Below are 144,179 nucleotides of genomic sequence, written 5' to 3'. Positions count from 1 at the left end.
CTGACATAAGGTTGGTGAGGTGGTACCCCCCTTGTTTGAGGAGGTAGTATATTGTTGTCATGTTGTCTGTGGTGATCTGCACAGATCTGTTCTGAATTGTTGGGAGAAAAGGGTGGAGAGCATTCCATGCTGCTAAGAGTTCGAGGACATTTATGTGTAGTTGTTTCTGTGTTTCTGTCCACTGTCCTTGGACTGACAAATCTCTGCAGTGGGCTCCCCACCCCCACTGGGATGCATCTGTGTACACAGTCACTTCTGCTGTCCTTTGGCAGAATAGCATCTCTGGCGTAAGGTAAGGGAAGGTTGGTAAGCAAAGTCCACCATTGAAGTGCTGATTGTACTGCTAGTGGTATGGTTACCCTGAGATGTGGAGGTACTGTGACAGGATTGTATTTTTTTATAAACCAGAATTGCAGCGGTCTCATACATAGCTTTGCTAGAGGCACAACTGCCGTCGTAGCTGACATGAGTCCCAGTAGTCTTTGTATGTTTTTTGCTATTTGCACCTGCTGTTTTATGCATTCTGTTGCTGTCCTTAATACTGAAGCTCTGTCCACAGGGAGGAATGCTTTGGTTGTTGTTGAATCGAGGAGTGCTCCTATAAACTGGATCTTTTGTGTTGGTGTTAAAGCAGATTTCTTTGCATTCACACACAGTCCTAGAGTTTGTAGGCGGCTGAGAGTGTATGCAATGTCCATTTGTAGACGGTCTGGTGAGGGGGCCACTAACAGCCAATCGTTGATGTACGGAAAGACCACCACACCTTTGACTCGTAGTGCTGCTGCCACGACGGCCATACACTTTTGAACACCCTTGGCGCTGTTGAGATTCCAAATGGTAGTGCCCTGAACTGACAGTGAGACTGACCGATCGCAAATTGCAGATACTGACAATGTTTTGGCCTTATGGTTATATGGAAATAAGCATCTTTCAGGTCTATTGACACCATCCAGACACCCGAAGGTATTAGTGGGATAATAGAGTGTAATGTCACCATTCTGAATTTCTGTTTCTTTATTTGTCTGTTCAGGCTTCAGAGATCCAGAATGGGACGTTTCCCCCCATCTCTTTTTGGCACTAGGAAGTATCGCGGATAATAGCCCTGGTGTTGTTGTGTTTGCATTACTGTTTCGATGGCCCCCTTTAACACAAGGTCTGTATTTCTGACCAAAGCAGTTGTGATGGGGGAGTGTACACAAAGTGAGATATTTGAGATTGGGAGATGAACTCTATTGCATAGCTGAATTGAAAAATGGTGAGGACCCATTGATCTGTAGTGATGTCTTCCCATTTGGTGATAAAGGGAAGAAGGCGGGTCCCTATGTGTGGAGGGTAGTGGCAATGGCGTTGATGGCTGTCTGCCGAGTCAAAAGGACTGTTTGGCTTGTTGTGGTATTTTCTTCTATGATGTCTGTTTATTTTTAGCCTGGTATTGTTGTTTTGCCGGCATGCAACATTTCCAGGTTTCATTGTGGGCTGGCGATCGTGCCCAACGAGAGAATGTTGGTCTCCATTGTCACTGTCCTGGCTGCTGAAAAGTTTGAAAACTCACTCCTAAATTTTTAGCCCATTTGCGACTCTCATCTACTGTTTTCAGGGCCTCATCGGTGGTGGTGTGGAAGAGTCCATTACCATCAAAAGGAAGGACTTCTATACATTGCTTAACATCTGGTTGTAGATTTGTAGATCTAAGCCATGCATGCATCCGCAGAGCAATGGCTGTTGCCATAGTACAGGAGAAACAAGTACTAGTGTGTCTTGCAGTTGTAATTTGTTGTTTTGTCACCCTCTGTGACTGCTGAAGAAGAGAGGAAGCCTGGTTGTGTGTCCCATATGGGAGATGCAATAGCAATGCTCCTAGTTTGCTATTAATATTAAAGTTGTATGCGGCTAAGTATGCCATGTATGTCTGCATTTTTGCCACCATTGATGTGAAAGAATAAATCCTCTTTGCCATAGTGTCAATTTTTCGCCCTTCTCTGTCTGGAGGTGCAGAGTATTTTGCCTGTTTGGCCTTTGAAGATGAATGCACTACCACTGAATTTGGTTCAGGCTGGGTTTGAAGAAATTTTTCCTCCTTGCATTGAACCCTGTACATGGCTTCATAACGTTTTGGTATTGCTGGTGTAGATGCTGGCTTATTCCATGCTTCCTGAGTGGTTGCCATATGTAGTGGCAAGAGGGGCAAGCATACAGCAGCAGGCAATTGATCTTATAAAATATGCACAATGTCTGACACTGATGGGGTATTAGCTGCGCTCTTGATACCCAGAGCTCCTGCCATACATTGCATCAAATCTATGAAGCTCTTGGCATTTTCAGTAGGGGGAAGAGGCAGCTGTTTATCAGTGTGACTCCCAGTGTGAAACTCAATCTCATCTTCTCTTTCAGAGTGTTCATCTTCTCTGTCAGCATCTGAGTCATTAGGAGAGTTTGAGTGCAATGACTCTATCCCCAGGTCTGTGCTACTTAGTTGTGATTTCTCCATATCAGTAGTTAATGGATTCTTCCCCCCCCCCCCCTTCTTTCCGGCACCACTAGGGTTGATTCAGCATCCCCTGTGCAGTTGGGTGCTTGACTAGTGACCCTCCTCTCCGATTGTGAGGGCAGTTCACAGTAAATGGATTTATGATGTCTATGTGTGGAGCTGGATTGGGACTGTGAATACCTCTGGTACTGACGTCTATATGGGGACCGAGATCGGGGAGATTGAGCATGGTAAGACTGCCAGTAGTCACGGTTGTGTCTGTCATGCCTAAGTCCTGGTGAATAGCAATAGCAATATCTCTGTCTATGATTTCTCTGATATGCACTAGAGCAATCAGAATCACATGACCCTGATGGGGATCTGTCCTGCCTTCAGCCTTGAGACTTTGACCTTGGTTGTGATGACAAAAGTGCCTGAGTCATGAGCTCTGGAGATGCATGGTTGTCCTCTGCCAGGATCCTAAGTGGTGGATTAGAGTGCGCAGATGGTGAAGAAAATAGACCTGTTTGGTCCTGTGTCTCCATCTCATGTGAAAGAGACAGCAGGTTCATTTGTTATGTACCTGAGGCAGGCTGAGCTTCCACATAACGTACTGACGGAGATTGTGTGGAAAGTCCTGTCAGTACTATTGGGTCGACTCTAGGTGTCACTGTTGGCTGCTGATCATGCTTAGAAGCCTCAGACCGTTTGGAGTCATTGTTTAGCTTTGGGGTCTTTGGTTTCGAAGCACCTGGTCTCGAGTCTGATGACCTCTTCCCTTTGTCATGTTTTGACTTTTTTGAAGAGGGGGACATCCTCTTATATAGAGCTGAATCTCCCTGCTCTTTGTTAGGGGGAGGCAGCATGTTACGGCTAGAAGAAGCCTGTGACATAGTCGGTGTGAGGAATTTTTTTAGCAGGAACATCCTGAGCCAGGCTGCCCTGTTCTTTTTGGCTTGCCGTGTAAACTTTAGACAATGCTGACAGGAATCACTGTGATGGCTTTCCCCCAGGCAGAAAAGACAATGACTGTGACCTTCAGAGGGAGGGATTTTTGCATTACAATCTAAGCAGTGTTTAAAGAAAGAGAGACCTTCCATACGCTGTTCCCTCAGGAGAGGGGAGGGGGTTGATGAGCATTGACAACTTTCAGATTAACAGATCTGTCTCTCCCCTGTTCCCCCTTTTCCTCTTTCTTAACTTATAGTGAATGAGTGATTTTGTTTGTTTGTTTTGGGTTTTTTTGAAGAGGCTGTCACGGAGACGAGGAAAAAACGTCCAGCTGTGAAGGCGGTAAGGAAGCAACTGAGTGGTGGGCGGGCTTCTCAGCTCTGGGCATCCTCAATAGATGCCTGCTCTGCAGGGTTGAGGCAAAGCCCCGCCCAGAAGAGGCATATGTCTATAGCTTTTGAAGAGCCTGGCGCAGGGGCAAGACCCAGTGTGTGAGCTGCACAGAGACCACGAAGAAGATCAAATGTTAACAATGTATAATGATGTCTTTGAAGGTTTGGGGAAGTTTGAAGGTTGTCATCACGTTCATATAGATCCAACGGTTCCCCCGGTGGTTCATGGATGCAGAAAGGTCACAATATTGGTCAGACTGAAAGATATGCTGGCTCAACTCGAGGAGGGAGGACTGATTTCTAAGGTGATGTGTCCTACAGAGTGGGTAAATAGTCCGAGAAAAAAATTTGGAATTTGTGTATGTGCCTTGATCCTTGTGATCTGAATAAGGCAGTTTGCAGACAGTACTATATCATTCCAATGGTGAAGGAGGTGCTGGTTCAGCTAGCAGGAAAGAAAGTTTTTACAATAATAGATAAAAAGGATGGGTACTGGAAGGTGAAATTAGACAAATCATCAGCATTATTGTGTACATTCAATACCCCATGGGGAAGATATTGTTTTAATCCTCTGCCATTTGGCTTGGTGTCATTTAGTGATGTGTTCCAGCAAAAAAATCTTGAGACATTCAGCCATATAGAAGGAATGTTTATGATTGCATGTGATATGATCATAGCAGCAAGAACTGTAGAGGGGCATGATCAGATTCTGCATAAGGTCATGGAAACAGCAAGAGCCAAAAATGTAAAATTTAACAAAGAGAAGATACAATTTAAGGTGGAATCTGTGAAATATAAAGAGCCCCATGGCACAGAGTGTTAAAGCTGCAGTCCTAAGCTCTGCTCACGACCTGAGTTTGATCCCTGGTGGAAGTTGGGTTTTCAGGTGCTCAGTAGATGCCTGCTCTGCTCCAGGTTGACTCAACCTTCCATGGTCGGTAAAATGAGTACCCAGCTCATGTAGATGACTGGGGAAGGCAATGGAAAACCACCCTGTAAAAAGTCTGTCGTGAAAACGTTGTGAAAGCAATGTATGGGGCATGTGGTGACTACTGAAGGTTTTAGTATAGATGAAGACAAAATTGAGGCCATTAGAGAGGTGCCCTCTCCCAAAGACAGGCAGGATATGCTTAGATTCCTTGAATTGCTACAGTACCTGTCAAAATATATTCCTAGTGAGGCTGAGTTAACGGAGCCCCTACAGGGTCTTTTTTAAAAGGAATATTTCAATGGATGCCAGAACACCAAAGGGCTTTTGAAATGGTCAAACAACAGTTGTGTCAGGCACCTGTTCTTTAATATTATGGTGTAAAAAAATCTGACCAATTTTGCACTCACCTTACGCTGCTCTCATATTTGTCTTCTCAATGCGGCTCCCTTCCGATTTTCCACTATCTGCTCTGGGTCTGCAGCAAGCATTGGGATTTTCGCACAGTAAACAGAAACTGGTTTTTAGGAACTTCCAGTAAGATGGTGTGGTGAAGCGGAGTGTGTGTCCGAGCGCTCTTGGAGACATCCCGATTTCCAAGCCTCAGAGGGGGCCTTCATTTGAGGACACCTCTTAAAAGAGCATCTGGTGACGTTCTGCAGCCAAGGGAGCTGGCGGGGATCGGAAGGAGCAGCGGAGGCTTCCCCTGACGATCCCAGCCTTGCCCGGGCTGAGGCTTGTGAATGCTGTGAAGCATTAACTGGGCCACCGGATAAGGAGCGGAATGGATTTTGGCGATTTGCATCAATTAATCATAGCCCTTACTGGGTATTGAATTTAAAACTTGGAATTACTTAAACAGTGGATGAAAGGAAAAAACCTTTGGATAGAAGCGACGGAGCAGCATGGCGATGGCCGTAGAGACGATGGTGGCGATGATCATGGCTGGGATAAAGAAAGCGTGAGTCGAGAGAGAGAGCTTCTTGGAGCGAAGGAAAGAGACTGCGAGTGGCTATTTGCGTGAGGAGGGAGTTGTGGAGTAGAAGGTGATTTGGATTGATAGGTTTAAAAACGGCATAGGAGTGAAAGAAGACGGAAAGAGAGGAAGGAGAGGAAGAGCAAGGAGAGGTGAACTGGAACGCTTTGAATGAGAAAGGAAGAGGAAGTTGTTTGATTGGTGATGTGGTTGGAGATGAGAGAGTGAAGAGAAGAGACCAGAGAGGAGGTAGTGGAGAGCCTGCTCAAGAGAGAGAGAATTTCGAGGAGAAGTGAACAAAGTGCATGGAGACGATTAGGAGGATACTCAGACCGGCTTAAAAAAGGAGGAGGCAGTTCTTAGCAGTCTGTTGTCACGGCTGTCTCCCCCTTGAAGGTGATTTTTGTTTTTGTTTTGCTTGCTATTTTTGTTTCGTTAGACATTTTTATTTGGGTAGTGGGCATTGACATTGATGGAATTTTGAGGAAACTTTTGTTGTGTTTGTGTCCCACTTTAAAATGGCGTGGAACCTTGCTGCGATGGTAATACTGTGAAGCCTGCTGGGAAGAAGAAGGAGGAAGTGTACCCTGTGACGTACTGTCCCAGACTTGAATTGTGTTAAAGGGGACATGTATTTTTGTACATTTATTAAGTGATTATCAATGAATTAGAATTGTACTGACATTAGAATTGTATTGATATTTATTATTTAGGTATGAATTAATTAATTACTGGTCTTGAAGAAAGTAGCTTGCTTATGATGTTAGTTGTAGATATATTTGAGTGGTTTAATGAATTTTTGTGGGAGGAACTAAATGTAAGTCTTTATAAATGTATGTAAGAATCAAGGTCCAATTTAAAGCTTTAATGAAATAAGAGATACTGGGGGAGAGATTTTAAATATATATATATATATATATATATAATTAGAAATATAGTTAAAATAGTTAGTTAGGAATTAAGTAAGGTAATAAGTGTGTAACTATTTATAGGAAATGCATACTAAAGTTAAGAAATTAACTCAAGACACCCCCCCAGGAGGGGGTAAATCAGCCGTGGAAGCTCTGAATCAGGATGCTTTGGAGAAGCTTCAAAATATTATGGTTGCAGCGTTTAAGCAAAATCAAGAAGCCCTGGAAGAAATTAGGACAGAACTTAAGGGAGAAATAAGAAAGACAAATGAAAAAGTGGAGGAATTCCAGAAGCAACTTTTAGCTAATACACAGCAAACACATAAATTGTCAGCTAAAGTGGAGGCTCTAGAAGACCAAGGGAATGTAATGGCCTCTCACATGAGAGAAGTTAAAACCAAGTATTCAGATTTGGAGGACAGGATGGCTAGGATAGAGATGGATAAAGCAGCATACAGCCTAAGATTTCAGAATATTCCAGAAGAAAAAGAAGACATTTATAGAAAAATTATTAAGATTTTGATATCAGGAGAAGAGGAAATAACTCAAGATGTGAGGCAAGAAATAGATTGTGTTAGAAAGGTGACTAACCGGAGAGCCGGTTTGGTGTAGTGGTTAAGTGTGCGGACTCTTATCTGGGAGAACCGGGTTTGATTCCCCACTCCTCCACTTGCACCTGCTAGCATGGCCTTGGGTCACCCATAGCTCTCGCAGAGGTTGTCCTTGAAAGGGCAGCTGCTGTGAGAGCCATCTCCAGCCCCACCCACCTCACAGGGTGACTGTTGTGGGGGAGGAAGGTAAAGGAGATTGTGAGCCGCTCTGAGACTCTTCGGAGTGGAGGGTGGGATATAAATCCAATATCTTCTTCATCTTCTACTGCATATACAAAAAAGTTTAATTTGCCTAGAGAAACACATGTCAAGTTTATGAGAGTCTCAATGTGTGAGAAGATTCTGAACCTTACGAGAGAGGCTGACCTAATGTGGGGAGGCAACAAAATAAAGATATTAAAGGATGTACCCTGGAGTATAAGGTATAGAAGAATTGGATATAAGAAACTGACGACTTGGCTAATAATGTGACAATCCATTTTGTTTAGATGGTTAGCCCCAGAGAGTATATTTTTTTATATTTCAAAATAAAAGATTTAACTTAACATTGCTAGAGAAAGCCCAAGAGTTTTGGAATAGATATGTTGATGTTGACAGCCAAGAATCTGAAATGGAAGAAGAACAACAAGAAGAAGCAGACTTAAGCAAAACTGAGGAAGATTACTCCAAGAGGAGGAAGAGAGGGGGAATGAAGACAAGACAGCAGACATACAAAGAACAAAAGAACATACTGGATAGTAACATTTTAGTGGTAAAATGAACAAGACAGAACTGCAAATTACATCAATAAACGTTAATGGAATAAATGAACCCAAAAAAAGAAAGAAGACTTTTCTCCAGTTTAAGAAACTACAGTCTGATATAATATGTCTTCAAGAGACCCATATTAAGAAAGAAGATATAAAATATTTGCAAAATAAAAAATTAGGCCAACTTTATCAGTCATCAGATCAAAAGAGGAAAAGAGGGGTTGCTACTTATATTAAAGAACAGATAAAATCCAAACTGCTTTATAATGAAGATACTGGTAGAATCTTATTGGTAGAAATAGAATTTAATGGGAAAAGAGTGATAGTGGGCAACATATATGCCCCAAATAATAATCAGGAAAAATTCTATGCTAACCTGCACAAGAATTTGATGTTCCAAATTATTGTATTTTCGGAGACTATAACGCAGTTTTTGACGTGGACAAAGATAAGAAATCTGAGAAAAAGAATTTTAAAAGATAGCGTAGTCATCTTCCCAAAGCTTTTTTCAAGATGGCTGACAAGCTAAATTTAATTGATGCATGGAGGATGAAGAATCCCCAAACCATGGATTTTACCTACCATTCACACTTGCATGATTCTTGGTCTAGAATAGACATGTGCTGGATTTCCACGTCTCTAGCACCGTTAATAGAACAAGCTAATATTTTACCAACGTCATATGCGGATCATAATCCAGTGCAAATTATTTTTCAGAACTTAATAAGTAGTACTCGGTGGACCTTGAATCTTCAAATTCTGAAAGAAGAAAAATTTGTGGAAGAAGCTAAGGAAAATATAAAAATGTTTTTTGAACAGAATCTGGAAAAAGACACACCTGTGCAAATAATATGGGATGCCTTTAAGGCTTTCTTTAGAGAACTTGCAAATCAAAGTTGATACAGCCATTGTTGAGACTGGAACCAGGAGGTGCTTCAGGAGGAGGTTGCATAAGATTGACCACACTGGGCTGCATGGGGCTGGCCATCCAAGAGTCCAGGAGAGGGTGAATCTCTGCTTCCACCTCGATCAGGCGCTTAGGGGGTCCGGCTGAACTTTGGGTAGACATGGGACATGTAGGCATAGTAGTAAAGTCTTGTAGGAAGGAAGGAGTGGAGAGGGCAGCGTGCTTCCTCCCTGCCTGCCTGCCTGGCTTCAGCTCTGACGCTTACAGCAAGCGCCAGGATCGCTCCCTCTGCCCTCCGATTCCGGCTCTTGCTGTAAGCTTCAGAGCTGAAGCCAGGTAGGCAGGCATGGAGGAAGCACCCGCCCCCTTTGCAAACCCAGCGCTTTGCGAGCGCCAGCTGTGGAGAGGGCAGCGTGCTTCCTCCATGCCTGCCTGCCTGGCTTCAGCTCTGATGCTTACAGCAAGCACCGGGATCGGAGGGCAGAGGGAGCGATCCTGGCGCTTGCTGTAAGCGTCAGAGCTGGACCCAGGCAGGCACGGAGGAAGCGCCAGGATCGGAGGCAGCGGATTGCCCCCCAGGAGGAAGGTGCATCCTATCGTCCGGAGCGCCTTATAGTGCGAAAAATACGGTAGCTATTCATCAAGACGGAAGAAAGAAAGAATGCAAAGATATAATGAGTTAATAGAAAAGTTGAATAAACAAGAGAAACTCCAAAAAGAAAAAAAATACAAAGGAAATTAGAATGAATATTCAAGCTGTACAACATCAGATAAATTTATTACTTACGGAAGAATTTGAGAAAAAATTAAAATGGGCCAAATAAAACTAGCAGGTGGTTAGCTTTTAAATTAAGAAAAGAGAGAGAGAGAAAAATTATAAGATCTTTGAAAGATGAAAATCAAGAGGAAGTTATGCAAAAGGTCCAAATAGAAGAAATCATTAAGAAATTTTACCAGAAACTTAATAAAAAACACGAGATCTTGGAACACCAACAAGAAGAGTATATCGAACAGGTCAAGATGAAGCAAATATTGGGAGATCAGCAGAAAATCTTGGAGAATCCAATAACTGTACAAGAAATAGTTGATACAATCAAGGCTCAAAGAAGTAATAAGACTCCAGGACTTGATGGCTTACCAACTGAATTTTTTAAATGTTTCGAAGCAGCCTTCCTGATCCCATATAAGAGAGTTTTGGAAGGAATAAAAGAAACTTATAGAGTCCCAGAATCTTGGAATGAGGCTCTAATTTCATTAATTCATAAAGAAGGAACTGACCCTACAGATATTAGAAATTATAGACCAATTTATTAAACTCAGACTATAAAATTTTCGCTGCCATCTTAACCAATAGATTAAAAAAAAATTGTACCTGATATTATACATGAAGATCAAACAGGTTTCATACCAGGAAGATTAATGAGGCAAAACATAAAATTTATCTTAAATATTTTGGAATATTATCAGAAACACCCAGAGAAACAACTTGCGGCTATTATGTTGGATGCTGAGAAAGCATTTGATAATGTTAATTGGAATTTTATCTTAAAAACTTTAAGGGTTGTTGGATGTGGAAAATTTTTTGTAAACCTCGTTAATGCTATATACTCAAACCAAAAAGCTAGAATAAATATTAATGGTCACTTATCAGATTTAATTGCAATTGAGCAAGGAACTAGACAAGGATGCCCACTTTCCCCATTGCTTTTTGTTTTAACATTAGAATCTTTGCTAAAAATGATAAGAGATGATCATGAGATTAAAGGGGCGAAGGTCAAAGATGAAATTTTTAAAACTCAAGCTTTTGCAGATGATGTGCTGTTTATTTTGGAAGACCCCATTATATCGCTTGAAATTTTTTTTAAAAAAGGTTGAAACAATTTGGAGAGGTGGTGGGGCTTAAGGTGAATTACTAAAAAACTTTTTTTTTGACAAATAATATGACTAGAGAGCAAATTTCTGAGCTTGAAGTGAAATCTGGGTTTACTTATGAGAAAAAAGTAAAATATTTAGGTATATATTTAACAGTGGATTTGAAAACTCTTCAGAGGGATAATTATGAAATTTTTTTAAAGGAAATAAAAATAGACCTTGAGAGATGGTGTGACATGCAAATCTCATTATTAGGGAGAATTGCCTCGATCAAAATGAATATTTTGCCTAGAATTCTGTTTCTTTTTCAGATGATCCCAATTGTACTGCCAAAGACTTTCTTTCAACAACTAAATAAGATGGTAACAAAATTCATATGGCAGAACAAAAGACCTAGAATAAAGCTAAAAGTTTTACAGGATAGTAAACTGAGAGGGGGCTTTGTGTTTCCAGACTGGCAGACTGATTATAAGGCTTGTGCTTTGACCTGGATAAGAGATTGGTTATTGTTAAAGAACAAAAGGCTCTTGGTACTGGAAGGTGCTGACTTAATAAGGGGTTGGCACTCGTACATATGGTATCAAGCTCCTTTGAAAAATAGTATCTTTTTTAGGCACGAGATAAGAAAGTCACTATACAAAATTTGAATGGAAATTAAAACTCAAATATATATAAATATACTCCTATTTGGCTTTCTCCGTTAGAAGCTTCGATCCACCCAAACTTATATTGCTGGGAAGATAATTGCACCTATGAATTTCTATTAGACAATAAGGGTAACTTAAACTTGGATGATAACTCAAAATTAGATTGGTGGATCAAATTACAAATTAAATCGAGATTTCATTTTGATAAAGTATTGGGCTTTACAAAAAACTGAATGAATTTGATTCTGTAATTTGTGAGACAGATCGGAAACTTATATCTAAAATTTATAGTTGACTTTTGGAGTCTAAGATGCAAGATGAAGTGGTCAAAGAAAGTTGGATAAAGTGGTTACAAGATTTTGGATACAATATTGAATTGACTGAATGGGGAAAAATTTGGAAGGAAAATTTGAAATTAACTAAGTCTTCACTTTTTAAAGAAAACCTGTATAAGATGATTTACCGTTGGTACCTTACACTAGAGAGACTCTCTAAAGTTTATCCAAATGTCACCAACAAATGCTGGAAACGTAGGAAGGTTAAAGGATCTCTATATCATATATGGAGGCAGTGCGAGCTTGCTAAGAAATATTGCGCTCAAATATATTTATGGAGTCAGAAATTTTTAAAAACAATAATCCCTCATTCTCCAGAATTGTATTTACTGAATGTATGTAAGGTACCAATTTCTAAAACAGAAAAAAACTTCTGCTTCATATAGTGACCATAGCCAGAATTTTATTTGCTAAATATTGGAAAACGCAACTGTTACCCGATAGAGAAGAATTTTTGCAAAAGCTGTTTGAAGCCGCGGAAATGGACTTTTTAACTGTAAAATTGAGAGAAGGAAACTTAGAAGAATCCAGAAAAACTTGGAAACCAATATATGAATGGGCAAAGCAGTTGGGAATTGAGTTGATGGAATAAGTTATATGTAATAGAAATGATGCATACTGTCAGAACTTGTATCTTTACTGCTGGTTCCCTATAATGTGACCAAGGCTGCAATGTATTTTTACTATGACTTAGAACTGCTTTGTTACTGAACCAAACTGACTCCATGTTGTAACCCTTGCTTGACCCAAAAGGCTTGAGTAGTAATTAACCTTGCCCCACTGGTATCCAAAATATTTGGGGTTGTAGAATGAGTTATGTTATGTCTCTGTACATTCTCACACTGGGACCCTTTGAAGCTGAACAGCATGGCCTTCGAAGTAGGGAGGCATCCTCTCTACTGATAGTGATGGTGAGAAGACAGATGTGCCTGTAACGGGGTGAATTGTGGCTTTGTGAGATGTTTGTTTTACGTGTATAAAATTGTGCTGGTGCTGGCTCTCGCCATCACTGTTATCTTGCCTCTTCCAGTGCTTAGTTCTCTTCAATAAAATCCTAACTTTGTAACCAAGTATGGGATCCGTTTGAAGTTCTTAAGTTCTGACATTATAACAGTGATTCCCATTGTTAGTGGCTTATCTGTACTGGAGGCTTGGCCCGATGGCGGCAAAAGTGCCAGACGACGGAGAGCCCACCACCCCAACAGAGGACCCGCCGCTCGACCCTAATGTGACGGGAGTCCGGCGCAAGACTAAGGTCCCAGCGCCTTTCTCGGTCGACGCCGCGTTCCCAGCCCCGCGAACCTGGAGCCCACGGAAGTCCACGGCAGCAATCGACGCCGCGGAGCAGCGGTACCGAAGCATGCTGGGCGAAGGGGGAGCCGGAGACGGCGACGGCGACCAAGAGGAGGGTCCAGCGCCCCGAGGGGGAGACGACCAGATCCGGACCCTTCGCAACGACTTATTCGACTGGGTCCGGGAGATACACGACGACGTGCATCGATCCCGCGTGACGATGGCCGAGGAGTTGCAGCAGAACCTGGGCGCGATCTACGACCAGCTCCGCACCTTGCAAACTGCGGTCCTGGGAGTCCCGATAGGAGGGCTACCGCTGGGGCAACCGCCCGTAGCCCCGCCGGCTCCGCCGGCCCCAGCGCCGCAAGCTCCGGCCGCCCCGGCCCCACCAGCTCCGGCCGCCCCAGCGCCGCCGGCTCCACCTGCCCCGGCACCACCAGCCCCGCTGGCCCCGGCTGCCCCGGCGCCGCCGGCCCTGCCCGCTCCAGGGGCCCCGGCGCTACCCGCCCCGATCCTGCCGGCTCTACCGGGCCCCGCGCCGCCGCCGGGGGCGCCGCGAGCCCCGGGAGGGGCCGAGGGTCGAGGAAGAGAATTGAAGATTACTTTCGATGGGAATCCGGAGGACGTGGAGTACTTCACCATTCAGTGCGACACGTTCTTCACCCACTGGGGTGCGGATTACCCGACCGAAGCCAGCCGAGTGTACCACATCGCGTCCCGACTGAGAGGCGCGGCCCGCAAGTGGTACGTCGGGCTTTTTATGGGAAGAAAACCTGAACTAGCTACGGTGGCGGGGTTCCTGCACGCGATGCTCCGCCAGTATGGCGATCCCCTACGGGAGGAGAAGGCTGTCGCCGCCCTTCAGCGCATAGAGCAAGGCAACCGCTCCACCCGCGAGTATGCCACCGAGTTCCTGGGGTACTGCGCGGCGGCAAGGGGATGGAACGAGGTCATGAAATATACCGCGTTCATCAATGGTCTGAACCCGACAATCCTCGACCGCTGTTACAGTCAGGGGAGACCCGACACGTTGGTCGGATGGATCCAGCTGGCCGGAGAGGTGGAGACCAACCTCCAACATGTGGGGATGCGACGGCAGCAGCTGGCAAAGAAGGCGGCGAAACTCACACCGACTAAATCCGAAGGGAGGAAGACACCGGCAACCTCCACCCCGTCTCCTGCTCGCAAGTGCTTCAAATGCGGAGACCCAAATCATCTCGCTGCCAACTGCCCAGTGAAAGTGGGTGCCGCCCCACCCACGGCGAAGACAACTACCCCGGGGCCGAAGAAGAAAAAGAGCGGCCGCTCGAAGGAGCCCAGCCGGGGCTCTGTCGCCACTTCCTTGGCGACTGACGAGGATTTTACCACCGAATTGGCTACCGTGGAAGAATTGACCGAAGAATCGGACGACACCGAGTCGGCGGGAAACGACAGCGACCTGCTTTAATGGGTGCCGCAAAGCAGGTCCAGCAACAGCCGGCACTCCTCACGGTGAGAGCAACAGGGGGTTTACTTTTTATGGCCGTTACCCTCCTCAACCCTAACCTAAAGAGATTCATGCACGCCCGAGCGCTGATCGACTCCGGGTGTAACAGGGAACTGATCACCCCCCCGCCTAGTTGAGGCGTTGGGATTAGCCACTTCCCCCCTACCACAGCCGATGCAGTTCCAGCAGATGGACGGGGGGCCCATGAGAGGGGAACCATGTGCGTTAGAGACTCAGGCAGTCCCGGTGGGAACCGAGGAGCATTGGGGGATTGAAACTTTTGTAATTGCCCCCTCTTGCTCTTTTGACGTGGTGATGGGCTCGTCTTGGCTCGCCCGCCACCAACCAGACATAAGGTGGGAGGAACAGATTGTCCGGTTCCCGGATTGGAGGTGTGAGCATCACCACTGGCGCCCCGAATGGGGGCCGCACGCTCCTCCCCAGAACATGCGGGCTTGCCTCACTCTCGAGGAAGTCGCCTCGATCCCCAAGGAATACCAAGATCTAAGATTAGCGTTTAGCGAGAAGGAAGCGGACGAGCTACCGCCCCACCGCCCTACGGACTGTGCCATCGAGCTGATCCCAGGGCAACAGCTTCCCAAGGCGAAACTGTACTCCATGGGTTGGGCGGAAAAAGCTGAACTCCGAAAGTTTTTGGACAAGAACCTTAAGCGCGGCTTCATACGGCCGGCCACTGCCCCCCATGCCGCCCCCGTCCTCTTCCGAAAGAAAAAGGACGGGTCTCTTAGGCTTTGCACAGATTTTCGTGCTATAAACGGGATTTCCATGTCCAACGCCTACCCGATCCCGTTGATAAAGGATTTGTTGAACACCGTAGCAAAGGGCAAAGTATTTACCAAGCTTGATCTCCGAGACGCGTACTTCCGCGTCCGCATCAAAGAGGGGGATGAGTGGAAGACGGCATTCAACACCCCCCTGGGACAATTTGAGTACCTAGTCATGCCCTTCGGACTGCAGGGAGCCCCTGGTGTTTTCATGAACTTTATCAATGAAGTGCTACGGGAATTCCTGTTTAAGGGGGTGGTGGTGTACCTTGATGACATCATTATCTATTCACAAGATCTAAAGTCTCATGTGCCCCTGGTCCGAAAAGTGTTACGCACCCTTTGCAAACACAAACTGTACGCTAAATTGTCAAAATGCGAGTTCCACAAGACCGAATTGGACTATTTGGGTTTCCGGGTGTCGGGGGAGGGATTGGCCATGGACCCCGCAAAGGTCCAAGCGGTACTAGACTGGGAGCCCCCTCGAACCCGCAAGCAGTTACAAAGTTTTATCGGGTTCGCTAACTTTTACCGCGATTTCATTAAGGGGTTTGCCACCGTCATGCTCCCCCTCACAGAACTTCTCAAAACCAAAGGGAAGGGTGAAGAGGCGAAAAAACCGGGCGCACGCCTAACGTGGACGCCTGAATGCCAAAAAGCTTTCAATGAACTAAAACGCCTCTTCACCTCCGAACCCGTGTTGGCTCATCCTGACGAGCGGAAACCCTTCGTGGTCCAATGCGACGCCTCCGACGCCGCAGTGGGAGCCATACTAATGCAGAGGGGGGAAAATGGGGTGCTCCGTCCATGTGCCTATATCTCAAGAAAATTTTCCAACGAACAAAGAAATTGGTCAGTCTGGGACAAGGAGGCGTTTGCAGTCATGTTTGCCCTGAAAACTTGGCGCTCCTGGCTCGAAGGGGCGAGAGTGCCCTTTGAAATCTGGACCGATCATAAAAACCTTGAAGCCCTCACCGGGCGCCGCAAAATGACTGCAAAACAAATCCGGTGGGCAGGTTTCTTTGCTAAATTTGACTTTGTGCTGAAACACATCCCGGGCTCAAAGAACTTTTTAGCAGACGCCCTCTCTCGCATGCCACAACACGACAGTCTCCGGGAGGAGGTAGTGGACTCATTAATTTCCCCCTCAGCCATCTCGGGGGGGGTCACTACCCGCTCAGGCAGGCAGACCAGCCCTCCGGATTCAGATCTGCTACCTAGATTCCTCTCAGAATACAACCAAGAAACCGACCGCCCACCCAACTTGGTTAAAGCCGAAAACGGGCTCTGGCTGCACAACGAAAAAATCTATGTGCCCGATCCCCTCAGAAAAGAGGTCTTGGAGCGCTGTCACTCAAGTCGCCTGGCCGGCCACTTTGGCTATGTCAAGACCCTCAACTTACTCACCCGCCAGTTCTGGTGGCCAAAAATCAAGAAAGATGTCTCTGAATTTGTTCTTTCATGCCCCACCTGCCTCATGGCAAAAAGAAGGGGGGGTAAACCCCCAGGCCACCTGGTTCCACTCCCTACAGCCACCAGACCTTGGTCGGTAGTCTCCATGGATTTCATTGTCGAACTCCCACCCTCACAAGGCAAAACAGTCATCCTGGTCGTAGTCGACACATTTTCTAAGCAAGCCCATTTCATCCCATGCAAAAAACTACCCACGGCCAAAAAACTCGCCCAGCTCTTTTTCACCCACATTGTACGCCTACACTCATTCCCGGACAAGGTCATTAGTGACCGCGGGACGCAGTTCGTTGCCAACTTCTGGCGGGAGTTCTGCAAACTGGCTGGCATCGAGCAGGGGCTAAGCTCTGCCTACCACCCCCAGTCGGACGGACAGACGGAGAGGGTTAACGGTCTTCTGGAACAGTACCTCCGCTGTTTCATTAACTTCCAACAGTCCAACTGGGTGGACCTCCTCCCTTTTGCAGAATATGGCTACAACAACAGCCTCCATAGCTCAACCAAAACCTCCCCTTTTCAAATTATCAATGGTTACGAGGGCAAACCGTTTCCCACTCTCGCCCTCCCCGCCAGCCCGGCCGAACCCACTTCCTGTCAGCAATGGTGGGAGGGCCTCCGTGAAGGCTGGAAGGGTATTCAGGAAAACCTGGAGGAAGCGAAAAAAGCCTACAAAAAGCAATTCGACAAAAAGCACTCCCAAGAGTGGGACTTGAAGGTGGGGGATACAGTTTTCCTGTCCACAAAAAACCTTCCCCTTCCCCAGCCCTGTCGCAAACTCGCACTGAAGTTCCTGGGCCCATTTAAAATAAAAAGGGTAATAAACAAAGTGACCGTAGAACTCGAACTGCCCAAATCTCTAAGTAAGATCCATTCTGTTTTTCATTGCAGCTTGCTTCGGAAAGACCCTGGTGCTACGTCCTTCCATCCCAGGGCCCCACCGCCCCCTCCGACGACAGTGAGGGGTCAGAGTCACCATGAGGTCCAGGAGATCCTGGACTCCAGAGTCAAACGGGGGAAACTGTATTATTTGATCAGGTGGAAACACTTCCCCCCGAGCTGTGACGAGTGGGTCGAATCTCAGAATGCAGCCGCTCCGCAACTGCTGAAAAAGTTTCACCTACTGTACCCACACAAGCCCAAGGCGGGCCCCGCGGGAGGGGGCGCTTAGGGGGGGCAGTATGTCAGAACTTGTATCTTTACTGCTGGTTCCCTATAATGTGACCAAGGCTGCAATGTATTTTTACTATGACTTAGAACTGCTTTGTTACTGAACCAAACTGACTCCATGTTGTAACCCTTGCTTGACCCAAAAGGCTTGAGTAGTAATTAACCTTGCCCCACTGGTATCCAAAATATTTGGGGTTGTAGAATGAGTTATGTTATGTCTCTGTACATTCTCACACTGGGACCCTTTGAAGCCGAACAGCATGGCCTTCGAAGTAGGGAGGCATCCTCTCTACTGATAGTGATGGTGAGAAGACAGATGTGCCTGTAACGGGGTGAATTGTGGCTTTGTGAGATGTTTGTTTTACGTGTATAAAATTGTGCTGGTGCTGGCTCTCGCCATCACTGTTATCTTGCCTCTTCCAGTGCTTAGTTCTCTTCAATAAAATCCTAACTTTGTAACCAAGTATGGGATCCGTTTGAAGTTCTTAAGTTCTGACACATACGTTCCTTTATATGTTTGTTTACTTTTATTTATTTGTTTTCTATTCTCTGTTAATTTGTTTTTATGTTTCTTAATAAAATATTTGAACTGGAAAAAAAAGAAAGAAAAGAAACGGGTTTTTAGCGGTTTCTGTTTACTACATGAAAACACCAATGCTTGCTGCAGCCCTGGGGCAGATAGTGGGAAATCGTAAGGGAGCTGCACTGAGAAGATGACCCAAGCAGTAGTGCACCTTTAAGACCAACTAAGTTTTATTCAGAATGTAAGCTTTCATATGTTCTTAAGCAGACTTCATCAGACAAGTGGGAATGGGAATTAAGAATTTTTTAATATAAGTGGGAAGTGTGGAATCATGGAAATGTTTTTAGCAGATTAAAAGAATCACAAATAGGGATCTGTGTTTGTTGAAAAAAAAACTGGAGTGGAAGGTGATAAAAAGCAGACTGCTGTCAAAGGGGTGCCATAAATCTAGGTAACATTCTGGCTTTGTTAGTTTAAATAGAAGGCATGGTTTCTCAAGAGATTATAACATCCACATAGTTTGCCATAGGATGGGTTGGTATATGCAATAAGACAAACAGCCAATATCCTCCATTTGAGTATGTCAATACAAAAAAACAAAAACAAAAAACCTAAATATTCTGATACACTGTTCTAAATGTGAAATAATATAACTTAGCCCTTAGAAAAACAGGGTGCATTGAAGTATAGTGGAAGGTGGGTTAGTATATGTAATGAGACCAACAGCCCACATCCCTCATTTGAGCATGTCAACACACAAAAAAACATTATTCTGATACACTGTTCTAAAAAAGAAATACATTGGAACACTGTTCTAAAAGAGAAATGACCGTGGGAGTGGCGTAAGGTGAGTGCAAAATTGGTCTCAATAACTATTCGAGCAGATGTATCAAAAGACGGTCTGAGAGCTTGTGTGATTCAAGAGGGTGAACCTGTTTTTTATGCCTCTGGGTCTCTTAGTTCAGCAGAACAAAATTATGCACAGATAGAGAAGGTGCTCTTGGCCGTAGTATATGCAATTCGAATGTTTCACCAATACATGAAATTGGCAAAATTGTTTTAGTGAAAACTGACCACAAGCAGAGGCAATAGCTCTCAGCATCTTTATAAACTTAATGTATTGTTGTATAAATTAAACAATCTAAATTTTACTGTAGTTTAACATCAATGCTAACATCACAGTCTATGAGTGACAAACAATCTGTCAAGTTATACGGAGAATAGGGACAATTTCTTCCAGATCCTGTTAATGGGCTAATTGCTTGAATCATGTTGATGAACCTTATGTTTGTTGTGACAAAAAAGTGGGATCAACTGAGAGATCATTATGAACATGCTGGTGTTAATGCACCCACCTTCCGCTTGGATCTCAGATTTCTTGGAAATAATTTTAGGGACTGTCAAGTCAGCTTTAATTCTGGTCAAGTCTGTATTCCATCTTTGGTTCAGGAGGAAAGCATCCTGGGTAAAAGCCAATGCTGCTAGCTTGAACTCTCCTTTTCCCCCCTCCTTCCCTTTGTTATGTAGTTTGCTTTGAAATGGGAATATGTGAAAGAGATTGTGGCGCCTTCTCAGGCTGAGCGCCGGGGGAGGAGACGCTCAAGGCCAGAACAGGCCTGAGAACGAAGTTGTAACATCAATGTGTGAATGTGCCCTGCATAGTATCCCCCTGCCTCAAGAATCCCTTTGAAGTGTACCTTATATGATTACATTCTACTGTATGATCCTCAGTCTTTCAATCTCCTTGTAGTCGAGAACAATGATATCAATAAACTAGCTACTTTGTATCAACAAGGTCTCGTTATTGAATCAGCCGACTTGACAGGGACTTGAAATAATTTTACCATGACTTTCAAAAGATAAATATAGAAATGCCTGTTAGTTCTTTCTTTAAATCCTGTTCCACCTTGCTGGGTCAGTATCTCACTGCAGGTATTAGCATAGTAATTTGAGGCATAGCTATGCCACACACACAAATTTGTTTCATAGTCTAATGAAATACCAGGGAACCTTTAGAGTTGTAGGGTGCTAAGTTGTGGGGTGGGTGCTAGCGATCTCTATGAGTGAGAACCCTTAGTATACTATAGTTTTCAGGATCCTTTGAGGGAAGCAGTGGCAGTCAATGCTTGCCAACCTCACTGTGGGGACTGGGGATCTCTTGGAATCACAACTGATCTCCAGACTACAGAGATCACTTCCTTTGGAGAAAATTGCTGCTTTGGAGGGTGGAGTCTGTGGCATTATACCACACTGAGGACACTCCAAACTTTGCTGTCCCCAAGCTTTATCCCCAAATTTCCAGGAATTTTCCAACCCAGAGTTGGCAACCCTAGCAGTGACACTATTAATAAAATTGATAATGAGTTTGTAGTATGACTGTGCAGAGAGGACAAAAGTGAACACTAGTTCAATACCATGTGTTAATTACTGGGTACAATGGAAAGAATGAGGACTCCCAGAGTAGTGATCAGCACTTTTACTCAGTGATTCAGCAAACTATGCACAGTAAAAACTAGCATGGCAAACCCCAGACCTTGGCCTGGTTATACACTTGAATGAACTTTATTACAGTCATAGACCAATATAAAAACTATAACACATCATATAAAACCCTCCTAAAATACCTAAGATAGTATAAAATACCCTCCTAAAAAAACATAAAATACAATAAAATACATAAACATTTCCCCACCTATACAATCCAAGATAACTAAAATATAATTGAACCAATTTTAAAATTCAAGTCAGTTCCAATTTATATAAATCCTTTAAATCAGAGTATAAAAAACATTTATAAACTAAAATTCCAAGAGATCATACAAGACATGCAGTTTCTTGTTTCTTAGTATGGAACTTCACAAGATAATGGCAAAATTTGGCTATCTGTCTAGAGATAGTTGGACTTGCATCTACCAAAAGTTTCTCCAAACATGCCTTGTCCGCGTCTGCCATTGGTTTAACTACAAACGGGGAAACAAACCTATCCCTCTGTACCTGGTGGAAAGGGCATCGAAAAAACCTATGAGTCATCGACTCCACCTCTCCCATAGCACAAGGACAGCGTCGGTCTTCATACGGGACTTTTCTATATTTCCCTTCTAGCACCTTTGAGGGCATGGCTGCGCATCGAGCCAACGTAAAGGCTCTTCTGTGGGCTGGTACCTCCAAATAAAAAAAGTACTTGGCCGTCCTCATAACATATTTGGTCTCAGTAGCTGCTAAAAAAGAGGGGGCCTGTTCTAGATCCCTTTGTCTCTCTATATCGCAGATTCTTTGTTTGATAATACTTTTTGCTTTGGCATAGCTCTGCGCCAAGAGGTTTTCAAGTGAGAATCCTATACTTTCTAAGTTGCTTCTGACCAATTGCAGCCACCTTGGCCTATAGGGGTCTTGAGTTATTAAAGGGAAGAGGCCTTTTTTGTTTTTATGGATCCTTAGCCATTGACATGCCGAAGATAACATAATTCTGGCCTCAATTCTCATTTGCCCAGTTTCTAAACGCAAAAGGGCATTTGACACACCTGGCGGAAGCTGCAAAACGTTACGAAGAAATTTAGATTGCACTTTCTCGAGAGCCTTCAGTTTTTTAGCCAAAATGCCCAGGTTAATACCATAGAGCAATTGTGTTAACACTTTGTATTGGAACAGTTTCAGTGCCGCCGGAACATAGAAGGCCCCCTTAGAGCGAAAAAATCTCAGGATAGCGTACATTGTTTTCTCAGCTTTCTCCACCCTCATATTACAATGTTCAGTATAGGCACCTGTATTCTGAATTACCATTCCCAAATAAGTAAATTTTGTTACTTGTTCTATTTTCTTCCCTTTCATAGTCCAATACCTCTTCTTGGCTTTTTTGCCAAATGCCATCACTTTTGTTTTTTCAAAGTTTATTACCAACCGTTCATTTTCACAGTACTTAACAAAGCTGTCTAAGGCTCTCCGCAACCCAATAGGTGTTCTAGATAACAGTACCACATCGTCTGCATATAGCAGTACTGGAAGATGGCGAAGAGCCAGCTTTGGGGGGTGAAATTTAGTATCAGTCATATGTTCCACCATATCACTGATATAGTAGTTAAATAGGATGGGGGCCAAAAGGCAACCCTGTCTTACACCCTTCTGAGTTTTTATTGGTTCTGTAAGTAATCCCTGCATATTACATCTCACTCTAAGAAATGATTCTTCATGGAGTCCACGAATAAGAAATAGCAGCCTTTTATCAATATTAGAAGCCGCTAGTTTTTGCCACAATCGTTGCCTTGAAATGGAATCAAATGCTGCCTTTAAATCAATAAAAGCAGCATATAGAGCAGTTGTACCTCTGGCAGAGTACTTCCCAATTAGCTGTTGCAATATCAGGCAGTGCTCGATTGTCGACCTTTCTTTCCTAAATCCAGCCTGTTCCAGGGGAATAATTTCGTCTTGTTCCATCCATATTTCTAGTTTTTCTAAAAGATGTCTTGTATAGATCTTACTTATTATATTTAAAAGACTTATGGGCCTATAATTGGCGGGATTATTTCGATTGCCTTTTTTAAAAATAGGGACAACTATAGCTGTCCCCCACTGCTTTGGGATTCGGCCTGTTTGATCAACATAAGTGAAAAAAGATGCCAGAAATTGTGCCCACCAATTTACATTCTCTTTAAGCATCTCAGCTGGTATGCCATCTATACCTGGAGCCTTCCTATTTTCCAGTTGCATTATATGGGCTTTTATTTCTTGCGTACTAACTGGTGGCCACTGAGGGAAGTTCTCTATGTTACCTGGAAAAGAGGGCTGGACATTGTCATCATATAAATTCTGGAAGAAAACAGTCCATGTTTCCGCCGGAATAAACATGTCCAGGGGAGAGGCTATCTTAAACCCCCCAATCTTTGTTAATTTCCAAAAAAGCGCAGAATTTTTTAGTTTTACAGCCTGTATAAGTTCCTCCCATAGTTTCCGAGTATACTCTTTCTTCTTCCTTTGAATAATGCCTTTATAGGTTTTTTTATGGCTCACTAGGGCACTTTGTGTCTCTACCCTTTTTTCTATGCTACTTCTCATAGCAAGATGATACAAACGATTTAGTTCTTTTTTTGCTTGGGCACATTCAGAATCAAACCAACGTTTTGTTTTCCTATAATGCTGATGTAATCTATTCCCTGCTGGCACAGTCATAATAGAGTAAATCTCCTGGATCATATCTTGGTAAACTATTAACGAGTCTTGGTTTTCATCTAAAGCTGTGAACACTAACACATGCTTCTGCAAATTTTCTGGAGTTAAGATTTCTTTCACTTTTTTATCCAATTCCCCACCCCACCTTACTCTTTTCCCCATAATTCCTATCCTTGTTGTATAACATACCTCATTTTGGTTAGGATTTAATGGGAGAGCTATCTGCAGACATAGAGGTAGATGGTCACCCTCCAAGTATGGGAGTACTTGGAAATTTTTAATCAGAGGTAATAGAGAATTGCATACCAACATATAATCAATAGTGCTCATTCTATTCCCAGACATAAAAGTATATTCGCCCGGATGATCGCCATAGAATGCCCCATTTAGGATATGGAACTCTCTTCTTCCTGCTAATTTAGCTAAACATAGGCCGGCAAAGTTTGCCTTACAATCTTTAAAATCTCTTGTGAAGGGAAGTCCATACTGGCCTTGTTTCTGCTCATTTAGTAGGGAATTAAATTTATTTGTTAAGAAGGCATCATTCATTCCCATACGGGCATTGAAATCCCCTGCCAGTAAGATTTGAGCTTCCGGGTGTTCCAGGGAAAGATTTATTATAAATTGGTCTAGTGACGCCCAGTTTTCTTCTATAGATGTCTGTTTTGTTAGAGGTGGGAGGTATACATTTATAATAATCAGGATTCCCCTATCCCATCTCACCAATATAGCCATAGCTAAATGGGACAGCGAGGGTTTCAACACACATTGAACCTTAAGAGCATTGGAAATAAAAATGCCCAAGCCTCCTCTTAACCTCCCTGGACCTTTTCCTGGAACTGCTGGTAAACTATAGGAGGAATAACCGTCCAGCAAAAGAGTTTCTGCCATCCACGTTTCCTGCAATAAAATAATATCAAAGTCTCTCTGGAAAAAAGGAACCTCTATGTACGAATGAAGACATCTTAGCCATCCCGCCACGTTCCATGACAAAATTTCAACAGGTTTGTTGGTGATCCCCATGTCTTGCGTTGAGGACAGTCATTTGCATTTTCCTCCATCAGGTGCGTGGGGGATATCCCTTATTTCGCATATTTCAGGGTCATCAGCTGCCACAATCAGGTTGGAATTATGCTTTCCTTTGTTAATTATTATAGTTGGTTCTAATGGGAAATGATGGGCCTCCTCTGCAGAATGGGTCCCTTCACCTTCACTCTTCCTCAGCTCACAGGCATTAGTACTTCCCTCTATTTCCATCTCCCTACAATCAGTAGAACCTCTGAGACCCTTCAGGGTAGATGTCAATTGTTCAAAACGGTCTATCAAGGACTCTTGCTCACAGTCTTGTAACAATGTAAATTTTGCAAGCAGTTGTTTCTCGAGTTCCTCCTCTGGCCAACTGGAATCCAGATTTTTCTGTCCGATCCCAATATCTCCTGTTAGGGGTGCCTCTTTGTCTAAGTTAATGGAGGTAATAGAGGGCTTCAGAGCTGATTCCAGCAAAGGAGGGGGTAAATTAGAAGGAGTTGGTTGATCTAAGATCAATACAGTGTTGGTAGATTCCAGTTCTGCCACCAGCGACTGTTTTTTATAGTCCTTCTTAGAACCAACATCTTTTGTTTTTGCAACTATTTTCGAAATTATAGCATTTTTAAAATGTCTTTGTAATCTAATCCCTAGCGCCGCATATCTGTTGGCATAAGCAAACAAGTACGAGGGAATTTTGTCTGTATTAAAATGAAGCAAAAAGCGTTCAAATCTTATAGGACCTGGCAGCCTTTCCATCTGTATGAGGTCAACCAAAGGGGGAGCTATCCCAAGTAAGTTGGCTAAATGTCCTTTTGCTTTCCATTTGGCGCTCCAATCGATAAATCTCCCTTGCAATGGGAAAATATTTACAACAATACTTTTTGGATTGTATACCAATGAAAATAAATTTTCTTTAACAACCTTAGGTTTCTTTGCTGTCGAAGTAGCTTTAATCCCAGTACCTATTGGACCTCTTTTCTTAACAACGTTTGCTTTATTCCCCTCCTGTGCCTGTTCTTTATTTTCTTTTGCATAATCTCCACCCCTCTCCTTTATCAAGGATACTATTTCTCGTAAGTAAGTAAAAATTGTCTGTAAGGCTTCTGCCACCAGGGTTGTTTGCTGTGCTAGCAACTCCAGCCCCTCTGCATGCCTATTTGATTGTTTGTCACTTAGTTGGCAAGGTATGTTATCATTCAGAGCTTCATTAGTGTTGCAAAAGGGCTGGCCCACAGGACAAGCTTCTCTTCCATCTTCTCCTCCATTAGTCAATTCACTAGTCAGTTCCTCCTTTTCTGCTGGCTCCAACATGTCCTCTAGAGGGGAAAAGCGATTTGATGTTTCAACAGCAAATGACGGCAGAGCAGATTTGGACTTGTTGTCTAAGGTAAAAAAGTCCTCTATCCTAAGCTGTTTGCAAACTGGCAAAGAAGCAGATTCCTCCTCCATTTCTCTTGGCCGCTTGCCCGATGCCATTAAGGGGGTTCTGTTGGATGGTAATTGGCACTGTTCTGATAATAAATAAATAAAACAAATACCAAACAGTTGATATCTTAAAAATTACAGATAAAAGCCACAACATCTGCTAAGAATATCGTGAAATGTCTTTAAAAGCCAAATTTGTCAGAACCAACGCTGTAGTCGACTGCACTCCGCCATGTTGCTTTACAGGAGTTGCCTTAATTTCAACCTTCAGTTAAATTCACAGTTCAAGTTAAAAGACTCTAAAAAAAAGGGAAAGAAAAACCCTGTCTTTGAGGGACAATGTAAAACTTCGTAAAACTTTATAAAACATCAGCTGTCATTCGTTAGCTGCAGCAGCTTCTGTGTCAGAAAACAAAAGGAGAAGCTTATTAACTGATTAAACAGCCAGAGCTTGGGAGAGACGAAACAGCTGCACCAAAATTAAAAGTGAGGTGATAAGATGAGACTATTTAAAAACAATTATAACAAGGCAAGATAAAAGTTAGAAGATTGAAAACAACTTAGCGTTTTAGGAGCGTTTTTAGGAGCGAAGAAACAAGCGTCTGCCTTCCTCCGAGTCTGCGCAGATCTTCTTTTCCTGGTTATACACAATGAAGCTCCACTCTGCTTCCAACCCATAGGTACATTCAAACTGGCCCAATGGCCCCCTATAGGTAGTCCAGGACTGTTAAGCCCTGAGATTCCCAATAATGAAGTCCTTTGTTTTCTTTCAAATAGACTGGTTTATTTAGGAATTCAAAGGTGCTACAAGGAACATGGTCCTTGGAAATACTGAGATACCAGAGATATGCTTACTATATAGGGTATCATAAACCGTTACAAAAGGCGCTTCATTCGAATCTAAGGTTCAAAGGTTACAGCAGTAACTATTTTCACTACAAAAGCATTCTCACACTACATTGCAAACTGATAAGGAGGCCTGTGAATTTAGGGAGTGCATCCTTGAAACACAGCAGGCCTTTTCCAGTACCATAAACATTCCTCTGCCAGATGGTTATGCCTACATGTTCTAGGGTTCCCAAATCCCCCGCTAGGCCTGGAGACCCCCGATTTGGAGCCTCCTCCCCCCGCTGGCCATAAAAGGGAAAGCGGGGGGAGGGGAGGGGGAGAACGGCAAACAGATTACTGAACGCTTGAAGTCCACTACGGACTACATTTCCCAAAATGCTTAGCGAGCAGAGGAATACTTGGCGTAGGGCGGTGGAGCGAGCTCGAGTCGTTGCCCGCTATTGGCGGTTGTCTTTGTGCGGAAGAGGCTGCCTGCGTTCCAGAGAGGGGGTGAGTGGCTGCTGACCCTGGAAGGCTTCTAGGATAGGGGCACCGGGGAAAATGGGGTGCTTCGGATGCAGATTCCTAGTTGCATGTGTCTGTTGGAGACCGCTGCTGAGAGCCCTTTTTCCTTCTGTAGGGTCTGATTGTGCTGGGAATGCATGCTCAGCTGTACTTCTGCTGGTTTGTCTTTTCATAAGTTATAGATATGAATAGGGTTGCCAATCCCCAAGTGGGGGCAGGGGATCCCCTGGTTTGGAGGCCCTCCCCCCACTTCAGGATCATCAGAAAGCGGGGGGAGGGGAGGGAAATATCTGCTGGGAACTTTATTATTCCCTATGGAGAGCTATTCCCATAGGAAATAATGGAGAATGGATCCACAAGTATCTGGGGCTTTGCGGGTGCTGTTTTTTGAGGTAGAGGCCCCAAATTTGCAGCGCAGCATCTGGTGCCTCTCCTTAAAATACCCTCCAAGTTTCAAAAAGATTGGACCAGGGGGTCCAATTCTATATGCCCCAAAAGAAGGTGCCCCTATCCTTCATTATTTCCTATGGAAGGAAGGCATTTAAAAGGTCTTCAGTCCCTTGAAACGTGATGGCCAGAACTCCCTTTGGAATTCAATTGTGCTTGTCACAACTTGCTCCTGGCCCCACCCCCAATGTCTCCTGGCTCCACCCCCAAAGTCCCCAGATATTTCTTGAATTGGACTTGGCAACCCTAACATGTTCTCTAGGTCATAAATAATGGAGAAAGGCCAGAGTATTAACCTGAAATTTGGTCAGCTATCTCTTAATAAAATCACGGGGCTTGACAAGGGCAGCCTGACCAACCAGGCTGCAGCTGTTTCAATCCTGGTGTTCTATTGTTAGCAGGCATGAAGCTCACAGAGTATGTGCTATGGCACAGACATAACAGCATGACAAAAATCCTGGGAGTAAGACCCACTGAATAGACATTAGCAGGATTCTGAATAGATCTGCTTAGTATTGGTCTTGTATGTATATTGTATTCCTCCTATGTCTATGGAAAGAGGCCTTCCCTCCTCAATTTACAAGTGTCTCTCCTCACCTTGGAAATGTATCTTCTTTTTCATGGAAATTCCTTTCTCTTCCCATTTACTTTCTCAAGAGCAAAGCTGCCCAGTCAGAATTCATCAGTTCCAAATACCTTTGTTGGCATAGAAATAAAAAGTACAGCATGGCAAATTTACAGATAATTTCAGTTATAAAAACCAATCAAACATCAAGAAGGGGAGCTAATCTTTTGTTCCCTGATTGTTATGGCAGCCAAAAGGTACTTTGCAACTAGGTTTGTGATATGGAAACATTGGTCAGATAGTAGAAAGAAAACTAACTTCACCTCAGGTAATCCATAAAGGTTAGACAGGATAGGTTTGATTATTATAGTCCGCACATCCCTGTAAAAATTGCAATGATGTAAGACATGGGTGACCATTTTGAGGTGCCTTCCATTACATGGGCAAAACCTTTCCTGATAAGGGTGTTGGCAAACTCCCAGACAGTACCGCTAAGGGTAAAGCGTTGAGTCTTGCTAACATAAAGGAGCGATGTAGTAATCTGGGAAAGGTAGGAAGCAGGCAGCCAAATATCTGGAAAGATACCAAATACTAAAGGGGAGCAAGTTTTATGTTCAGAAGATCAAAGGGACTGTTTGCCCCCCAAGGTCGGAATGAAGAGTCAGACACAATGCATTGGAATAAAATTTGGGCCACTTTATTAATTAACAGCATAAACAGCAAGGGAACCCCACCAGCGGCCTGGCCAGGGCTAGGGGTCACCGCGACCGCTCCCCTGCCATTAACGGGCGAGAGACCCAGCCCCCCAGCCGGAGCTGAGCAACTCAGCTCCCTCCAGGCAGGCCCAGCAGGGAGGCCCGCACCAGAGGGCCCAAACCCAGACGCACGTCTCGGCGGAAAGGCACCCTCTAGCCAAGCCTCCTGGACAGTCTGCAATCTCCAACCTGGGTCTCCAAACCCCAAGGTTGTTCATGCCAGACCCCAAATTCCCCAAAAGGGGGATGCTTCGCAGTCCTCCCCTAGCCGCATAGTGTCCTAAACCCCAAAAACCTGCCAACTAAAGTGACCACCTATTTAAAGGCACCTTCCCTAAGCCAATTCCACAATCCACTGCACTGCTATGCAGGGTAGGCGAAAAACACACCCCAGCAACAGCCAATCAGCTGAGGCGTAAAAAATTCCTACCCGGCTCCTCAAATGAGGCAACCAGCAAAGCCTACATAACAGACAGGGCGGGCGGGAGGGCCGATCGACGAAGGACTGCTGGGGGAAGCAGGAGCCAGCCGTTAAAGCGGCTGGCCCCACCCCCCACATTGCGCGCCCAAACGGGCGAGCTCTGCCTCCTCCCTCCCAGGGAGGCAAACAGAGCCGACGCAGCCTAGCAGCTACGCTGCAGGCTGCAGGCTCACGATTGCCCCCCAAGGTCGGAATGAAGAGTCAGACACAATGCATTGGAATAAAATTTGGGCCACTTTATTAATTAACAGCATAAACAGCAAGGGAACCCCACCAGCGGCCTGGCCAGGGCTAGGGGTCACCGCAACCGCTCCCCTGCCATTAACGGGCGAGAGACCCAGCCCCCCAGCCGGAGCTGAGCAACTCAGCTCCCTCCAGGCAGGCCCAGCAGGGAGGCCCGCACCAGAGGGCCCAAACCCAGACGCACGTCTCGGCGGAAAGGCACCCTCTAGCCAAGCCTCCTGGACAGTCTGCAATCTCCAACCCGGGTCTCCAAACCCCAAGGTTGTTCATGCCAGACCCCAAATTCCCCAAAAGGGGGATGCTTCGCAGTCCTCCCCTAGCCGCATAGTGTCCTAAACCCCAAAAACCTGCCACTACTAAGGCCAAGTCTCTACTTAGGGCTTAGCGCCCACCGGGAGGCCCAAAGCCACCCGCAACCCTTGCTGCAAATCTCTCAGGAAAAGCATATTACCCTTTTCCGAGAGATGGACCCCATCCCCCCTGTAGAGGTCAGGACATTTCACCGAAATGTCCGGATGGGGCAAAAAGTGGCCCAACCCCCTTTCCAGCGCCTTTTTAATCTCCTTGTTTGCCTTATACCTGGCCCTCTCTATAGCTGCAGGGTCCAAAGCACAACGCCACACCAGGCGGGGCAGCATGGCTGACCACACAATGATGGTCCCCAGCCATCGCTCCCGAATGTGCTGGAAATCATCTCGGGCTTGCCAAACTAAGGCCTTGCCCTTCAATAACCCCAGATCATTACCACCCAGATGAACAAGTAAGATCTGAGGAGGAGGACCCGTTCTATCATTAAACAATAAAGGCAGCAGGCCCGGCCACTTAAGGCCCCGACGCCCCTGCCATTCGATAACAGCATGCTGACTGAGTCCCAGCTGAGAGCCAGCCGCAGTTCTCCGTGCTTGAAGAGCACCCCAAAACACGTGGCTATGGCCGCAGATGAGAACTCGGCTCCGGCTCCTCTGGCCAGGAACAGCAGCATCTAAAGAGAAAGAAACAGTTAAACACAACCAGAACAATAAACATCCAACCCACAAGCCACTCACGGCCTGAAAAAAGGTCGCACATATGTCTTATAGGCTGAAGAACGCCACCGGCCCAACCTCTGAATAGAGGTGGAAGGATACCCCATGGCGGCCGCCGTAGAGGCCGCCCCGATCCTAAAGGAGTGGGTCCCAAACCGCACTCCTGACAACCCCAGCTCACCCAAAGCCCGGGATGTCACGGCCCAAAACTGATGTCTTGTTAATGGCTTACCATCCACATGCATAAACAAAAACCCATCCTTGGGGCCCCTGACTGCTAAATAAGCAGCCAACACGGTAACCAGGCAAAGCTCAAGCTCGGAACAACTACCAAGCTCGAGCGTAGTACCACGCTGCCACTGATCCGTCTTGGAACGACAGACAGTAATGACTGCCTTACCCCCAGACAGCTGCAAGTCCCCCAACCGCAGAGCCCTGCCAGAGACATCATTCCCAGACTGAGCCACCAGCTCACTTACCCTAAGAGCCCCGAAAAAGGCCACTAAGAACGCGGCATGAAACAAGCAAGCTTCAAAAGACGAAGTACACACCACGTCCCATACCCTCCTTAAACCACGCAGAATCAAAGGAGACACAGGATTCCGCGTATCAACCCTGGGACCGGCCTCTCTAGACCACCCCTCCAACATTTTTCGCAGACGAAAGTCTGCTGTATCCTCCCTATAACCCAGCGCTTTGCTGGCAAAAGCCAGAGCAGACAAGCGCCCCCTGATGGATCGCACTGCCAACCCCTTACCTCTCAGCGAGACACAGTAATGGAGCAACTCCTCCACCGAAAGGGGCCAAACCCTGCGATACCCTACCTCAGCCCTAAAGTCTTCAAACTGCCGCACAGCCCGTTCATAAGACTTCCGAGTGCTAGGCGCAATGGCTAGACCTATCGCTCTGCAGGCTTCGGCTCTCCAATCAGCCATAGCTCCTGGGGCATTGGCACCGGCTCTCCGTCTGCTTCCGGTGCCAGCTGACGAAATCTCCCCATCTGTTTACGAGATAGAGCGTCAGCTACCCCGTTACTTACCCCAGGAACATGTTTGGCTAAAAACAAAATATTCAGCCGCAAAAAATGCAGAGTGAAGGCTCTCACCAATCTCATAACCCTCCCCGATTTGGATGAGAGGGAATTAATGACGTGGACCACCGCCATATTATCCCACCAAAAATGAACTGTGTGATTGGCCATATCCTTCCCCCACAGCCAAACCGCGACTAAAATGGGAAAGAACTCGAGAAACGTGAGATCCCGGTTCACTCCTACCCGTGCCCACGAATCAGGCCAACTATCCGCGCACCAATGTCCGCGGAAATAAAGCCTTCAAATGAAAACCCCAAGAGCTCAAAATCGTCGGGGTGGACAGGCAAAAGGCGAAATGCAGACTTAATATCGCATTTAGCCAATTCTGCTCCCACCCCACAACGCCTGACCACGGCAATAGCCTGGCCGAAGCGGGTGTACCTTACAGAGCACAAGGAAAAGACAAATGATGAATCAAACGAAATTCACCAGGCGTCTTTTTAGGGACCACACCCAAAGGTGAGACTCTAAGAGTACTCACTGGAGGATGTGAAAAGGGGGCCAAAATCCTACCCTCAGCCAGTTCCTTAGCAATCTTGTCCCTCACAACCTGTTCCAAACCCTGAACTGACTTAAGGTTTCCTGACACAAACTGAACTCTCAGTCCCCTAAAAGGTATCCTAAAACCGAACTTAAAACCCTCCAACAAATACAACCCATCAACTCGTCTAGGATACCTTGCCAGCCACTGCTCAAGAGGACCCACCCTTACCGGGCTGGGTCCCTTTTTTGGGCGGAAAGGCTCCCCCACTCCCTCCAGGTTTCTTTGGATTCCTAAGCCCCCGGGCTTTAGGGCATTCATCAAAAGAATGGGATCCCCTGCACATGGGGCACTCGTGCTTAAATTGGCACGCTTTCCTGTTGCATACCCCGAGCGCTCCAAAATCCCAGCAGAGTGAGCGGGGTTGAACCGCCTGCCCTGCTGTAGCGTGGGGAGAGCCTGCTGAAACTGAAGCGGCAATGGACGACCTACTTACCAAGTGACCGCTGTCAGAGCGATCACCCAGATTAGGCCTAGCCGGGGACATCACCTGCAGCCAAAGCTGCTGATGGATCCGATCCCACTGAAGGGATGGATACAGGGCGGCCCTCATACGAAATTCCTGGTCATATTGCAACCAGGCTGGTCCACTAAAGGCCGTATAGCCTTTATAAATTATGTCCAGGTACTGGAACAAAGACGCCGCCCGCCATGGCTGCGCCCTGGCAATCACCCCAGCATAGATACAGAACCCAGGAAGCCAATTCGCCCAGGTCCTATCCACCTTCCTCTTTTTCAACTTCTCCTTTTCCTTCTCATCTAACTCTTCCTTGTCCTTCTTTTCAATCTCACGATAGAGAAGCGAAAATATATCTACATACTCCCCTTTTAAAATCTTCTCCCTGGTGGCCGGCAGCAGATGATCCCCCAGCGGCAAAGCAACCTCCCCAAAGGGCAAGGCTGCGAAAGGCACCATTCCATACGGAGAAGGTGCCCCCATAACAGAACCCACCAAATTCATCTGCCCTGTAGATGGACATGCCCAAGGCATACCCTGCCCACCTGGCCACGGCCAATTCTGCGGTATTCCTACTCCCGAAGATGCAGGCACCCCTGACATACCCTGCCCAGCCGCTGAAGCCGGCCCCCAAGTCCCCCATGGCCAACCCTGTCCTGACCCGATTTGCGAGGCATCCACAAACCTACCTCCAAATCCAGCAGGCACCAATGGCAAACTGCCACCAGACGTTCCAGCCACAGCATCAGGACCACCGGTACCGACATCCCAGCCAGGCCCGACTCCACTAGACCTGCTCTCAAGCATAGACAGTCTTGTGAGTATATTAGCCTGCCTTACCTTTTTGGATTGCTTACCGCTTCCCCTCCCCCACTTAGAGGAGGGACACCCGACGCCTGCTCAAGCGCCCTCAATCTACTTAAAATATTAGAGTCCACTGCTGCTTCACCCTCCTCGTCCGAAGAGGAAGACAGGGGAGGTGGCCTCTTAGGAGGTACCTTAGATGGCCTAGGCGCAGGCTTCTTGCCCTTAGACTTACCTGAGCCTTTACCCCCAGCCATTTCTCACAAGGTAACTGCACCAACTTATGCCAAAGAAACACTTCTAAAATGGCCACCACCCACCTTTAATGGAAAAAAAAGACTTAAAATGGCCACCAACAGCCTTTCACACCTTACACAAGGAGTTAAAATGGCCACCACCCACTTTCTGCCCAGAGACACTATTTAAATGAGCCAGCAAATGGCCACCACCCACTTTCTGCCCAGAGACACTATTTAAATGAGCCAGCAAATGGCCACCGCCCACTTTCTGCCCAGAGACACTATTTAAATGAGCCAGCAAATGGCCACCGCCCACTTTCTGCCCAGAGACACTATTTAAATGAGCCAGCAAATGGCCACCACTTTCTGCCCAGAGAACACTTTCTGTGCAGATACACAATTTAAATGAGCTAGCAATGGCCCCCTATAGGCCCGCCAATACTGGCAGCGGCTCTCAAGAGTCTCAGGCTGATGTTCTCCTCACAGCCTACCTACACCCTCCCCAGTAGGAGATGCCAGGTATTAAACCTATGACAATCTGCCTACCAAGCTGATGCTCTGCTAATGAGCCCCTAACTCCTTCAGGCCTTCTGCTTCTGACTGAAAAAAGGGGGGGGGGGAGAAAAAGGGGGGGAACAGATCACCAGACCCCTTGAGCCAAAGCACACCATAAACACCCTCAACTACAAAAGAAGGGCAGCACAGGCAGCCAGGCCAGAGTTACCAGTTAAAAAAAGGGGGGCCCTCCCTTTACTCAAACAACCCCCCGCTCCAGCCAAGACTCAGCCAACACAATGCTCCGCCGACGCAGCAGCCACCACTGGCAAGCACGCCGGCCGCACGCTCTTCAGCCTGAAAGCAGCCTCAGATGCCTCTCAACGCGACGATGCTGTCACCCAGCCTGACGCTTCCAGGCCAGAGAACTCCTCAGACGCTGCTCAGGCTCCCGACCGCAACAATGACCTGCTCCTTCGACCGATCGACGAAGGACTGCTGGGGGAAGCAGGAGCCAGCCGTTAAAGCGGCTGGCCCCACCCCCCACATTGTGCGCCCAAACGGGCGAGCTCTGCCTCCTCCCTCCCAGGGAGGCAAACAGAGCCGACGCAGCCTAGCAGCTACGCTGCAGGCTGCAGGCTCACGATTCTCAATATTTAAAATCCTGTTTCAGAATTCTGAATGCCTGCATTTCACTTAGCATACAGACACCTATGAAATGTATTTTCTTCTGGATCTGACTATACCAACCGGAAATGAAGGAATCAGCTATCATCATATGGAAATAGCTATCAGGGTCTGCCCTAAGGTGTAGATGTAGCCAAAACTTTATGGTTAATAGCCATGCCCTGGTCTTGATCAAATGGGTTCCAGTCTCTAGGCACATTGCAGCATAGCTAACACAGTTGGGGACCCCCCAAATACGGCGTAAAAATGCTGCCTGAACTTGCTCAAGTTGGGAATTGAAGGCGCAAATCCAAATGGGGATCCCATATAACAACTGAGAAACTGTTTTGGCATTAAAAACACAAATGGCGGCTGGGACAAACTGGTTGCCCTTCTTGTAAAAAAAGCTAACCACCACAGATGAATTACACCTTGCTGAAATGGCCACTGCTTGTTTTGTACTGTCCAGTTATGATTGTATCGGAAAAAGACCCCCAAGTATTTGAAAGATTTCACCTGTTCGACATTATATCCTTTAAGGCACCAACTTTGTGATTTCCAGGACTTTGAAGATATTATAATTTTGGATTTTGCATAGTTTATAGACAGGAAATTTGTCTCGCAGAAGGAAGTAAAAGTGAGCAGCAGGCACTTGAGGCCCTTCTGTGAGTTTGACAGTACAACAGCATCGTCAGCATAAAGCAATAAAGGGAACGTATGACCCAAGTTTAGGGGAGTGACCATCAATAGCATTTAGAGAGGGGGCCAGCTCATTCAGAAATAAATTGAACAGATAAGAATAGAATACAACCCTGTTTGACTCCCCAGTTGGAAGTGATCTTTGGAGTTAATGCAACTAGGTTGTTATACCGCACTTGGCAGCTAATAAGGGAATACATTTTATGGATAAGAAAAAGTAGGCATTTATCCAGACCCATGATGTCCAATTTATTGCAGAGAAGGTCCCTGGGAATAGAGTCAAATGCCCCTTTTAAATCAAGGAAGGCCACAAACAGCCTTCTCCCTCTATACCACTGTATTTCTCTATCAGATGGTTAAGAGTTATACAGTGGTCCAGCGTAGACTTGCCAGGACAAAATCTGATCTGTTCCCTGGGAGATTTTGCTCTTGCATCCATGAAGTAAGTTTTCCCAAGAGGTGTCTCACATGTATTTTGCCTGCTATATCAAGCAGACTAATTGGTTGATAGTTCTCTGGTGCTTGTGGGTCACCCTTCTTATAAATTGGGACAACTATGGAATTTGTCCATGAATCAGGCATATTCCCGGTTTTATTGATCACTGTGAAGAGAATCACCGGAGGAGAAGCTCACCAGTCAGGATTGTTTGTAAATAGTTCTGGTGGGAGTCCATCTGAGCCTGGGACCTTCCCTGCCTTCAATTGACTGATTAGATGATTAATCTCATTAGGACTAACAGGGGACCATACAGGTAGATTGAGGGGGCGGGGTGGTTCTTGCTGATCTGATAAAATGGTCAGAGGGTCAAAAAAATGTTGGAAGTGGTCTATCCAGACCTCAGCAGGAATGGAATGTCTAAAACAATGGCTCTTTGTGTTGTAAGCACCAGTAACTAATGAGCAGAAAAGCTTACTGTTAGAGGCAGTAGAGGTAAATCCCAGTTCTTAATACATAATTGTCTTTTATTATGAGCTATTGTATCTTTAAGCTTATTTTTTCAATTCAAAGTACCTCGGGGGATATTAGCAGCAAGGCTTTTATGGTAAGTGCGACATACTGCACACAGTTGGTGTTTCTGTTTTTGGCATTCCTTATCATACCATGGGTCTGTCTTCTGAATTGGGGAACTGGATTTAGCAGTTGATTGCTGTTTATAGAAGTTAATAATAGCAGAAGTTATATTGTTGTAAATTTGGAGGGTTTTCAGCTTCGACCAGTTGTGTCAGCTTGTATACACTGAAGTTTGCTTTATGACCTGAACTGTTTATTTACTGTGAACTAACCCCATGCCTTTTGCCACACTAACCATAGTATTGTAGAGAGATGGCCGGGGGGGGGGGGGGGGAGCCAGAATGCCAGCAGGCCTTTGAAGTGTAAAACATCTAGCCGTTCCCAGGCGCCTGGAAGAGACAAGCAAGGCCATTGCAGAGGAGGAGAGACTGCTATGTAGCTGGGAGATAACAGAAAGGCGCCCTGGCTTTTCTCAGCCGAGAAGCCCCAGTTTTATTGTGGGAAATGATTTAAAACCCCTATCCTTTGATGTGTATCCTTATATGCTCATGCTTGCATATAAGGATACCCCTTTCGTTATTAGTATCAATGAACCTGCATAGTGGAATGCATTGCTGTAATCAATAAATGGAAACTTTGTTTTCAACAAAGCTAAGCCTGTTCATTGTTGAAACTTCAATGTCCCTTCGCTGACAAGTTGTTGATTTAATTCTGTTAATTTATTTGTTTGGAGCAACTGGTTAATGCTCTCTCAGACTTTCTCTGACAATCTGACTCTTGGAGGGGCAGGCATATCTGCTTAGGGTTGGTCTTGTATGTATATTGTATCCCTCCTGTGTCTATGGAAAGAGGCCTTCCCTCCTCAGTTAAGTACAAGTGTCTCTCCTCACCTTGGAAATATATCTTCTTTTTTCATGGAAATTCTTCTCTCTTCCCATTTACTTTCTCCTGAGTGAAGCTGCCCAGTCAGAATTCATCAGTTGCTCAGTGCTGCTTGTCACTCCCTGCTGTGTACACTACAGAGTGTGTAGAGCCCCCAGCTTAATAAGGCAAATTGAAATCGATCATTGTAGCTCCAAGAGATAAGACAAATTGTCCTTGTTGAATTTACATGAGGAGCTCCTGATTGCATTGCAGATTTTAGCAGTGATGCCAGCACAAAAATACTCTCAGTCCTGGCTGCTGTCAAAGGCTGTGCACTTTGCTGCATTTCTGAATGAATGGAAAGAGCTTTTTTTTTTTTGGTGGGGGTGGGGGAGGGGAGGAATTTGTACTGCTGTTGTTTTCATTACACATAGCTTTCCTTGTTAAACTAAAAGAGAATCTGGGATCACAATGAGACGTAGTAGAGTATAGCTCTGCATGACTTTCCCCACACTGGCTGTGCCTGAATGGGTTACATGTTGCAGCAAAGGTGAGAGCTGTGTTGAGACTGTTATATCTGTGGGACAAGAAGGATAAGGGTTAAACATTACCTTCTTTGCAACTATGCTGATCAAACTGGGAGCTCCTTGGTCCTGACTTTAATAACCTCACCAACAGTTTGAACATCAATGATGGATTACCCATGTCATGATCATGAGTGCTACCTCTACATAGCAGGGCTTTCAAAGGATGGCAGCCAGCCCAGCACTACATTGTGTTCCAATTCCAGGTGTTCTGTGGAATTGTTCTTAGCCATGAATTAAGGGACTACCTGATTACTGAAGACCTTATTTAGCACCTCACCAATCAGGGCAATTGCTTCTTCTGTTTCCTGCCTCCTCTTGCTAGGGGGTGATCTCATCCAACCATGAATCCCTACCTCCCATCATACTTAGTTCCTCCTTTTTTGGCATGCAGGCCGCTCTTTCCAGTTCCCATTTAGGGATAGTCATCAGCCTTAATATATTTCATGTCCAGGATGAAAGATTTCCAGCAGCAGCAACAGAAACTAGTCGTTGTTTGTTTGTGGTCTATTCATCACTCTACCATGGATGAGAGTCCACATGGTGTGGTGGTTGGAGTATCAGACCAGAATCTGAGAAACCCAGGTTCAAATCCCCACCCCATCATAGAAGCTTGCCAGATGACCTTTGGACAGTCTCACATTCTCAGCTCAATATAGAACAATGGAATTGTAGAGTTTGAAGGGGTCACCAGGGTCATCTAGCCTAACTCCCTGCACAATGCAAGAAAATAACAAATACATCCCTCTCCCAAGCTCATACCTCCCCCCCACCCCATGTTCTGCCCAAGTTTGCAGAATCAGCATTGCTGTCAGATGGCCATCTAGCCTCTTGTTTAAAAACCTCCAAGGAAGGAGAGCCCACCACCTCCCAAAGAAGCCTGTTCCATTCAGGAACCACCCAAACTGTCAGGAATTTCTTCCTAATGTTTAACTGAAAACTCTTGATTTAATTTCAACCCACTGGTTCTGGTCTGACTTTTTGAGGCAACAGATGTCAGTTTTGCACCATCCTTTATATAACAGCCCTTCAAGTACTTGAAGAATGTTATCATATCACATCTCAGTCATCTCCCCTCCAGGCTAAACATACCCAGCTCCTTCAGCCTTTCCTCACAGGACTTGGTCTCCAGACCCTTCACCATCTTCATTGCCCTCCTCTGGACATGTTCCAGCTTGTCTATATCCTTCTTAAACTGTGGTGCCCAAAACTGAACACAATACTCTAGGTGAGGTCTAACCAGACCACAAAGTGATACCATCAATTCACGTGATCTGGACACTATACTTCTGTTGATACAGCCCAAAACTGTCAAGTTGGCTGATTCAGTAACGAGACCTTCTTGATAAAAAGTTTCTAGTTTATTGATATCATTGTTCTCGACTACTCAGAGAGATTGAAAGACTGAAGATCATACAGTAAAGTGTAATCATATAAGGTATACTTCAAAGGGATTCTTTAGGGACGGGGTACTATGCAGGGCACATTCACACATTGATGTTACAAATTCGTTCTCAGGCCTGTTGGCCTTGGGCGAAAACCTCCCCCGGTGCCCAGCCTGAGAAGGCATCATAATCTCTTTCACACATTCCCATTTCAAAGCAAAGCTACATAACAAAGGAAGGGAGAGGGGAAAGGAGAGGTTGAGCTAGCAGCATTGGTATACAGTGTGGCTTTTACCCAGAATGCTTTCCCCTGAACCAAAGATAGAATACAGACTTGACCAGAGTTGAAGCAGACTTGACACAAAACTGCATTTGCCTTTGCAGCTACCACATCACACTGCTGACTCATGTTCAGTGTATGGTCCACTAGGACCCCAAGAAACTTTTCACACATTCTACTGCCAAGACAAGTCTTTCTCATCTACAGAGCAATACAACAGAACTACAGAGCAATACAGGGCTGTGAGTCATACATCCTATAAATCGGTCTGAGGCTGTTGTGGAGATCACCAATAGGGTGATGACCAGCCAGGAGATCCCAGTACTCCTGGGGAGTGGAAGGTATGATGGTGGGAACAGGCATAGATTCAAGGGAAGGCAACTGAGATATGAAGACGCTTGATCCCTTCCAGCCTGCATCCCATCCCAAAAGTAGCAGGTAGTGGGGCCAGGTTGAATTACTCACCTCCATCATTGGTGTTGTGCAACACCAGGTCCATAAATAATAAGACCTCAGTCCTTCGAGACTTCCTGCTTGAGCAGGATATGGACCTGGCCTGCGTGACTGAGACCTGGGTCTGAGATAGGGAGACAGTATGTCAGGCATGGGTTCATTGAAGCTCGCAAGTAAGCAGACTTAGTATTTTGAAACAAAGTTGCATTTATTGGATACTTCAGAGTTACTCCAGCAAGGCAGGCATTGGATCTGATGGAGATCAGCTCGAACCATTGTCTTTTAACCTTCTACATCAAAGCAATAATTTCTACCCCTTAATTCCCAAAACAAAAGGTTGCTTTTGCATGTGAGATTTTTCCCAATGCTTCCCCCCCTTATCTTTTCAGTTGGTGGTTACTTTTCCCGGAGGCAATGTCCTTGGGTCCTCCGGAGAGGAGGTGAGAATCTGGCACATACTGTCTACTTCAAAGAGACCTTGGCAACCTTTGATATTCCTGGGAAGTTGTTCTCTACTCTTCACCCCCTCCCTCCTTGCTACCCCGGCTTCTATGTTAGTAGGCATTTCTATGCATTATTTAATATGATTAATAGCAGCTTTCATTAATATCATAACTGAACAGAGCCTGACATACTGCCCCCCCTAAGCTCTTGCTCGGGGTTTGTCTGGGTGCAGTAGGTAAAATTGCTTAAGCAGTTGTGGAGCATTTAGATCGGAGGCTTTAACCCACTCGTTGCAGCTGGGCAGGAAGTAGCACCAGCGCACTAAATAGTACAGCACCCCCCTCTGGATCTTAGAATCCAGGATCTCCTTGACTTCGTGGTGCTTCTGCCCCTTCACCAAGATGGGCTTGGGCTCTGGGCCACGAGGGTGCCACTTCGACCCACCCGGATCTCGACACAAAAGGCTGCAATGGAAAACAGGGTGCACTTTACTAAACAGTTTGGGCAAATCCAGTTCTACAGTCACTTGGTTGATCACTCTCTTTATTTTAAAGGGTCCCAGGAACTTGTAAGCCAGTTTCCTTGAGGCTTGTGGTAACGGTAAGTTCTTAGTCGAAAGAAACACAGTCTCTCCCACTTTGAAATCCCAGCCTGGGCTGTGCTTTTTGTCAAACTGAGCTTTGTAATCCTTCTTTGCCATTTCCAGGTTCTCCTGGATTACTTTCCAAGTTTTTTCCAGGCGGCCCCACCACTGCTGACAGTCTGTGGGCTTGGTGTCAGAACTGGGAACTTCAAAAGAAACGCATCACTTTGTTTATCCGTTTATTAGCGAACTCTTGCCTTTTCCATGGACAGAGTTCTCTAATAAATGGATTAACTTTTGAAACAAAGTGATGCATTTCTTTTGAAGTTCCCAGTTCTGACACTTGGAGCCGTCCGCCCCTCCTGGTAGTGAAGGGAACGACTTTCCCTCATAGCCATTAACAGCCCGAAATGGAGTCATTTTGGTGGAGCTGTGAAGGCTATTGTTGTATCCATACTCGGCAAACGGTAGCAGCTCCACCCAATTGGACTGTTGGAAGTTTATGTAGCACCTCCCAATATGTAACAACTCCCACTCACTAGGCTGGGCACATGCTGGATTTGCTCTTTGTTAGTGGACTTGATCACTGTGGAGACAGTGCCATGGTTGGACCACTATGTCCTGAAGGCCTGTATGGATGTCCCACCTCAAACCTGTTTAGTCAGCAAGCATATTTTAGCTTGCCCGTGGAATCAAATGGACCCAATTAGGTTCCAGATGGCTCTATGGGATCCCTGACAACTCATTAGATCAGAGGTCCCCAAACTTTTTGGCACCAGGGACTGGTTTTGTGGAAGACAATTTTTCCAGGGACGTGGAGGGGGGGCGTGATGGTTTCAGGATTATACAATTGTGCACTTTATTTCTATTAGCTGGGTGTAGTGGTTAAGTGTGTGGACTCTTATCTGGGAGAACTGGGTTTGATTTCCCACTCCTCCACTTGCAGCTGCTGGGATGGCCTTGGATTAGCCAGAGCTCTTGCAGAGTTGTCCTTGAAAGAGCAGCTTCTGTGAGAGCTCTCTCAGCCCCACCTACCTCATAGGGTGTTTGTTGTGGGGGAGGAAGGAGGAGATTGTGAGCCGCTCTGAGGCTCTGAAATTTGGAGTGTAGGGCAGGATATAAATCCAATGTCTTTTTCTTATCATTATTATTATTACTACATTGTAATATATAATGAAATAACTATACAACTCACGACCCAGTTGCTAACAGACCACGGACCGGTACCAGTCCACGGACCAGGGGTTGGGGTCCCCTACATTAGATGACTTAGCAGAGTATTGGCATGACCGACTCTCTATGGCCATCGATGAGATTGCTCCCCAGTGCCCTCTCCACCCCACTTCAAAGCTGCACCATGATATAACCTGGAATTGTAGCTGATGAAACTGAAGTTCAGATGACTAGAGAGGCAGTGACGGTGTACTCGGGATAAAGTGACTAGAACATCCTATAGAGTTTATGAAGTTCTATAAGATGGCAGTCAAAGCTGCAAAGAAAGCTTACTTTGCGGCTAAGATTGCATCTGTGAATTTGCACCTGGCACAATTGTTTAGTATGATTTCCTCTCTTACAACCCTGCCACAAGGCAGATCAAATGTTAGGAAATTGGATATAGGCTGTGAGACTTTTGTGACTTTTTCCACGGATAAGATCTCATTGTTGCATCACAACTTCCCTGCCACATTTGAAACAGTATGTGAACTCGAGACTCCGTACCTGTCTTCCAATTCAGTTTTGGATCATTTTACAACACTCAGCCTGGAGGAAGTTGACAGAATTCTCTCCACTTTGCTCCCGATGAAATAATAATAATAATAATAATAATAATAATAATAATAATAATAATAATAATAATAATAATAATAATAATAATAATAATAAAATTTATTTATATCCCACCCTCCCTGCCGAGGCGGGCTCAGGGCGGCTAACAACATATTCTGATAGTTATACAAAGGTTTTAAATCACATTAATTTTTAAAAACATTCCATTAAACCAAATACAATACAAAATTTTTCAGGTGCTAAATTCTATTTGTAGGATCATGATAACAAAAGTCACTCAACATCAGTCTCTCAGCTGGCAAAGGCCATCCTGAAAAGGGTGGTCTTGCAGGCCCTGCGGAACTGGTCAAGGCTCCGCAGGGCTCGCACTTCATCTGGGAGCTGGTTCCATAGGTGTGGAGCTGCAATGGAGAAGGCCCGTGCGCGAGTATTTTGTAGTTTGGCCTCGTTTGGTCCAGGGATAGTCAGCTGGTTCTTCCCTGCTGACCTCAGTGCTCTCTGGGGTTTGTATGGGGAAAGATGGTCCCTCAGGTAGGCAGGTCCTCGACCATATAGGGCTTTAAAGGTAATAACCAGCACTTTGTAACGAACTCGGTAGGTAACTGGCAACTGGTGCAGCTCGCGTAGCCCCGGCTGTATGTGCTCCCACTTCAGGAGCCCCAATAGCAGCCTAGCTGCCGCGTTCTGCACCAGCTGCAACCTCCGGGTTCGGCACAGAGGCAGCGCCATGTAGAGGGCATTACAGAATCCAATCTTGAGGTGACCGTTGCATGGATCACTGTTGCTAGGTCCCAGCACTCCAGGAAGGGAGCCAACTGCCTTGCCTGCCTCAGGTGGAAAAACGCCGACTTGGCAGTGGCTGCTATCTGGGCCTCCATTGATAATAAAGGCTCCAGTAGGACTCCCAAGCTCTTGACCCGGTGCGCCGCTTTCAGCGGCACACCGTCAAAAACCGGGAGGGGTATTTCCCTCCCTAGGGTGCCGCAACCCATGCAAAGGACCTCTGTCTTCGTCAGGTTCAGCTTCAGCCCACTCAGCCTAAGCCAAGTTGCCATGGCCTGCAATGCCAGGTACAAATTCTCTGGAACGTAGTCAGGCCGGCCATCCATTAGCAGATAGAGCTGGGTGTCATCTGCATATTGGTGACACCCAAGCCCATACCTCCGGGCAATAGCATCAGGGAGAGAACTGCTCCCTGCGGCACTCCACAATCTAGTGCATGCCTCTGGGACAGCTCACCCCCGATTGCCACCCTTTGTCCCTGTCCCTTGAGGAAGGAGGAAAGCCATTGTAGGGCTAGCCCCCTAACCCCTATATCGGCGAGGCGGCAGGTCAGTAGCTGATGGTCGACCATATCAAATGTGGCCGACAGATCTAATAACATCAGCACCGCCATGCCGCCTCAGTACAGATGCCACTGGAGGTCATCTACTAAGGCGACCAGCACTGTCTCCGTCCCATGACCTGGGCGAAAGCCAGACTGCAAGGGTCTAGGATGGAAGCGTCATCCAGAAAACCCTGCAACTGCAACGCCACTGCCCTCTCAATAATTTTACCAAGAAACGGTAAACTAGAGACCCGTCAGTAATTTGGCCAGGTCTGCTGTCCTTTTTTTCAGGAGGGGGCGGACCATGGCCTCTTTCAAGGGTGTTGGAAAGCGCCCCTCAGAGAGGGATCTATTTATGCTGTCCCGTAAAGGACATCTAAGCTCCCTTTGGCAAGATTTAATCAGCCAGGAGGGGCAAGGGTCCAAATCACAAGTTGTTGGGCGTGCAGTAGAGAGAATTCCGTCAACTTCCTCCAGGCTGAGTGGGTCGAAGCGATCCAGAACGAAATCGGAAGACAGGCACGGAGCCTCAAGTTCCTGTACTGTGTTCAATGTGATAGGCAGGTCCTGACGGAGCAACGTGATTTTATCTGCAAAATATTTCGCAAAAGCCTCGCAGCCTATCTCTAATTCTCTCATATTTGGTCTGCCTTGAGGCAGTGTAGTAAGGCTTCCAATTATTCTAAACAATTGAGCTGGGTACGAATTTGCAGACGCAATCCTGGCCGCAAAGTAAGCTTTCTTCGCGGCCTTGACTGCCATCTCATAAGACCGCATAAACGTTCTATAGGATGTTCTCGTCGCTTTGTCACGAGTATGTTGCCACTGCCTCTCTAGTCGTCTGAGCCCTTGTTTCAGCTGGCGTAACTCCAAGGTGTATCATGGCACCAGCCTCACACGAGGGCGTAGAGGACGTCGAGGTGCGATCTCGTTGATAGCCCTGGATAGCCGGTTTTGCCAGGCCTCCACCAGGTCATCAAGGGAATTGCCAGGGGGCCAGGGATCCCACAGGGCCATTTGGAACCGTTCCGGGTCCATTAGGCTCCGCGGGCGAACCAAAATAGGCTCTCCGCCCATACAGGGTTGAGGTGGTGTCTCCATACAAGCCTTGAGGGCTAGGTGATCCGACCATGGTACCGCTTCTACCGTGATATAGTTCACCAGAAACCCAGACGCAAAGATCAGGTCTAACGTGTGTCCAGCCTGATGCGTGGGTGTTGTGACAAATTGAGAGAGTCCCAGAGTCGCCATGGATGACACCAAATCCATCGCATGATTGGAGGCCGCGTCATCAGCGTGAACGTTGAAATCACCCAGCACCATAAGCCCTGGGTACTCCAGCGCCCAGCCTGCCACCGCCTCCATCAGGGATGGTAAGGCGCTGGCTGGTGCGTTGGGCGGATGGTACACCAGCCAGACCGCCAACCCCTCTCCTACATCCCACGCTAGACCAGTACATTCAATACCCTCAATCGTTGGGGCCAGGAAAGCCCAGAAGGAGTAACCCTCCCGTATGAATAATGCCACCCCTCCCCCCGCCCGCTAGTCCGTGATTGATGAAAGACCAAGTAACCCGGGGGGTGGTCATCTGGGAAAGAGCCACTGTCTCCCCATCTCGCACCCAGGTCTTGGTCACGCAAGCCAGGTCCACATCCTGCCGAAGCAGGAACTCCCTAAGGATTGAGGTCTTATTATTCATGGACGTGGCGTTGCATAACACCAATGACGGAGACGGGCACTTCCTCTTGTCCCCACTACCTGTCACCATCGGGATGGGAAGTAGACTAGAAGGGGGCTGAGCACTGTTTTTTCTCTGCCTCCTTCTGTTACACTTCTGTCTATTCCCACTGTCATAACTTCCCCTCCCCAGGAGCACTGGAATCCCCTAGCCAAGCATCCACACCTATGCTCAGAGTGATTTTTCTAATCCCGGACGATCTCTCCCCTCCCATCCAGATTCTCGGTCTGTAGCTTGAGTTCTTACCTCACCATCCACTTCACCCCCTTATTGTCTGACTCACTATATATTAGGTTGAATTAATTAATTTAAGAAAACCCCCCACCCTACTACTCACTCTAATTGACTAGTCTAATATTTTATTAATTTCCATTTCCAGCACATTAATAAATAATCCCCCCTTATAATTTCCCAATCTGCTAAAAATATATATAAATATATCTATTCCAATATATAAATATATAATAACATCCAATTACTAATCAATCAGTTAAAATCTAATTAATTAATTAATAATATATTCCAGATAGTGGTCATCAGACTCTTTAGTTCAGTGGGGTGGAAGACTAAGATATTAAAACCAGGAGGTAGATAACAGGTATAGATCTTAAGATGTTATTTCAAAGTGCAGTGCTTATAGATAGTAACGGTTGTTCTTAGGCTGTGCTCTCAAAGTGCAGTGCAGTTCTTAAAGTGCAGTGCAGTTCGCAGTTCGCAGGTGCGGTGCGGTTCATATGAGCGTGACTTCCTTGAGGGCCAGATAGTACTCACAGCTTAGGTGACCCTGGGGGGGGGGGGGTGAGACCTCCCCTGTGTCCTCCCAGCTGTTCAGTTAGCCCTGTGGCTTCAGCCTGGGGAATCACAACCCCAGTCGGAGAGTTCCCCAGCTGCCGGCTCAGCCACGCCCCAACTAGCAGCCACAAGGTAGAGGATGAGGAGGAAAGACGAAAATTGGGGGGTGCCCTCCGGGACCGATGCCCCGGGACCAGCTCGCCCTTCCAGCTGCTCACTGCACCCATGGGTCCCCAGCCTCCGCCGCAACAGCCTCCGAACCTCGCCACAGAGCATGCCCGTCACACGGCACGCTCTCGCCGCTCCGCCGTACCGCACAGCTCCACTCTCCTTTCCCCGGTGTCACCCGGGCTCTCTCGCACGCCAGTCTGCGGCTGCGCCCCGCCTCCGCTTCAGCATCGGCCCAGCCGGCAGCAGCGTTCTCAATCTCTCTGTGGGTCCCAGGAGACGCCAGCGTGAATCGATTCTGGATGGTATGTTGTTATAGATGTTGGTGTTCCTTCGTTCACTCAATAGTTATTCAATTTTGTGTTGTTTATAGCGGCTATAGCTATACCGGATGGGAGCCCTAGCACCTAGGCTAGACATGTGATCTGGACCCTTGCCCAACCTGACTGTTTAAAGCTTGCTGGATGGAGCTACAATATCCTTTATGGGATATCGTAAATAGATCCCTCCCTGAAGGGCTTTTTCCAACGTCTAATAAAAAGGCAGTGGTCTGCTCTCTCTTGAAAAAAACAACATTGAACCTGGCCAAATTTGCAAACTATCAGCCAATGTTGAACTCATCCTTTTTGGGTAAAATCATTGGGAGGGCAGTAGTGCTACAGTTTCAGAGATTTCTGGAGGACACTTCCATCCTAGATCCCCATCTGTCCAGCTTCCATCCAGGCCATGGGATGGAGACAGTTCTAGTCGACCTTGTGGATGATCTCCAGCAGCATCTAGATCAGGTTGGTTTGGCAGTGCTGATGTTGTTAGACCTGTCGGCTGCATTTGACATGATCGGCCATCAGCTACTGATCCACTGCCTCACCGATGCAGGGATTCAAGGATTGGCCTTAAAATGGCTTTCCTCTTTCCTCCAAGGTTGGTGACAAAGGGTGGCGGTTAGGAGACAGTTTTCCCAGAGATGCCTGCTTAATTGCGGCATGCCTCAAGGGGCGGTGTTTTACCCGATGGTGTTTAACATCTATATGTGCCCCCTTGCCCTGATTGAGTGGAGTTATGGGCTAGAGTGCCATCAGTATGCAGATGACATCCAGCTCTACTGATAGACAGCCGATCTGACTGTGTCTCAGAAAACCTAGATCTGGCATTGTAAGCCTTGGCAGGATGGCTCAGGCTGAGTCAACTGAAGCTGAATCCAATGAAGATGGAGGTCTTTTGCCTGAGTTGTGGTGGTCCTGGCAGGGAAATCTCCCTACAAGCTTTTGATGGTGCACCACTTACAAAGGCACCCAGGGTCAGAAGCCTGGCGGTGCTATTGGAGCCTTTGCTAACAATGGGGATATAAACAAGATAGCAGCCACTGCCAAATCTACCTTTTACCATCTTAGGTGGGTTGCCTTCCTCAAGCTTGGCAACTGTGATCCATGCTACGGTCACCTCGAGATTGGACTACTGTAATGCCCTCTACATGGGGCTGCCCTTGTCCCAAATCAAGAAACTGAAGCTGGTGCAGAATGTGGCAGCCAAGCTGCTATTGGGGCTCTCCATGCATGAGCACATACAGCCTGGGCTGTATGTGACATATTTAAATTGTACTGATATTAGCACCAAATTGTTTCAAGTTAATGTTTTAATTCAAATGTTTTATTGTTGTTCTGCTATAAATTGTGAGCTGCCCTGTGCCTGCTTTGGTGGGAAGGTCATGATATAAATAGAATAAACATAATCATAAATATAATGATGAATTTGATAAAATTCATTGTATTTGTTTTAGCCCAGTTTTCCAGCCTGTCAAGATCATCCTGTATCCTGTCTCTGTCCTCTACTGTATTTGCAACCCCTCTCAATTTATTATCATCTGCAGATTTAATAATCATAGAATCATAGAGTTGGAAGGGACCTCCAAGGTCATCTAATCCAACCCCCTGCACAAGGCAGGAAACTCACAAATCCCTTCCCCTAAATTCACAGAATCTTCATTGCTCTCAGATGGCCATCTAGCCTCTGTTTAAAAACCTCCAAGGAAGGAGAGCCCATCACCTCCCGAGGAAGCCTTTTCCACTGAGGAACCACTCTAATGGTCAGGAAGTTCTTCCTAATGTTGAGCCAGAAACTCCTTTGATTTAATTTCAACCCATTAGTTCTGGTCCTACCTTCTGGGGCCAAAGAAAACAATTCCACACCATCCTCTATATGACAGCCTTTCAAGTACTTGAAGATGGTGATCATATCACCTCTTAGTCGCCTCCTCTCCAGGCTAAATATGCCAAGCTCCTTCAACCTTTCTTCTTCATAGGACTTGGTCTCCAGACCCCTCACCATCTTTGTCACCCTCCTCTGGACAGCTTGTCTATATCCTTCTTAAAATGTGGTGCCCAAACTGAACACAATACTCCAGGTAAGGTCTCACCAGAGCAAAGCGATAACATCACTTCACGTGATCTGGACACTATACTTCTGTTGATACAGCCCAAGATTGCATTTGCCTTTTTAGCCACCACATCACACTGTTGACTCATGTTCAGTGTATGGTCCACTAAGACCCCTAGATCCTTTTCGCACATACTACTACTAAGACAAGTCTCCCCCATCCTATAACCTATAATCATTCCCTCTATTCTTTCATCCAAATCATTTATAAATCATTTATAACAAAACAGGTCCCAGGACTGATCCTTGAGGCACTCCTCTTGTCACTCTTCTTCAAGAGGATGAGGAACCTTTTATAAGCACTCTTGGGTGTGATCTGTCAACCAGTTACAGATCCACCTAACACTAATAGGACCCAGCAAGAATATTATGTGGAACCTTATCAAAGCCTTACTGAAATCAAGATAAGTCTTTTTTGGTGCCAATTTATTGTATGCATTTTCACTCCAGGGATGCTGGCATGGGAAGAACTATGTCTCTGGCCCTATCCACATGGTTTCTTTCATGCAGATTTTCCAGAGCAGTGCAGAATCATATTTCCTCAGGTGTATGATGTGAGAAGAACAATGGGATTAAGTTTGTTCTGTCTTCCCCAAAACTGGCTATCTATGAAATGCTCTTGGCCCTGAAAGGCATTAAAAAGAATGCCATCAATTGTCACCTGCTCACTTCTCTGTCTCCCTTGACTATGTTCCATCCTCCTAACTTCCAAAAACCCACCATCAGGTTGTTTGGGAAGGGTTCATATCAAACAAGGAAAGAAACACAGCAGAGATGTCAAATTTGCTTTACATAAAATATATTATTTATAACATAGAATTTCTGAAGGGGGGATTGTTGAAGGAAAGGAAATGAAGGACGGGGAAGGTGTAACTTACTATGCAGAAAGTATCATTGTCCCCAAAGCCTAAGCAAGCATAGAAAATGTGACAGAACCGTGAGTGTATTAGTGGAATGTGTTAGTCCATTTCTCTTATATCTCTTAATGCATTGATATCTGAGATCTGTTTTGGGCCTCTTTTTTCTTCACTTCTGCCCAGATGTCTGACAGATCTTGGATGAACTGCTGGATCTGTGAACAAAGGATAGTAAGGGTGACCACCAGATTAGTACAAATTTAAATTGAGGGGCCTGTCTCACTTTAGGATTTAATCAGGGTTGCTGCGCTATATGTTCCATATCTCTGCACATTCATTTCCAGGGATAGGTAGTCTAGTGCCATGGTTAAAATCTCAGCATAAGACTGGGAAGATCTGAGTTCAAATCTCCACTTGACTGTGAAACTCACTGGGCCTTGAGCCAGTCTCACTCATACTCTCTCAACCTGACCTACCTGCAATCAATTAGCTAAAAATATCAGGGAAAGAATTGTAGCCTTGGATGGTCCTCACAGCTGAAAGCCACAACAATGTCCTGTCTTGCTTCGGAAAGCTTTCCATTCGTAATCCCACCAGAAATACATCTGGTGTTCTCTTGATATTATAGCCCAAGATTCTCAAAGTCTCATGTTGAATCATATGCCAAAATTGTTTCGCCTTTCGCAAGTCCACCACATATGGTAGAAAGAACCTTCATGTCTTTTACACTTCCAACACCTATCTGAAGCTTGATTGTTCATTTTTGCTAATTTCTTAGTTGTCGTATACCACCTATATAGCATTTTCAAACAGTTCTCTTTTATATTATAGCACATCGATATTTTCATAGAGTTCTTCCATAGCTGTTCCCACATCTCCATTTGTATTTCTTTATTAATATTTATTGTCCATTTTATCATTTAAGGTTTCACCACTTCATATTCTGTAGGCCATTTCAATAGCAATTTATACATCCTTGAGATCAATTTTTTCATCCTCACCCAACAGCATTTTTTCCATTTCTGTTTGCTCACACCTTATACCTGTATTTCTAATATCATGCTCTATTAAGCTTTTAATTTGTTGCAGTTGATACCAGTTAAATTTATCCTGCAGATCTTCAACTGGTTTCATTTGCACCTTGCCTCCCTGAATTTTTAGCTGTTGTTTATATGATACTCATTTTTCTTCCTGTGGATCTGAAGACAACTTTATGACTTCTGTTGGCACAATCCAAAGTGGTTTTCTCTCATCACCATATTTATTATATTTTTTCCAAGTATTCAACAAATTCCTCCTTATATAATGATGTGAGAAAAAACCATCCATCTTCTCCTTTCCATAATACATGCCAACCAAAAATATTTCCATGGCCTTCTAATGCCAATAATTTTCTATTGAGCAAAGTTATCCAGTCCTTGATCTATACCAAACAAACTGCATCATGATATAACTTTAAGTCAGGTAATTGGAAGCCACCCCTTTCTTTTGCATCTGTCAGAATTTTCATTTTGATTCTAGGTTTTTTGCCCGCCCACACAAATTTTGAAATCTTTTTTGCCAGAAATTAAATTGTTTCTTGTCTTTCACTATTGGAATAGTTTGAAAAAGAAACATAATTTTTGGTAGAACATTCATTTTAATTGCAGAGATCCTCCCCAGCATGGACAAATTTAATTTGTTCCACTTTAACATATCTTCCTCAATTTTACACCAAAGCTTTTCATAGTTGTTCTTATATAAATCTATATTTTTCATCGTAATCTCCATACCTAGGTATTTTACTTTCGAGGTAACTTCACATCCAGTTATGCTTTGTAGCTCTTTCTGTTTGCTTGGTGGCAAATTCTTCCTTAACATTTTCGAATTTTCTTTATTTATATGGAAGCCCACCAACTCTCCAGGAGAGCCAGTTTGGTGTAGTGGTTAAGTGTGTGGACTCTTATCTGGGAGAATCGGGTTTGATTCCCCACTCCTCCACCTGCACCTGCTGGCATGGCCTTGGGTCAGCCATAGCTCTGGCAGAGGTTGTCCTTGAAAGGGCAGCTGCTGTGAGAGCCCTCTCCAGCCCCACCCACCTCACAGGGTGTCTGTTGTGGGGGAGGAAGGTAAAGGAGATTGTGAGCTGCTCTGAGACTCTTTGGAGTGGAGGGCGGGATATAAATCCAATATCTTCTTCTTCTTCTTCCATACTCTTTAATTTTATTTAACAACAGGGGCGTCATTTGCAATGGATTTTCATTAATAAACATCACATCATCTGCAAAGGCCCTATATTTGTAGGAAAAACCTTTCAATTTCAGCCCCTCTATCTCTTTATCCTCTTTAACTTGCATCAGCAAAATTTCTAAAGTCATTATGAATAGCAACGGAGATAGAATATGGAGAATTCTCCATAGAATATGGAGAATATGGAGAACTGGCAGGATTTTATATAAATAAAGACAAATCGAAAATCTTATGTAAAAATATGTCAATTGCTAAACAAAAAGAATTACAAAGTCTAACAGAATGTGAAGTTACTTCTAAAGTAAAATATTTAGGTGTGGAAATTACAATGAAAAATATTGATTTATATAAAAAACAACTATGAAAAGCTTTGGCGTAAAATTGATGAAGATATGTTAAAGTGGAACAAGCTCAATCTATCATTGTTAGGCAGAATAGCCACAATTAAAATGAACATTCTACAAAGAATTATGTATTTGTTTCAAACAATTCCCATAGTGAAGGACAGTAAACAATTTAATAAATGGGAAAGGAAAATTTCAGAATTTGTATGGGCTGGGAAGAAACCAAAAATCAAAATGAAAATTTTAATAGATGCAAAGAAAGAGGAGGATTTCAATTACCAGATTTAAAGTTATACCACGAAGCAATATGTTTGGTATGGATAAAAGAATGGGTGACATTATTAAATAAAAAACTTTTAGTTGGAAGGACATGGAAATATATTTGGTTGGCACGCATATATGTATTATGGAAAAAATAAGATGGATGGTTTTTTCTCTCATCACTATATAAGAAGAAATGTGTTAAATATGTGGATAAAATATAAAAAATATGGAGAGGAAAGTAAGCCGTTGTGGATCGTGCCAACAGAAGTAATAAAACTATCTCCTGCGATGGTTGAAGAAAAGTGGTTACTGTATAGTCAACTGTTAAAAATACAAGAATTCTCAAATGAAAGATATTATTCAAAATTTTTACCGGAATCTTTACAAAGAGCAAAAGATAACAGACCAAAAACAAGAAGACTATTTGGAGGAAGTTAAAATGAAGCAATTAACACGGGAACAACAAGCAACTTTGGAGAATCCTATCTCAATTCAGGAAATCGTTGACGTGATCAAAATCCAAAAAAATAACAAGACTCCAGGCCTGGATGGGCTTCCGATTGAGTTTTTTAGAGCTTTTGAAGATATACTATTGCTGCCTTTCAAAAAAGTGATCGAGAGTATCCAAAATACAGGGGAGATCCCAGACTCCTGGAAAGAAGCTCAAATTACCTTGATTCATAAAGAAGGTACGGATCCATCAGAAATCAGAAACTATAGGCCAATCTCTCTCCTTAATAGCGACTACAAGATCTTCGCAGCAATTTTAGCAAATAGGTTAAAGAAAGTAATTGTTGGTTTAATCCATGAAGACCAAACAGGCTTTGTTCTGGGTCGTCTTATGAGCCAGAACGTGAGACTGCTACTAAATACGATTGAATATTATAGAGACCATTCTGATAAACAATTTGCGGGTATCATGGTGGACACCGAAAAAGCATTCGATAATGTGAACTGGAACTTTATGGGAGCGACATTGGCCGCGGTTGGCTGTGGCGAAAAGTTTCGTAAAATGGTTGCAGCAATCTACTCGAAGCAAGCAGCGAAAGTTAATTTTAATGGAGTGATGTCTGACCCAATAGAAATAGAACAAGGTACCAGGCAGGTGCCCCCTATTGCCCCTGCTCTTTATTTTGACGTTGGAACCTTTAATTAAGAAAATTAGAGAAGGATCCCAAAATTCAAGGAGCTAGAATAAACAATGAAGAATTTAAGACCTTGGCGTTTGCAGACGATTTAGTATTTATTTTGGAACAACCGATTTCTTCGATAGCTCTTCTAAAACAAAGATTAAGAGAATTTGGAGAAGTTTCCGGCTTTAAATTGAACGTCTCTAAGACAAAAATTTTAGCGAAAGACATGGATAAAGCCCAAATTAAACTTCTTGAACAACTTTCAGGATTTAAGCATGAAAGAAAAATAAAATACCTTGGAATTTATTTAACAAATGATTTAAAGAACCTGTATAGAGACAATTATGAAAAAATACTGAAAGAGATTCGCAAGGATTTAACCAGATGGAAAGATCTCCAAATATCACTTCTAGGCAGAATTGCCACAATTAAAATGAACATTCTTCCCAGAATCTTATTCTTCTTCCAAACAATTCCAATTATTCTACCCAAGTTATTTTTCCAGCAACTTAATTGCATGACCAAGACGTTTATTTGGCAGGGCAAGAAAGCCAGAATAAAATTGAAAGTTTTACAGGACAGTAAATTAAGAGGCGGTCTGGCTCTTCCGGAATGGAACCTATACTATAAGGCCTGCTGTATTGCGTGGTTAAGAGATTGGTGTATGTTGAGTAACAAGAGATTATTGGCCATGGAAGGTGCTGGTCTGGGGGAAGGCTGGCACAATTACATGTGGTATCATACTCCTAACAAATCTGGCCGTTTTCTTAGACATGAAATAAGAAGATCTTTATACAGGACCTGGCTGGAAATCAAAGTGCATTACTCTTACACTCCAAAGTGGATATCTCCAATAGAAGCTTTGACCCACCCTAATCTGTACAATTGGGACAATCAACAAAACTATGGCTACTTGTTGAACGATCAGAACGCCCTGATTGAGGAAGAATTTTCTAAGCTGAGTTGGTGGGTACAATGTCAGCTTAAATCAAGATTCCAAAAGGATAAAGAAAAAGGATTTTCGAATAAACCAATTGAATTGGACCTTATTTTAGAGGCCAAGCAGAAGATTATCTCCAAAGTTTATGATTGGCTGCTCCAAATCAAGATGCAAGATGAGACTGTAAAAGAATCATGGATCCGTTGGTTGAAAGACTTTGGTTTTAACTTAGACTTGGCTGAGTGGGAAAAACTATGGAAACAGAACTTGAAATTAATAAAACCAGCAGACTTTAAAGAAAACCTGTACAAAATGGTATACAGATGGTACCTCACACCAGATAGATTGGCTAGAATATATCCTACATATTCAAACAAATGTTGGAAGTGTCGAGAAATTAAAGGATCTTTGTTTCATATTTGGTGGCAATGTGAAGATGCCAGAAAATACTGGGCCCAAGTCAATATCTGGGCACAAAAAATCTTGAAAATAAAAATTAGTCATGTACCAGAACTTTACCTCTTGAATATCTGCAGACAAAACCTTCCTATGACAAAACTAAAACTATTACTATACATAGTTACTGTTGCCAGAATACTTTATGCCAAGTATTGGAAGACCAATAAAATCCCCAACAGAGAGGAATTCATTACCAAACTGTTAGATGCCGCAGAATCTGACTTAATGTCCATAAGATTAAGAGATGGCAATGTGCAAAAATGTCAGGAGGAATGGGATCCCATATACAAGTGGGTAAAAAGTAAAGGTGTTGATTTGGAGTAACAGAAGTTTATTGATCCTCTCCATCCCTTAGTGTGAATGAGTTTGTAGTTGTAGTGGTTTTCTTCTCAATTGTATGGTTGTGTATTTTCTATTGTGTTTATTGTGTTTCATTGTGTTTTATTGTGTTTTATAGTGTTCCTGATTTGTTTTTCTTATATTCCTTCGCTTATTGTTGTCTTGGATGTATTTGTTTCTTTTTTACTATTTGCTTGCTTGTTTGTTTGTTTAATAAAAACTATTTCTCCAAAATAAAAATACAAGGTGGTAAGATAGAATTAAAAACAGCGGAAGAATTAAATAACAAATATGATTGGTTTCAAATGCAACAAATTAAGAGCTTGGTGGAAAAAGATATTAAAAATGAAGGAATAAGAAAAGAGCAAACTGAGCTGGAAAAAGTTCTGCTTGGAGATAATAAGTTAATTTCAAGAATATATAAATTACTATTGAAATGGTCTACAGAGGATGAAGTAGTAAAATCACAAATGATAAAGTGGGCAATTAATATAAATAAAGAAATACAAATGGAATCATGGGAATACTTATGGAAGAACTCTATGAAGATATCGAAGTGCTATAATATTAAAGAAAATTGTTTTAAAATGATGTACAGATGGTATATGACACCCAAAAAACTGGCAAAAATGAACAATAAAGTGTCAGATAGATGTTGGAAATGTAAAAAACATGAGGGTTCTTTCTACCATATGTGGTGAAAAAGCAAAACATTTTTGGCAAATGATTCAACAAGAGATTTCAAACATTTTGGGATATGAGTTCAAGAAAATTCCAGAAACTTTTTTATTGGGATTACAAATGGATAATTTTCCAAAACAAGACAGAACAATAATTTGGTACTTACTTTCAGCTGCTAAGACATTGTATGCGCAGTTGTGGAAGCAAGATGGGACTGGATTTTAAAAGTTATGTCCTGGAGTGAAATGGATAAACTTACAAGAATTTTAAAAGACTATGAGTTGGAGTGTTTTAAAATGGAGTGGGAGAAGTTCAGAAGATATGTGGAAAAAGAAAGGAGATTAAAAGGACATTGGGTGATTTTTATAATAATTGAATAATGAAAATGGACTAAAATAACTGAGTTGGTTTATATAGGTTTTGTTTACTCTTTTGTAGGATGATATGTAGTTTTCTTTTTTAAGGAAATTCTTTAAGTGATAAGGTACCTTTTTTAAATTAGTATTTTAAGTAATTGACACCAGCAGGAGACTTGATATGGGGGGAGGGGAGGATAAAATTGAGTAATTTATGGGATAGGTATAGAGTGTTTTTCTTTTTATGTTATTAGTATTAGATATTATTACCATATGTTACTAAATAAAAAATTGTTTTAACAAAAAAAAAAAGAAATAGGAAAAGTAGTCTTGATAAGATATTGATCTTAATTGTTGCAATTCTTTCCAGGCTTCCAGATCCTTTTTTATTTTCTTAAGCAGTTTATCATAATTATCAGCTTTCAAGTTACTGAACTTATTTGATAAATATATGCCCAAATATTTAACTTTCTTTTCAAAAGTAAAACCTGATTTTTCTTGCAGTGCATTTATTTGGTCTTTTGTCATATTTTTCATTAAAATTTTTGGATTTTGATAGTTGATTTTCAAACCAGCCATTTCACCAAATTGTTCTAGTTTCATTAGGGTTTGTAGAGTCTTTCGGGATCAAGTGCCATGTTCTACTGGAGAAAGTTTTCCTTCCAGACGTTTCGTTCTCAGCTGCGGAGAACATCCTCAGTGGCGTTGCAGCCGGAGCAGGCGCTCAGACCTTCTTGGCTGCTGTGCATTGAGTGGGGCCAGGGCTGCTGGAGAGCTGCTATTTCTAGGCTGGAGGGGGTGTGATGAAAGGGCAATTGGTTTGTGGATGTGCCCATTGTTTGGTGGGGCTTCCTGGAAGGGTAGTGATAAGGAAACTGGCTGTTGAATGTGACCATTGTTCTGTGTTAATTGCTGGGAGGGTTGGAAGGGGTTTGAAGATAAGGAAGATGGTTGTTGACTGTGCTGATTGTTCTGTGGAATTTGCTGGTTGTTCTGAGACTTTCTGCAATTTATAGTCTGTAGGGTGTTTTGCAGAGCTGGGTACCAAGATTGGTGGATGAAAATGCCTTCTTCCTTTCTGTTAAAATTGTGCTGGTGTTTGTAAATCTCAATAGCTTCTCTGTTCAGGCGGGTATGATAATGTGAGACCGTAGAAAGGACGTCAGTTCTTTCAAAGTGGATGATGTGGTCTCCTTCTTGAAGTGCATGTTCTTGAAGTGTTTTGGGCACATCCACAAACCAATTGCCCTTTCATCACACCCCCTCCAGCCTAGAAATAGCAGCTCTCCAGCAGCCCTGGCCCCACTCAATGCACAGCAGCCAAGAAGGTCTGAGCGCCTGCTCCGGCTGCAACGCCACTGAGGATGTTCTCCGCAGCTGAGAACGAAACGTCTGGAAAGAAAACTTTCTCCAGTAGAACATGGCACTTGATCCCGAAAGACTCTACAAACCCTAATGTTACCAGCCATGAAAACCTGAAATCTTTGATGTTCTAGTTTCCTTTTCAAGTAATCGATAGAGTCCAAAGATCATTCAAGAATAAATACCAAATCATCTGCAAAAGCCCATAATTGTTCACCTCTAATCACTGTTCCTCAGATATTTTCATCTTCTCTAATCTGATTATTTAATAACTCCAAGATAAGAATAAAAAGTAACGGGTATAAAGGACATCCTTGTCTTGTTCCTTTTTGAATTTCTATTGAATCTGTTAACTTACTATTTACTATCACTTTTGCACTTTGATGAGAGTAAATAGCTTGTATCATTTTAGAAAGTCACCATCACAGTCCATTTCTTTCAGTTGTAGCATAAACTGCCAATTAACATTATCAAAGGCCTTCTCTGCATCTAGAAAGATTAATGCAAGTTGCTTTTCTTGATGTGTTTCATAATATTCCAATATGCTACACATTGTTCTAACATCATTATTCAGATGTCTTCTTGGTAAAAAACCAGCTTGGCCTTGGTGAATGATTTCAGATAGAACTTTCTTGAGGTGTTGTGCCAAAATTGCTGCAAAAATCTTATAGTCCACATTTAGAAGTGAAATAGGCCTGTAGTTTTTTTATATCCTTCAGGTCTGTAGCTTCCTTCAGAATCAAGGAAATCGTAACTTCTTGCCAGGAGTCTGGAATCTCAGCTTCATTACATATATTATCTAAGAATTGTTTAAGTGGAAGCATCAAGGAGTCTTCAAATGCTTTATAAAATTCTGCTGGTAATGCACCTGGACCAGGAGCTTTCCTTTTCTTTTGTGCACCAATCGCTCAACTGATTCTTTAATTGTTGTAGAATCATTTAAAGTTTTCTTTTGTTCTTCTGTAAAAAATTTCAAGTTATATTGCTTAGTATAACTCTCTTGTGTGGTTTTAGGTCTGATTGTATTTAAATAATATTTTTATAAAATTATTCTACTATTTTCTACATGTCTTGTCTCGTACATTTTTCTATATTGTCTTCTCCTCTAAGAGCCTGAATGGTCCTTTTTGCAATTTCTTTCCTGAGTTTATATGCAAGCCATCTTTCCAGTTTCAAAATAATTTTGAAATAATTTTGTTTGGTAAATTTTAGTTTCCTCTCCACTTCTGCCATCTGTAATAAATCGAGTTGATGTTGCAACATCTTTATTTTGTTCAATAATTCCATCTTTGCAAGTTGCTTTTTGAGGTTATTTTCATTTACCTTTAATTGGGTAGTTAAACATTGAAAAAAATGCTTTCTTTTGTTTTGCCATATATCTAATTGCTAAGCCTCTAAAGGGGGGGTGGGGGGTGGGCTCCCTCTGGGTATCCTACCCCCCCAGGGAAAGTGTATGCGCAATACATAGCCTCTCCTCTCCCGGTGTAGTGAATGCCGCGTGGTCACTGTCTGGCTATGCCTGGCAGATGGTCACTGCAATGGCCTCTCCTGCATTACTGCATCCGTAGCAACACCTTCTCGCTGGTCCCCCCCGTTTTTCACAGAGTTTGCTACGTCATGGTGCGACCGAATTGTCCGGCGGTATAACCGGATGGGCAGGCTGGGCCCACCAACCTTGCCAGCCTAAGAGAAGGAAAACTCTAACATCAAACCCGGGCAGATAGAGCTCGTTAATGTAACACCTACCACCTGGAGGACTCGCTGCCGGCGTCCCGGCTTACTGGGCCATGGCAGATGACCCCCAGGTGAAAGGGTGGAGCCAGTACCGCGCACACTGGGCTTCACCTAAAAAATTCCTCTGCGCAGGCCTGACTTTGTGACCAACACTGAAGTTCTCAAGCGGGCGGAGGTTACTAGCATCGAGGCACTGCTGTTGAAGACGCAGCTGCGCTGGGCAGGGCATATTTCTAGAATGGAAAACCACCGCCTTCCCAAGATTGCCCTGTATGGCGAACTCTCCACCGGCCATCGAAATAGAGGGGCACCAAAGAAGAGGTACAAGGACTCCTTGAAGAAATCCCTTGGCACCTGTCACATCAACCATCACCAGTGGTCTGACCTAGCCTCAGATCGCAAAGCATGGAGGCACACCATCCACCAGGCTGTCTCTTCTTTTGAGAACGCACGCATAGCTGGTCTTGAGGACAAAAGGAGATTGAGGAAGAATCACACTGCTACAGCACCAACCCTAAATCAGACTTTTCCCTGCAGCCACTGTGGCCGGACCTGCCTGTCCCGCATTGGACTTGTCAGCCACCAGCGAGCCTGCAGCAGACGTGGACTATTGCACCCTTCTTAAATCTTCGTTCGCGAAGCCAAGCCGAGAGAGATGAGATGAAGCCTCTAAAGTAAGCCTTGCTTGCATCCCACACTGTTTGAATATTCACTTCTTGAGTTATATTTTGTTTGAAGAAGCCTTCAAATTCCTTTTTAGTATTTTGAATGAAATCTTTCTATTTCAAGATCTGAATATTCAAATGCCGTCTTAGGTTTTTTGGACATTCATTCAATTTTAGTGTTAGTGGGCTGTGATATGAAATGACTCTTGCGTGAATTTCAATTTCATCCAGTTCTTTCATCAAACCAATAGACATCCAACACATATCTATTCTCGACCAGAATTGCTGTCTGGAAGAATAAAAAGTGAAGTCTCTTGATACTGGAAATCTCATCCTCCATGCATCCATAACGTTCATCTCCTCAACTAATTTGAAAAAATTCATGGTTAACAGCAGATCTTTCAACATGGTTTATTTTGATATTTTTCTATCAATATCTTTATTCAGAACTGCATTAAAGTCATCTATTGAACGGTGTTCTGAATTTTGGGTATAGTATACAGCTAGAACAGTGGGAACAAATGTGGTAGACTAATCTGAAAATAATAATTAAATAATTCCTCATTTAAGGAAAACATCTATAAGATGTTCTACAGGTGGCATTTAACACCTGCCAAACTAGCTAAGATGTACCCAAATATGACAAATGTATGTTGGAAATGTCATGATAAAGAGGGTTCTTTTTATCACACTTGGTGTCTAAAAGCTAAAAAATACTGGGTAATGGTTTATAAGATGATTCAAAATGTGTGTGCTAAAGTAATCCCATTTAAACCAGAATGTTTCCTATTGAATATAATGCTAGGGGTTAAGGACAGGAAAACCAAATATTTATGTTAACAGCAGCTAGAATACAATTTGCAAAAAATTGGAAGAAGGCTGATCCACCAAAAAAGGAAGAAGTGATTGCAAAAATATTTGAAATGGCAGCAATGGACATTTTGACAGATTTGCTGAGGGAAGAGAGTAAACAAGACTTAAAAGACTTATGGCAAGCATTCTACAAATGGATTGAAAACTGTAAAGTGAAAGAGTGATAGAGACATTGTATCTTAGAATAGTTATTGAGACGTTAAGAATATATACATATATATATATATATATATATATATATATATATATATATATATATATATATATATATATATATATATATATATATATGAAGAGATTGTTAATGGAACTATAGTTTAAAGTTCTGTGAAAGCAGATAATCTGTTGGAGAAACAAAAATTAAAATGTAAACTTTTATAACCCCATTTACCCCTTCCCTACCTGTTCCCCCTTCCCTAATCTTCCCTAGAACTGAAATATAATAAAAATTGCTAAATGGAACAGTGTTTTGAATAGTCAAAATTTACTAAGTTCTGGTGCGATTTCTCAAAAAAGTTTTTTTTTTTTTATGCTCATTGGGGACAGAGATATTTGCTAGGAGAATTTTCTTCCCCTCTATAGTAATTTCCACAAACAACATTATTCCGTCTTCTGAGGCATAAACCATTTGAGGATCCAGTTTATCTTTAATATATACAGTCAGGCCTCTTTTCTTCTGTTTTGGGTTAGAAGCAACAAATAAGCTCCCTAATTTTTATTTTTAAGTAGTTGTTGGTTTTTTTGAATTATATGAGTTTCTTGTAAACAAATTACATCTGTTTAAACTTAAATAGGTGAGCAAAAGTTTTTCATCTTTTTATAGGGGAGTTAAGTCCATTGACATTGAGTGAAATAATTATAATCTGGTCATTAGCCATTATGAAAACTCATTGTTACTATCTTTTTTATCTTTGTTTGAGATCTAGTTCTGTGAACTCTTGACTCTTCATCTCCTGAGGATTCCTCTTGAGTGGGAGTCTCTTAATTCTCCTCCTTGTCATCTTTACCTTTCTTCAGTTTTTCACCATATTTCTCCATAAAAAATTCAGCTTTAAAAAATCTTGAATCTTTTACCTTCATAAGTAAAGATAAGCCCTTCAGGGGTTAACCATCTGTAGGTAATAGCATTTTCTCTCCAGAGAGATGACAAAACATGATATTCTCTTCTTTTCTGTCTCATCAGCCATAGAACTTTCTTCAAAATTCTCACATTTTCTCCTTCTATTGTCAAAGGGTGATCTCTAGTCTGTTTGAGAATGAAATCTCTCACTTTCCTCTTCATGAACTTGACATGGACCTCTCTCGGCAGTGAGTTTTTACATGCAAAAACCAAGGAGACACTATAGGCTAAGTCTATTTCTTGTTCCACTTCCAAATGTGCAACCTGCAATATTTTGCTAATATTTTGCTTCACTGATTAGTTTGGGTAAGTCTTCTGATTTGTCCTCTGGTATATTCTGAAACATTAACATATAGGCCGCCCTATCAATTTCCATTTGTAATAACCAGTCTTCTGATATATTTTTTTGTCTATTTCCTCCACTTTACAATTTGTGACTATCACTTTAGAGTCTAAAGCCTTCAGCATTTGGTTGGTTTCTTAGGTTTGTTCTATTCTCCGCCAATTTCCTATAAAAATCAGCCATTTGGAGCGCAATCGGGAGGGGGGGAGGTAGAAAGTCTTGTAGGAGCAGACGAGCTAGTACATGGGTGCAGGAAGGGATTGCGCCGACGTACGACCGGCGCCGCCCCAGCGGAGGGGAGTTCCATGGGCAAGGGGATGGCCGAGTGCCACTCTGTCTGAGGGCAGCGACACCTGAGGGCTGCGCCTGAGTGTGGGCAGAAGTGAGGCAGAGTATGGTGCTCAGGTGGAGGAGGGGGTGGAGTTGGGGGCGTGGCGTGGCAGCTTCCTGAGCAGTTTGGCCCATGACACGCCCCCCCCCCGAGAGGCGCACCTCGGTGCAAAAACGGTGGCGTGCCCCATAGGCACTCATTGAAACCAAAAACAAAGGTCGCCTACACTGCTGTGGAAACTTGCAAAACCCTCAGGGAGTGGCATAATTGCCTCGCCAATTGCATCGCGCCTTGGGCTGACGAGCCCCCTCCCCAGCACCCAATTGCGGTCTTCCCCCTCCTAGAAATACTTCCTCTCTGGCCTCGCACACCTCAGTTGTTAGGGAGAGGAGCGCGTGGCGGGAAGCTCTGCCGGCGAGCTCCCAGCCGTACAGACTTAGAGTGAGGGACAGGCAGGCACATTGGTGACAGGTTTTGCACCTCACGGTTGCTTTGACAATATATTTGACTAAATGCTCTCGTTTCCAGTTCTTCACAGGTTCCAGGGTCCCGGAGGCTCTGCATGCGAGGACTATCGCCCATGGCTGGGTAAGTTCCACTGTCCCCCCCCAGCCTCCCCCTCCCCTTGCTCTTGACCGCTTGGTATGTGAGCGTCTCTGGCACTTGAACCAGGCAGTGGGCTCCTGCAGGGGGCATTTGCTGACCTCTCTCCCTTGTGCTGCTCCCTTCCCTTGGTCTGCCCTATGCCACATTCCCAACCCCTGGCAGGGCACAGGGTGTATGTGTGTGGCAGCTGCCCCATTGCAGGGCGGTCCCATTAAAAGAGCGCCTGGCTGAAATGCAGCCCGCTCTTCCAGCCACTGCCTTTGCAGGTGCTCTTGATCTCTATCTCTGTTTTGCAGGTGGGACTCCAATAGAGAGGCTTCCGCGTCTGCCACTCCACCATCCCCCCACTCACTCAGCTGTTTCTGCTCACTGCTCGGAATGGGGCCCCACTCACTGCAAGAATGCCTAGCGCTCGCCAGGGAGACTGTTGCACTCTGTTCTGGAAAAATAAAGTCTCAGCTGTGCCCTCTGTTGTCTCTCCTGCTTGGCATAAGCTGCACATTCCCTGGGCAACCCCCCCCCCCATCAGTGGCCTCTTTGAGGGAATGCCTGGGAGGGTGTGCAGACTTGGTTTTGTGGGGGGAACAGTCTATGAGCCACCACGCTGCCCCCCGCATGGCTGGACAGGGGAGGGGAGTGCCACCCCTCAGCCTGCCCAGGCTGACAGCCTACCCAGCCCCACAGGGCTGTTGTGTGCAGGGCACTAAGGGGGGGCTGTTGAAGTGGACTCAGAGTTCTGCGGCTGATGCACTTGCACTCTGAGTTCTTTGGCCCCCAGGGGAGGTGTTCCATGCACATGGCAGGGGGTGTCAGGGCAGCACAGGGGGGGTCTCTGGGTGGGGGGGGGTGTCTGCTGCTGGGTTGCTCACTCCCACACACACATTCCAGCCGCTCTCTATGACAGCGAACTTAAACAGCAAACAGCAAGCCTTTATTGGCATAAACAGATTTAGCAGTAAAATAGCAATATAAATAATATAAAATCCTAGATTATAGAGTACATAGGGAGCTAAAATACATAAAATAAATAAAATATATATGAGTCGAGTTTAGCCAAATTAAATAATTAAAACAAATAAAATGGGATTGGATTGTAAAACTTTTACAATCCAATCCCATTTCTCTGGCATTTTTTCTTACTTCCACAACTGCGCATATAATGTCCTAGCAGCTGAAAGCAAGTACCAAATTACAGTTCTATCTTCTTTTGGAAATTTTTCCATTTGTAATCCCAACAGAAAAGTCTCTGCAACTTTCTTAAATTCATACCCCAAGATCTTAGAAATTTCTTGTTGAATCATCTGCCAGTACTTTTTTGCTCTTTCACAAGTCCATCACATATGGTAGAAAGAACCTTCATTGTTTTTTACATTTCCAACATCTATCTGGCATCTTGTTGTTCATCTTTGCCAATTTTTTAGGAGTCATATACCATCTATACATCATTTTAAAACAGTTCTCTTTAATACTATGACATGTCGAAAGCTTCATAGAATTCTTCCACAAGTATTCCCAAGTTTCCATCTGTATTTCTTTATTACATTTATTGCCCATTTAATCATTTGAGATTTCACCACTTCATTTGCCATAGACCATTTTAAAAGTAATTTATACATTTTTGAAATGAATTTTTCATTGTCTCCAAGCAGAACCTTTTCCATTTCTGTTTGTTCTTTTCTTATTCCTTCAGTTTTTATTCCTTCACCAAACCCTTTATTTGTTGCATTTGGAACCAGTCATATTTATTATTCAACTCTTCAGCAGTTTTCAATTCTATTTTGCCACCTTGTATTTTTAATAATTGATTATATGACAACCACTTTTCTTCACCTATCTCAGCTGTTATCTTTATTACTTCAGCTGGCACTATCCATAACGGTCTTCTCTCATCTCCATATTTCTTATATTTCATCCATGTATTTAGCAAATTGTTTCTTATATAATGGTGAGAGAAAAAACTGTCCATCTTCTTTTTTCCATAATACATGTATGCATGCCAGCCAAATTTATTTCCGTGACCTTCCAGCATTAAGAGTTTTTTATTTAACAACATTATCCATTCTTTTATCCACACTAAACAGACTGCTTCTTGATATAATTTTAAGTTCGGTAATTGAAATCCACCTCTCTCTTTTGCATCTGTCAAAATTTTCATTTCGATCCTTGGTTTCTTCCCAGCCCACAAAATTCTGAAATTTTTCTTCGCCATTTATCAAATTGTTTACTATCTTTCACAATAGGAATAGTTTGAAACAAATACATTATTCTTGGTAGAATATTCATTTTAATTGCAGCTATTCTACCCAGCAGTGACAAATTAAGTTTATTCCATTTTAACATATCTTCATCCATTTTACGCCATAGCTTCTCATAGTTATTTTTGAACAAATCAATATTCTTCATTGTTATCTCCACACCCAAATATTTTACCTTGGAGGTAACTTCACAACCCGTCAGTCTCTGTAAGACCTGTTGCTTATTTATTTGCATATTTTTACATAAAAAATTGATTTTTCTTTGTTACTACAAAGTCCCGCTAACTCCCTATATTCTTGTATTTTAGCTAACAGCAAAGGTGTAACTTGTATACGATTTAGTTTATGATCATCTGCAAATGCTCTGTATTTGTAAGTAAATCCTTTTATTTTTAATCCTTCTATTTCTTTATCTTCTTGAATCTGCATCAATAATATTTCAAGAGTCATTATAAACAACAATGGGGAAAGCAAACAGCCATGTCCTGTACCTTTACTAATTATCATATCTTCTGTAATATCTGTGTTTATACATAATATTGCACGTTGTTCAGTATATATTGCTTTTGTTATTCTTATAAAGCTTTCTCCTAACTCTATTTTCTCCATTACTGCAAACATAAAGTCCCAATTTAAATTATCAAATGCTTTCTTTGCATCCACAAAGAATAATGCTACTTCCTTTTCTGGATGTCTTTCATAATATTCTACAATATTTACAACAGTTCTAATATTGTCTCTTATTTGCCTTTTGGGAAGAAATGCCGCTTGATCTTCCTTTATAAAATTTATCAAATGTTGTTTAAGCCATTCTGCCAAGATTCTTGTATATATTTTATAGTCATTATTTAATAGCGAAATTGGTCTGTAATTTTTTATATTTGTGACATCTCTGTCTTCCTTTGGAATCAACGAAATAACAGCTTCCTTCCATGTGTTTGGTGTTTTCCCTTTTATTCTTATCATGTTCATCAACTTCTGCAATTTCAGTATTAACTCCTCTTTAAGGGTTTTAAAATATTTAGCTGTATATCCATCTGGCCCAGGTGCCTTTCCATTTTTCATTGCGTTAATTGCTGCTTCAATTTCTATTTTTTCAATGGGATCATTCAAAGCTTTTCGCATATTTTCTGTTAAGGGTTCTATTTTTATCTTTTGTAAATACTCATCCATCTTTTCTTTCTTTATTTTAACACCTTTAAACAACTTGGCATAATACTTAAAAAATTCTCTTTTTATTCCCTCTTGGCTAACCACCTCTTTTCCATCTACCACAATTTTATTAATAATTTTCTCTCTTTTTCTTCAGTTGCCAAGCCAAATATTTTCCAGGTTTATTTACACCCTCAAAAGATTTCTGCTGCAATCTTTTCAGATTCCATTCCAATTCTTTATTTAACAAATGTCTCATTTGCAGTATTGTAATTTCCCTTATAATTTTCTTTTTCCCTGGCCTTTTTCTCAGCTCCCCTTCTTTTTTCTTTATTTCATTTTGAATACCCAACAACTGTTTTTCTTTTGCTCTCTTATCTTTATTATTCAAAGTAATCACTATTCCTCTCATTACTGCTTTATAGGCATCCCAGACCGTCTGAAATTCAATATCCTCTTTGTCATTCATTTGAAAGAAAGCTTTAGTTTCATTTTCTAGATATGTCACTGAGCCGCCTTGGCGGGAAGGGCGGGATATAAATTGAAATAAAGTGAAACTGAAAGTATTTCTTTATTCTGTAGTAAATCTTCATTCAATCTCCATCTTCTCAGTTTCTTAGACAATTTTGTAATCCACATTATTGGGTTATGATCGGCCCCAATTTTAGGTAAAATCTCTATTTTCCTTGTTATAAGACCTAAATCCTTAGTGCCCCACAACATGTCAATTCTGGAAAAAGTTTTATGTCTTGCTGAATAAAAGGTGTAGTCCCGCACTTCAAGATTAAATTTCCTCCATATATCCTCCAAATTTTCTTGTTTGACCAATTCAAAAAAAGACTTTGGCAATTTTTCTTTATTATTATTTTTTCCCCCAGACCTATTCAGTGTATTTTTAATTGTTTCATTAAAATCCCCCATTATCAAAACTTGGTCATATGTCAGTTCATCAAATTGTTGTATAATGTCTTTTTAAAAAGCATCTTTTGCACCATTGGGTGCATACAGTCCCAATAACAACGGTAGTTTTTTTGCATTTAATATTATTTCTACTGCTACAAATCTTCCATCTTTATCTTTAAACACTAATTTTGGCTCCAATTCTCGTTTGATATAAAAACCACTCCTCTTTTCTTCTGTTCAGCCAATGAATAAAATTCTAGTCCCAATTGTTTATTCCATAAAAAATTGTAATCCTTTTGTTTAATATGCACTTCTTGTAAACAAACTATATTACAATTTTGCTTTTTAATCCAATGAAACGTTGCCCTTCTTTTTTGTGGTGAATTTAGTCGATTTACATTCCAAGACAATAATTTATAATCCATCATGGTGCAAATTCTTTATGTTCTTCATAAAATCTACACAGTTCCTGTGCATTTGTAATTGTGATTCTTTTCCCCTGGAGTTCAAAGCTCAAACCTTCAGGTATAATACATCTAAATCTCATTTCATTGTCCCGTAATTTTTCTGTCAGTTTTTAATATGTTCTTCTGTCGTTTATCACTTGCCTTGGCAACTCCTTCATAATTTTTACTCTTCTGCCTCCCACTATCAATGTCTTTTCAAAATTTTTGTTCATGATCTTTCCCACCATTTCTTTTGTCATATATCTTATGACAACATCTCTTGGTAGATTATTTTTTTTGGCATAGAGTTCACTCTATACATATAATCATACAAATTTTTAGTCTCTTCAGGATCTTCCTCTAAAAATTCTGCAATTATTTTTATTATATATTTTTTCAAGTTACCATCTTCCTTTTCAGGTACTCCTCTCAGACGTATCTGAGTCTCCATCAATTTACAGTCATGGATTGCCACTTTTTCTTGTATTTTTAACAAGGTGGAGTCATGGACTTTCATTCTCCCTTCTACCTCCTGCACTTTCTTAGCTGTTTCCTCTGTCTCTTTTCTGAGATCTTCCATATCTTTTTTAATCTCATCAATAATTTCTTTTTTAGATGCAGTTATAATCTCTTTCATGCCTTTCACCATTCTGGCCTCCATTGCCTCTAGTTGGTCCAGCATTTTCTCCAATGAAGTAGCCCTTGTACAGGTTTGCTTGTGTTCTGACATTTAAAAACACCGAAAATTTTGATCTCACCACATTCAAATTTAACTATCAAGTTCAAAAGATTAGAGCTTGCTTTTTACAACAAGCCTAATTTCGCCGTCCTCAGAACTTCTCAGACCAAGATATTAATTTTTAATTTTTTAAAAATCCTTTAAAATGGTGGTCACGACTTTTTGCTTCTCACTATTTTTTTCCCTTTTCCTTTTAAAGTCTTCTAAAGTCCAATATAAACAATATGTCCAATAGTATTTAAGTTCTTATCATCACCTCAATTATTTCCAACAATTTTTAATGTCCCAAACACTTTAAAAATGTTATTTTAATTTTGACCTCCTTGCAATGGCCGCTGATATTTCTCTATGGTATTATAGTCCTAGAGTAGGCTTTTCATCTACTACTTCCTGCTTTACTTGCCACCAAATCTGGTTTTCACTGGTAAAGAGATCTCACGATACTTGATGTACTTCCTGTGTTGATTGTATATGCTGCAGATCTGTGATGATGGTGCTCTTTTTTCAAAACTGCAAGTAGACCAAATAAATTCCTTCGCACTTTTTAGCACTGTCCTTTAAATTTACAAGTCCAAATTTCACCTCTTCCTCCCTTCTTCTTTCAAGCTTTCTAAATTTCCATTTCCCACCTTCTGAATTTATTCTGTTTAACTGTAAATAGTCCCAGAATGAAAGATAGTAATCTGTACGTTTTCTGTCAATTATCCAGATCCACACCGGTCTTGTGTAGCTTTAGATGTTTATTAATGTCCAAGAAGGTTAGGATTCTGTCAAGCTTATGTCAAATAAATGACTCTGAGAACTTCTGCAGATGATGAAAATGCAACTCTTCTCTGGAGACCCCTCAAAGCCTCAAAGGAGCCCCCTCCCCGGGACTCCCTTTTAGCCAAGGTAAATCTCCTCAAAGTTTTCTGTGCATATCTTGGACTAATCTCTGACTGAGAAAAGTAGGCAGTAGGCATTAATTTGCCTTCCACTACCCAGAACAGAACCAGCTTGCTCCTGATGTGAGAAGCAGTTCAGCTTGGCATTTTCCTCCCCCGGAAGTCGCCCCCAGCCTCACTTCTGTTCCTTCCCCATGTTGGTGGGCCATCTCTCCTTTGCCTGTGATGGTCTGGCCATCATTGGCTCTGCTCTCTGTTTGGGGGCGGGTTGGGGATGGCTATCAGCCTTTCTGGGGCTGCCTCTCCCCATCCCTGACTGTCATGAGCATGTGCCAGGACTGACCAATGGGAGGGTGGGCTGGCCATCCCCTCCAGCACCTCTGCCTCCCTTCTGTGCCTCCGCCAGTGGCTTTGCCATGGCGACTGTCTCCCTCATGGCAAGCTACGCCTCTCCCCTCCCCATGCTCCAGCATGCTGAAGTCCTCAGGAACTCTACTAGCAGCATGGCAGCTATGCTATGGCTGGCTGCCCCTTATCTTTGGATTGGGCTGTTGATCTCCTAAATTTGCTACCTTGTCTGTCAGATGTGTAATAGCAGTCATAAGGGTATCTTTTAAATCATGTTGTATACCAGACACTCCACATTTTGCAGGCCCTGTAGACATGCTTGGGAATGAGGTGGTGGGTTTTTTCCTGCTTTTTTGTTCATCTTGACACCAAATATCAATAATACCAATTATAATTTTGTTAATCTTGACACCAAACATTAATAATACCAACTATAATTTTTCAATACCACTGTTACAAAATTTACTCTAGTTCCAATGAGTAATATACCTCAATTATTTCCTAAACTTAGGAACAGTGTGTTCTTGCTATTGCTATGCAGTTTGGTGTAGTGCTTAAGTGTGCAGACTCTTATCTGGGAGAACCAGGTTTGATTCCCCACTCCTCCACTTGCACCTGCTGGAATGGCCTTGGGTCAGCCATGGCTCTGGCAGAGGTTGTCCTTGAAAGGGCAGCTGCTATGAGAGCCCTCTCCAGCCCCACCCACCTCACAGGGTGTCTGTTGTGAGGGGAGAAGACATAGGAGATGGTAAGCCGCTCTGAGTCTCTGATTCAGGGAGAAGGGCGGGATATAAATCTGCAATTCTTCTTCTTCTTCTTAATAACAATCTTACCACAAACAGGATAAGCACAGCCATCAAACCAAAACAATTTATGTTTACAAGAGTCAACTTTTAACTCAAACAAAAATAAATATTAACTGAGACAGTAAAGGAATCTCACCCATCTTCTTCCATCCTAAAAGTTCAGGATACACTGTTGTCTTCAATAAAATTCTTCTAGGTTGATGGTGTTTAAATTTTTTAAAAGCCAGTAGATATAGGAAGTCTTTTCAGTGTCTTAAGGTATTTTAAAAAATAAATGCCAATAGAACAGTCTCTAAAATCCAATGTAATATAATCCTCTAATTAGGGAAATAATCACTGGAATTATTGCAATCCAATTATTAATCCAGGAATAATGAGAACTTTAACATCAAAGCAGGAACTGACCAGATTTTTATAAAGAAAGAGCCAACAGCAGCAACAACAACAACAAAAGCAAAAGTCAAAGTAAATTATAGATCCAGAAAGACAGATGTAAGCCAAGTTCCAAATATTCCACTTATCTTTAAATTAATAAGGAAACCTTAAACAACATTATACATCTACAGTCAAATATTCAAATGAAGAATAGCAATAGAAGCAACAGCCACTGGAGCCAAGTCAAAGTAGAAATTGAAATCACTAGTACAGGAAAAAAATTGGTTGAAAGCTCAAATCTTCAGATAGGTGGGGGGCAGCTAATGCCCAAATCCCTTTTCTAAATCCAAATCCGTTCTTGTTCCATACAGTTATTTTGATTGGAATAATATAAAAAAGCAAACTTAGAGTCAGAATTGAGAAGAAAGCAGGCAAAGTTCTGTAGAAGTCAGCAGAAGCACTTTGAAAGATTTGCAGCTATCTGTGGCCATTTAAAATGGCGATCATCATGGCGGAGCTTCAGGGTGACAGAGAGCTCGTGGACCTGACTGCTATTGGAATCCCCGACTCTCATTGAGCCACTTGTGTCTGGAGACCCTCACCTGGGTCCCCATTGAGCTTCCCATCAAGGGAGCCATCCAACCGTTCGATTCAGGAGGGATCATAGCAGCATTCTGCGATCGCTCCTGCAGTGAGATGCCAAAACCCAGAAATCCTCCAGGTCCAGATGGTCTTACAGCAACATACTACAAACCCTTTGAAGATATTTTAACAATACTGCTTCAAAAAGGAGTGAAATACAAGAGGAAAAAAGCTACCACCAACATGGCAAGAGGCCAATATTACTTTAATACATAAAGAGGGGAATGATCCACTATTACCACAATCTTATATACCAATCTCATTGCTAAACATAGATTACAAGATTTTTGCAACAATGATCACTGAAAGATTAAGAAAATATATTCCAGAACTAATTGATCAAGATCAAACAGGATTTGTACCAAAAAGATATATGAAAGATAACATTAGATATCTCTTAAATGCAACTGAATATTGTAGGAGAAAAGGATGCCCGATATCACTGCTATTATTTATTTTAGCAATGGAAATAGTAGCCAATAAAATTAGACAAGATAACAGGATTACTGGAATAAAGGAAGATAAGGAAGAATATAAGATGAAAAGCTATGCAGACGATGTTGACATAACAGTGGCACAACCTTATAGGTTGTTGAAATACACAATGCAACAGTTAACCAGCTTTGGAATTCATTCTGGATACAAATTGAATAAAAAGAAAATCAAGATAATCTTATTAAATTCAACCAATGAAGAACAAGAAGAAATACAGAAACTAACTGGATGCGTTGTTACCAAAAAAACCCTAGTAAAATAACTAGGCATTAATATAACAGGACAAAATAAAAATCTATATATAAAGACAACTTAAAAATATGGACAAGTATTAAAAAAATGGGCAAGAAGATTTGCAATGATGGGACAAACTGAAAATTTCATGGCTGGGTAGAATCTCTGCCATCAAAATGAATGTCTTGCCAAAAATAACCTTTATGTTTCAAATGCAACCAATTGATATAGAAGAAAAGGTCCTTAAAAATTGACAGAGAACTATTAACAACTTCATATGGGAAAAAAAGCCAAGAGTGAGGTTTAAAATAATACAATTTAAGAAAAAAAGAGGCCATTTGGCTGTACCAAATATTAGGTTATATCGCCAAGCAGCAGCACTAATCTGGAATCAGAGTGGATTATAAACCCAGATGAGAGGATTATTAAATTAAAAATAGCTGATTCTTAGGAAGGAGTTCACAATTATTTATGGCTCAACAAGTCATTAAAAGTTATTCAGAAGCAAGATGGTAGCCATATAGCGAGAGATGAATTTCTAAGAATATGGTTCAGTATAAAAACAGAATAAACCCACCTACTTCACCACTGACATCTCCAATCAATGTTTATTGCAATGCAAGTACTAGGGAAAAAATAACTACTTAACCTTTAATAATACGACAAGACATGGAATAATAATATCTTGGCAAGATATACAAAATGTAGGAAGGAATATTCAACAGCTGACATATTATCAAATGGCATCTAAACACAAAGAATTAGTAACAAAAGAAGGTGGCCACCTAAAACAGAAAACGGCCTATGAAAATTTGATTACAAGTGATCTAAAACATCTATTATGAAAAATATATAAAATATTATTGCAATATGAAATAGAAGCAGGGCAAGTGTAGGACTGTATGATCAAATGGATGAAGAACTTTGGAGAGAATATCTCTATGAGCCAATAGGAAAACTTATGAACAAAAGAAATCAAATTTGAATCTCAAACACTAAGAGAGAATTGGTACAAAATGTTCTTCAGATGGTACATCATACCCAAAGAAGTTGCAAAAGCAAACAAGAGCCACAATGCTAGATGTTGGAAATGCAAGAGTACAGACCCGACCTTCAATCGCTTCTCGGCCTTTTGGCTAAGATCAAGTGTAATGTGTAGACCCAACCTTCTATCATATGTGGTGTAACAAAGCTAAAAAAATATTGGATAAGATCCATGAAGAAATACAAAATATATTGAAAGTCAATTTCCCGATGAATAAAAAAATGTTTAGAATTAGACATAGTACCATCCAATCTATCAAATTCATAATGAATTATTTAAATATATGGTGACAGTGGCAACAGTGGTATTTGCATCAAAATGGAAGCTGAAAGCTGAAATATGCCCAGAATTGATTGATTGGAAAAATAAATCAACTGATTATATGACCAAGGAAAAGCCAACATCCTACCTGCATAATAGACCAGAATCCAAATCCAATAGACCAGAATCCAAATTTCAAGAAAAATGGAACATATTTTTGGCATATATTGACCAAAACTTTAAAAGATTAAAATAAGAATAAAATTATAAAGTCCAAAAGAATTAAGAGACAGAATTGAGTAACATATGTTCAAAATGTTTATGGTTATAATGACCTAGTGTTAGAAATATTAGAATTGTCAAGAAATATTAGAATTGTCAAGAATGTTAGGAATGTTGTCAAGAATGTTAGGAAAGTAAATGTATTTATAAGTAGTCCAGATCAAAATCAAAAGTTCATAAGTAACTTGTACTTAATAATGTAAGATTTGTTCAGAAATGTTATAAACAGAAAAATGTTATCAGCTACGATTTATTAGACAATATTGATGGCTTTCCTCTCTTACTGATTTTTATGTTTTTATTGGCCAAAATATTATTATGTATAAATGAACCATTGTGGTATTTCTATCTTATCTTTTAAATTTATTTATTTATTTATTTATTTATTTGGGATTTATATCCCGCCTATCCCACGGATGGCTCAGGGCGGCTTCCAACAATTAATCAAACTTAAAAGTAGACAATTTCAAATGTAAAACAATTAAATAATTTAAGCAGTTAAAACATTAAAACAGAGTAATTCAGTTTCCTGTGAACAGATGGCTGGCCAGTTTCCTCCGGTTGTTATCCTAGCTAAATGTAGGCTAGGTATAGGCTAGCCGGAAGAGGGTCGTCTTACAGGCCCTGCGGAACTGCGCTAAGTCCCGCAGGGCCCTCACCTCTTCCGGCAGCTGATTCCACCATACGGGGGCCATAACGGAGAAAGCCCTTTCCCTGGTGGCTTTCAGGCGGGCTTCTTTTGGCCCGGGGATAGTGAGGAGATTTTGTGTTCCTGACCTCAGTGCTCTCTGGGGAACATGTGGGGAGAGACGGTCCTTCAGGTAGGCAGGTCCCAGGCCATATAGGGCTTTAAAGGTAATAACCAGCACCTTGTACCGGACTCGGTATATCACTGGAAGCCAGTGCAGAGTCCGAAGACCCGGCTGAATGTGTTCCCACTTTGGGAGACCCAATAACAGCCGGGCCGCGGCATTCTGCACCAGCTGCAGTTTCCGGGTCCGAGACAAGGGCAGCCCCATGTAGAGGGCGTTGCAGTAGTCCAACCTTGAGGTGACCGTAGCATGGATCACTGTTGCTAGGTCGTCGCGCTCCAGAAAGGGGGCCAGCTGCCTTGCCCGTCTAAGATGAAAAAATGCGGACTTGGCAGCGGCTGCTATCTGAGCCTCCATCTTTAAAGAAGGCTCCAATAGCACCCCCAAGCTCCTGACCCTGTCCGCCGCCATAAGCGGCGCACCATCAAAAGCCGGCAGGGGGATCCCCCTCCCCGGGCCGCGGCGGCCCAAGCAAAGGACCTCTGTCTTCGTAGGATTTAACTTCAGCTTTCTATGTTTGCTTTCTATGTTTGTTTATATATAAAATATATTTGTTTATATATAAAATATGTTTGCTTTCTATGTTTGTTTATATATAAAATAAAAATATATTTATATCTGGAATATAACATTAAAAAAGAATGATACAGAGACAGATTTAAATGTGGCATACTCCTTCCCAGTGTAAATGGGAGAACCGCAAAACCAGCACACTTTGGCAAGGAACAAGCCAGGTGTGAAAATGGAGACAGAACCAGGCGCAGAATTGGAAGTTTCTGGAAGTCGAATTGGGAGCATATTGTAAGTGTAGATTGGGCCATTGATTGGTTAACTGAACACTAAATCCAGATAGAAGGAAAATAATGAGCATGATAAGGATGAGAGGAAAACATAACTGAAAGATATAATGCATTTGTTAATGGCAAACAATTATATACTTGTGGAAAGTGTGCTTATTAAAACTGATATATCTCTGTCATAATGAAAGATAGCAAAAAGGTGTTGACAAGATATACCCATAACTGTAATGTACATTATCTAAGAAAATATGTGGGCGTAAATAATCTTGTAGGTGTTTAATTGTCTAGGTGATCTTGATAAGGGACTATTAGCAAAGCAGGGTTAATTGTGAGAGTAACACAATGGAGATGAGAATATTTATATATTTAAAAATATTTATTAAAGTATTTATACCCTGCCTTTTTTTTCTCTGTTTGAGGCAGCTTGAGCACATGTAAACTTTCCTTTGAGGAAGGGCAGGATAAAAATGTGCTTCCCCTGAGGGGCTGGATAGACCACTGCACACCAGATGCTGAGAACAAATACTAAGAGAGGAATGTTGTATTCAGGTCCTGCTTGGGAACTTCCAAGAGGCATTTGGCTGGCCACTATTAGCTACAGACTTTTCAGTCTGATCCTGTAATGGAACATGCGGAAGACCTTTGTAATCCGAGGAGATAGTGGTGATCTACTCATTCCAGACCTGTGTATAGCAGCATTAAGCGACAAAAGGGTTGATGCCCTTAACAAATGAATTATGTTTACTTTAACTGCTGGGGAGCCCTGTAAATCAGCCTCAGCTGAGACTGATAAGGGTAGGGTTAAATTAAGCCTATGTGAGCTAGGTAGGATGCTGTTCTGCCCTGCCCTGCCGAATAGCCGAAGAAGCTGTTGTTTGATGAACAGATGAACAGCCACAACAACCAGCCTTCTTGGATGTATCTTTGTATTGGAACTTTGATTTCATGTTGTTACCTTTAAGTTAGTGTTATAAAACTGTTTTCTGTTCTTAAATTAGTGAATAAACTGCTTTCTGTTTACAAACTACATTGATCTGAAATCAATTAAAGAACATGAACATTACAGATCCATTAGGGTTCTTCTTTTACTTTGGATCCCATATTTACTCATATTTTTATGCTCCATCACACTGTGAAATATTCCTTCTCATCCTGTCCTGTAATGAATCCCATCCATCAGGAATGAGTGAGGTGCCTAAGGAAATTATTCATTTTCCATTGTCATAAGCCCTTTATCTGGATAGCAAAAGGTGGGAGTTACATGACATACCATATCGAGCTGTTTGTGGGTGTCTTCTATGGGTACCAGTAAAGCCTCTTTCATCTGCTTGTTTACACTCTGGAAAAGGTTCAATGTAGCCATCTTGATGGTGCCAAGCATTAGAGTTTTCTTGGCAGCAGTATTTTGGATATGGGCCCAGCGTGACTCCTGAGAAGAAAGTAGTGGCAATTGCAACAATGTAGGAAGAACTGGAGAGAAAATGATATTGGCCCTCTTGTATAACATTAAGGCTGCAGTCACATGAGCAGTTCACACTGATACAGCTGCTTTACCTTTGCATATTTAAAGAGCACGATCAGACAACATCATCTGCCTTCTGTGCCCTTGTCATTGGCACCCTCCTTTGCCTCGCTTGGGAAGCAGAGTAATCAGGCACTGGAAACCATCCTGTATTTACGGATGCCAGCACTTCCACTCCATGTTTCCAGCTGTCTGAACTCCCCTCTTGTGAAGTCAAGCCATTTGAGAAGTCTGAACCTTCTCTTCCATTCCCACTTTTTTTTGATCAGGTAGTGATGTTCACATAAGTGCATAATCACCCCTGGCGTTGCCAATCACCATGGCCAACTAGTCATTCTGGACTGTGAGTTCCAGAATATTTTTGAGCAACAAATCTCCCCAACCCCTTTCTCCTGTTTCATCATTAGAGTCTGAAAGCTTCCTATGCATGACACAAGGATAAATGTATGAAGTTCAATGGGACTACTCTCATATAAATCTGCACTTTACTCCTGTCATGTATTCTATGGAACAGAGGTGAAGGGAAGGAAGTTGAGAGGGGCTGGAATACTTGGCAGAGAGATTGTAGAGCTGTCAAAAAGGAGCCAGAGCTTCAGATACATGCTTATGTGCATGAGTGAAAGACAAAAAAAATGCCACAACAATCTGATCAACCATGTGATTGCACAGTGAAGCCAGTTCAGGGTGGGATGTCTGATCACAACTTCCTGTAACTATTTAAACTGCTGCAGATAGAGGCACAGCCAGATCATGTTAAACCTCAAGTTTGATCATAACCTAGTTTCCCTCTAAGAACAAATTTTGAGTCCAGTGGCACCTTTAAGACCAACAAAAGTTTGTTTAAGGTATGAACTTTCATGTGTAAATGCTCTTCTTCAGATACATAGAAATGGAAGTTAACATTTCATAGCACAGAGTGGTAAGCTGCAGTACTGAAGTCCAAGCTCTGCTCTTGACCTGAGTTTGATCCTGGTAGAAGCTGGGTTCAGGTAGCTGGCTCAGGGCTGACTCAGTCTTCCATCCTTTCAAGGTTAGTAAAATGAGCACCCAGCTTGCTGGGAGTAAAGTGTATACGACTGGGGAAGGCAATGGCAAACCACCCCATAAAAAGTCTGCCAAGAAAACATAATGATGTGACATTACTCCATGGGTTGGTAATGACTTGGTGCTTGCACAAGGGACTACCTTTACCTTTTTATGAACTTTCATGTGCAAGTGCTCTTTTTCAGATACATAGAAATGGAAGTTAACATTTCATATATATAAGTAGATGCCTCTACATAGGAGAACAGCAAATTAGCATTCAACTTAATAAATATGCTTTGACATATGCAAAGGCTAAATAGTAATAACAAGCTAAGTTTTATAGGTCACAGTATGTTTGAATTTAATTATACGAAACCAGTGGAGCAATAAATATGTCAAAGAAGGAGACTACTGTGTAAAAGTATATTTCTTAGTCAATAAGAGTAATTGAGACTCTGCTGTTATGCTCATTTTGTCCCCTCTCAAAGTTTGCTGACAGCATCCTTTCCTATGAGGGGGGGTGCTGTATTATATCAAAAAAACACATTCCAATATACACTGCATTATATTACATTCACTATTCCAATATACTATTTTAAAAAAGAACTACACTAAAATACAGAGGATGATTAGCTCTTCTTGGTGAGGATACATATGTAAGGATTGAATGAGTTTAGCCTATGTAATGAGATAAAAAATCAATATCCCTGTAAAGTCCTGAGGGGCGGTTGTTCTGAGTGCTGTAATTTGTAGTTCAGCAATTTCTCTTTTCAGTCTGTTCCTGAAGTTTTTTTGCCATATAACAGCTACTTTGATGTCACCCATTGTATTTCCTGGAAGGTTGAAGTGTTCACCTTGAAGTTTCTCAGTTTTATGATTCCTGATGTCAGAATTGTGTCCATTTATCCTTTGATATAGGGTTTGTCTTGTTTGCCCTATGTGGAGAACCGAAGGGCACTGTTGGCATTTAATGGCATGTACAGTGTTAGAAGGTGAGCAAGTAAATGAGCCTGAGATGGTGTAGTTGATATTGTTAGGTCCAGTGATAATGTTGTCTGGGTTTATGTGGCAGCAAAGTTGGCATTTGAGTTTATTGCAAGCTCTGGTACCAGTGTCCATGTTCAAAATATTACGGGTGAACAGTTGTTTGAGACTGCGGAGTTGTCTCTGCACAAGAAAAGGTTTGCCCCCCAGTACTTGTGAAATAGAACTGTCATTGTCCAGTAGAGGTTGTAAGTCATAACTGTTTTGAATTCCTTTGTAATCTTGTTTACTTCTTTGTTGTATTCCTGTGTGGGGGCTGACCCCAGTTGTTTAAAAAGAATGTCAACCATGCTGAAAGGAAGACCATAGACAGTCTCAGAAACAATCAGGATATTATAATTAAAAAAGCAGACAAAGGTGGAACTGTTGTCATCATGAGACCCAAAGGAGACCCAAAGACAACTCTCAAATACTGCTTTTTACAAAAAATGGACCCCACACAGGAATAAAAAAAATATCTGAACACGATTATAAGGAATTACCATGGCATGTTCAAGAACAAATCCTTTCATACACACCACAGGAACCTCAACCAGATACCTTTTATCTTCTAACCCAGAACACCCCCTTGTCTCAGGCACCATGAATGTGGAATCGCTGTATTGCAATACCCCACACCAAGATGGACTACAAGCTATAAGGAATATGATTTCTGAAAACCACACAGCTGCCTTTGCCGCCAAACAGTGCAATTCTGTTCTCACCCATATCTCACTTCAGATTTGGTGACAAACTATTCCTCTAGATCAGTGGTACAGCCATATACACCTGTGCGGCCCCACATAAGATAACATCTTTATGGCTGACTTGGATCAATGCTTCCTAAACTCCCACCCACTCATTCCTCTCTGATACCTGCATTACACTGATGACAAATTCCACCAGGCATTCCATGGCTTTCACCCCACCATTAACCTGACAACCAATCTATGCAAGAAATACATTTTCTGAACATTACCATAAGAGTACACAATGGACGCATAGACACCACCTTACACTGGAAACCTACTGTCTGACAAACATACCTACATGCCTCCAGCTCCATCCTAAACATACCAAATTATCCATTGTATATAGCCAGGGTCTATGCTACAGCTGCATTTGCTCCAATCCAACAGAGATTCCCACCTGACAAGCCTTTTTGAAATTAAAATATCCATCTGATGAAGTCAGAAAACAGATTAACAAAGACAGAATGGTACCCAGAGAAAACCTTCTACAGGACAGGTCCCAAAAAGACAATAATAGAACACCATTAGTGGTCACATACAACTTAAAACTCAAAACAGTTCTATTATTATTATTATTATTATTATTATTATTATTATTATTATTATTATTATTATTATTATTATTATTATTATTATTATTATTATTATTCCGCCCATTCCCCCATGGGCGGAGTACAACAATATAGATAATAACAAAATCACAATAGAATTATAATAAAATCAGCTAGTTAATAGTCCAGCAGGATGTTATAGTAAGATGGCACAGCAGTGTGGTTCAGCGGGGTTGTCAAGTCTGCTGTAGTTTGTTTGACCTATTTGCTAACTCTGGTTCAGAAGTAAGGGATTCTGGGTAGCTCACACTGAACACCGAATGCTGCTAGCCAACTCTCCTTCCCCCCCTCCTAGCTATGCCTTTGTTATGTAGCCTGCTTTGAAATGCTAATATGTGAACAAGATAGTGGAACCTTCTCAGGCCGGGTGTCTGTGGGAGTGTGAAGCGCCAAGGCCTTGGCTTGGGAATGAGGGAGTAACATCCTAGTGCGAAAATATACTGCATGGAGTGCCCCGCCCGTAGGAATCCTTTGATCTATACCTTAAATGTTTGGTTAATGTCTATGTACCCCAGTCCTTCAATCTCTATCATGGTCTTCAGTTCTGCTTTCAATAAACTAGCAACTTTGTTTCAACCAAAGACTCGTTATTGAATCCAGCCGACTTGACAGGGGTGGGGGGCAACCGATCTAATTGTAGATGCCTGCTGCCTCATCCAAAAGCCTGGCGGAAGAGCTCCATTTTACAGGCCCTACGAAAGGCTAACAAGCCAGGTAGGGCTCAGATCTCCACACAGAGCTGATTCCACGAGGTCAGGGCCAGAACTGAAAAAGTTCTGACCCCGGTAGAGGCAAGACAGGCATCTCTTGATCAGGGGATGGCTGACCAAGAGGCTGAATGAAGTGACCTCTGGGGCATATATGAGGAGAGACAGTCCCGCAGGTATGTTGGTCCCAGGCTGCGCAAGACTTTGAAAGTCAAAACTAACACCTTGAAATGGACCTGGTATTCTATAGGCAGCCAGTGCAGGCCACAGAGTGCTGGCCATATGCTCACCTGTACAGGTGATGCAGTCAGCAGGCAAGCTGCCGCATTCTGCACCTGCTACAGTTTCCAGATCAGCTTCAAGGGCAAGTCAGCATCGAGTGAGTTACAGTAGTCCAACCTGGAAGTGACCATTGCATGGATCACTGTAGCCTGGTCTTGGGAGGATAGATATGGTGCTAGTTACCTCGTCTGCCATCGTAACCTGGGCCTCCATAGAAAGAGAGGCATCCAGAATCACTCCCAAACTCTTCACCTGTTGGGTAGGCACTAAGACAGCATCATCCAAGGCTGGGAGTTGGATGCACAAATCACCCCCCCTCGATTCAGGCACAGGACCTCCATCTTAGGAGATGCCAGTTTGGTGTAGTGGTTAAGTGTGCAGACTCTGGGTCAAGAGGTCACAATTGACCATGTCAACTGCTGCTGACAGATCAAGAAGAATCAGCAGCGCCACCCCGCCTTGGTCCAGATGCTCATCTGTGAGGGTGATTCATACCATCTCTGTCCCATGGCCTGGGCGGAAATTGGACTGGAATGGGTCCAGGGCGGATGTTTCATCCAGGAAAACCTGCAGCTGCTCCGCCACTGCTTTCTCAACTACCTTTCCCAGGAATGGTAACTTCGAAACTGGGCAATAGTTAGCTAATACCCTAGGGTCCTGTGATGGTTTTTTCAAAAGCAGCTGAATCACTGCCTTCTTTAATTTCTCTGGAAATGTCCCTGTTTCCAGGGACAAGTTGACAATATCACCCAGAGAGTCCCTGACACCACCCTGGCAAGCCTTCACAAGCCAGGATGGGCAGGGATCCAGGGGGCAAGTTGTAGGCTTCACCGCAGCCAGGGTCCTGTCTTCATCCTCCAATGTGAGTCAACTGAAGTGGTCCAATGTAGGACCAGACGACGGGCAAGGGGCTTCCAGTTCACATACTGTATCAACCATGGCTGGAGGTCCTGGTGGAGAGTCAAGCTTTTATCTGTGAAATACATTGCAAAGGCCTCAGAACCAATATCCAATTCCCTATCTTTTTGATTGCTCGATGGCAGGACTGTCAAAGACCGAATTACTCTAAATAATTGAGCTGAGAGCGACTTTGCAGACTCTATGGAGGCCGCATAGAATACTTTCTTAGCAGACTTCATAGCCTTCTCGTAGACTTTCATAAGCGTTCTATAAGAGGTTCTAGACTCTTCGTCACGAGCACACCACTGCACTCCTCTGTCTAAGCTGTTGTTTCATCCTTAGCAGGTCCAAGGAGTACCAAGGAGCTGCCTTCGTACAATAGTGAAGAGGGCACCAGAGGGTGATGTTGTCAATGGCAATGAAGAGCTGAGAATACCAGTCCTCCACGAGCTCATCTAACGACCCACCAGGGGGCATCGGATCCCACAGAGCTTCCTGAAGCTGCTCTGGGTCCATTTGGCTCCACGGGCAAGCATAAATCTACTCACCGCCTAAACAGGTCAGAAGTCGTAGGTCCAGCCGGACTTCCAAGGCATAGTGGTCTGATGCATCATCAATGCATTATCAATGACTTACAACCTCTACTGGACAATGACAGCTCTTTTTCACAAGTATTGGCCTCCACATAAATTGGTCCCCTTTTCTTATGCACAGACAACCCCCCAATCTCAATTCAGCTTCCATAAATCATTGATAATGTTATACGCTAATTTGCTGATCAACCTCTGTCTACAAATTTGAATGGTTTTCTTCCATTTCATTATATCTCAAGAAGTGTGCATGCACACGAAAGCTCATACCTAGAATAAAACTTTGTTGGTCTTATATGTGCGACTGGACTCTAACTTCATTTTATGGCACTTAAGTTTTTGGAAGAGGAAGTGATGAACTCCACCAATTTTATCCTTCTCCTGCTTCATCTGACTTAGTTGAATTAACATTTGTTCAGGGGTCAGGGGTTAATAGACCATTCTCTCTCCTTGTGATGATAAAACCCCACCCCATCTCTTACCCAGACGATGACTTCACTGCGAGCGTGGTCAAAGCGCATCTGTAGGCGGGCCAGCTCATTGTTGTGCTGCAAGATCTCGTCATCTTTCTCCTCTTTGTAACGGGCAAGGTGGACTTTGGCTTGTTCTATCATCTCCAACCCTTCCTGAGCTGACTGCACAAGATCCCGGTGCATCCCAACCAGTGTCTTATAGCGGCCAATGACCTCCCGGATCTCTTCAAACTGCAAGGGATGTTTTGTGTTACTTTTCTGCACTCTGAGAAACTGGTTTTTACTTCTTTGAGAGCCCAGTACAAATCACAAGACCACAGGCATCTTTACAGCCACTAACAGAAAGTCAGTTTAGAACCAGTTCGGTGTAGTGGTTAAGAGCACAGACTCTAATCTGGGAGAACCAGGTTTGATTCTTCACTCCTTCACATGAGCTTCTGATGTGACCTTGGGTCAGTCACAAGTTCCTCAGAGGTGTTCTCTCAAAAGAGCGCTCTCAGCCCCACCTACATCACAGGTTGTCTGTTGTGGGGAGGGGAAAGGAAAGGAGATTGTAAACCACTCTGAGAAAAGGGTGGGGTATAAATCTATTCTCCTCCTCCTCCTCTTTCACAGTACCTTGAACATGAAGATACTGCTTGGCAATACACATTGTATGCAATGCCAGGAATGGAATGGGAAGCTAAAGAAGTCCTGGAAAAGGCAACATACCCCTCATTGATAGAGAGGCAAAGAGGCAGCTGGAAAGAAAAGAGATAGCAATGTGCCCCTCTTTGCACCTGCATCAACAAAAGGCGAAGCTGGCCATTACTCTGACCTTGCTCCTTCTTGTCACTACACAGGGTGAACTTGGGTGCCACTGCACCATGGCTATTCCTGGCTGGCTGCACTATACCCAGGACAGCAGGGCAAAGCCAGGCATTGCCATGCCCCTCAATAGCAGCTGCACTGAGCTTAAAATTGCACAGGACAAAGCCTAGCATTGCCATGGTCCTCCTGTCTGCTAAAGCCAAGTGGCCCACCAGGATTCTTCTCAGAATGGCCAACCTGACCCTGCAGCTTGGCTTGGGAAGCTGCGCACAGAGGTATAAAACTGGTTGTCACCCTCTTATTATAATATAAGATGCCTTTGACCTCAGCTGTGCTGCGGAGCCTGGATCTACAACCTGCATTCCTGAACTTAACAAAGACTGAAAAGTCATCAAGATGCACATTCTCCAGCATTGTTCCATGTTTCAGTTCTGCAATATAGAACTCATGGTCTGTATGGGTATCACTGCAAAAAATATTAATCTGCAAATGTGTTGTGTTCCAGAGTCAGATACAACATAAGGACATAAGGACATAAGAGAAGCCATGTTGGATCAGGCCAATGGCCCATCCAGTCCAACACTCTGTGTCACATAAGAACATAAGAGAAGCCCTGTTGGATCAGGCCAGTGGCCCCTCCAGCCCAACACTCTGTGTCACATAAGAGAAGCCCTGTTGGATCAGGCCAATGGCCCATCCAGTCCAACACTCTGTGTCACACAGTGACCAATATGTGTGTGTGTGTTTATATAAACACACACACATATACATACATACACACACACACACATATATAATAGCCACTGATGGACATCTGCTCTATATTTTTATCCAATCCCCTCTTAAAATTGGCTATGCTTGTAGCCACCACCACCTCCTATGGCAGTGAATTCCACTTCCCTTTGGGTGAAGAAGTACTTCCTTTTATCCGTTTTAACCCGACTGCTAGGCATCTCCAAAAAAGGGTCCAGGCAAATAGGTGTGAGAAACCTCAGCTTGAGACCCTGGAGAGCCACTGCCAGTCTGAGAAGACAATACTGACTTTGATGGACCGAGGGTCTGATTCAGTATAAGGCAGCTTCATATGTTCATATGTTCAATTTCATTGAATGCCCACGAGTTCTTGTATTGTGAGAAAGGGAGAAAAGGATTTCTTTCTCTATTTTCTCCATCCCATGCATAATCTTGTAAACTTCTGTCATGTCACCCCACAGTCTATGTTTCTCCAAGCTAAAGAGCCCCAAGCGTTTTAACCTTTCTTCATAGGAAAAGTGTTCCAAACCTTTAATCAGTCTAGTTGCCCTTTTCTGGATTTTTTCCAATGCTATAATATCTTTTTTGAGGTGTGGTGACCAGAATTGTACACAGTATTCCAAATGAGACTGCACCATCGATTTATACAGGGGCATTATGATACTGGCTGATTTGTTTTCAATTCCCTTCCTAATAATTCCCAGCATGGCATTGGCCTTTTTTATTGCAATCGCACACTGTCTTGACATTTTCAGTGAGTTATCTACCATGACCCCAAGATCTCTCTCTTGGTCAGTCTCTGCCAGTTCACAACCGATCAACTTGTATTTGTAGCTGGGATTCTTGGCCCCAATGTGCATTACTTTGCACTTGGCCACATTGAACCTCATCTGCCACATTGATGCCCACTCACTCAGCCTCAACAGATCCCTTTGGAGTGCCTCACAATCCTCTCTGGTTCTCACCACCCTGAACAATTTTGTGTCATTTGCAAACTTGGCCACTTACTCCCAACTCCAGATCATTACTGCTTACTCCCAACTCCAGATCATTAATGAACAAATTAAAGAGCATGGGACCCAGTACTGAGCCCTGCAGCACCCCACTGCTTACCATCCTCCACTGTGAAGACTGCCCATTTATACTCACTCTCTGCTTCCTATTAATTAGCCAGTTTTTGATCCACAAGAGGACCTGTCCTTTTACTCCATGACTCTTGAGCTTACTAAGGAGCCTTTGATGAGGAGCTTTATCAAAAGCTTTCTGGAAGTCAAGGTAAACAACATCTATTGGATACCCTTTGTCCAGATGTTTGTTCACCCCCTCAAAGAACTGTAACAGGTTACTGAGGCAAGACCTTCCCTTACAGAACCCATGCTGAGTCTTCCTCAATAACTTGTGTTCATCAATGTGCCTACTTATTCTGTCCTTGATAATGGTTTCTACCAACTTTCCCGGTATTGAAGTCAGACTGACTGGCCTGTAATTTCCCAGATCTCCTCTGGAACCCTTTTTAAAGATGGGGGTGACATTTGCTACCTTCCAGTCCTCAGGAATGGAGGCAGATTCCAATGAAAGATTACATATTTTTGTCAGGAGATCCACAAGTTCAACTTTGAGTTCTTTCAGAACTCTTGGATGTATGCCATTCAGACCTGGTGACTTATTAGTTTTTAATTCATCAATCAGTTGTAGGACCTCCTCTCTTGTCACCTCAATCTGACTCACGTCTTTCAACACCCCTTCCAAAATTAGTGGTTCTGGAGTGGACAACCATGGCAAAGTCCCTGCTTTGTCCACTTCAGTGGTTTAGTGAGCAAGGATCATGTGAAAAGCTGCTGTTTGGAGAGACCCTGAGATTTTGCTTCCTTTCCCAGTAGTCTGTCTGCATACGTACTTCTGAGATCTCAACAACCTTCTCTAGGTACTTGTTGAAGATGGAGTACTGCTGTAGTTTGTTGTAGAGCCGCTGATGTTGCTGTTTCAAAGAGGCCATCTCCAGCTTGGCCTTGGCCAGCTCCTTCACTCGTTGCTTCTTCAGTTCCCTCTCCTTGTTAGCTTTCTTCAGAGCTCTGATCCGTTTTTGATCATTCTCCTAATGTTGAACCCCCAGACAGTACATAGTTTTTTTGGGGAAAATTGAGACAACAGGTTACTGGTAGCAGGAAGTGGAGGAGGGTCTATTGCCCCCTCTTTCGGACTATATGGGGTTCTTATGACAGAAAGTTTTTCTTCCATGTGTGCTAAATATCTGAATGTAAGTGAATTAGAGAGCTAGTCTGGTGTAATGTTTAAGTGCACAGACATTTATTTGGGAGAACCAGGTTTGACTCCCCACTCCTCCACTTGCAGCTGCTGGAATGGCCTTGGGTCAGCCCTAGATCTTGCAAAGCTGTCCTTGAAAGGGCAACTTCTGTGAGAGCTCTCTCAGCCCCACCTACCTCACAGGGTGTCTGTTGTGGGGGAGGAAGATAAATGAGATTGTAAGCCACTCTGAGATTCATAGGGCTGAGTAAAAGGGGGGAAGCCTGACTCAACTATTACCTTCTTTAATAATAATAATAATAATAATAATAATAATAATAATAATAATAATAATAATAATAATAATAATAATAATAATAATAAGTTTTTATTTATACCCCACCCTCCCCACCAAGGCAGGCTCAGGGCGGCTTACAAAGCATGATATAATATCATGGCATAACAATAAACAGATAATAAAATCAATAAACAAAGGCATAGATACAATATATAAATTAATATTAAAATTAAGCTATTAAAATTAAACTAAAAACAATACAATGGTGCTACAATCTCTGTTTATCCAAGATAGCATAATATTAGTTCTGGTTCCATCTTAAAAGGCTAATTGGAAGAGGGCGGTTTTGCAGGCCCTACGGAACTGATTGAGATCTTGTAGGGCCTGCACCTCTTCCGGCAGCTGATTCCACCATTGGGGTGCTTTTATGGAGAAGGCCTGCTTCCTGGTTGTTTTAAGTTTGGCCTCCTTAGGCCCAGGGATTTTCAAAAGATTTTGTGAGCTGGAGCGCAGTGCTCTTTGGGGAACATATGGAGAGAGGCGGTCCCTAAGGTAGGCAGGTCCTCGGCCATATAGGGCTTTAAAGGTAATAACCAGCACCTTGTAACGAACCTGGTATACAATTGGCAGCCAGTGTAGTTCCCGCAGCCTAGGCCACACGTGTTCCCACTGAGGTAGTCCCACCAGCAGCCTGGCTGCTGTGTTCTGCACTAGCTGCAGTTTCCGGGTTCGGTACAGGAGCAGCCCCAGGTAGAGGGCATTACAGTAGTCCAATCTCGAGGTGACCGTCGCATGAATCACTGTTGCCAGGTCGCCTCGCTCCAGGAAGGGGGCCAACTGCCTCGCCCGTCTAAGGTGAAAGAAGGCGGATTTGGCAGTGGCAGCTATCTGGGCCTCCATTGTCAGGGAAGACTCCAGTAGCACTCCCAAGTTCCTGACCTCGTGCACTGGTACCTGTGGCGCCCCGTCAAAAGCTGGAAGGGGAATCCCTCCTTACGGACCGCTGCGACCTAGGCAAAGGACCTCTGTCTTTGCTGGATTCAATTTCAGCCCGTTCAGCTTGATCCAATCAGCCACGGCTTGCAATGCCTGGTCCAGATCTACAGGGACGTCGGCAGCCTGGCCGCCCATCAATAGATAGAGCTGGGTGTCATCAGCATACTGGTGACAACCCAGCCCATATCCCCAGGCAATCTGGGCAAGGGGGCGCATGTAGGTGTTAAATAACATTGGAGAGAGAACCGCCCCCTGGGGCACCCCACAATTAAGTGGGTGCCTCTGGGACAGCTCTCCCCCAATCACCACCCTTTGTCCCTGACCTTCAAGGAAAGAGGAAAGCCACTGTAAGGCTAACCCCTGAATCCCTGTGTTGGCGAGGCGGCGGGTCAGCAGCTGGTGATCGACCATATTGAACGCCGCCGATAGGTCTAGCAACAGCAGTACCGCCACACCGCTTCAATCCAGATGTTGCCGGAGATCATCCATGAGGGCAACCAGCACTGTCTCTGTCCCGTGGCCCGGGCAGAAGCCGGACTGAAAAGGATCTAAGGTGGAAGCATCATCCAGAAAGCTCTGCAACTGCAGCGCCGCAGCCCTCTCTATAAAGGGCAAATTTGAGACCGGCCGGTAATGTGCCAATTCGGCCGGATCTGATGTAACCTTTTTCAGGAGGGAGCTTTAGAGCTATAGATAGTGTCCTAACCAATCCTTTTGAGCCTGGCCTAGCACCAGGGTGAGTTAAGAATGGCTTTAAAGATACTGCTGTGGAAATTCAAGATTCTTAGTGCTCACACTGCTCCTGCTTAGAATCTGTCTTGCAAACTCCATTGGCCATATGGTTCTGTAGAATACAGCTGTCCAGTATTTCATGACTCTAATTTTTTTCCCAATGATCCCAATGTTAATGGTATTCACTACCAGAACCTGTCTTACTATGTTCGGTTGCACACAGAAGGCCTAATTAGAATTTCCTACAGTACCACTCTGCCAATCCTGCTGCCCTCAATAACTGAGCAAATAATATCTTGCTTTACACCTACCACCATGTATTATTACCTAATATGCATAATTGCTTAATGTTGAATTGTTTTAAAAATGTATAGTTTAGCGTTATTTTAATAACCGTTGGTTGAATTGCAGAATGTGTGCCCTACTTGCACTCAGTCACCACACTTACACATGGCCACATTCCTTCTGCTGGATCAGACTACTGTCCCATCAAGGTCCATATTATCTATTCAGACTGGTGGTGGCTCTCCAGGATCTTTCACATCTGTTACTTGCTCCTTGTCACTTTAGATGCCAGGAACTGAACCTGAGACCTTCTAATGCAAAGCAGAGGCTCTGGTACTGAGTCACAGCCTTTGCCCACTCTAATTAACTCAGGGCAGAGCACCTAATTTGTGAATGTTAGTGTTTTCCATGAAGCTTGTCTGATGAGAAAAGACAAGGCAGCAGGTATTATTTTGGTTTTGGAACAGGGACCAAGGACCAAGGACGTGCAAGGGACCAATACCTGTATGAATTGCTCAAATTTCCTAATGTATGCTTTCAATTGGACTTCTTTTGCACCAAGTTCCTCCCACCGGTTGTTCAGGGCTTCCATTCTTGTCTTGAATGCCTGGAACATCAAAAAAGGAAAGACAGAGGTCACATATCTTATTCCAGTGGACTTTGAAGATTCTGTATCCACTACTGTACAGGTATAGGTAGGAGAAAGATATTGATATCTGGTCCCCATAAGTTGCTGCAGTCACTCAGGAATATGCTGAGGAAGATTTCAGTTAAACAGAGAATAACTATATTCAGAACAAACACAATGGGACAAATAAAAAAACAAAAGCTTCATAGCAGCTAACTTAGTTCCACCTAGAGAAAGAACCACAAGTAAAACCTGACTTGAAACAACTCCTGATTATGGTCCCCTGGAAACATGTAACAGACCTCTTCATATTATAGTCCTGATGGACTAGAAAATTGTTCTGGTACAGTAACTATGGATGGAATACAACAATGTGTGATTAGCTGGCAATTAAACATTGACCATATGGCTTTGTAGAATCACAGAATCATAGAGTTGGAAGGGACTTCAGAGCCATCTAGTCTAACCCACTGCACAATGCAGCAAACTCACAAATGCCTCCCTCGCACATGTATATCCCCAGTGGCTCCAAACCCAGAAGATGACAAAATCCTCCAGGATCCCTAGCCAAACTGGCCTGGAGAAAAATTTATTGCTGACTCCAAAGTGACAATTAGCATTTTCTTGGGCGTGTAGGGAAGGGCCACAAGAACTAAGCACTCATGCAACTTTTCTACACTCCCTCTGCCTAATTCACAGAATCAGCATTGCTGTCAGATGGCCATCTATGCTTAAAAACCTCTAAGGAAGGAGAGCCCAACACCTCCCGAAGAAGGAGGAACCATTCTACTGAGGAACCATTCTGTCAGGATGTTCTCCCTAATGTTTAGCCAGAAACTCTTTTGATTTAATTTCAACTCATTGGTTCTGGTCCTACCTTCTGGGGCCACAGAAAACAATTCCGCACCATCCTCTATATGACAGCTCATCAGGTACTTGAAGATGGTGATCATATCACCTCTCAGTCTCTTCTTCAGGCTAAACATACGCAGCTCTTTGAACCTTTCCTCATAGGACTTGAACTCTAGACCCCTCACCATCTTTGTTGCCCTTCTCTGGACCCATTCCAGCTTGTCTATATCCTTCTTAAATTGTGATGCCCAAAACTGAACACAATACTATAGGTGAAGTCTAACCACAGCAGAGTAAAGTGATACCATCATTTCACTTGATCAGGCCACACCCCCTGATGCCTAAACAGCCAGAACTTTGTTCCTGTGTGCTCCTGCTCAGAAAAAGCCTTGGGTTAGGGTCTGGCGTGGGATGTCGGAGAGGGATTGGTGATCTGGCTGGTGTACTGTCCACCTAACGCACCAGCTAGCGCCTTACCATCCCTGATGGCAGGCTGGGCGTTGGAGTACCCAGGGCTTATGGTCCTGGGTGATTTCAACGTCCATGCCGATGACATGGCCTCCACTCAGGTGATGGGTCTAGTGTCTTCCATGGGGACACTAGGACTCTCTCAATTTGTTACGACCCCCACGCAACAGGAAGGGCACACGTTAGATCTGATCTTTGCATCCGGGATCTTGGTGAATGATATCGCGGTAGAAGCGGTACCATGGTCAGACCACCTAGCCCTCAAGGTCCATATGGAGACACCACCTCAACCCTGTATGGGCAGAGAGCCTATTTTGTCTTGCCCGCGGAGCCTGATGGACCCAGAATGGTTCCAAATGGCCCTGAGGGATCCCTGGCCCCATGGCGATTCCCTTGATGACCTGGTAGAGGCCTGGCAAAACCAGCTATCTAAGGCTATCAATGAGATCGCACCTCGACACCCTCTGTGCGCTCGTATGAGGCTGGCTCCATGGTATACCTTGGAGCTACGTCAGCTGAAACAAGGGCTCAGATGACTGAGTGGCGGCAGTGGCAGCATACTCGGGATGAAGCGACGAGAACATCCTATAGAATGTTTATGAGGTCTTATGAGATGGCATTCAAGGCCGCAAAGAAAGATTACTTTGCGACCAAGATTGCATCTGCAAATTCGCGCCCGGCACAATTGTTTAGAATAATTGGAAACCTTACTACACTGTCTCAAGGCAGACCAAATGTGAGAGAATTAGAGATAGGCTGTGAGGCTTTTGTGAAACATTTTGCAGATAAAATCACATTGCTCCACCAAGACCTGCCTATCACATTGGATACAGTACAGGAACTTGAGGCTCCGTGCCTGTCTTCTGGTTTAATTTTGGGTCACTTCGACCCACTCAGCCTGGAGGAAGTTGAAGGAATTCTCTCTGTTGCACGCCCAACAACTTGTGATTTGGACCCTTGCCCCTTTTGGCTGATTAAACCTTGCCAGAGGGAGCTCAGATGTCCTTTATGGGACATCATAAATAGATCTCTCTTGGAGGGGCACTTTCCAACACCCTTGAAAGAGGCTTTGGTCCATCCCCTCCTGAGAAAACGTACAGCAGACCTGCCGAATTGGCAAACTACCGACCGGTCTCTAATTTACCGTTTTTAGGTAATATTATCGAGAGGGCAGTGGCGTTGCAGCTGCAGAGTTTTCTGGATGATGCTTCCATCCTAAACCCTTGCCAGTCCGGCTTCCGTCCGGGCCATGGGACAGAGACAGTGCTGGTCGCCTTGGTAGATGACCTCCAGCGGCATCTGGATCGAGGTGGCATGGTGGTGCTGATGTTGTTAGATCTGTTGGCGGCGTTCGATATGGTCGACCATCAGCTACTGACCCGCTGCCTCGCCGACACAGGCGTTAGGGGGTTGGCCTTACAATGGCTTTCCTCCTTCCTCAAGGGATGGGGACAAAGCGTGGCAATCGGGAGTGAGCTGTCCCAGAGGCGCACACTAGATTGTGGGGTGCCCCAGGGAGCAGTTCTCTCCCCGATGTTATTTAACATCTACATGCGCCCCCTTGCCCAGATTGCCCGGAGGTTTGGGCTTGGTTGTCATCAATATGCAGATGACACCCAGCTCTATCTGCTAATGGATGGTCGACCTAACTGCATCCCAGGGAATCTGGACCAGGCTTTGCAGGCCGTGGCAACTTGGCTTAGGCTGAGTGGGTTGAAGCTGAACCCAACGAAGACAGATGTCCTTTGCGTGGGCCGCTGCGCTCTGGGGAGGGAAATACCTCTCCCGGTTTTTGACGGTGTACCGCTGAAAGCGGCGCACCAAGTCAGGAGACTGGGAGTTCTACTGGAGCCTTCATTATCAATGGAGGCCCAGATAGCAGCCACTGCCAAGTCGGCGTTCTTTCATCTGAAGCGGGCAAGGAAGTTGGCCCCTTTCCTAGATCATCGGGACCTAGCAACAGTGATTCATGCGACGGTCACCTCAAGATTGGATTACTGTAATGCCCTCTACATGGGGCTGCCTCTGTGCTGAACCCGGAAGCTGCAGCTGGTGCAGAACGCGGTGGCTAGGCTGTTACTATGGCTCCCGAAGTGGGAGCACATACAGCCAGGGCTGCGCGGACTGCACTGGCTGCCAGTTACATACTGGGTTCGCTACAAAGTGCTGGTTATTACCTTTAAAGCCCTACATGGTCGAGGACCTGCCTACCTGAGGGACCGTCTTTCCCCATACGAGCCCCAGAGAGCACTGAGGTCAGCAGTGAAGAACAAGCTGGCTATCCCCGGGCCAAAGGAGGCGAAACTGTAGAACACCCGCACACGGGCCTTCTCTATTGTAGCTCCACACCTAAGGAACCAGCTCCCGGAAGAGGTGCGGGCCCTACGGAGCCTTGACCAATTCCGCAGGGCCTGCAAGACCATCCTTTTTAGGACGGCCTTTGCAGACTGCTGATGGAAGGATTGCTGGATTGCTGGATTCGCCTAAGTGACTTTCGCCTAAGTGACTTTCATGTTAACTGACAGAATAGCACCAGAAATGCATACTGTTATTGTTAATTTATTGTTAATTGTAAATTAGAATGGTTTTAAGACTAATGCTGATTTTAAAAGTTTTGTATAATTATTGTATAGACATGTTGTTAGCCGCCCTGAGCCTGCCTAGGCGGGGAGGGCGGGATATAAATAAAATTTTATTATTATTATTATTATTATTATTATTATTATTATTATTATTACAATTACTGTTAGGGTTAGGTTAAATGTATCTTACATATCATACTGAAAAGTATGCCTTTGGGAATCATTACAGTCATTGGGGCCCATAGGGTTAGTGACTAGGTTTAGGATTACAGTTAGAGTGACGGTTAGGTTAGGGTTGCAGTTATAGACAATCCAAAATTGAATTTGACTTTTTAGTCACAGCATCAGACTGCTGACTCATGTTCAGTGCACGGGCCACTAAGACCCCTAGATTCTTTTCGTACATACTACTACCAAGACAAATCTCCTCCATTCTAGAAGAAGAAGAAGATATTGGATTTATATCCCGCCCTCCACTCCAAAGAGTCTCAGAGCGGCTCACAATCTCCTTTACCTTCCTCCCTCACAACAGAAACCCTGTGAGGTGGGTGGGGCTGGAGAGGGCTCTCACAGCAGCTGCCCTTTCAAGGACAACCTCTGCCTGAGCTATGGCTGACCCAAGGCCATGCCAGCAGGTGCAAGTGGAGGAGTGGGGAATCAAACAAGGTTCTCCCAGATAAGAGTCCGCACACTTAACCACTACACCAAACTGGATTCTATAATTATGCCTTTGATTTTTCCTACCTAAATGCAGAACTTCATACTTATCCCCATTAAAATTCATTTTATCATATTTTTCGGACCATTAGACGCATCTAGTTTTTAGAGGAGGAAAACAGGAAATTTTTTTTTGAAGCTGTGCACCCAGATCTGGGCACCTTCCCCCTCTCAATCCTGGCAAAACCAAAAAAACCTTCCAATCTTGCCAGTTAAACCACCTCTGGGAGCTTCTCAGCACTGCAAACACAGCACTGGGAGCAACTTCTGCAGCCTCTGCTTCCTGCTTCGGAGCCTCCGCCCAGCCCAGTCACCACACCCTGCCTGGCCTCTCCCTCTTCTTCGGGCCATGCAGTCGCTCCATGCTCAGGGCAACCCAGAGTTCAATGCATGGGCCCTGCCCGGGCCAGGTAGCCCCTGGGTGGCAGCAAAAGGCCTCATCTGTCTCCCTCGCCCCTATCAGACCCAGGAATGTCACACCCCAAACGGCCCAAGTACCCAGTTCTGCTCTTCCTGGGTAACTGAAGCAATGCAAGCGTTTGCATGCACCCTGCTGCCCTGCTTGGAACAAGTCCGTGCCACTAACTCGCTTCGCGCTCTCTCTGCCGGGCTCGCATCTGTCCCCCTCACCACTATCAGACCCAGGAATGTCACACCCCGAATGGCCCCAGTACCAGTTCGAGTCCTCTGTTCCAGACTCCAAACAAAGACCAAACCCAGGGGAGCAGGCAGGACCTGGCTCTACTAGGGCAGCCAAAGCCAACTCCGGCTCAGGAAGTTCCTGGGGAACGCAACGGAGACTGCCCCGGGAGGCTCCGCCAAAGAGGGCAGCGCAGCCGGGGTGCCCGGTGGAATCTGCCGGTACAGGCAGGGAGACGGAGCCTGGCCTGCCTTTTTGCCTGCCAGGTCTGTAGGAGGGCCGCCGCCGTCGCTATCGTCGCCATGAAGAACTGCGAGTACTGGCAGATTCCACCAGGCACTCAAGCAGAGGATCTTGGCCCACCGGCGGAGGGAAAGGTAGCCAACGGGAACTGGTGCCACCCATCCCCTTCGCCCTCGACTCCCAACGCAGCGCCCCCCTCAGCCTCGCTGGTGTACACTCTTCGCTCCATAAGACGCACACTCTTCCCCCCCCCCACTTTTTTTTTGGGGGGGGGAAAGTGCGACTTATGGTCCGAAAAATACGGTATTTGTTTTCCCCAGTTTTCCAGCCTGTCAAGATCATCCTGTATCCTATCGCTGTCTTCTAGCATTTTTGTGACCCTTCCCAATTTCGTATCATCTGCAAATTTAATGTGATAGATAACTGGCTGGCAATGAAATAAGATAGGAATGGTGGAACAGTAAAACAAGGTATCCCTTTTGATGTGAGACTCTTACCTCTTTTTGGGCCTCCATTGCCTGGTGCACCAATTTTGCTTCTTTTTTCTTCTCCAGGAGTCGAATGGAAGGAGATGGGGACTGCTCCTCTGATACTGGGAATTTCCTAAACAAAGAGGACCAGGGCTTTTTTTGTAGCAGGAACTCCTTTGCATATTAGGCCACACTCCCTGATGTAGCCAATCCTCCTGGAGCTTACAATAGCCCTTTACTAAGAGCCCTGTAAGCTCTTGGAGGATTGGCTACATCAGGGATGTGTGGCCTAATATGCAAAGGAGTTCCTGCTACAAAAAAAGCCCTGCAGAGGACTATTATTTTTCTGTGATGAATTCAGATAGCTTGTCAAGTCAAAGCAGGTCCATAGCTATGGTGGGGCTTTCAGGCTCCCAGTCTCACCACTTAAACACTGAAGCCAGGGTCCAGGCCCTACCACTTACCACCTCTGACTTTCACTGCAGCTGAGAGGCCCTCTCCTCCCTTCCCCAGGCTTGCCCAAACAAGAGGGCTCAAAGGAGAGAAGCCTGGGCAGGGGGGGGGGGGGAGAAGAGGCAGCCATGGGCTTTGCAGCAGGGCTTGCTGGATGGACCCCACTGTTAGCACCATTGTCTTACCCACTGGAGCTGCAATTCGCAAGTGGCTTCCTTCCTGGCCACAGCTCTCTCCTGTCCTCCCCTCCCCCTGGGAACGGGCAGCAAGTGGCCCCTGGGCTCAGCAAGCCTGCAGCACAGCAGCAAGATTCCTGGAAGGGCTGATCACAGTTGAGCTGCTGGTTCACTTGGGGAGAAGGCCCATCAGAGCCCCTGTGCCATCTCCTCCCTTGCTTATTTAGGGCCCCTCAGTCTTTGGCCACTGTGATTGACGTTCAAGCATCCTGTGGCTGGAGCATCTGTCTATCGCTGGAGTGTCCTCCCCGCACATTGTGTTTTTTTTAAGCTTGCTGGATGGCCCTGGGCTGTGCGACAACTTGGCTTCCCTCCCTCCCTGCCTCCAGCCACAGCCAGCCAGGGGCACCTCCCTCCCTGCCTTCCAGTGCAGAGAGCCTGGCCAGGCCACCAACTTGGTGGCCCCCTGTCCCCCCCCCCCAAAAAAACCCTGGCTATATGCCCCATCAAACTTGAAATCCTGGCTACAGCCCTGAGTCAAAAGACCTTGCAGGAAGGGTCAGTCTTGTATTGACCATCTAGCTTCAGCTGGACAAAGGGAGGGAAAGGAGAGAGAAACTGCTATTTGATAGTGATGCTCAGAATAGTGGTAAACCTAGAGATGGCCTTCCCATTGTCTCACTGCGAAAACTGGGCCAAGTCCAGGTGTGGTGAAAAAAGACAACCACACTTCTGAGAATTAACAGGGAAGAATTTGAAAATAAGACATCCAGCACCTTAATGCATATAAATATAATCTATGGCAATGGTGGTCAAACATGCTGCATAGAATAAACATCAGATGTCTGAGAGCTGCAAGACATGAACGACTATCACACACACATTTTTATTAAAACTCTTAGTACTTTTTTTGCACAGAAAGATAAAATAGATATGTATGCATTTTACAACATCACCATGCTAGAAGACTTTTTTTTTCCAAAACAAAAGCTGGGCATAACTGTCCCCAGAAGACCAGCATAGGGAAAGGTTAGGGAATTATTTTTTGGCACCAGTGGGAGAAGGAAACACACATGTACCATATAAATCAATGATCACCACTTGCATTATAATGCATCTCTCTTTGCCTTGACAGGTAGGTTCATTGCTCCTACAAGGCCTATGAAACTATTAAATTGGAAACCAATTTCAATTTAAATTGAAACTTTATTGTGTGCAAAAATTGTTCAACAGCTCTACTGATTCCAGGTCAACCTGCTTAGTTGCTAAAAGTGACTTAAGATGCCTTGACACCAGAAATTTAGAGTTCCAGGATGGAGTCTGGCCCCTGAAGCTGCAAATTGTTAAGCATATTTTGCGTGGTTGTAACATCAGGTGCCACGCAGGATCTAGCCTTAAGTTAAAGGCAGAGCAGGCAGCAGTTTTCTGAGAGGGGTGGGGCCGGGGGGAGGACACCAACGCACAAGGTCTCCCCCCATCTGCATTTATTCCTTGATTCTTGTGTAGGTAAGTTAGATGGTCCAACCTGGAATGCAGAGAGGCTAAATTGTTCCACATAAGCTCCAAAGTTCTTGCTACAAGGGAGCAAAAGTCAGCTAATGAGCAATTAGAGTCTTTTGTGTTGTCAGTCACTCCGGAATAACCTCAGGACGGCTTGTAAGACATACCTTGTCCTTGGAATGATCAACACTATTACCGTTGTTGATTGGACTGTTGGAGCCAACTACCTTTTCTGTTAGTGAGGGCAGTTCATTAAGTTCATCATTATAAACATTATCATTATCAGCCAAAACCTCAAAACGGTTGCGAATTGGAACCTGGGTGGAATAAAAGTCTCCAATTTTTAATTGCTTGGGAAGTGGGAGTGAATCTTCTGTATCCCTTGGGCGTTTGGAGACCCCCATGGTGGTTAGGCGTCTTTCTGCAAAGTTCCTTGGCCCTGGGTATAGCCTCAACGGCAGCACTGCACACCAATTCACTGTTGTTAAAAGAAGAGCTTGCAGGGCAACTAAGAGGAAATAACAGTGATAAGTTTCTAAGTAAGCAAAGCTCCCACTTGGTAGACTTCCAGAGTCAGAGACGGTGAGGACGCCAGCCAATTATCCAATTAAGCAGGGGAGGTTTGCATTCCTCTACAGCTCTGCTTCCATTTGAAAGAGTTAAGATGGAAAAGGTAAAATCCTCAGGGTTAAAACAAAAAAATTAAAAATAAAATTAAAAGAGGCTTATCATAGACTTATCGTTATAGAGCCGTAGAGCCACACGTCTGCCTCCCTTCACTGCTCGACCATTTCCCTTGAAACTGGCATCAGTGAACATCCTGAGTGGCCACCTGTGTCCCTGGAGGACATCATTACCCTGATTTCACAACTTAAGTCCAAAAAGGCCCCCGGCCCTGACGGAGTCATTGCAGAGCTATTGAAGTTCCACCCAAAATGGTGGGCTCCACCCCTGGCTGCCCTGTTTACTATGATAAATAACACTGGAATAATGCCCAGGACATGGACCAATGCAATCATTGTCCCCATCCATAAAAAGGGCAATCCTTCGTTACCTGAGAACTATCGGCCGATTAGCCTCCTATCAGTTGTCGGCAAGCTTTATGCCAAACACCTCCTAGTGAAACTAGAAAGCTGGCTGACAACAAACAACATACTAGGCCCAGAACAAATAGGGTTTCACCATGGTAAATTCACCCTTGACCACTGTGTCATTTTATCACACCTAGTTTCCAAATACAGTGGGAAATCTGGCAACAAACTCTTCGCTGCCTTTTTAGACCTCAAGGCGGCGTTTGACTCAGTTCCTAGAGAGTTGCTCTGGGTTAAGTTGGCCAGGATGAACATGGATCCCAGATTGCTTACCTTGATTAAAAAACTGTATACACGTACCAGCTGTCAAGTTAAGTACAACCTCCAGGGAAATCTAACTTTGGAAATTCCAATTTGTAAGGGTGTGAAACAGGGCTGTATCCTTGCCCCAGCACTTTTTAATCTTTTTTTAAATGATCTAGCCCCTGTTTTATATGCAATCGATGGGCATGCCCCTAAAATTGCTCACCGTCATGTTCGCATCCTTTTATATGCGGATGATGCCGTCTTATTGTCATGTTCCCAAATTGGATTGAGGCGTCTATTATACCAAGTTATGACCTATCTCAATAACAATGAGTTAACCCTGAATTATGGGAAAACAAAGATTTTAGTTTTCTCTAAATCTTGGAAGCAACTATTATGGTCAGTCCAGGGAAACCCTATTGAACAGGTCAAAACTACCAAATATCTGGGGATTAATTTTTCCTATAATGGGAGCTGGGCAACCCATCGCAAGTGCGCTCTAACAGTGGCAAGAACTAGTGCCTTGGCTATTGCCCGTTTCTTTTATCTGAAAGGGAACCGATATGTCCCTTTGGCCCTAAGAGCTTTCAATGCAAAATCTAGCCCCCAACTTTTATATGGTGCCCCCATATGGATCAGTGCCTTCGATCACACCACTGAAGGCCTACAATCCTTCTTTTTGAGGAAAATTCTGGGACTACCCAACTGTGTTCCTTATGCTGCAATTTGCATGGAAACTGGACTGTTGCTGCTGGAAACTCGCACCTGGCTTTTGACCTTTAAGTTTTGGCTGCGCCTTTTATTTAATTCTGATCAGAATTCTTTCACCTTTTTGATGCTGATGGACCATCATGCATCCAAATGGTTGACCCTGATCCAAAAGAAAATCACATCCATAGGAATTTCCTTGGATGCATTTTATCTATCCTCTGCTTCTGCGGTATTTCAATCCATCAAACGTAGACTACTAGATATCCAGTTGCAATGTCTAACTGAGGCAGCTCGGAAAACTTGCTCCCCAAGCTATCTGGGTTTATCCCAGATTCCTGGGCTTTTAGCTCCCTATTTCCTCTTTTTAACTGATCCTCACCAAAGAAGAACATTCATGCTGGCTAGATTTAATGCATTACCATCGGCCATCCTTTTCGGAAGATACCACAGAATCCCCTGCAATCTTAGACGATGCACTTGTAGTCCAGGAGTCATCGAAACGGTCCCTCATGTTCTTTTGGACTGCCCTTTTTATAGCAGCCCATGTGCAAGATACCTAGATGCACTGCTTTCTGACCATCAAGGCCTTTCTGACAATGCCAAGGTTCGTTTTTTACTCCACGGGAAACACAACTTTGTCACTACTCAAGTTGCTTGCTTTTTACAGGTTGCGATCCAAATCAGAGAGGCTTTTACTCATGCATAGCCTACTGCTATTTTATGTCATTTAACTTTTGCTGGTTTTTAAAGGTTTTATTATATTCTATAGTGTCACTGTTGGTTTTAAAGTATACTGTATTCTTGTATTAATGCCAATAAAGGTCTATGGTATGCTATGGTATGGTGTGCAAAAATTATGGAATCTTGCCATGCTCTGATATCTGTTGGAAAGCTGGTCAAACTTCTATTGAAACGAGGGAAGATGAAAGTACTACCTCATCACTGTGTTTGCTGTGTTCCAAGAATATAATATACAAGAAGATCTGGATGTTGTGAAACTTACACGTGGTCTCCTCAGGAACTGGACCAGGGATTCTTTTGAAGTGGAAGGACTTTTTTTGAATATTTCCAGGATTTGACTGTTTATTTACTTATTTGTGTCCTTCTCTTACACCGAATATGGGTGCTTGTTTGTCACAGTATGACTTTTGAAATATTTTGTATGAGAGTGAAAATAGATTGTATTGAATTTCTCAAAGTTTTCTGTAATTTTTTGTCTATGTGAGGCTGGTTATCATGGAGCCTTTTGGGGGTTTTCTCCTGCCACTCTCTGCCATGATTCTCTGTTTGGTTTGCACACAATCCCCTGTTTGGAGGCCCTTCCCCTGCTTCAGGGGGATCAGAAAGCAGGAGGGGCATGGAAATGTCTGCTGTGCACTCCGTTATACCCTATGGAGACTGATTACCATAAGTTATAATGAAAATTTATCCATGAGCATCTGTGGCTCTGGGGGGCCTGTTTTTTGAAGCAGAGGCACCAAATTTCAGCATAGCAACCAGTGCCTCTCCTCAAAAAGATTGGACCAGGGGGTCCAAATTTATGAGTTTCCAAAGAAGGTGCCCCTATTCATTATTTCCAAATGGAGGGAAAACATTTAAAAGGCATATGATCTCTTTAAATGAGATTGACAAAACTCCCTTCAGAGTTCATTGCGTTTGTCACACCCTTGCTCCTGGCTCCACCCCCAAAGTTCCCAAATATTACAGCAACCCTAACTGCCCGGAACCTGGCAGGAGACTAGTCAATCCACTTACTTTTAAAGCCCTGCACATGAGGGAGATGCAGCTACCAGACCTGCTGTCATGAGCCCTGATGAGGGGGAGCTGGAAGGGTTAACAGACCTGGAAGAGTTACCAGACAGTTCCTCAGCTGAACAAACAGCAGCTGGCCCATCAATCACTCTCCAGGCACCAGTGTCAGCTGTTGATTATCAATCTCCTCCAAGCTCTCCTCTTCCCGTCTCAAGAGTTTGAAGCAGGCTCTGGAAAGAACTTTCAGAGTGAAGACATGAGGCATGCCGATGCTTCAGATCTCTTAGCCCTACGTTCTAGCAGAGTCACTGCCACCCAGGGAGCAGGCTGATTGAGGCTTCTATATAGCTCTCACCCAGGACCTGGTAACCTTGTGGAAGCAACAAGTCTATTCTCTGGCTTGCATCCACGCTCCCTCCTGATTACTGATCCTGATCTGCTTGATTTCCTTGGCACCTTGAACTTTTGGGTTTTGGACATTGACTTCTGATTCCGGTTTGTGATTCTGCATTGGTGACTTGGCTCCTGCTTGACTTCTTGGACTTTGACCTTGGACTGGCTTTGGACTTCTGCCTGCCTGCATCTTGAGAATGTGACAGATTGCTTCCACCCACACACTCACTCCACAAGATGGATGAGGAGGCAAGTGGAGGCACTGGGCAGCTAGCAGCCTTGCTCACTCAGGTACAGCACCTCACTCAAATGGCGGCTCACCTGCAACAGCAGCAGCAAGCCACTGTCACTGCCCCACCTAAGTGCCCAGGGCTTCCCCCAGAGAAGTACGCTGGGAAGGTGGAGGAGTTTCCTGCATTCCTGGCACAGTGCAAACTGTATATTGAATTACGTGCCAGAGACTTCCCCAATGACAAGACCAATGTATGCTTCATTGTCAGCCTCTTAAAGGGGCAGGCAGCTAAATGGGCTACCCCCTTGCTTCTAGCCCCATCACCCCTGCTGACTGACTACCAGGGCTTTCTGGACCATATGGCGGTGGCTTTTGCTAACCCCCAGCAAGCAGCCACCGCCAATCGGAAGATCTGGACCCTGAAGCAGGGTAGAAACTCGGTTTCCCAGTACTCCACCGAGTTCAAGTTTCTGGCCCAAGACCTGGCCTGAAAAGAGGCTGCCCTCATGGACCAGTATACAGAGGGGCTGGCTGATGAAGTCCTTGATGAGCTGGCACAAGTAGACCGACTGGCCATGTTACAAGACCTAATCACACTGTGTCTCCACATCGATGGCCACCTGAAAAGCCGCCGCCAAGTGTGAAGCAGTGCCAGTCCCTTTCAGCTGCCACCACTGCCAGTAAAAGACCAGCCCCAAGTCTGAGTGGACCCCCCCGACTTGGGGCACCTAGCCGGGTCCCCTGAAGCCTACGTTATCGGCCAGGGCCTGTTCCTTGTACCGGTCACACTTGGTTTGCCAGACGGGCGCCGGCTGTTTGTCTACGCCATGGTCGACTGTGAAGCAATTCGTCAATGTGGCCTTTTTGAAGCCACACCAGATCCTGGTGCAGGACAAAGACACCCTGACCCTGGTCGAAGCCATCGACAGGCGCCTCCTCCGCTCCGGTCTGGTCACCCAGGAGACCTGTCCGCTCACACTCCAGATCCAACACCATCATGAGCAAGTACAATTCGATGTTGCTCGCATACCCCGCTTTCCCCTCATTCTGGGACTCTCCTGGCTCATAAAGCACAACTCCCTCGTGGACTGGGCACAGGGAAAGCTGAGCTTCAAGGACCCTTGTCTTCACCAGGTCTAGTCAGCCACCCTGGCTGCTGCCGCCCCGGCTGCTGGTTCTCTACTTCCCCTGGCCTACATAGACTTTGCTTATGCCTTTGAGGAAAAGGAGGCCAACCAGCTCCTCCTGCACCGGCCTTATGACTGTGCCATCAATTTGCTACCAGGGGCACCTCTGTCCATGTGGCAGCTCTACCCCATGTCCGAACCGAAGCTAGCAGCCCTGCAGGACTTCCTCGCCAAAAACCTGGAATGGGGTTTCATCCAGCTATCCACATCCCCGCTGTCCGCCCCTGTTTTCTTCGTCAAGAAGAAAGGCGGCAAGCTCTGGCCCTGCAATGACTACCGGGTCCTGAACAAAATCACCATCCAGGACTGCTACCCATTGCCACTGATCCCAGAACTACTGGATCACCTTAAGGGGGCCCAGGTCTATACCAAGCTGGACCTCTGGGGTGCGTAGAACTTGGTGTGGATCTGCACAGGAGACGAATGGAAGACTGCTTTTGGAACCCGCTATAGCCAGTACAAGTATCTCGTGATGCCCTTTGGCCAGACCAATGCCCCCGCCATCTTCCAAAGGCTGATGAACGACATCTTCCATGACCTGTTTGACCACTTTGTGATCATTTATTTAGATGACATTTTAATTTATTCCCAAAGTTCCGCCCAGCACACAGGGCAAGTCCGCCAGGTCCTGCAATGCCTGCACAAGCATAGTCTCTACACCAAGCTAGAGAAGTGTGCCTTCAACTTAACAGCGGTTGAGTTCCGTGGCCACATTGTCTCATCCCATGGGACTCGGATGGACCCGAACAAAGTCAAGGCAGTCCTGACCTGGCAGACACCGTGGAACCGCAAGGACGTACAGCGGTTCCTTAGCTTTCCCAATTATTACGACCAATTTATCCCTGCCTATGCTGATGTAACCACGCCTCTGACCCAGATCCTCTGGCTCAAAGAACCATTTCATTGGACTCCAGAGGCAGACCAATGTCAGCGAAGGGGCATTGAAGTTTCAACAATGAACAGGCTTAGCTTTTCCACCCCCGGCAGGCGATTTTCTCCCTCTGCCTTGGTTTTTAATTTGGCACCCCCCCCCCCCAGGGGTCCTTTTGTTTGGTGGCTGTTTTTGACCTGGTTTGCACTGTCCCCGCTATGGCCTCGGGGGGCACTAGGGAGTCTATCACTTCCTCTCGCTCGCTCTCGGGTTGGGAGAGCCGCGAGAGGGTGTCGGCCAAGAAATTCTTTGAGCCCAGGATGTGCCTCAGTGTGAAGTCGAATTTGGTGAAGAATCCCGCCCACCAGATTTGTTTCCCCGTCAGTTTTCAGCGGCCCGTGAGAGCCTCTAGGTTTTTGTGGTCAGTCCAAATCTCAAACGGGACCCTTGCACCTTCCAGCCACGATCGCCAAGTCTTTAGGGCGAATGTGACTGCGTAGGCTTCTTTATCCCACACTGACCAATTCTGCTGCTCGTTTGAAAATTTGCACGAGATATAGGCACATGGCTGTAGGCGACCCTCCCCATCCTTCTGCCTCAATATTGCTCCTACGGCTGTGTCGGAGGCGTCACATTGAACCACGAAGGGCTTAAGCTCATTCGGGTGCAACAGTACCGGCTTGCTGGTAAATAGGCGCTTTAGGGTGTCGAACGCCTCCTGACACAGTTTAGTCCATGCGAGCCTGGCCCCGGGTTTTTTTGCCTCTGGCCCCTTTCCCTTGGTCTGGAGTAAGTCCGTGAGCGGTAGGGCCACTTTGGCGAACCCCTGGATGAAAGACCTATAGAAATTTGTGAACCCGAGGAAAGATTGGAGCTGTCTACATGTCCTCGGGGGTTCCCAGTCTAGTACCGCTTGTATTTTGGCCGGGTCCATGGCGAGTCCCTTGCCCGACACCCTGAAACCCAGATAGTCCAATTCCTTTTGATGGAACTCGCATTTGGAGAGCTTAGCATAGAGTTTGTTCTGGTACAGGGTGCTTAGGACCTCACAGACCAATTTTACGTGGGAGGACAGGTCATTGGAATAGATAATGATGTCATCCAGGTACACCCGCCCCCCGGTAAAGGTATTTTCTCAGCACATCATTGATAAAGTTCATGAACACTCCCGGCGCCCCTTGCAGCCCGAATGGCATTACTAGGTACTCGAACTGTCCCAAGGGGATGTTGAACGCGGTCTTCCATTCGTCCCCCTCCTTTATTCTTACTCTGAAGTAAGCGTCCCGGAGGTCAAGCTTGGTGAATATTGACCCCTTCGAGACTTCGCTTAACAAGTCTTTAATCAGAGGGAGGGGGTAGGCGTTGGTCATAGAAATCCCATTAATCCCGCGAAAATCGGTACAAAGTCTCAAACTCCCATCCTTTTTATGAAAGAGTACCGGGGCCGCATGGGGGGCCGTGGCCGGGCAGATGAAGCCCCGGCGGAGGTTTTTGTCTAGGAATTTGTGCAACTCCTCCTCTTCTGCCCACCCCATCGAATACAGTTTTGCCTTCGGAAGTGACTGACCCGGGATGAGCTCTATGGCGCAGTCTGTGCTCCTATGTGGAGGCAGTTCATCGGCTTCGATTTCGCTGAACGCCCCTTTCAAGTCCCGATATTCTGGGGGGATAGTTTTTATCTCCTCTATAGTTACACAGAGTTTCTCATTCTTAGGGGGTGGCTTCGGCCCCCACAGTTCTCTCCACAGGTGGTGGGTGCACCGTCTGTCGATAAAGTCTATAGTGTGCTCCTCCCATTCAATCTTTGGCTGGTGCCGGGTCAGCTTCCCCACCCCCAGGACGATGTCGAAGGAGCAGGAGGGGGCGACCAGAAAGACCTCTAAGTCCCAGTGGTCATCTACGCCCATCGGGACCTCCTGGGTCTGTTCGGTACATGGCTTCCCCCTCATCCTAGTCCCATCCATCTGCTCAAATTCGAGGGGCCGGGGCAACAGCTTTTTATTCAGTTCTAACATCTCTACTAGTCGGGGGGTTATGATTTCTCATGTGCACCCTGAGTCTATAAGGGCTCTGGCGTGAATGAATCTTTTCAGTCTCACATTTAATAAAGTCAACGGGACGAACATAAGCTCCCCCGATATTCTCACCCGTAGTGGTGCCGCTTTCTCTGAGACCTGCCGCTGGGCACCTTCTAGTGCAGGTCGGCCCCGTTTCCCACCGGCTCGATCTCCCAAGGGTCTTCCCCCAGCTCCTCCAGCATTATAGAATCCTCGTCAAGCACCATCGAAAGGGTGGTGCTGCTGCGGCCTGACTCCTTTGGCTTGGTCGGTTTCTTCGCCCCACTCGTGGGGCATTTTGCTGCGGGGGTAGTCGCCCGGCTCCATTCGGGGCAGTTGGCAGCCAGATGATTCGGATCTCCACACTGGTAGCATTTGCGGGTGCTGGGGAAGGGCTTGGCGGCTCCCTCCCTGGCGCCTTCTTGGGTTCTGCCTTGGGAGCCGGACGGGTCTCCCGGCTGGCCTTCCTCTGGTGGTCTTGGCGTTGAAGGGCCACCTCTTTCATGTTGGTCTCAACCTCCCCGGCTAGTTGGATCCAGCCGACAAGGGTGGCAGGCCTGGCTTGCTGGAGGGCCCGATCCAGTATGCCGGCATGCAGCCCCTTCTTGAAGGCTCTAACCTTCATGGCCTCGCTCCAGCCTCTGATTTTCCAGCAATGATTGTGGAACTCTAGGGCGTATTCTCTGATTGACTTGCTCCCTTGACAGATCCCATCTATTGCTGCAATGGCTTGGATCTCGCGAAGCGGGTCCTCGAATTGGGATAGGAGGGCCTGCAGGAAACCCGCCACGGTGGCCACCTCAGGCCACGGACTTTGTGGAGGCTTACGTACCACAGCTGGGCATCCCCCATCATCTTCAACCGAGGTAGGCGACCCGGCTGTGCTCGTCTGGAAAGGTGTTCCCCCAGTAGTGCATGTAGCTGTTGGCTTGGAGGATGAAGTATTCCACCTTGTCGGGGGTGCCATCGAAGGTAACATCCAGCTCCCGTGTCTTTACTTTCGGTGCAGCTGCTCCAACCGGGGCCGCCGCCCCCCCCGGTGGTGCCGGTGGGGCGAGGACCGGGGGTGCTTGGCCGCCGGAACCCCCCGGTGCCTGGACCAATGCTCAGTCAATCTGCTTCTGCACCTCTCGCAGTATTAGGGACATGTTCGCCTTCATTTCTTGCCGCAGGTCGCACCCAAGGATCTCCATCTCCCTCCGGAGATCCTCGGTTGGATCGTGCCTCAGGGAGGATGCCCGCGAATTGCATCCATCCTCTCCCTCCGAGTTGGGGTGCCGCTCATCCCGCGGGGTCTGTTCCCGGCTCCCTCCTTCTCCAGCCAGGCCATTCCGCCAGTCTGGGCTCCCACGGTCCTCCACTTCCCCTGGGGTGCGCAGGAGGTTCGCGTGCCTTTGCGCCGCCTTGTCCATCAGCATGGTAGAGGTTCTGGGGTTCCAGGAGGCTTTCGGGGTGATGAACAGTGCTTGGCTGCTCACCTTCTTCACCTTTCGTGGTTCGATAACGTGCCATGCTGGTTTCTCTTTGGTTGGGGAGGACTCTCGGTCGTCGAGTGCTTCTTCAGCCATTCACTTCAAAGTAACTCTCCTCTGATAAGCCCTCTTGTGTTTAGTATCAAAATGTCAGCGAAGGGGCATTGAAGTTTCAACAATGAACAGGCTTAGCTTTGTTGAAAACAAAGTTTCCATTTATTGATTACAGCAATGCATTCCACTACGCAAGTTCGTTGATACTAATAACGAGAGGGGTGCAAGCATGAGCATATATGGATACACATCAAAGCATGGGGGTTTTAAATCATTTCCCATAATAAAACTGGGGCTCCTCTGTTGAGAATAGCCAGGGTGCCTATCTGTTATCTCCCACCTACATAAACTGTCTCTCCTCCCCTGCTATGGCCTTGCTTGTCTCCGCTAGGCGCCTGGGAACCGGCTAGATGTTTTACACTTCAAAAGGCCATTTGGCACCTCGGCTCCCCCCTCCCGGCCATCCTTCACATTCCTCTACAAGACTGGGGTTAGTATAGCAAAAGGCATAAGGTTAGTTACCAGTAAATAAACAGTGCAGGTAATAAAGTAAACTTCAATGTATACAAGCTGACAACCATGCCTTCACCACCGAGCCATTCCTGCATTACCCAGACCCGCAGCTGCCATTCACGGTGGAGACCGATGCCTCCAGCGTGGCCCTCAGCGCAGTGCTATCCCAGCGGGAGGACCCCTCCCAGACACTACAACCCTGCGCATACGACTTGCAGCAGAGCACAACTACACCATCTTGGAGTGGGAACTCCTGGCCATCAAGGCCACCTTCGAGGTTTGGAAGCATCACCTTGAAGGGCCTGCCACCCCATCCAGGTCCTGACTGACCACTGGAACCTGGAGCACCTACAGACTGCTTGATGCCTTACCCAGCATCAGATCCAGTGGTCCCTCTTCTTTTCCTGTTTTGACTTCCAGATCACCTACATCCCATAGAACCAGAACTGGAAAGCAGACTCCCTTTCCCGAAAACTGGGGTATGCTGCGCCTTCAATGGAGGAGACCCAAACTGCGCTCATCCTTGCACCCTCAGTCTTCGCTGCCACCACGACTCGCCCGACCTTGGCTGTAGAAATCCAGATAATAATAATAATAATAATAATAATAATAATAATAATAATAATAATAATAATAATAATAATAATAATTTTTTATTTGTATCCCGCCCTCCCCGCCGAAGCAGGCTCAGGGCGGCTAACAACATACATAGGTGTTTGTTTGTTTATTTATTTATTACTTTACATTTATATCCCGCCCTCTCCGCAAGCGGACTCAGGGCGGCGTACAACATCATAAAAACAATGAATTCAATAAAACATATAAAACCATAATTTACTTATCAATTTTAAAACTATTAGCGCTGTCTATTATATTGTATACGATATAATATAATAAGTATACAGATATTAAAATTAACATTATTTAAAAACAATTCAATTCAGTTCATAAAAGCAATTCAATAAGCAAGTCATGTTGGCGGGTGCCTTCATTTAACCATCATAAGTCAGCAGTTCATAAAAGCCAGCTTGAAGAGGGTGGTCTTGCAGGCCCTGCGGAACTGGTCAAGGTTCCGCAGGGCCCGCACCTCCTCCGGGAGCTGATTCCATAAGCATGGGGCCATGATGGAAAAGGCCCAGGTCCAAGACCCCTGGGCTCAGCAATGCCTCCTGGAAGTGCAAGACAGCCAAGCCGGGGTCCTCTCTACCCGCCAAGGTCTCCTACTGCACTGTGGCTGCCTATACATGCTTCCGGGGCCCCTCTGGGCCGACATGTTCCGTATGACCCACAACTTCCCTCCTGTGGGGCACTTTGGCGAACACAAGACCCTGCACCTGCTTGCACAGAAGTTCAATAATAATTTGTATACTTTCGATATCAATTTTTCATTATCTCCAAGCAGGACCCTTTCCAGTTCTGTTTGCTCTTGTCTAATTCCCTCCAATTTAATATCGTTTTCCATCAAGCTTTTGATTTGTTGCATTTGAAACCAGTCGTACTTATTATTTAGCTCTTCTGAGGATTTTAATTCAATTTTGTCTCCTTGAATCTTGAGCAGTTGATTATATGACATCTCTCTTTCTTCATCGGATTCAGCTGTTATTTTTATTACTTCTGCTGGTACTATCCACAGCGGTTTTCTCTCGTCTCCATATTTCTTATATTTTATCCAAGCATTTAGTAAACTGTTTCTGATATAATGGTGAGAGAAAAAACCGTCCATTTTATTCTTCCCATAATACAAATACGCGTGCCAGCCGAATTTATTCCCATGAGCTTCTAACCATAAAGGGTTTTTTTATCTACCAGCATTATCCAATCTTTGATCCATGTCAAACAAACCGCATCATGATACAATCTTAAATCCGGGAGTTGAAAACCACCTCTCTCTTTGGCATCTATTAAAATCTTCATTTTAATCCTTGGTTTCTTTCCGGCCCATATAAAGTCCGAAATCTTCCTTTGCCATTTGTTAAATTGTTCGGCATCTTTTACAATCGGGATGGTTTGGAACAAATACATTATTCTTGGCAAAATGTTCATCTTAATTGCAGCTATTCTACCCAGTAAGGACCAGTTAAGTCTATTCCATTTCATCAAGTCCTTGTCCATCTTACACCACAGTTTTTCATAATTATTTTTAAATAGATCAATATTCTTCATGGTTATCTCTATTTCAAGATATTTGACTTTAGTAGTAACCTCACAACCCATTACCTTTTGCAATTCTTTTACTTTATTTGGTTGCATATTTTTACATAAAAATTTCGATTTCTCTTTATTCATATATAGTCCTGCTAACTCTCCATATTCTTTTATCTTGGCTAACAGCAATGGTGACACTTGGATCGGATTCTCTATTATGAACACAATGTCATCTGCAAAAGCTTTATATTTATAAGAGAATCCTCTAATTTTTAGTCCTTCTGTTTCTTTATCCTTTTGTATCTGTTGTAGTTGTATTTACATAAAGATCTTTCAGAGCTTTTCCTAAAAAGGTCCACATCACTGATGGTAGTAGACCTGTCCTGGTGAAGGTAGCACAACCATTTGATTAAGAAATTTCTTTGTTGTTTTGAAGCAATTTTTTTCCAGGTAGGCTTGTCAGGTCTGAGTTGGAAAATACCTAGAGAATTTTGGGGTGGAACCTGAGTGGTAGGCATTGCCTTTTGACAAATTTCTGGCAATGTCAGGAGTGTGTGGTGTATGCAAATAAGTTATGCTAATGAACTCCTATACTTCTTTTTCTACAAAATGACCCCTGGTGAAGTCATTGTACTTCTCAGATTGCTAGAATAATTATCAATGGAGTTTTAACCAATCCCTGGGAGATACAAAAAGGAACAAAACAAGGTTGTTCATTATCACTTCTCATTTATCTTGGTGCTCAAAATTTTAAATAGAGATATTAGACGAGATGAGAGAATTTGAGTTGTTAAGATTAAGAAAGAAGTTTTCAAGTTAAGAGCCTTTGCAGATTATTTGGTATTAACTTTGGAAAAACCTTTAAAGGGAATAGAACTGTTAATGGTGAAATTGAAAGAATTTGGCTCACTAGAATCATAGGGCGTTTTCGCACTGACCTTCAAGTAGCGCGACCACCCTCTTCACAACGGAGGATCTGCCCGGATTTCGCACAAGAAGCGCCGGCGCACCCAAAAGAGCCGGCTACTTCCGTCGCGAAACCCGCTCAAACGTTTTCCTGCTTCTTGGCGGTTTCCGTTTGAGCGGGTTTCGCGACGGAAGTAGCCGGCTCTTTTGGGTGCGCCGGCGCTTCTTGTGCGAAATCCGGGCAGATCCTCCGTTGTGAAGAGGGTGGTCGCGCTACTTGAAGGTCAGTGCGAAAACGCCCATAGAGTTGGAAGGGACCTCCAGGGTCATCTAGTCCAACCCCCTGCACAATGCAGGAAACTTACAAACACCTCCCCTAAATTCACAGGATCTTCATTGCTGTCAGATGGCCATCTAGCCTCTATTTAAAAACCTCCAAGCCTGTTCCACTGAGAAATCTAATAGACAGGAAGTTCTTCCTAATATTGAGCTGGAAACTCTTTTGATTTAATTTCAACCCATTGGTTCTGGTCCTACCTTTTTGGGCCACAGAAAACAATTCCACACCATCCTCTATGTGACAACCCTTCAGGGTACTTGAAGATGGTGAACATATCACCTCTCAGCCTCCTCCTCTCCAGGGTAAACATACACAGCTCCTTCAACCTTTCCTCATAGAACTTGGTCTCCAGACCCATCACCATCTTCGTCGCCCTCCTCTGGACCCGTTCCAGCTTGTCTATATCCTTCTTAAAATTTATCCTTCTTTATTTAAAACATTATGTGGCCTTTTCACCTAATCAGCGTCCCTAATGCTGCAAGCATAAAAACATTTGAACAATTAAAAATATTTAAAATTATAAACCAATACAATAAAAATACAAGACAAACAACACTAGAACCAGGGAGGATGGCCAATAACTGTTTGCAGGTATTCGAAATGAAACAAAAAAAGTCTTCACCTGCTGGTGGAAGGCACTGATAGAGGGAGACAGATTTATCTCCCTGAGTTCCAGAGTTTGTCCCACAACTGAGAAACCCCTTGGCTGGGTTGTCACCCATCTAGCCTCAGACGGTGGGGACAACTGAAGATGACTAGGGTCACAAGGTACCTACTGGCAACTGGCAGGGGATGGGGGAGACTTACCTGGAGAAGAGGAAGGCCCAGGAAATGTCATAGAAACTCACAGTTGGAAGGGACTAGGTCATCCAGTTCAATATCTTGCACAATACAGGAAAGTCAGAAATACCTGCAAATATGTCGCACAGGAAATAACATCACCATACTGGCAATGTTGCAGGGATGCTCTGGTATTTGGGCAAAAGCTCTATAATAAAAATGGCTTCTGCCATAGAGTTTTTGCCCAAATACTACAGTATTACCCAGCAGTTGCCAGCATGATAATGTCACTTTCTGTGTGACTTCACCTGGGCCTTCCTCTTTCTCCTGGTAAGTCCCTCCCTGGCCAGCTGACAGGTAGCAGGGAATGGGACCTGGTTGCAGAGGACCCACACTTCCCCCAGATAGGCTGGCAACCCTAAAGATGGCTGGAGTGAGCTGGTCCTTAAGAAGGCAGTTTAGAAAAGAAGATTATAAAGATGACATAGAATCATAGATTTGGAAGGGACCTCTCGGGTCATCTAGTCCAACCCCCTGCACAATGCAGGAAACTCACAAACACCTTCCCCTAAATTCACAGGATCTTAATTGCCGTCAGATGGCCTTTGTTTAAAAGCCTCTGTTTAAAAACCTCCAAGGAGAGCCCACCACCTCCTGAGGAAGCCTGTTCCACTGAGGAATTGCTCTAACGGTCAGGAAGTTCTTCCTAATGTTGAGCCGGAAACTCTTTTGATTTATTTTCAACCCATTGGTTCTGGTCCTACCTTCTGGGACCACAGAAAACAATTCCACACCATCCTCTATATGACAGCCCTTCAAGTTCTTGAAGATGGTGATCATATCACCTCTCAGCTGCATCCTCTCCAGGCTAAACATCCCCAGCTCCTTCAACCTTTCTTCATAGGACTTGGTCTCCAGACCCCTCACCATCTTTGTCGCCCTCCTCTGGACCCGTTCCAGCTTGTCTATGCCCTTCTTAAAATGTGGTGCCCCAAACTGAACACAATACTCCAGGTGAGGTCTTACCAGAGCAGAGTAAAGCAATACCATCACATCATGTGATCTGGACACTATACTTCTGTTGATACAGTGCACAAAATTGTATTTGCCTTTTTAACCACCGCATCACACTGTTGACTCATGTTCAGCGTATGATCCACTAAGACCCCTAGATCCTTTTCACACATACTACTGCTAAGACAAGTCTCCCCCATTCTATAACCATGCATTGGATTTTTCCTACCTAAATGCAGAACTTTATATTTATCCCTGTTAAAATTCATTTTATTGATTTTAGCCCAGTTTTCCAGCCAGTCGAGGTCATTCTGTATTCTGTTTCTGTCTTCTACTGTGTTTGCAACCCCTCCCAATTTAGTATCATCAGCAAATTTAATAAGCATTCCCTCTATTCCTTCATCCAAATCATTGATAAAAATGCTGAACAAAACAGGTCCCAGGACAGATCCTTGAGGCACTCCACTTGTCACTCCTCTCCAAGAGGATGAGGAGCCATTCACAAGCACTCTTTGGGTGCGATCTGTCAACTAGTTACAGATCCACCTAACAGTAACAGGATCCAAACCACATTTTACCAACTTGTCAACAAGGACAGCATGTGGAACCTTATCAAAAGCCTTACTGAAATCAAGATAAACTATGTCTACAGCATTCCCCTGATCCAGCAAGGTTGTCACTTTCTCAAAAAAAGAGATCAGGTTAGTCTGACATGTCTTGCTCTTGAGAAACCCATGCTGGCTCTTAGTAATCAGAGCCATTCTTTCTAAATGTCCCAGGACCGACTGTTTGATGATTTGTTCTAAAACTTTTCCAGGTATAGACCTCAAGCTGATGGGTTGGTAGTTACCCAGATCCTCTTTTTTTCCCCTTCTTGAATATGGGGACAACATTCGTCCGCCTCCAATCTTCTGGCACCTCTCCTGTTCTCCAAGAATTCTTAAAAATAATAGCCAGAGGCCCAGAAATTACACCCGCAAGCTCTTTTAGAACCCTTGAATGCAGTTCATCTGGCCCTGAGGACTTAGTTTCATTTAAAGAAACTTGGTGTTTACGTACTACCCCTATGCTGATCCTAGGTTGGAACTTTGTACCCTCCTTATATGTTCTGTTTTTGCCATGTTGAGCACCGTTTCCCTCAGACATGATGAAAAAGGAGGGAGAAAAATCTTTATCCCTCCTTTTTCATCATGTCTGAGGGAAACTATCTAGAACTCAGGGTTCCCCTGTGAAATGGACTGGCAGCTGATTTAGAAGACATGAAAATAATGCCAAGTTTTCTTATGCAATTCACTGACACAATATGTGGGGATAGGGCCACCAACCTCCAGGTAGCTTCTGGAGATAACCCACTATTACAATTGATCCCCAGACAACCAACATCAGTTCCCCCAGAGAAAATGGCTGCTTTCTATGGCATTCTATCCTGATGATGGGGTCCCCGCAAAAACCTCACCTTCCCCAGGCTCCATCCCCTTAAATCTCTAGGTATTTCTCACCCAGAGCTGTCAACCCTATATGAGGATGGGCCTGAATTATCAATGATTTATCAATGGCTATTAGCTGTGATAACTAAATAGAACAACCATGTTCAGTGGCAGTTGACTTGTGAATGACATAAGCAGTGAGAATATGAAATAGGTATGTGTGTTTCCTTCATGCCTTGATGGTGAGTTTCTCAGAGGTATCTGATTGGCTACTGTAGGAAAGAGCGTAGTAGTTGAACCCTGAACCAGCACAGCTTTTCTTATAGTAAATGTGGATCTATAAACTAATGAAGAGAGAAGAGGAAGATACTTAAAATGAAGAAAAAAGAACAGAGGCAAGGAAGTGGTGAAAGATAAATAGAGATCTATGCTGGGTAGAGAAGGCATGTGGAAGTACATGATAAAGGAGTCAGGGGTAAGAGAGAAAGAATTGTAGAAGGGGATGGTTTAACTCACATCAGCAGTTTCAGCAGCTTCTGCCCATATTGCATGCAGAAATACTCACTGAGATCCTCTTCTTCCATGGTGCCCATTATGTCAGCTCACCTGCTAGACACCCCTTGCCCTTTTAAACCTAATACTCTGGGCAGCTGAACTTTTTCACTTCTGCCAGTGCCTTATCTATGTACAGCCAAGAAGGAAGCTGACAGATGTGACCTATAAGAGCCTGCTGCAGTTGAGACCGGAGAATCTTGAACTGTAGATATGGAAGATTCAAAAGGGTTGCTTAGCAACCCAAGTGCTATGCTGCAATGGGAATGAAGGCTCTATATTGCCCTTTGTGTGTGCTAGGTGTCAGCGAACTATTCTGGGCCTCTACCATTTTCCCTTTGAGATGGTCTGAATACACCAGACCTATAAAATTCTTTAGATCTCTCAAAATAATAGGAAGCAACTGTTGTTTGAAAAGCAGGTCATTATCATCATTGTTTATTACAGTCTCACGACCCGAATACAGTATAAACATAATAGGAAAAAATAAAAACAGACACAGTATACTAAAATAGAGATTGAAATTTAAGAACTTTTAAAATGCAATTCCTGCAGGTCAAACTAACCTCTTCCTTTGACTGCAATCAAAACATAGACTGTTTTATTTGAGACAATATTGCAAGACAGCATGAGTCCAGACCCCAAATCGACTCCCCTAAGAACCACATTTGGAATCCTCTTTGAGAAGTGCCATTTACTGATTTTGAAGAGAAGGAGAAGACTGTGACTGCCCTGAGTCACCCTAAATGACTTCCACACCTCTGGAATGAAAGTCATGGTCAGTGAAGGCTTTCAAAAGGGTTGTTCTCTCTTCCCTGTTACATGGATTTTTTTATTTGCTTAAACTTAAACATGATTCAAGCAGGCTTGGGTTTTAAAAATATTAAACCTACATAGAGTACCAGCAGTTGTCAGAACACATGGGAATGCAGACCAAGTTGGCTGCCCAGAAGTCAGACTGCTTTTTTTTTAATAAACAATTTTTATTAGTAACATATGGTAGCAAAACTATATCTACAACTCATAAAAACTTAAAGAAAAAGAAAAAACTTTCTACCCCATATCTTACTTTTCCCCCACCCCTCCCCTCGTTACTTGACCCCCGCCAGGGTTATTTACTTAAAGAAAACAAATATTAAAGGTACCCTTAACTGTTAAAAAACAAAACAAAACCAAAAGTTATATTCTTATTTTAAAAAACTTAATCATTATCAAAGATTGTCCAATGTCCTTTTATTTTCCACTCTTTTTCTATGTATCTTCTGAACTTCCACTCCAACTTAAAAAGTTCCAAATCATAGTCTCTTAATTTTCTTGTTGGTTTGTCCATTTCACTCCATGACATAACTTTTGTAATCCAATCCCATTACTCTGGTATTTTTCTTGCTTCCACAGCTGCGCATACAATGTTCAAGCAGCTGAGAGCAAGTACCATATTAAAGTTCTGTCTTCTTTTGGAAATTTTTCCATTTGTAATCCTAGCAGAAAAGTCTCTGCCACTTTATTGAATTCATATCCCAAAATCTTAGAAATCTCTTGCTGAATCATTTGCCAAAACATTTTAGCCCTTTCACAAGTCCACCACATATGGCAGAAAGAACCTTCATGCTTTTTACATTCCCAACACCTATCTGGCATCTTGTTGTTCATCTTTGCTAATTTTTTTGGAGTCATATACCATCTATACATCATCTTAAAACAGTTTTCTTTAATACTTTGACATGTTGCGAGTTTCATAGAATTCTTCCACAAATATTCCCAAGATTCCATCTTTATTTCTTTATTTACATTAATTGCCCATTTTATTATTTGAGATTTCACTACTTCATCTTCTGTAGACCATTGTAAGAGTAATTTGTATACTTTTGAAATTAATTTCTCATTATCTCCAAGCAGAACTCTTTCCATTTCTGTTTGCTCTTTCCTTATTCCTTCAGTTTTGATATCATTCTCCACCAAACTTTTTATTTGCTGCATTTGAAACCAATCATATTTATAACTCAGTTCTTCTGCAGTTTTCAGTTCTATTTTTCCACTTCGTATTTTTAGTAGCTGATTGTATGATAGCCGTTTTTCTTTGGCTGTTTTCGCCGTTATTTTTATCACTTCAGCTGGCACTATCCACAAAGGTCTCTTCTCATCACCATATTTCTTAAACTTTATCCATGCATTTAGTAGATTACTTCTTATATAATGGTGAGAGAAAAGGCCATCCATCTTCTTTTTCCCATAATATAAGTATGCGTGCCAGCCAAATTTTTTTCCATGGCCTTCCATCACTAAAAGTTTTTTATTTAACAACGTTATCCTTTCTTTCATCCATACTAAACAAACTGCTTCATGATACAATTTCAAATCTGGTAATTGGAATCCACCTCTCTCTTTTGCATCTGTCAAGATTTTTATTTTAATCCTTGGTTTCTTCCCACACAAATTCTGAAATTTTCCTTTGCCATTTACCGAACTGTTTAGCATCTTTCACAATGGGAATAGTTTGAAACAGATACATTATCCTTGGTAGAATATTCATTTTTATTGCAGCTATTCTGCCCAACAATGACAAATTGAGCTTGTTCCATTTTAGCACATCTTCCTCTATTCTACGCCATAACTTCTCATAATTATTCTTAAACAAATCAATATTTTTCATTGTTATCTCTACCCCTAGGTACTTTACCTTAGAAGTAACTTCACAGCCCGTTAGTCTTTGTAATTCTTGATGTCTATTTATCTGCATATTCTTGCACAAAATTTTAGCTTTTTCTTTATTTATATAAAATCCCACCAACTCCCCAAATTCTTGTATTTTTATTAATAACCAAGGTGTAACTTGTATGGGGTTTTCATTTATAAACATTATGTCATCAGCAAATGCTCTGTACTTGTAGGTACATCCTTTTATTTGTAATCCTTCTAAATCTTTTTCTTCTTGAATCTGCATCAATAAAATTTCAAGAGTCATTATGAACAGCAATGGTGAAAGCGGGCAGCCTTGTCTAGTACCTTTGCTGATTTTCATTTCATCTGTAAGATCTGCATTAACACACAACCTTGCCCTTTGTTCAGAATATATTGCTTTTATCATTCTTATAAAGCTTTCTCCAAGCTCCATCTTATCCATTACTGCAAACATAAAGTCCCAGTTTAAATTGTCAAATGCTTTCTCTGCATCCGCAAAGAATAATGCTACTTCTTTTTCTGGATGTCTTTCATAATATTTTACAATATTCACAACAGTCCTAATATTGTCTCTTATTTGTCTTTTGGGAAGAAAACCAGCTTGATCTTCCTTTATAAAATTTATCAAATATTGTTTAAGTTGTTCTGCCAGAATTCTTGTAAATATTTTGTAGTCGTTATTCAAAAGCGAAATTGGTCTGTAGTTTTTCACATTTGTGGCATCTCTATCTTCTTTAGGTATCAAGGAAATAACGGCTTCTTTCCATGTATTTGGTACAATCCCTTTTGTTCTTATTACATTCATCAACTTCTGCAATCTGGTATTAATTCATCCTTAAAAGTTTTAAAATATTTAGCTGTATATCCATCTGGCCCGGGAGCTTTCTCATTTTTCATCGCGTTGATTGCTGCTTCAATTTCTATTTTTTCAATTGTCTCGTTCAAGTCTTTTCTCATATTTTCAGTTAGGGGCTCAATTTTTAATTTTTGTAGATATTCATCTACCTTCTCTCTCTTTACTTCAGCACCTTTAAACAGCTTGGCATAGTACTTAAAAAATTCTCTTTTTATTCCCTCTTGAGTAACTACATCTCTTTCATCTATCACAATTCTACTAATTATTTTGTTTTCTCTCTTTTTCTTCAATTGCCACGCCAAATACTTTCCCGTCTTATTTGCCCCTTCAAACGATTTCTGCTGAAGCCTTTTCAAATTCCATTCCACTTCTTTGTTTAACAAATGTCTCAATTGAGTTTGTAATATTGAAATTTCCCTTAGAATTTTCTTTTTCCCTGGTCTTTTTTCAGCTCCCCTTCTTTTTTTTTATTTCATTTTGAATGTCCAATAATTGTTTTTCTTTTTTTCTTTTGTCTTTGTTGTTCAGAGTAATCAACAACCCTCTCATTACTGCTTTATAAGCATCCCAGACCATCTGAAAGTCAATATCTTCTTTGTCATTCACTTGGAAAAAATCCTTAGTTTCTTTTTCTAGGAATGTCACTGTTTCTTTGCTCTGAAGCAAATCTTCATTCAGTCTCCATCTCCTCATTCTTTTAGACAATTTTGTAATCCACATTATTGGGTTATGATCAGCCCCAATTTTAGGTAAAATCTCTATCTTCTTTGTTATGAGACCTAAGTCTCTAGTTCCCCACAGCATGTCCATTCTGGAAAAAGTCTTATGTCTTGCAGGAAAAAAAGTATAGTCCCGCATTTCAGGATTAAACTTCCTCCATATATCTTCTAAATTTTCTTGTTTAACTAATTCGAAGAAAGACTTTGGCAATTTCCCGAGGAGGAAGCTAACGAGCTGCCACCCCACCGCAGTACTGACTGTGCAATTGAACGTATCCCGGGGCAGGAACTCCCAAAGGCAAAACTGTACTCCATGGCAAAAACCTCAAAAGAGGACCCGCCATGGCCCCTCACGCTACCCCAGTCCTCTTCCGGAAGAAGAAGGACGGAAGTCTTAGACTTTGCACGGACTTTCGCGGGATTTGTAATCTTGCAGCCTGCAGCGTAGCTGCTAGGCTGCTTAGATCCTTTTGCCCTCCAGGGCGGGAGAGTTGGTCCGCGTGCTGTTTGGGCGCGCTTTACAAGGGGGCGGGGTTTAGCCGCTTCAACGGCTGGCTCCCCGTCCCTCTCTTCAGTCCTGCGACGATCGGAGCAGGGCTGGAGGCCGTTTTCATCGGTGGTCATGTAGGCGGCTTCGGGAGCGCCTCCTGAGGCGCGGCGGCGGCTGATTTGGGGGAGATCGAGTCGGCTGCTGTCGGGAGAGAGCGGGTCGGCTTGGTGCTCCTCGGGAGGCGTGGCGGCGTCTGAGTCGTGGATCGGAGCGGCGGCGGCAGGCTGAGTTGCTCTGGGGGCTTTTTGGTTTACGGGCCCTGAAGGGGTGGCACGGAATAGCTGGGTTCCCTTAGATCGCAGGAGCTTAGCAGGGGTTGGCTCTGGTTAGCATTGGGATTAGCCAGCCTGGTGGAGTTGTGGGTGTCTATCTGGGTTAGCTGAGTTGCTCCCTTTCTACTTCATTTTGTGTTGGGATTAGCCAGCCTGGTGGAGTTGTGGGTGTCTATCTGGGTTAGCTGAGTTGCTCCCTTTCTACTTCATTTTGTGTTTGGTAATTATATGCTACACGAGCTTGGGGGCCCAGAGTGTTAAAGCTGCAGTACTGCAGTTTGAGCTACTCAAATTTGGAGTTGGATCCTGGCGGAAGCTTGGGCCAGGTGGGGGGCTTTAGGTTGCATTGGTCTTCACGGGGGTGGAGTCAGTTAAAAAACCCCGCACCACCCTTGGTTACAGTGGAGTAGCATTGGGTTGTGGTAGCCGGGGCTGTTGCTAGGCAGTTTGGACGGCCATTTTGTGGGTTCCTTGAGAGAGGGGCAAAAGACAGTTGGGCGGCCATTTTGTGGTGCTGGTAGTTGGGGCTGTTGCCGGGCAGATTGAGCGGCCATTTTAGGTCCCCCTTTTATAAAGCAGGTGGACAAAATGTCTGGGGGTAAAGGTTCAGGCAAGTCTAAGGGCAAGAGGCCTGCACCCAGACCATCTAAAGCTCCTGCCAGGAGGCCACCACCTCCGTCATCCTCTTCGGATGAGGAGGGTGAAGGGATGGTGGATTATAGTATTTTAAGTAGGCTGCAGGCCTTGGAACAGGCGGCGGGGGTTCCTTCCTTGAGTAAAGGGGGCGAGGTTAGGCAATCCAAAAAGGCAAGGCAGGCTAACATTCTCACCAGGTTGTCCATTCTTGAGGGCAGGTCTGGTGGAGTCATGCCCGGCAAGGATGCTGGTTCCAGTGGCCCTGATGCAGGTGCGGTGGAGGAGGCGCAGACATCGGGCATCGGTTTGCCGGTGGTGCCGGCTGGACTTGGAGGTAGGTCCAGTGATGGTTTGCAAGTTGGGTCTGGGCAGGTGTGGCCATGGGGAACATGGGGACCTGCCACAGTAGCCGGGCTTGGCACCTCAGGGATAGGATTAGGTGTGCCTACTCCTGCTGGGGCTGGGCTGGTGCAGAATTGGGCTTGGCCAGGGGGGCAGGGCACACCTTGTGTTCATCAGGGTACAGGGCAGCTGAGTTGGTCTGGTCCCATTTTGGGCGCACCATCGCAGTATGGGATGGTGCCTTTTACAGACTTGCCTTTTGGTGAAGTTGCTTTGCCTCTCGGGGACCATTTGCTTCCTGCTACAAGGGAAAAGATTTTGAAGGGAGAGTATGTGGACATATTTTCCCTTCTTTATCGAGAAATGGAAAAGAAAGACAAGGAGGAATTAGATGAAAAGGAAAAGGAGAAGCTGCGGAAGAGAAAGGTTGACAGAACATGGGCTAATTGGTTGCCTGGGTTCTGCATTTATGCTGGGGTAATTGCCAGGGCGCAGCCGTGGCGGGCGGCATCATTGTTCCAATATTTGGACATTATTTATAAAGGTTATACTGCCTTTAGTGGATCAGCCTGGTTACAGTATGACCAGGAATTCAGAATGCGGGCTGCCCTATATCCGTCCATCCAGTGGGATCGGATTCACCAGCAGCTTTGGCTGCAGGTTATGTCTCCGGCTAGGCCTAACCTGGGTGACCGATCAGATAGTGGTCACTTAGTGAGTAGGGCGTCCTCATCCACTTCGTCGAGCTCTCCCCGCGGTACAGCGGGGCAGGCGGTTCAACCCCGCTTGCTCTGCTGGGACTTTGGATCCCTGGGGGTGTGTAATAGGAAGGCGTGCCAGTTCAAGCACGCCTGCCCCTTGTGTGGTGGATCCCACGCCTTTGACAGCTGCCCCAGAGCCCGGGGGCGCAGGAATCAAAAGAAGCCTGGCGAGGGCGGAGGAGCTTTTCCAGCCAAGAAAGGGCCCCAGCCCGATAAGGGTGGGACCGCTTAAGCGATGGCTAGCTAAGTATCCTAGGAGGGCGGACGCTTTGTACCTGTTAGAGGGTTTTAAGTTTGGGTTTAGGATCCCTTTTCAGGGGCCTCGAGTTGCGTTTATGTCTAGGAATCTTAAGTCTGTTAAAGGTTTGGAACAGGTCGTTAGAGACAAGATCGCTAAGGAGTTGCAGAAATTGGGTGAGTTGAGGGACAGAATTAATGCATTTCTTCATAGGAGGAAGGTCACTCTGCTGGAATTGCAGCAGTTGGTGGGGCACCTCAACTTTGCTTGCAAAGTGGTTGCTCCTGGAAGGGCTTTCCTTAGAAGACTGTGTGATGCTATGGCAGGGTTACGCTTGCCCCAGCATAGAACTAGGGTTACCTGCAGCATGAGGGATGATTTGAGGGTTTGGCTGGAATTTTGGGAGTCGTTTAACGGGGTCTCCTTTTGGAGGGACGACTTGATGCTTGAGGCCGAACTACAGGTCATGTCTGATGCTGCAGGATCTTTAGGCTTTGGTGTTTATTTTCGCGGACATTGGTGCGCGGATGTTTGGCCTGATTCCTGGACGCAGGTAGGGGTGAACCGAGATCTTACGTTTCTCGAGTTTTTTCCCATTTTAGTTGCGGTTTGGCTGTGGGGGAAGGATATGGCCAATCACACTGTTCATTTCTGGTGTGATAACATGGCAGTAGTCCACGTCATTAATTCCCTTTCATCCAAATCGCGGAGGGTAATGAGGTTGGTGAGGGCCTTCACTCTGCGCTGCTTGCGGCTTAATATATTGTTTTTAGCCAGGCATGTTCCTGGGGTGAGCAACGGGGTGGCTGATGCTCTATCTCGTAAACAGATGGAGAGGTTTCGTCAGCTGGCCCCGGAGGCAGACGGGGAACCGGTGCCAATGCCCCAGGAGCTATGGCAGATTGGAGAGCCGAAGCCTGCAGAGCGATAGGCCTAGCCATTGTGCCCAGCACTCGGAAGTCTTATGAGCGGGCCGTGCGGCAGTTTGAAGACTTTCGGGCTGAGGTAGGGTATCGCAGGGTTTGGCCCCTCCCGGTGGAGGAATTGCTCCATTACTGTGTGTCTTTGCGAGGTAAGGGGTTGGCCGTGCGATCTATTAGGGGGTGCCTTTCTGCATTGGCTTTTGCAAGTAAGGCACTCGGTTATAGGGAAGATACAGCAGATTTTCGTCTTCGAAAGATGCTGGAGGGGTGGGCTAGAGAAGCCGGACCCAGGGCTGATACGCGGAATCCGGTGTCTCCCTCGATTCTACAGGGGTTGAAGAGGGTATGGGGCGTGGTGTGTGCCTCGCCTTTTGAGGCATGTTTATTTCATGCCGCGTCCTTGTTGGCCCTTTTTGGGGCGCTTAGAGTGAGTGAGCTGGTTGCTCAGTCTAGAAACGATGTTTCTGGTAGGGCTTTGCAGCTGAGGGACCTGAGGTTGTTGGGGCCTAAGGCGGTTGTTACTGTCCGTCGCTCGAAGACGGATCAGTTGCAGAGGGGCACTGTGCTTGAGCTGGGTAGTTGTTCGGAGCTCGAGTTGTGTCCAGTTAATGCGTTGGCTGCTTATTTGGCAGTGCGCGGGCCCAAGGACGGATTTTTGTTTATACACATGGATGGTAAGCCATTAACGAAGCACCAGTTCTGGGCGGTTACGTCTAGGGCGCTGGGTGAGTTAGGGTTATCGGGGGTGCGGTTTGGTACCCACTCCTTTAGAATTGGGGCGGCCTCCACAGCGGCTGCTATGGGGTTGCCTTCCACCTCTATTCAGAGGCTGGGGCGTTGGCGTTCATCTGCCTATAAGGCATATATCCGCCCCTTTTGCGGGCAATGAGTGCATTGGATTGTGTGCATAAGTTGGTTCCGTTGTGTTTAACGGTTTTTCTCTTTTTAGATGCTGCTGTTCCTGGCCAGAGGAGCCGGTGCCGAGTTCTCATCTGCGGCCATAGCTACGTCTTTTGGGCTGGTCTTCAAGCACGGAGAACTGCGGTCGGCTCTCAGCTGGGACTCAGCCAGCATGCGTTTATCGAATGGCAGGGGCGCCGGGGCCTCCAGTGGCCAGGCTTGCTGCCGTTGTTATTCAAAGATAGAGCGGGTCCTCCTCCACAGGTCTTAATGGTTCACCTGGGAGGTAATGATCTGGGGTTATTGAAGGGTAAGGCCTTGGTGTGGCAAGCCCGGGATGACTTCCAGCGCATTAGGGAGCGATGGCCGGAGACCACGATAGTTTGGTCAGCCATGCTGCCCCGCCAAGTGTGGCGTCATGCTGTGGACCCTGCAGCCTTAGAAAGAGCTAGGTATAAAGCCAATAAAGAAATTAAAAAATTACTCGAAAAGGGTTTGGGCCACTATTTACCCCATCCGGATATTTCAGCGAGATGTCCTGACCTCTACAGAGGGGATGGGGTGCATCTCTCGGAAAAGGGTAACGTGCTTTTTCTGAGAGATTTGCAGCAAGGGTTGCGGGTGGCTTTGGGCCTCCCGGTGGGTACTAAGCCCTAAGTAGAGACTTGGCCTTATTAGTGGCAGGTTTTAGGGGTTTAGGACACTATGCGGCTAGGGGAGGACTGTGAAGCATCCCCCACTTTGGGGGAAATTTTGGGGTCTGGCATGATCGGCCTTGGGGTTTGGAGACCCGGGTTGGAGAATGCAGACTGTCCAGGAGGCTCGGCTAGAGGGTGCCTTTCCGCCGAGACGTGCGTCTGGGTTTGGGCCCTCTGGTGCGGGCCTCCCTGCTGGGCCTGCCTGGAGGGAGCTGAGCAGCTCAGCTCCGGAAGGGGGGCTGGGTCCTCGCCCGTTAATGGCAGGGGAGCGGTCGCGGTGACCCCTAGCCCTGGCCAGGCCGCTGGTGGGGTTCCCTTGCTGTTCATGTTGTAAGTTAATAAAGTGGCCCAATTTTAATCCAATGCATTGTGTCCGACTCGTTATTCCGACCTTGGTGGGCAAAAATGGGATCTCAATGTCAAACACCTACCCCATCCCACTGATTAAAGACTTACTAAGTACAGTGTCGGAGGGGTCCATTTTCACTAAACTGGACCTAAGGGATGCCTACTTCAGAGTAAGGATTAAGAAGGGGGACGAGTGGAAGATGGCGTTTAATACCCCGATGGGGCAGTTCGAATACTTAGTGATGCCGTTTGGCCTTCAAGGGGCCCCCGGGGTGTTTATGAACTTTATTAACGAAGTGCTCAGGGAATACCTGTACAAGGGGGTGGTGGTGTACCTGGATGACATCATTATCTATTCCAAATATCTGCCCTCCCACGTACAGCTGGTGTGGAAAGTGCTCTCCACATTGTATGAGCACAAACTATGCAAAATTGTCAAAATTGTCAAAATGTGAATTCCATCAAGTGGAACTGGATTATCTGGGGTTCCGGGTGTTAGGGAAGGGATTGGCCATGGACCCAGCCAAAATACAAGCCGTGCTGGACTGGGAACCCCCGAGGACATGTAGACAACTACAATCCTTCCTTGGATTCGCAAATTACTATAGGGGGTTCATCCAGGGGTTTGCCCAGGTGATGCTGCCCCTGACCAACCTACTTAAGACTAAGGGGAGGGGGCCGGAGGCAAAGAAACCTGGGGCAAAACTCCAATCGTCGCCAGAGTGCCAGGGGGCATTTGAGGAACTTAAGAGACTATTCACCAGTGAGCCTATCCTGGCCCACCCGAACAAACTCAAGCTCTTCGTGGTCCATTGCGATGCTTCCGATGTAGCCATCGGCGCAATATTAATGCAGAAAGACGAGGAGGGGCGGTTAAGGCCGTGCGCCTATATCTCCCAGAAATTCTCCCCAGAGCAACGAAACTGGTCGGTCTGGGACAAAGAAGCGTTTGCCATAACATTTGCCCTAAGGACTTGGCGGTCGTGGTTGGAGGGGGCGAGAGTCCCATTTGAGATATGGACTGACCATAAAAACCTAGAAGCAGTGACTACTAGGAGCAGTGACTACTAGGAGCAGTGACTACCTAGGAGCGGTGACTACTCGCTCCGGGAAGAACCCGAAGTCTCTGGAGTCGTGGGGGGGGGCAGTAGACTAATCGAGGAGACAGAGCAAAGACCAGAGGGAATTGTAAAGGGAGAAGGGGGTTTTGGTATCACAAGGAAAAACTGTACATGCTCAAAGCCCTCTGCTCTGAGGTCCTGCAACACTGCCACTGCAACAAAATAGCAGGGCACTTTGGGTATGTGAAGATGCTGCATTTGGTAAATCGGCAGTTCTGGTGGCCAAAAATGAAAAAGGTCATCTCTGAGTTTGTGAACTCCTGCCCAATCTGTATCATGGCAAAAAAGAGAGGGGGTAAAACACCTGGCCTCCTCCAGCCGACCCCCACAGGAACAAGACCGTGGTCGGTGGTATCCATGGACTTTATAGTAGAGCTCCCAGCATCTCAGGGCAAAACTGTGATCTTGGTAGTGGTGGACACTTTTTCTAAACAGGTGCATTTCATTCCCTGCAAACAACTCCCCACTTCCAAAAAACTGGCCTACTTGTTTTTCCAACATGTTGTTAGACTACACTCATTCCCAGACAAGGTCATTAGCGACCGCGGGCCACAGTTCGTTGCCAACTTCTGGTGGGAGTTTTGCAAACTGGTGGGCATAGAACAAGCTTTGAGTTCCGCGTACTACCCACAGACGGACGGACAGACGGAACACGTGAACACCCTTCTGGAACAATACTTAAGGTGCTGTGTGAACTATCAACAAACTAATTGGGTTGAGCTACTGCCATTTGCTGAGTACGGATACAATAATAGCTTGCATAGCTCACCCAAAGCAACACCATTCCAGATAGTTCATGGCTACGAAGGGAAACCATTCCCGCTGTTGCCCAGCCAAAAAGAAACTGCGTCACCTACTGTCAAGTCTGCTTCAACTCTGGTTAGGTCTGTATTCCATCTTTGGTTCAGGGGGAAGCATTCTGAGTAAAACCCACACTGTATACCAGTGCTGCTAGCTCGAGCTCTCCTCTCCCCCCTCCCTTCTTTTGTTATGTAGCTTTGCTTTGAAATGGGAATATGTGAAAGAGATTATGGTGCCTTCTCAGGCTGGGCACCGGGGGAGGTTTTTCGCCCAAGGCCAACAGGCCTGAGAACGAATTTGTAACATCAATGTGTGAATGTGCCCTGCATAGTACCCCCTCCCTAAAGAATCCCTTTGAAGTATACCTTATATGATTACACTTTACTGTATGGTCTTCAATCTTTCAATCTCTCTGAGTAGTCGATAACAATGATATCAATAAACTGGAAACTTTTTATCAAGAAGGTCTCGTTATTGAATCAGCCGACTTGACCTCTTGTCAACAATGGTGGGAAGAAATAAAAAAGGGGTGGGCCGTCATCCAAGAAAATCTAGAGACAGCCAAAAGGGACTATAAAACCCATTTCGACAGGAAGCACTTTTGGTTAAGATTTAAAGGAGCCTTAAAAAAAGGAGCAACAGTATTGGCTGATTATGATGATACTAGGAAAAATACAACGGGCTCTAGAAAAAGACTCTGGGGTAGTGCCCCCACCCTTGCTGTCTTATGAATATTGCTGGCAAAATGCTTTCTATAAAAAGCTTGAAAGCTAACTCTACTTAAAGAAAACTAGCTTGCTCCCAATACATGCACTGTACATGCTCACCCTGCTTCTTGGACCTTCCCCCTTCCTAAATTTGCATAGGTCAGTACTTCTCAAATCTAATAAGCCCACAGCAATGCCGAGCTTTTATGCTGCCAGACTCAACATATTTCCATCATCCATGGTCTCTGGTAGATATAAGGGCATCCCTTACAAACAGAGACAGTGCAGATGTGGTAGAGAACCTGACTCTACATGGCACATTCTACTAGACTACCTGTTACTTTCCCAGCACCCACGGCACGTGATCACACCTCTCCTCTTAATCCCCAACATGGTGACAAGCAAAAGGATAACCAAGGATGAATATAACCAAATCAGTGCTTGTAGAGAGAAAGTTAGGAAAGCTAAAACTCAGTATGAGCTGAGGCTGGCCAAAGATGCTAAAAACAACAAAAAGGGTTCTTTTCTTATGTTCAGAGTAAGAAAAAGAGCAAGGATATGGTAGGCCCATTGCGAGGGCAAGAAAGTGAAATTGTAACAAGTAATGAAGAGAGGGCAGAACTGCTCAATTCCTACTTTTCCTCAGTCTTCTCTTCTGAGGGAAACAGTGCTCAACATGGCAAAAACAGAACATATAAGGAGGGTATGAAGTTCCAACCTAGGATCAGCATGGGGTAGTACATAAACACCTAGTTTCTTTAAATGAAACTAAATCCTCAGGGCCAGATGAATTGCATCCAAGGGTTCCAAAAGAGCTTGTGGATGTAATTTCTGAGCCTCTGGCTATTATTTTTGAGAGTTCTTGGAGAACAGGAGAGGTGCTGGAAGACTTGAAGGCGGGCAAATGTTGTCTCTGTCTTCAAGAAGGAAAAAAAAGAGGATCTTGGTAACTATCGACCCATCAGCTTGACGTCTATACCCGGAAAAGTTTTAGAACAAATAATCAAACAGTCGGTCCTGGAACATTTAGAAAGAATGGATGTGATTACTAAGAGCCAGCATGGTTTTCTCAAGAACAAGTCATGTCAGACTAAACTGATCTCTTTTTTTAAGAAAGACCTTGCTGGATCAGGGGAATCCTGTAGACATCGTTTATCTTGATTTCAGTAAGGCTTTTGATAAGGTTCCACATACTATCCTTGTTAACAAGTTGGTAAAATGTGGTTTGAATCCTGTTACCGTTAGATGGATCTGTAACTGGTTGACAAATCGCACCCAAAGACTGCTTGTGAATGGTTCCTCATCCTCTTGGAGAGGAGTGTGAATTGGAGTGCCTCAAGGATCTGTCCTGGGACCTGTTTTGTTCAACATCTTTATCAATAATTTGGATGAAGGAATAGAGGGAATGCTTATTAAATTTGCAGATGATACAAAATTGGGAGGGGTTGCAAACACAGAAGAAGACAGAAACAGGATACAGGATGACCTTGACAGGCTGGAAAACTGGGCTAAAATCAATCAAATGAATTTTAACAGGGATGAATGTAAAGTTCTGCATTTAGGTAGGAAAAATCCAATGCATGGTTATAGGATGGGGGAGACTTGTCTTATCAGTAGTATGTGTGAAAAGGATCTAGGGATCTTAGTGGATCATACGCTGAACATGAGTCAATGGTCAATGACCCAAGGGGTCAAAGGATTACTGAAGGAGGATAGGGAAATGGCTGAGAAGCTGAATGCATTTTTTGCCTCCCTCTTCACTGTGGAAGATGTTGTTTACCTTGACTTCCAGAAAGCTTTTGATAAAGTTCCTCATCAAAGGCTCCTTAGAAAGCTTGAGAGTCATGGAGTAAAAGGACAGGTCCTCTTGTGGATCAAAAACTGGCTGAGTAATAGGAAGCAGAAAGTGAGTATAAATGGGCAGTCTTCACAGTGGAGGATGGTAAGCAGTGGGGTGCCGCAGGGCTCGGTACTGGGTCCCATGCTCTTTAACTTGTTCATAAATGATTTAGAGTTGGGAGTGAGCAGTGAAGTGGCCAAGTTTGCGGATGACACTAAATTGTTCAGGGTGGTGAGAACCAGAGAGGATTGTGAGGAACTCCAAAGGGATCTGTTGAGGCTGGGTGAGTGGGCGTCAACGTGGCAGATGCGGTTCAATGTGGCCAAGTGCAAAGTAATGCACATTGGGGCCAAGAATCCCAGCTACAAATACAAGTTGATGGGGTGTGAACTGGCAGAGACTGACCAAGAGAGAGATCTTGGGGTCGTGGTAGATAACTCACTGAAAATGTCAAGACAGTGTGCGTTTGCAATAAAAAAGGCCAACGCCATGCTGGGAATTATTAGGAAGGGAATTGAAAACAAATCAGCCAGTATCATAATGCCCCTGTATAAATCGATGGTGCGGTCTCATTTGGAGTACTGTGTGCAGTTCTGGTCGCCGCACCTCAAAAAGGATATTATAGCATTGGAGAAAGTCCAGAGAAGGGCAACTAGAATGATTAAAGGGCTGGAGCACTTTCCCTATGAAGAAAGGTTGAAACGCTTGGGACTCTTTAGCTTGGAGAAACGTCGTCTGCGGGGTGACAAGATAGAGGTTTACAAGATAATGCATGGGATGGAGAAAGTAGAGAAAGAAGTACTTTTCTCCCTTTCTCACAATACAAGAACTCGTGGGCATTCGATGAAATTGCTGAGCAGCCAGGTTAAAACGGATAAAAGGAAGTACTTCTTCACCCAAAGGGTGATTAACATGTGGAATTCACTGCCACAGGAGGTGGTGGCGGCCACAAGTATAGCCACCTTCAAGAAGGGTTTCGATAAAAATATGGAGCACAGGTCCATCAGTGGCTATTAGCCACAGTGTATGTGTGTATATAAAATTTTTTGCCACTGTGTGACACAGAGTGTTGGACTTGATGGGCCGTTGGCCTGATCCAACATGGCTTCTCTTATATTCTTATGTTCTTAAGATGAGAAGTGTTTGCCCACTCCAGAACCACTAATTTTGGAAGGGGTGTTGAAAGACATGAGTCAGATTGAGGTGACAAAGGAGGAGGTCCTACAACTGATAGACGAATTAAAAACTAATAAGTCACCAGGTCCAGATGGCATACATCCAAGAGTTCTGAAAGAACTCAAAGTTGAACTTGCGGATCTTCTGACAAAAATATGTAATCTTTCATTGATATCTGCCTCCATTCCTGAGGACTGGAAGGTAGCAAATGTCACCCCCATCTTTAAAAAGGGTTCCAGAGGAGATCCGGGAAATTACAGGCCAGTCAGTCTGACTTCAATACCGCGAAAGTTGGTAGAAATCATTATCAAGGACAGAATGAGTAGGCACATTGATGAACATGGGTTATTGAGGAAGACTCAGCATGGGTTCTGTAAGGGAAGATCTTGCCTTACTAACCTGTTAAAGTTCTTTGAGGGGGTGAACAAACATGTGGACAGAGGGGACTCAATAGATGTTTTTTACCTTGACTTCCAGACAGCTTTTGATAAAGTTCCTCATCAAAGGCTCCTTAGTAAGCTCGAGAGTCATGGAGTAAAAGGACAGGTCCTGTTGAGGATCAAAAACTGGCTAATTAATAAGAAGCAGAAAGTGAGTATAAATGAGCACTCTTCACAGTGGAGGACGGTAAGCAGTGAGGTGCCACAGGGCTCAGTACTGGGTCCCATGCTCTTTAACTTGTTCACTAATGATTTGGAGTTGGGAGTAAGCAGTGAAGTGGCCAAGTTTGAGGATGACACTAATACCGTTTTTGCACACAGCTCACCTCGCAGTCACAATCCTGTTCCCTCTGCAGCGTCTGTTGGATTTCTCACCATCTGCACCGGAGTTACAGGAAGTGCCGCAGCTTTTGCGTAGCAAACGTAAACTGGGTTTTAGCGGTTTACGTTTGCTACGCAAAAGCTGCGACACTTTCTGTAACTTCGGCGCAGATGGTGGGAAATCCGACAAGATGCTGCAAAGGGAACAGGATTGTGACTGCGAGGTAAGCTGTGTGCGAAAACGGTCTAAATTGTTCATGGTGGTGAGAACCAGAGAGGATCAAGAGGCACTCCAAAGGGATCTGTTTAGGCTGGGTGAGTGGGCATCAACATGGCAGATGAGGTTCAATGTGGCCAAATACAAAGTAATGCACATTGGGGCCAAGAATCCCAGCTACAAGTACAAGTTAATGGGGTGTGAACTGACAGAGACTGACCAAGGGAAAGAACTTGAGGTCATGGTAGATAACTCACTGAAAATGTCAAGACAGTATGCGATTGCAATAAAAAAGGCCAACGCCATGCTGGGAATTATTAGGAAGGGAATTGAAAACAAATCAGCCAGTATCTACAATGATTAAAGGTTTGGAACACTTTCCCTATGAAAAAAGCTACCCTTGGCCCTGCTCTGGAAACTGCAGCTGGTGCAGAATGCAGCAGCACTATCAGACACTGGAAAAATACTATGATATGATGTAATGCTTGACCTAAGCTGTGGTAACATGGTTAGCCTAACTGACTCTATTTTCTAACCTATGTCACTAACCCTGAGAAGAGACCTTGCATATCAAAGTAGATGCATAGTTATTACTAACACTGGTGTGAATTCCTGTCCCTGGAACTAACAAAAGCAATATCCCTTTGAAGATAAGATGCCTCCGGGAATGACAGTTTGGCCATTCCTGTGAGATCAGGAACCACAAAGAGATAAGAGAAAGTAACCATGTGAAATAACTAACTTTATACTAGGCATGCTTGGGAATGTAGGTTTGTTTAGAATCCTTTGATGTACAATTCTTTAAAGTATCTTTTCACTGGCGGGAAAGCATCAGTTCCAATCTTCCTACGCTCAGAAACTATGAACTCTCAAATAAAGCTTTAACTTTGTAGCTAATGGAGTCTGGTTGATTTGACATTCCATTGTCTGACAAGCACATATGTTGACTTTGTCGCCTATATGGACACAGATCCACCCCATGCTATGTGAACTGCACTGGCTATTGAGTACTGGATCAGTTCAAGGTACTGGTGCTTACCTTTAAAGCCCTATATGGCCAGATGCCAGCATATCTTCAAGACCACCTCTCCCCATATGAGCCCCATGTTGATCTACCAATCAACATCTCTTAGTGGTCCCTGGCCCCAGAGATGTCCAATCTGCCTCAACTAGGGTCAGGGTTTTTGTTTGTTTTTTTGCCCAGAACATATTGCAGAAGAAATGAAATTTTGTGTGATTTATACGTACAAGACAAGACCAGACCATTGGGGAAATGGTTCAAAAATTTTATTGCAGAAAGAAACAATGTTTATTTTCAAAGTAAGAACTTTTCTCCATTTGGACTGAACCAATGCCTGGATTTCCCCTCATCCCTGTAAAAAACAGTTTGGCAAACATGCTGAGTTTCAAAAAAAAAAATCAGGTACTTCAATCTCTCACAGCTGCATATTTTTAAGAAAGCAGCCCTTATAGAGGGGAAGATGAAATCGAGCCTTGAGAACCGCTTCTGTCTATACAAAGAATGAGCTTGTGCCTTGTATGGAATGGATAGGAAGGACTGGGTAAGGTTTTTGATTATGTAATTTGTGCTGAACATTGTTTAATTTACATTTGCTTGTTTTTAAATATGAATGAATGTTGTATAATTTGTATTTACAGTTCCACTTTAAGTCATCAGTCTTGAGAAAGGCAACAAAATGTATCATACTGGACTTTTCTCCTTACACAGCAATGCTATATTGTAGGACTGATTTTTGAAATATTTGATGTGAAGATTTTGAAAAAATTCTTTGTGGAACCTTTAAGAAATGCCTGCGTGCTCAAGTTTTGTAGGAGTCCCTCTGTGGACTCCCTTGTTATGTTTATTATGCCTGCAAGCATGTTCTGATTTATGATTCCTTACTGCCCGGAGCCTGTGAATGAACTGTTGAAACTCTGGTTTATTAGGCACCTTGTTGTAACCTTTTAAAGCAAATCTTTAGGTAAAGTTTGTTGTTGTTGTTCAGTTGCACAGTCGAGTCTGACTCTTTGCGACCCCATAGACAAAGTCACAAAGGCCCTCTTGTCTTCCACCATCCTCCAAATTCTGCTCAAATTTGTGCTTGCTACATCAGTAATGCAGTCCAGCCATCTCATCTTTTGCCATCTCCTTCTTATTTTGCCTTCTGTCTTTCCCAGCATCAGGATCTTCTCCAGTGAGTGCTCCCTTCTCATTTGGTGGCCAAAGTATCTGAGCTTCCGCTTCAGCATCTGACCTTCCAGGAAACAGTCTGAGTTGATTCCCCTTAGGACTGACTGATTTGATCTTCTTGCAGTCCAAGGGACTCTCAAGATTCTCCTCCAGGACAGGGTGGCAGGGTGATGTCTCTACTTTTTATTATACTGCCCAGGTTCGCCACAGCTGTCCTCCCAAGGAGCAAACGCTTTTAATTTCATGGCTACAGTCACCATCTGCAGTGATCTTGGATCCCAGAAATGTGGAGTCTGTCCCCACTTAAGCAGTATTTCCCAGCATTTTCTGTTTTGGAGTTCCGCTTTTATGCAGGGGGCTTCCCCCTCTTTCCCCACTCAACCAGAGCCAGGTTTTTCCAGCCCTGGCCCCTGCCTGGTAGAATGAGCTTCCATTAGAGATCAGGGTCCAGCGGGACTTATTACAGTTCTGCAGGGCTCGCAAAATGGAGCTCTTCCACTGGGCCTTTAGTTGAGGAAGCAGGCATCCCTTGTTTTCAGGCCTCCCGTAGGGCCCTGAATGACCATCTACATCTTGAGGCACAAACTGCTGTGCTGAATTCTAGAGGAACTATTCGAGGTTACTGGAACTTTTTAGATGCTAATTTGTAATTTTAAAATGTTGTGGTTTTAATTGTTATATGATGAAACCCACCCTGGGAAGGGCAGGATACAAATTCTGTCAATCAATCAAATAGTGACACTAAGCACAGAAGGTGAGTTCTTCTTCTTCAAGCTGGATTTAAAGTTCTGGAGAACACCAAAGCTTGTATAATGTGTTGTATTATTTTGGTTGGTCTTATCACCTGGCCATGGGGTTTAGATTTTGCTGCGGACTAACTCAGGCTGATTCTACACTGGGCAGAATTCTCTCTCAGTGCACATTAAAAATTGTCCATATGCATTGCATACTGCCGTCATTTCATTTTCTTGAATTGGCACCGAAAGCGGTTTCACCCCAGAGTTGCTCCTCACTTCACAAAAGTACTTTTGAACAGGGGTTTTCTTGAACATCCGGATCTAAGTTCATAATTGTAGAACTTTCCCTTCAAGTTTTCAAACTCCTCCCAAAGCCCCGTCCATCATTTGCTTGCAAGAGCACTGATCCAGGAAGTCACTAGGTGCATCACTCAGAGAGGAACGGTGTGTACTCTCCATGGGCTTCCTTTGCAAGAGAGGCCCGACTTAGAGGAGAAAGTGCCCCACCCAGCTGCTCTCACCTTCAAGGCAAAAGCAGCTGGGCAGGGCATTGTCACGGCTTCTCTGAGAGTGACTCGGAGGAGAACTCCTCTGCAGTGCACTCTCGGAGGTGCTACACGCCTCCAAGAGCGCACTGCACAGGCCTGGCTTAGCCAGAGCCCACCCAGTACTCCTTCCACACCTTGTAGTCTTCTCTCCTCATGGGCAAGAGTGTGGCGGTAGGGCAGGCATGGGGGCAAGGGGCAGGTGCTGACCTGAGGCTCCTGAGGCCCTAGCACTGGACCTGCAGGCAAGAGAGGCAGTGGCAAAGGAAAGCGAAGAGGCGCTCCACCGCCCCCTTCACCTGCCTGGGTCCTTGGCAGGCATAAGAGGTGGTGCATGGCAGCAATGTGTACGCACTGCTGTGAGGGATGGGGGTCCTTGCCTGGGGTGGCAGGACCTATGGCCAGTTTGTGGGAGTAGGCACCAGCTTGTGGTGCCACCTTGCCTATGGGGCATCCCCTCCCCACCATTCTTGGCTGAGAGCAGCTGGATGGCACATCGGTGGCTCACAAAGAATTTGGGCTCAGAGGAGAATGTACTCCACCTGACTGCTCTCACCTTGAAGAGAGGGATGGATGGAGAACGGGATGTAAAAATGAGAACATTTGTACCATCTAATGGATGTAGTATATAATCAATAAATCCATAGCTAAGAATTGTAGGAAACCACTGCAAATGTGGCGTAAAAACTCCAGAAAAGGTGAGGAGCAAAATTTTAAATGTAGATCCAATAATATTATGTGGATTTCTAGCAGGCAAATATGCTGCTCAAAAGATCAGAATCAACAATGATTCTACAGCCTCAGCTAGCTATTTGTGTCCATTTGGGGGATATTGGAATTTAGCCGCTGCAGAAAGGGCCATTTCTACTGGAAGAGAAAGTATCTGGAAAGTGTCAGTAGGAAACCATTTGGTTTCTATTGACTTTGTTTTGTGCATCCTAATGTTATTTTCAAGTATTGTTATGTATTTCTTGTGTTCGCAACCTTTTGAGAGATTTGTTCATTCCCTTTGGAACCTGAAGAACAGCTTTCCATGGAATAATTTCCTTTTTTCCCCTTCTTCATCCCAGCATTCCAGAGGCATAATCTGATCAGCTACTATTCACCTGAAGGCAGCTAAGCATCCAATGGACATGCTACAGAATGTAGTCAGAGACCTTCCTATTATGGCCTGAAAGATGTATTTTTCTCCTCTGTACTGCCCACTTCTTTGTTGTTTTCAAGTTCCAACCTTATTTCAAGGAAGATGAAAGCTTGCACAACGTATTTTGTTATTTTGGTTGGGCATAATAAAGGGTAATAGATGGCTCTGAGGTTTGCACTTTGCTATTGAACAACAACCTGCTACACACCTTTTTGTAGTGTATCTTTCCACCACTTTCAGTTGAACACTGAAGCTTTCTTAGCCCAGGGGAGGCTGCTGGGGCCCTGTATATGTGCCCAGGGCAATGCAAGACTACCAGTATTGTTGAATCATGTATATATTGATTCTGGATGTTAGTGACAGTCTACCAATAGCTGCTCTTTCATGGTAGTCATATATCTTTAATCACCAGGGCCACAGGGAAATGATGGGCTGCTTGATTCCCTGCAACAGCAGTAAGAACACAAGAAACTTGGCAGGAATCCAAATGGGTGCTTAGAAGCTAATGCCAGCTGCTAATTGGTGTTCACTCACAAAGAATATGTAAGACTCATCACCAACTGCAGGGAAGCACAGCGGATGTGCTGGCTTCCAGAACTGGCCAGGATCAGGGAGTGGACATGTCAGAGATCTGAACTTGTGCACAGCTCCACCAGGGACAGAAAAAAAGGAAGCCTGAAGGACAGCAGGACGAGCTGCTCACACCTTAGGCCAGGACAGGCCTTTCAAGTCTGTAACACAGCTCCAAGTGATTTCACTCATTGATTTTCAGGCAGAATGACTGAGACCCTGTAGATGGGCCATACACTGTATGTGTCATGCTAGGAACTTGTGGAGGGGTATGATGTTGGATTTTTTTTTTTTTTACATCTATCCTGAGTACCCTCTGTGCAAGGACAGTTGCGTGATTCAGATTCTAACCCACAAAAGGGTTGCCAACCTCCAGGTAGTGGCTGCAGATCACCCATTAGCACAACTGCTCTCCAGGTGACAGAGATCAGTTCTCCTGGATAAAATGGCTGCTTTGGAAGTTACACTTCATGGCATTCTGCCCACTGAAGTCCTGCTCTTTTTAAAACCCCACCTCCTTCACACCCCACCCCAAAATATCCCGGTATTTCCCAACCCCGATCCTAACAAGGTCCTAACCTCTCCTTTTCTCTCTGGCTCAGGCTCTTTGAGTACAGAGCTGATCAGGAGCAGGGCCCACGAATAAGCCTCACTTGACCTGGGTGCAGGCAGCAGTCCTGTGAATGGACGAAAGCCCTGTTGTGGATGACCTCTGCAGACCTGGTCAGGAAGCTTCTCATTAAGCAAGTGATTAATCGTATGCCTTCCGTACGATTCAGCTGCTGGCCCAACAAGGCTTGGAAAGCTTCTGTTCAATTATTCAGCAGCTGAGCTGTAAAGCCAAACCAGCGGAATGGTGTCTAATGGATCTCCCCAGGGCAGATCTCACCACTGCACAAGTAAAGAAGCACTCCCAGGCCTGCCATTGCCAGGCTACAAAGCAGCGCCTTCCTCAGATATTCCCCACTTCCATTATCAAACACAACCCCCCCTCCCCACACACACATATCAGCACTATATATATTAGCAATATATTCAGCTATGTGCGCCTACTTAACAGACATGTGCAGTCTTAACATTAAAAGAAGGAACCTGCAGTCAGTGCTTGGGCTGACAAAATCCAAGGCTGCTTCACATCATCTACCAGCCAGATCCAAAGATCATGGGAAAACGTTACCTCTCATTTTCCTCTTCCCCTCCTCCTCTTCCCCTCTTACACACACAGACCTCTCTTTCTCTTGCCCATCTCTCTCTCTTGAACCTATTTCTCCCCCACTCCCACCATTTGCAGTTCTTAGCCTGACTCCAATATTACAAAGAAAATATAGTAAAGATTCCTGGGTTTTCACAAAATGTCTGGCAAAAGGTGATATGGTGTAGTGGTTCAGAAAGGTCCAGAGTCAAATCCCACTTAGCTTGTTAAATACTGGGTTCGGTGGAAAGAACGAGGACTCCCAAAGTAGTGATTAGCATCTTTTACTCAGTGATTTCAAGAAGTATTTACAGCATGCAAACCCCAAATCATGGCCTGGTTAAATACAGTAAGACTCCACCCAGAAGAGGCAGGCAAATGTTGTCCCCATCTTCAAGAAGAGGGGAAAGGAGGATCCAGGTATCTGAGGATACCTATACCTGGAAAAGTTTTAGAAGAAATAATTAAACAGTCAGCTCTGGAACATTTAGAAAAGATGGCTGTGATTACTAGGAGCTAAGGTTGCCAAGTCCAATTCAAGAAATATCTGGGGACTTTGGGGGTGGAGCCAGGAGGCTTTGGGGGTGGAGCCAGGAGACACTGGGGGCAGAGCCAAGAACAAGGGTGTGACAAGCATAATTGAACTCCAAGAGAGTTCTGGCCATCACATTTAAAGGGACAGCACACCTTTTTAAATGTCTTCCTTCCATAGGAAATAATGAAGGATAGGGGCACCTTCTTTTGGGGCTCATAGAATTGGACCCCCAGTCCAATCGTTTTGAAACTTGGGGGGTACTTTGGGGAGAGGCACTAGATACTATATTGAAAATTTGGTGCCTCTACCTCAAAAAACAGCTCCCCCAGAGCCCTCGAAACCTCCAGAACAATTCCCCATTATACCCTATGAGAATCGATCACATAGGGAATAATGAAGACGTTTCCCCCTCTCTCCCCGCCCCCTTTCTGGCCAGTCTGAAGCAGCGGATCAGCCTCTCTACTCACCATTTGCTGCCAGCTTCTTCATAGAAACAGAGACACACCATCATAAATTGAAGCCTTTCAGGTCAAGCCTCTGGAGGTGCAAAGGCACATGGTCCTTTGCGGGTGGGGCTCCCTCTCCGCCCCCCCCCACCAGCCAGCTGATTGGGGGCGGGAAGCAGCCTGGGAAAACTGAAGAAAGGCTGCTGTGATTGGGGCTGGGTGGGAAGGGAAGGGCAGGGCAAGGAGAAGCTGCTGAGATCGGGGTTGGGTGGGAAGGGCCGCCATTCCCCCCGCTTTCCAGATTTTTGGCTAGCGGGGGGAGAAGGCTCCAAATCGGGGGTCCCCAGGCAAGGCGGGGGATTTGGGAAACCTACTAGGAGCCAACATGGTTTTCTTAAGAACAAGTCATGTTACACTAACCTTATCTGTTTTTTTTCCCCCCAAGGAAGTTACTACTTTGGTGGATCAAGGGAATGTTGTAGACATAGTTTCAGTAAGGCTTTTGATAAGTTTTCACATAATAGTCTTGCTGAAAAGTTGTTAAAATATGGTTTTGATCCTGTTACTGTTAGGTAGATCTGTAACTAGTTGACAGATCACACCCAAAGAGTGCTTGTGAATGGTTTCTCAACCTCTTGGAGAGGAGTGACAAGTGGAGTGCTTCAAGGATCTCTCTTGGAGCCTGTTTTGTTCAACATCTTTATAAATAACAGAATCATAGAGTTCGAAGGGATCTCTATGGTCATCTAGTCCAACCCCCTGCACAATGCAGGAACCTCACAAACATCTCCCCCTAAATTCACAGGATAGAGGGAATGCTTATTAAATTTGTAGATGATACTAAATTGGGAGGACAGAGACAGGGTATAGGATGATCTTGACAGGCTCAAAAACTGGGTTAAAACAAATAAAATGAATTTTAATGGGGATAAATGTAGAGTTTTGCATTTAGGTAGGAAAAATCCAGTACATCATTATAGGATGAAAGAGATATGCCTTGGCAGTAGTATGTGTGAAAAGGATCTAGGGGTCTAAGTGGACTATACCCTGAACAAAAGTCAGCAGTGTGATGTGGTAGCTTAAAAGGCAGGTGCAATTTTGGGCTGTATCAACAGAAGTATAGTGTCCAGATCATGCGAAATGATGGTATCACTTTACTCTGCTCTGTGTAGACCTCACCTAGAAGGAGGGCAAGAAGGGTTGAATCAGTGCTTAGTTCTTGTGACCCTTTCTTACACACCCAGGCAAATTCTGATTGATTTTTTGGAATCAGTCAGAAATTTTTCTCCAGGCCAGATTGGCAAAGGAATGCTATCTTCTGGGCATGGAGGAGGGGTCACTGTGAATGTGTGTAGGGAGGAGGTATTTGTGAATTTCCTGCATTGTGCAGGATGACCCTGGAGGTCCTTTCCAACTCTATGATTCTAGGATTGTGTTCAGTTTGGGGCACCATAATTTAAGGATATCGACAAGCTGGAATGTGTCCGGAGGAGGGCAATTAATATGGTGAGGGATCTGAACACCCTACTGTTTAATTTATATATGATCTTAGATTGTGTATCCTGAGAGATGCTTGTCATCTTCCATATTTATCTATGTGTGAAGTTCCAATTTTTCTGTATGCTGATGATGCAGTGATAATGCCCAGTTCAATTGTGGGCCTCTATAAGCTGGTAAAAAACTTTGAGTATTACTGTAACTGTGAAGTCTTGTCCTTCAGTGTAGTGAAATCTAAAGTGATAATATTTAGTAAAAAGGAAAAGGGGGGAAATTTGAAAATGGGACATAGGAGGCCAATCTATGGAACAAGTTAATCAATTCAAACACCTGGGAATCCATTTCAAAGCATCTCTCACATGGAAAATGCATCTGGACCTTGCAAAGAATACTGCCTTGAGATGAGGGATGAGATACAGAAGCAGCATATTTTGATATTTCCTATCACTATTTATTGATCAGCTATGACAATCTGATGCCAGTATTAATGGAATCATTATAAGTAGCAGTGCATGTGAATAGAACAATAAGAAGCTAGATAGAATATAATGTTTAGAAAAATAGTAGATTTTTTAAAAAATGTTTTTCTCTAGAGGCTTGAATTTGCTTCAAAATCAAAAGTGCATTCCATGTTTGACCAAATGCCCTGGATATCTTAACAATGCCATAAATATCCCATTTCTCCTGGAACACAGGGCAATTTAGGCTAGCTGGAGGATGGGAGAATGGGCCTTACAGGATCTCTCTCTCGGCTTGACTTCGCGAACGAAGATTTAAGAATGGTGCAGTAGTCCACGTCTGCTGCAGGCTCGCTGGTGGCTGACAAGACCAATGTGGGACAGGCAGATCCGGCCACAGTGGCTGCATGGAAAAGTCTGATTTGGGGTTGGTGCTGTAGCAGTGCGATTCTTCCTCAATCTCCTTTTGTCCTCAAGACCAGCTAAGCGTGCGTTCTCAAAGGAAGAGACAGCCTGGTGGATGGTGTGCCTCCATGCTTTGCGATCTGAGGCTAGGTCAGACCACTGGTGATGGTTGATGCGACAGGTGCCAAGGGATTTCTTCAGGGAGTCCTTGTACCTCTTCTTTGGTGCCCCTCTATTTCGATGGCCAGTGGAAAGTTCGCCATACAGAGCAATCTTGGGAAGGTGATGGTTTTCCATCCTAGAAATATGCCCTGCCCAGGGCAGCTGCATCTTCAACAGCAGTGCCTCGATGCTTGTAACCTCCGCCCTCTTGAGGACTTCAGTGTTGGTCACAAAGTCACTCCAGTGGATGTTGAGGATGGTGCAAAGGCAGCGCTGATGAAAGCGTTCAAGGAGTCGCAGGTGATGACGGTATAAAACCCATGATTCGGAGCCGTAGATGAGGGTTGTCATCACAACCGC

The 144,179-nt window shown here is 44.4% G+C and overlaps 1 protein-coding gene across 1 annotated transcript; it reads right to left on the bottom strand.

Annotated features, from left to right (window-relative positions):
• Nucleotides 1-50,652: 50,652 nt before the first annotated feature.
• On the bottom strand, nt 50,653-117,490 carry CCDC42 (coiled-coil domain containing 42). The gene is made up of 7 exons (XM_060252863.1): nt 117,357-117,490; nt 97,548-97,653; nt 91,423-91,527; nt 88,263-88,460; nt 84,812-85,033; nt 78,187-78,345; nt 50,653-50,873 (listed from the first exon to the last, which is right to left on the bottom strand). The coding sequence occupies exons 1-7, from the start codon at nt 117,431-117,433 to the stop codon at nt 50,784-50,786; spliced, it is 957 nt and encodes a 318-aa protein (XP_060108846.1). The 5' UTR covers nt 117,434-117,490; the 3' UTR covers nt 50,653-50,783.
• Between the last annotated feature and the right edge of the window lie 26,689 nt (nt 117,491-144,179).

This window comes from Heteronotia binoei, chromosome 13, assembly GCF_032191835.1.
Source record: "Heteronotia binoei isolate CCM8104 ecotype False Entrance Well chromosome 13, APGP_CSIRO_Hbin_v1, whole genome shotgun sequence".
Classification (NCBI taxonomy): Eukaryota; Metazoa; Chordata; class Lepidosauria; order Squamata; family Gekkonidae; genus Heteronotia; species Heteronotia binoei.
The sequence above is the reverse complement of the archived record's forward strand: the minus strand, read 5'-3'. Positions and strand labels throughout refer to the sequence as shown.

Excerpts from the sequence above, each read along its gene's own strand:
- CCDC42 (XM_060252863.1), bottom strand. The coding sequence starts at position 117,433 with ATGGGCACCATGGAAGAAGAGGATCTCAGTGAGTATTTCTGCATGCAA. Across the intron at positions 88,461-91,422 it reads AATTTGAGCAATTCATACAG|GAGAATGATCAAAAACGGAT; the intron begins GTATTGGTCCCT and ends GTTCAACATTAG. Across the intron at positions 85,034-88,262 it reads AGGTTGTTGAGATCTCAGAA|TTTGAAGAGATCCGGGAGGT; the intron begins GTACGTATGCAG and ends CATCCCTTGCAG.